Source organism: Oncorhynchus kisutch, linkage group LG23, assembly GCF_002021735.2.
Source record: "Oncorhynchus kisutch isolate 150728-3 linkage group LG23, Okis_V2, whole genome shotgun sequence".
Classification (NCBI taxonomy): domain Eukaryota; kingdom Metazoa; phylum Chordata; class Actinopteri; order Salmoniformes; family Salmonidae; genus Oncorhynchus; species Oncorhynchus kisutch.
The window spans coordinates 27,102,725-27,236,889 of record NC_034196.2 but is presented as its reverse complement, the minus strand read 5'-3'; the positions used below and the strand labels follow the sequence as shown (position 1 = coordinate 27,236,889).

Here is a 134,165-nt window from a genome sequence, read left to right as displayed (position 1 = left end):
GAAAAGGATTGGTATTTTTGAAGGCCGATGTTCAGCCCAGCCAATCAAGCAGCTCAGTTTACTAGCTTTTACCTGCTTGTGTACTTGTATCCAACAACGGATCCGTAGAGACGGCTGGATGCGCTTGCATCGCTGTCCTTGGAAAGTCATGCAGCCTCAATTTTGTGGAAGGCAGGCTAATAAGCAAAGCCACTTACAGTTCTAAGTCTAACATTACTTAACATAAGAGATTACAGCATACAAGCAGCCTACATGTGTTGTGGTGACAGTTACTATAATCCATAGGCTAACATTATGATAGAGTTCTTAGATGATATGATCAATCTCTGCATTACTTTTCTATTTAACCTTTATTTAACCAGGAAGGGCTCATTGAGATTTGAAATCTCTTTTTCAAGAGCGTCCTGGCCAAGATAGGCAGCACCAAGTCATTACACAATTACAGACAGACAACATGAAAAACTACAAGTAATCTAGTAAAAAAACATAGAATTCACAAGAGTATAACAAAATCGTAAAATAGCAAATTAAAAATATTGACTGGTCAGGGAATCAGCCTCAAAATCCTGCATCATTGATTTAAAAACACCAATCGGGACAAGTTCTTCCAGTTTAAAAGTATTTTGTAAGGCGTTCCAAGACGATGGCGCACAGTACATAAAAGCCCTTTGACCAAATTCAGTTCGGACATTTGGTCTTGTAATTGTAGCCTATTTTCTTCGTTCCTTGTATAGATGAAAGTGCGCAATACTGCCTTATGTAATGATAAAATAGTCAGGCTTAACATTTTTATTTAACCTTTATTTTATTTAACTAGGCAAGTCAGTTAAGAACAAATTCCTATTTACAATGACGGCCTACCCCGGACGACGCTGGGCCAATTGTGCGCAATCATGGCCAGATGTGATTCAGCCTGGAATCGAACCAGGGACTGTAGTGACGCCTCTTTCACTGAGATGCAGTCCCTGAGACCACTGTGCCACTCAGGACCTCACAGCAGCACATCAAATGACTGTAGGCATCCATCATATCATGTTGTTTTGACGAAATGACTTAAACTATTGGCTTGAATAGAGTACTCTGCAAAAACAAACAAACATAGCAGTTAGACCAAACGTTTTGTTGGATGAAAGCTGAATTGAGAATGTATTGGGTATGTTAACATATTTGTGTATCACATATTTGTGTATCAACAGAACTGCTGTATTAATGTGGGGAATCTGTAAGTATTCTGTCAAATCTCATGTTGGTGAAGCAAGGTAGGTTTATGGAGTCCAGGTGAGTAGGGTAGAAAATGTATTTAAACATCATGCTTTTTTAGGGTCATTAGTGTCTAGTGTTATTGTTTTTCTGGGTGAATAAGGTTTGTAAAATATCCTTGTAGTTGGGCGGTAATGCCTAAAGTATGGTAAGTATAAGTGGTCTCATCTCATTGGGAACAATAGCAAGGTAAGTTTATGATGAGACTTGCATGTGTTTTGATTAAGTTGATCACATAGTCCTCAGTCACACAATTGTTAGTAAATGGGATTTTCACTGAATGTCTTTTTTGTAACAATCATTCTATCACAGGTGCAGAATGCAGTGTCCAGTGGGCTAACTGGCATAGAGATTACTGTGACGTTCCAGAATAAGGGGAATAAGGGCCGCCAAATGAGCAGCGACACTCCTCTGGGAGTAACCTCTGTGGATTAGGAACTAGAATTACATAATATCTTATAGAAATACTTGTAATTATTCTTTGTATGATAACTACTATAACATATTGATAATTGTGCACATTTTCCATCATTTTCGCCCAAACTATTCATTTACAAAGTTTACAGGATGGGACTTTTATTCTGAATGATTCCAAAAATCTGTGACCTGGAAGTACTTAGTTATTCTTGCTTGTTTCACGGCGGGTCTTTGGCGACAAAATGGCTAACATGGATACCAGTCTCTTTAGCGAACGTTCCACTTCTTGCCACTCATTGCCATTTCCAAAGAGACTTGCCTTTGCGCAATCTTCAAACATGAACATTATATCATTAATGAGCTCGAAGAGATAAGAAGATTTTATCCTGATATTACCCGCACAGCTATCATCTAATCACAATATTTATGCAAATTAGATTGATATGAAAACATTCTAAAGTTTAATTCATGCATTTGATTGGAAACATTTAAACATGGAGTATTCTGACGTAATACATGTAATTGTAAACATAAAAATTGGGCGAGGGAGAAAAGAGGATTCACGTTTATTTAATTTTTACCACCAGCCAATGTGATCACAATCACACCAAAGCTCTAGCCATTTAAACTATCCTGCCAGTTCATTTTGAACGCTGTAGCCTATTTTATATCCATCAAGCAAGAGCAAGGTATTGATATATTATATTGATATATTTCTAGGAACGCATTGGGCTAGGCTGCTGGTTCAAGAGCTATAAACGGAAGAGAGAGAGGCCAGTGGAGCTGCCAACAGAGATGCATAAATTGTGCAAGAATGAAACAGTGAAGACAGATGTGTAAATTAGAAATGAATTAATAGGCTGGACTATTAATGCACCATTCGTACACTAGCCTATATGAACTCAGCAAAAATAGTAGTGTCCTCTCACTGTGTCAACTGCATTTATTTTCATCAAACTTAACATGTGTAAATATTTGTATGAACATAACAAGATTCAACTGAGACAGACATGTGACTAACAGTTGAATAATGTGTCCCTCAACAAGGGGGGGGGGGGTCCAAATCAAAAGTAACAGTCAGTATCTGGTGTGGCCACCAGCTGCATTAAGTACTGCAGTGCATCTCCTCCTCATGGACTGCACCAGATTTGCCAGTTCTTGCTATGAGATGTTTCCCCTCTCTTCCACCAAGGCACCTGCAAGTTCCCGGACATTTCTGGGGGAGTGGCCCTAGCCCTCACCCTCCGATCCAACAGGTCCCAGATGTGCTCAATGGGATTGAGATCCGGGCTCTTTGCTGGCCATGGCAGAACACTGACATTCCTGTCTTGCTGGAAATCACACACAGAACGAGCAGTATGGCTGGTGGCATTGTCATGCTGGAGGGTCATGTCAGTGTGACAGTATAACTTTAGTCCGTCCCCTCGCCCCTACCCGGGCTCAAACCAGGGACCCTCTGCACACATCAACAACTGACACCCACGAAGCATCGTCACCCATCGCTCCACAAAAGACACGACCCTTGCAGAGAAGGGGAACCACTACTTCAAGGTCTCAAAGCGAGTCACCGATTGAAACGCTATTTACGTGCACCACCGCTAACTAGCTAGCCATTTTACATCAGTTACATCAGGATGAGCCTGCAGGAAGGGTACCACATGAGGGAGGAGGATGTCTTCCCTGTAACGCACAGCGTTGAGATTGCCTGCAATGACAACAAGCTTAGTCCGATGATGCTGTGACACACCGCCCCAGACCATGATGGACCCTCCACCTCCAAATCGATCCCGCTCCAGAGTACAGGCCTCGGTGTAACGCTCATTCCTTTGACGATAAATGCAAATCTGACAAACACCCCTGGTGAGTCAAAACCATGACTCGTCAGTGAAGAGCACTTTTTTCCAGTCCTGTCTGGTCCAGTGATGGTGGGTTTGTGCCCATATGTGATGTTGTTGCCGATGATGTCTGGTGAGGACCTGCCTTACAACAGGCCTACAAGCCCTCAGTCCAGCCTCTCTCAGCCTATTGCGGACAGTCTGAGCACTGATGGAGGGATTGTGCATTGCTGGTGTAACTCGGGCATTTGTTGTTGCCATCCTGTACCTGTCCTGCAGGTGTGATGTTCGGATGTACCGATCCTGTGTAGGTCATGTTACACGTGGTCTGCCACTGTGAGCACGATCAGCTGTCCGTCCTGTCTCCCTGTCTTATTCTTCTCACAGTACGGACATTGCAATTTATTGCCCTGGCCACATCTGCAGTCCTCGTGCCTCCTTGCAGCATGCCTAAGGCACGTTCAAGCAGATGAGGAGGGACCCTGGGCATCTTTCTTTTGGTGTTTTTCGGAGTCAGTAGAAAGGCCTCTTTAGTGTCGTACATTTTCATAACTGTGACCTTAATTGCCTACTGTCTGTAAGCTGTTAGTGTCTTAACGACCGTTCAACAGGTGCATGTTCATTAATTGTTTATGGTTCAAGCATGGGAAACAGTGTTTAAACCCTTTACAATGAAGATCTGTGAAGTTATTTGGATTTTTACGAATTATCCTTGAAAGACAGAGTCCTGAAAGGGACATTTATTTTTTAGCTGAGTTTATTAGGCTGGCCTACTACAGTGAAGGTGACCACCACCTGTGCTATGCAAGCCAGAGACAGAAACATATTTTTGTTTGACAAACGTTTTGTGCCGTTGAACTTTGCCAAATGCGTCAGTTTAGTTAAATGTGCAATAAAAACGTATAGTGCCTATTTAATGAAACCCTGGATGTAGATGTATGCATCAGATCACAAAGCAGGGAATCCCTATTCCCCACTCAACTAATTTTTGGAAATGGCAAGTTCACTTTCTCTCCCATAAATGCCCTATCAGATTCTGAGTGTTTAATAGTCATGTACAGGGTTGCATATGTGTGATTGCAGGGTACAATGAAAATCTTAGCCCCGAGCTCCAATATGCAGCACGAAGTGAAATAAAATAATGAAAATGGCAATAAAAAAACAATTGAAATGGAAATAGCACTATATACAGTACCAGTCAAAAGTTTGGACACACCTACTTATTAAGGGTTTTTCTTATTTTTGTACTATTCTCTATATTGTAGAATAATACTGAAGACATCAAAACAATGAAATAACACATATGGAATCAAAAAAGTAACCAAGAAAGTGTTAAACAAATCCAAATCTATTTTATATTAAAGATTCTAAGTAGACACCATTTGTCTTGACAGCTTTGCACACTCTTGGCACTGTGTTTATTGATGTTTTTATGTCATTGAGATTTTTCAGGGGGTGAGTGGGACTGAGAAAATGGCTTCCAGTTCCAGATCATATCTCCCAGAGGAAAATGTATCCTCTGTGCTGTGACATCTTCAAGGATCCCGTCATCCTACCGTGTAGCCACCGCTACTGTAAAGTCTGTCTGCAGCAATGCTGGGAGTCGAAGGGGTTTCAGGAATGTCCCATTTTCAGGAAGAGATTTTCAATGGGTAATCCTCCCTGTATCCTGGCAAAAAAAACCTGTGTGAGGCCTCTATACTGCCTGGAGGATAAACAGTGTGTCAATCAGAAGAGGCTGGTGGGAGGAGCTATAGGAGGACGGGTTTATTGTAATGGTTGGAGTGGAATGAATGGACTGGAGTCTAACATGTGGTTTCCATATGTTTGATGTGTTTGATAACATTCCATTTCAGCCTACAATGCCTCCTGGCAGCCACAGTAATTTTCTGTGGATTATTTGGCTGCTCTTACAAGGCAGGAAAGACAACGGAAAAAGAAAACAAAATGTTTACAGATTCCACCAAGGAGATAAGACTCAAGTCAGAAAAGCAAAGAAACCTTTTTGCCCATCAACACCTGAACACAGACAGCTGTCAGTACAGGGTCTGCTACGATAATTTCATCACTGATAAATCTGACAGATTATTTTAAGTATAGTTTATCTAACCAGGTGTTAACAACAACACTAAGTAAACCAATATTAGCTAGCTCGATAGCTTGTAGTTTAGCTATTAGCATGTGTCGAGTGAGTTTCAAGTTTTGGGGAAGCTATTTTTTTACCATAAAAAGACACCTTTATAACAAATGATTGCATGCCTACATAGTCACATTAGCAGACTTATGTAAACCTACTATTCCATATTTAAGCTATTAATAATCTCGTAGTTGTCACATCCTGACCTTAGTTCCTTTTTTATGTCTCTATTTTAGTTTGGTCAGGGCGTGAGTTGGGGTGGGCATTCTATGTTTTTGTATTTCTATGTTTGGCCTGGTATGGTTCCCAATCAGAGGCAGCTGTTTATCGTTGTCTCTGATTGAGAACCATACTTAGGCAGCCTGTTTTCCCACCATGATTTGTGGGTAGTTGTTTTCTGTTTTGTGTGTCTTCACCTTACAGAACTGTTTTGTTTCGTTCACGCTCTCTCTTTATTGTTTTTTGGTTATTGCAGTGTTTATTTATTAAAATTAACATGGACACTTACCCCGCTGCGTTTGTCTGATCCTTCCTACTCCTCCTCAGAAGAGGAGGAAAACCGTTACAGTAGTGGCATAGGTTTATATGCTATAATAGATACAATTCTTTCCTTTCCACTGGAAAAAATGTGGCCTTTGAAAAACATTTGATGCACTTTATTACACTTTATGACTGGAGACATTAGCAGAATCTTTTTTAATACGATGTTAGCGTAGGCCTACTCAACTGAGACTGACAACATATCAATAAAAACGACCTTGTCTTGAATGCAACCATGTAATCTAGAATATGATGTTAATTTGACCCTTCTAGCCATGACCATGAAAAGGGGAGAAGCAATTTGTACAACATGACATTAAAATAGCCTGGAGGACATTGTCCCCCAAAAACTCCAGTGGTTTATTATATAGTCATACGATAACCTATTGAGAACTTTATTCAGGTGGGAAAATGTATGGACATTACGACATTGGACATTACGACATTACGACATTGGACATTACGACATTACGACATTGGACATTACGACATTGGACATTACGACATTGGACATTACGACATTGGACATTACGACATTGGACATTACGACATTGGACATTACGACATTGGACATTACGACATTGGACATTACAACATTGGACACTACAACATTGGACATTACAACATTGGACATTACAACATTTTGAGGACAAAAACCTCAATGGGATAGGACAACCTGCTGTGTTGACTATTGGTTGTTCCAGCCCAACAATAGATTTAATCTTTATATAACACAACACCTGAATGAATTAAACACATCCAAACAATTAAGAGCCAGATGGTATAGGTGACCTAAAGTGCTATTCCAACATCAGGTGTGTTTGTTTGTTTGTTTATATTCTACTGTAGGCTCACCAGATGACCTCTATCAAGACACCCATGTTGACTGGATTCCCCCTGTGAAGATGAGCAATGCTGCAGCAGCATCAGTTTCTACTTCTACTTTGTCCTTTTCCAGATATGAAAGGAAACATCCCTCAGTTATACGAGATGGTTGTCACATGATTCTGTGCCATTTGAGTAGAAAGCACCATCACCTTGTTGTCATGAGAAAAGTATCTCCTTAAACAATATGAATATATAAAATGTAATCTGGAACATGTAAAATACTATTGTTTATGATATTGTAAACATACTATACTTTAATGATAGGCTATAATGTTGTATGGGTGAAATGAAAAGGATTGTCATCTCTGCTTTGCCTAGCCCAATTGAATAAAAAATATTTCTTATAGCCTGACTATTTTCTTTCTTTTACAATTTAAACATATTTAACATAACAATTACATTGTCATGGTAGTCTTAGGAAAACCATCTTCATTATCATAGTAGTACCTCCAAGTGCCGCTCAGACCTTCTGGGAGAAAAGTATCTGGCATTAAACTTGGTGGTAGTAGTTGTGTGTATGTTTGAAGAGAAGGGTCCCATCATCTCCGGCTCCAGACATTTCACTACCTAGATTACCACGGTTGGATTTGCACTAAACAATTTCATGTCAGCACAAGGCATGTACAAAATCTTGCATAATGATTAGCCTCATAAATTGTCTACTGGTATACAGTGCATTCGGAACGTATTCAGACCCCTTGACTTTTTCCAAATTTTGTTACCTTACAGCCTCATTTTAAAATTGAGTTAATATTTATTTTTTCTCATCAATCTACACACAATACCCCATAATGACAAAGTGAAAACAGGTTTTAGTCTTTTTTGCACATTTATTAAAACAAAAACAGAAATACCTTATTTACATAAGTATTCAGACCCTTTGCTATGTGCTCAAGTGCATTGGCCATCCTTGAGATGTTTCTACAACTTGATTGGAGTCCACCTGTGGTAAATTCAATTGATTGGACATGATTTGGAAAGGCACACACCTGTCTATATAAAGTCCCAGTTGACAGTGCATGTCAGAGCAAAAACCAAGCCATGAGGTCGAAGGAATTGTCCATAGAACTCTGAGACAGGATTGTGTCGAGGCACAGATCTGGGGAAGGGTACCAAGAAATGTCTGCAGCATTGAAGGTCCCCAAGAACACAGTGGCCTCCATCATTCTTAAATAGAAAAAGTTTGGAACCACCAAGACTCTTCCCAGAGTTGGCCACTCAGCCAAACTGAGAAAACAGGGGAGAATGGCCATGGTCAGGGAGATGACCAAGACCTGAAAATAGCTGTGCAGCAATGCTCCCCATCCAACCTGACAGAGTTTGAGAGGATCTGTAGAGAGGAATGGGAGAAACACCCCAAATACAGGTGTGCCAAACTTGTAGCGTAATACCCAAGAAGTCAATATGTAAACTGAACAATATGTACAATATGTAAACAATGTGAGTTAAGCTATTCTCTGCTTCAGATGCACAATGTCAAGAGGTGCATTGCAAATGCTCATAAGGCTAATGCCATCATGGTTCCCAACTCCGGTCCTCGAGAACCCCCAACAGTACAGTTTATTGTAGCCCCGGACAAACATGCATATTTCAACTTGTCAATTAATCATCAGGCCCTCTGAGTTGAATCAGGTATGTTTTTCCGGGGCTACAGCAAAAAATATGTGCCGTTGGGGGTATTAAAGGACTGGAGTTGGGAGCCACTGAACATGAAAAGTTCACGTTCCAGGTATTCAGGAGCTGGACTGCTAAAGCTAGTTGCTAACAGAGAAATGGCTGCCATGGTTGGATCGGTATATCTTTTTGCATTCGATGATCAATCATGGGAGGAATACTGTGAAATACTTGGTCAAACTAAATAGAAGATGATGACAAGAAAAGAGCCATTCGGTTGAGTTCAGTGGGAAGCCAAACCTACAGTCGTATGATAAATCTGCTTTGTCCTGGTCAGTGGCAATTTTAAGATGTAAATCTGGCTGGGGAACACTATCACAGTGCAGGTGCATTTATACGGAGACTTGATTACACACAGGTGGATTGTATTTATCATCATTAGTCATTTAGGTCAACATTGGATCATTCAGAGATCCTCACTGAACATCTGGAGAGAGTTTGCTGCACTGAAAGTAAAGGGGCTGAATAATTTTGCACGCCCAATTTTTCAGTTTTTGATTTGTTAAAAAAGTTTGAAATATCCAATAAATGTCATTCCACTTCATGATTGTGTCCCACTTGTTGTTGATTCTTCACCAAAAAAATACGGTTTTATATCTTTATGTTTGAAGCCTGAAATGTGGCAAAAGGTCGCAAAGTTCAAGGGGGCCGAATACTTTCGCAAGGCACTGTATCTCCCTGGCATATTACATCATTTATGCAGCAACATACAATACATTTTTGGACTTACCTTGTTGTGCTGTGCTCACTTGAACAGAAAGGTGGTGTGGTGGTCTTTCCTGGGCAAATTTTGTCATCAAACTTTGTCAAAGTCTGTCATTATCTGTATTTATGGTGCTTTCAAGACAACAGGGAACTCAGAAAAAAACAAGGTTGAATCATGATGTTAGTGATCTTCAGGTCGGAGCTCTAGAAAGAGGCCCGAGTTCCCGACTTGGAATTCCAAGTTGGATGACCATTTAAAGCGTATTTTCCCAGTTGGAGCTCGTTTTGTTCCCCGTTGTCTTGACCACACTGAAGTCTGAGATTTACCAGTTCTGATTTTCCAGTTGTTTTGAAAGCAGCAGAAGTCATGCTGGATTGACAGCATATCAAACACTGAATGCTTATCCTTTTAAGCTTGGACAAGAGACCCAGACTTGGACCATACATCCACTCCACTGAATAGTAGGCTAGTCATTGCTTTTTCAATGCTTGCAGTTAGCCACTGATTCCTTCCAAACCATTCATTGTTGAATTTGCGATTTCCAACTTATTGTGTAATGTTTATGTTCAATGGCCAATGAGCACCGATATGTTTTATCTGTAATTTCTCATCATAATGTCTATCATATGACAATTCGCATACCGCCCCAGGAGATGACACAATCTTAATCACACTCCACACTGCCCTTTCCCACCTGGACAAAAGGAACACCTATGTGAGAATGCTGTTCATTGACTACAGTCGGGGCCAAAAGTTTTGAGAATGACACAAATACATTTTCACAAAGTTTGCTGCTTCAGTGTCTTTAGATATTCTTGTCAGATGTTACTATGGAATACTGAAGTATAATTACAAGCATTTCATAAGTGTCAAAGGCTTTTATTGACAATTACATGAAGTTGATGCGATAGTCAATGCTGTCAATTAACTTCTGGGCCACATCCTGACTGATGGCAGCCCATTCTTGCAAAATCAATGCTTGGAGTTTGTCAGAATTTGTGGGTTTTTGTTTGTCCACCCGCCTCTTGAGAATTGACCACAAGTTCTCAATGGGATTAAGGTCTGGGGAGTTTCCTGGCCATGGACCCAAAATATCAATGTTTTGTCCCCAAGCCACTTAGTTATCACTTTTGCCTTATGGCATGTGCTCCATCATGCTGGAAAAGGCATTGTTCGTCAACAAACTGTTCCTGGATGGTTGGGAGAAGTTGCTCTCGGAGGATGTGTTGGTACCATTCTTTATTCATGGCTGCGCTCAAAATTGTGAGTGAGCCCACTCCCTTGGCTGAGAAGCAACCCCACACATGAATGGTCTCAGGATGCTTTACTGTTGGTATGACACAGGACTGAGAAAATGACTTTACCCCGGTCCTCAGCTGTCCAATCCCTGTACCTCTTGCAGAATGTTTTTCCTGGAAAGAAGTGGCTTCTTTGCTGCCCTTCTTGACACCAGGCCATCCTCCAAAAGTCTTTGCCTCACTGTGCGTGCAGATGCACTCACACCTGCCTGCTGCCATTCCTGAGCAAGCTCTGTACTGGTGGTGCCCCGATCCCGCAGCTGAATCAACTTTAGGAGACGGTCCTGGCGCTTGCTGGACTTTCTTGGGCACCCTGAAGCCTTCTTCACAACAACTGAACCGCTCTCCTTGAAGTTCTTGATGAGCCGATAAATGGTTGATTTAAGTGCAATCTTACTGGCAGCAATATCCTTGCCTGTGAAGCCCTTTTTGTGCAAAGTAATGATGACAGCACATGTTTCCTTGCAGGCAACCGTGGTCGACAGAGGAAGATCAATGATTCCAAGCAGAACCCTCCTTTTAAAGCTTCCAGACTGTTATTAGAACTCAATCAGCATGATAGAGTGATCTCCAGCCTTGTCCTCGTCAACACTCACACCTGTGTTAACGAGAGAATCACTGACATGATGTCAGCTGGTCCTTTTGTGGCAGGGCTGAAATGCAGTGGAAATGTTTTTTGGGGATTCAGTTCATTTGCAAGAGGGACTTTGCAATTATTTGCAATTCTTCTGATCAATGTTCATAACATTCTGGAGTATATGCAAAATGCCGTCATACAAACTGAGGCAGCAGACTTTGCGAAAATTAATATTTGTGTCATTCTCAAAACTTTTGGCCATGAATGTACAGCTCAGTGTTCAACACCATAGTGCCCACAAAGCTCATCAGTAAGCTAAGGACCCTGGGAGTAAACACCTCCCTCTGCAACTGGATCCTGGACTTCCGGACGGGCCGCCCCCAGATGGTAAGGGTAGGCAACGCTGATCCTCAACACCAGGGTCCCTCAGGAGTGTGTGCTTAGTTCTCTCCTGTACTCCCTGTTCACCCACAACTGTGTGGCCAAGCATGACTCCAACACCACCATTAAGTTTGCTGACGACACAACGATGAGACAGCCTATAAGGAGGAGGTCAGAGACCTGGCAGTGTGGTGCAAGGACAATAACCGCTCCCTGAACATAAGCAAGACAAAGGAGCTTAATGTGGACTACAGGAAAAGGAGGGCCGAACACGCCCCCATTCACATTGACAGGGCTGTAGTGGAGCGGATCGATATTTTCAAGTTCCTTGGTGTCCACATCACCAACAAACTATCATGGTCCAAACACACCAAGACAGTCGTGAAGAGGGCACGACAACACCTTTTCCCACTCAGGAGACTGAAAAGATTTGGCAGGGATCTCCAGATCCTCAAAGACTTCTACAGCTGCACCATCGAGAGCATTCTGACCGGTTGCATCACTGCCTGGCATGGCAATAGCTCGGCATCCGACCATAAGGCGTTACAGAGGGTAGTGCATACAGCCCAGTACATCACTAGGGCCAAGCTTCCTGCCATCCAGGACCTCTATACCAGGCGGTGTCAGAGGGCCCTAAAAATGGTCAAAGACTCCAGTCACCCTAGTCATAGACTGTTCTCTCTGCTACTGCACGACAAGCTGTACCGGAGCGCCAAGTCTAGGTCCAAGAGGCTTCTAAATAGCTTCTATCCCTAAGCCATAAGACTCTTGAACATCTAATCAAATGGCTACCCAGACTATATACATTAACCCCACTTTTGTTTTTATCCTGCTGCTACTCTCTATCTATGCATAGTCACTTTAATAACTACCTACATGTACATATTCCCTCAATTACCTTCCGAGGTGCATATTGAAAACATTGGAAGAACTGTTTACATTTACTTTTTGTCAGCCAACAAGATGAGTAGGACTAAAGAACAGCAAAAGCACTAGCCTATGTCAATTTACTATCCCCCATAGTACAAAAGTTTACCTATTCTATTCTGTGCGAGAAATAAATATTCTAAGTATAGTCTGGGACAGTTGTGGGATGCGATACATCCCAAATTAATACAACCGCTGGCATCAAAAAAACTTTTTCACAACAGCCCACAACAACTTTTTCACAACAGCCCTAGTTGTGACCAAGAAGGGGTTCTGGATGAGCAGCAGCACTTTTCTTCCAACAGTGAAGTCATCAAAGCGAGCCTTGAAGTTATCCATCAGCTTCTGGGTGAAATCAACATGGTTGGGAACATGTTTTTCTCCCTGCGTTTGCACCAGAAGATTGGGGAAGTGGACAAGTTCTCCCTGGAGATCATTCTTGAAAAGCTCCAATTTCCTGTGGAATGAGGGAGAGCACAGTTTGTTGTTTTGGAAAGTTTGTTGTTTTAAAAGTGTATTGGAAAGTTTCTTAGTAGCTAGCTAACTTTTAAGTTTGGATCCCACAACGCAGTTGGCATCAGTTACTGGGACTGCTACTCTGTCCAGTGATCCTGCCGACCAAGGCCGGGTCTGAGGAGCTATTTGGCGTAGCAGCTAGCCTAGCTGCTAGCTAGCTGCCTATCAAGCCAAAGGGGTTTCTTGAGGTCTTGAACGCAGCCCGCGACATGGTTATCCATTGTGGCTTGGACCGTGGATTGTCCCGGGTTTGTCTAGAACCCTACTGTTTGTTGTTTTCAATCTTCCCTATGACCTGCCCTGTCTGGAACTTCAAGGAGTAACAGCGTAACTAACGTTGCTAGCTACCATGAAAAAGACCAAATCCGGCGATCAAAAACAGTTCTACAAGCAGTTGTTACAACAACAAGAAAATAGCTTTAAGTGTTTTGTCCAAATACTGGTGGATTCAGCTAATAAAAGAATGGATGACCTGACCAGACAGGTCCAGGACCTGAAGAACAGCTTGCAGTTCTCCCAGAGTCAGCTCGATGATTTGAAACATGAGAATGGCAAAATGACAGAAATCTTTAAGTAATTTAGAGGACATCAGTTCTGTGTGGGAATCCATGATAACAATAATGGATAAATTAGACTCAAGGGACAATCCAGGCGGAATAACATGGTTGAGGATGGAATTGCAGATTCTCCACATGAGACCTGGATGGAGTCTGAGGACAAAATGAGGGAAATATTCTCAGAGAAATTGAAGATGGACAACAGGAAGTTTGAGGTGGGGCGCACCCACAGGACTGGAAAACATACCGCCGGCCAAGGTGACAGACCCAGGCCAATAGTTGTCAGGTTCCTGAGCTTCAAGGACAAGGTAGCTGTTCTGGAAAGAGTGAAGAACTTGAGAGGAACTTATACAGTGGCTTGCGAAAGTATTCAACTTCCTTGGCATTTACCCTGTTTTGTTACCTTACAACCTGAAATTAAAATTGATTTTGGGGTTGTATCATTTAATTTACACAACATGCCTACCACTTTGAAGATGAAAAATATTTTTTATTGTGAAACAAACAAGAAATACGACAAAAAAACAGAAGCCTGCATAACTATTCACCACCCCAAAGTCAATACTTTGTAGAGCCACCCTTTGCAGCAATTACAGCTGCAAGTCTCTTGTGGTAAGTCTCTATAAGCTTGGCACATGTAGCCACTGAGATTTTTGCCCATTCTTCAAGGCAAAACTGCTCCAGTTCCTTCAAGTTGGATGGGTTCTGCTGGTGTACAGCAATATTTAAGTCATACCACAGATTATCAATTGGATTGAGGTCTGGCTTTGACTAGGCCATTCCAAGACATTTAAATGTTTCCCCTTAAAACATGTTATGGCTGCAATCCCGATACCGGGATCGATATGACAACTACAAGTGAAAATAGAGGGCGCCAAATCCAAACCACAGAAATTTAAATTAAAACTAAAACATACGTGCTTTATATAATTTTAAAGCTATTCTCGTTGGTAATCCCACCAAAGTGTATGATTTCAAATAGGCTTTTCAGCGAAAGCACTACAAACAATTATGTTAGGTCTCCACCAAACCACAATAAGCACAGCCATTTTCCAGCAAAATATAGCATTCACAAAAACCAGATAAAGATCAAATGAATCACTAACCTTGAATTATCTTCATCAGATGACACTCATAGGACTTCCTGTTACACAATACATGCATGTTTTGTTTGATAAAGCTCATATTTATATAAAAAAATCTGAGTTTACATTGGCGCGTTAGATTCACTAGTTCCAAAAACATCAAGTGATTTTGCATAGCCATATCATTCAACAGAAATACTCATCATAAATGTAGATGATAATACAAGTTATACACATGGAATTATAGATATACCTCTCCTTAATGCAACCGCTGTGTCAGATTTCAAAAAAACTTTACGGAAAAAGAAACGCATGCAATAATCTGAGACGGCGCTCAAAAGAAAAAACACCACAGCCGCAAAGATGGCATCAACATAAACAAGAAATAACATGATAAATATTCCCTTACCTTTGATGATCTACATCAGAAGGCACTCCAGGAATCCCAGGTCCACAATAAATGTTTGTTTTGTTCAAAAATGTCTGTTATTTATGTCCAAATACCTTCTTTTGTTAGCGCGTTTGGTATATATATCCAAACGCTAATTCTGGTCAGCGTTATATCGGACAAAAACTTCAAAAAGTGATATTACCGGTCGAAGAAACATTTCAAACTAAGTACAGAATCAATCATTAGGATGTTTTTAACATATAGCTTCAATAAAGTTCCAACCGGAGTATTCCTTCTTGTCTTCGTGAGCAAGTGACTACAATGAGGCGATCACAAAATGGCTGCTTGATGGACATCTGATATATTCTGCTCTCATTCACTCCCACAACAACATAGAAGCCTCGTTATAATTTCTATTGATGGTTGACATCTAGTGGAACCCCTAGGCAGTGCAACATCATTCATATCTCAAGGGGATTTCATTGGGGACTCTGGTGAATACTTACAAGCTCAGATTTCTAACTTCCTGTTTTGATTTCAACTCAGGATTTTGCATGCCAATATGAGTTCTGTTATACTCACAGACATCATTCAAACAGTTTTAGAAATGTCAGAGTGTTTTCTATCCAATACTAATAATGATATGCAAATATTAGCAACTATGACTGAGGAGCAGGCCGTTTGATATGGGCACCTTTCATCCAAGCTACTCAATACTGCCCCTGCAGCCATAAAAAGTTAAACCACTTGAGTGTTACTTAGCAGTATGCTTAGGGTCATTGTCCTACTGGAAGGTGAACCTCCGTCCTAGTCTCAAATCTCTTGAAGACTGAAACAGGTTTCCCTCAAGAATTTCCCTGTATTTAGATCCATCCATCATTCCTTCAATTCTGACCAGTTTCCCAGTCCCTGCCGATGAAAAACTTCAGCACAGCATGATACTGCTACCACCATGCTTCATTTTAGAAGATGTTCTCGGGGTGATGAGAGGTGTTGGGTTTACGCCAGACATAGCATTTTTATTGATGGCCAAAAAGCTCAATTTTTGTGTCATCTGACCAGAGTACCTTCTTCCATATGTTTGGGGAGTCTCCCACATGCCTTTTGGTGAACACCAAACGTGTCAAGCAATGGCTGTTAAGCAATGGCTTTATTCTGGCCACTCTTCTGTAAAGCCCAGGTCTGTGGAGTGTACGGCTTAAAGTGGTCCTATGGACAGATACTACAATCTCCGCTGTGGAGCTTTGCAGCTCCTTCAGGGTTATCTTTGGTCTCTTTATTGGCTCTCTGATTAATGCCCTCCTTGTCTGGTCTGTGAGTTTTGGTGGGCGGCCCTCTCTTGGCATGTTTGTTGTGGTGCCATATTCTTTCCATTTTTTAAGAACGGATTCAATGGTGCTATGTGGGATGTTCAAAATTTCAGATAATTTTTTTATAACCCTGTACTTCTCCACAACTTTATCCCTGACCTGTTTGGAGAGCTCATTGGTCTTCATGGTGCCACTTACTTGGTGGTGCCCCATACTTAGTGGTGTTGCAGACTATGGGGCCTTTCAGAACAGGTGTATATATACTGAGATCATGTGACACTTAGATTACACACAGGTGGACTCTATTTAACTAATTATGTGACTTCTGAAGGTAATTGGCTTCATAGCAAAGGGGGTGAATACATATGCACGCACCAATTTTACATTTTGAATTCTTTAAATTTTTTAAAACAAGTTCTTTTTTTCATTTCACTTCACCAATTTGGACTATTTTGTGTATGTCCATTACATGAAATCCAAATAAAAATCCATTTAAATTACAGGTTGTTACAGGATGAATACTTTTGCAAGCCACTGTATCTTCCTCAACGAGGACTATCCTGAAGCTGTGCGCCAGAAGAGGAAAGAACTTATCCCAGCCATGAAAGCTGCCAGAGAGCGTGTGGACATTGCTTACATCCGCTGACAGGCTCATTGTCCACCCTCCCTGTCATGTCTTGTCATATTATGTCTTGTTCCTGTTCTTTCTCTTCACTCTGTCTCCCTCTGCTGGTCGTATTAGGCTACCTTCTCTTTCTCTCCTCCTCCAGCTGTTCCTCATCTCCTCTAACTACCTCGTTCACCCTTTTCCCACCTGTTCCCTTTTTCCCTCTGATTAGGTCTCTATTTCTCTCTCTGTTCCTGCTTCTTTCCTTGTCAGATTCTCGTTTGAGTTTCTCATGCCAGAACCAAACTATCGTCTTGTTTGCTTCACCCTTGTCCCATCCTGTTGGAATCTGCCTGTTCTTCTGATGCTACGTGTGATCAGGTACCTATGTCCGCTACGACCCGCGCCTACCCAGAGAGACCAGCAGTCTGTCGCCGCAACCCAGCTATTCTCCTCTGCTGCTAAGAAGGGGACTCTTTAGTAAATATCAGAAGGACTTTGTTTCATTTGTCGCCCTCTCTGAGGGTTGTCTATTTTGCCATTTTCTACATCTGAAGAGGATCTATGTCTTCCCTGTGTTTTTACATTAAAGGACTCTGTTTTTGTTAAATCGCTTTTGGGTCCTCACTCAAGAGCACAACACTCCCTCCCAGAACCCTGGAAGGGATGAGAGAGCCAAGTTTGACCAAATACAATACTATTTCTCTGTAAACAAATTAACAACAGACTTGCAGCATGTTTATAGAGAAGGGCACTCTAACATGTACTGCACTGACACAAATGACCGAAGATTGGTTGAAAGAAATTGATAATAAAAAGATTGTGGGAGCTGTACTGTTAGATTTCAGTGCGGCCTTTGATATTTTTTTACCATAACCTGTTGTTGAAAAAATTTATGTGTGTATGGCTTTTCAACCTCTGCCATATCGTCGATTCAGAACTATCTATCTAATAGAACTCAAAGGGTTTTATTTTATGGAAGCTTCTCTAATGTCAAGTGTGGTGTACCGCAGGGTAGCTCTCTAGGCCCTCTACTCTTTCTATTTTTATCAATGACCTGCCACTGGCATTAAACAAAGCATGTGTGTCCATGTATGCTGATGACTCAACCATACACCTATCAGCAACCACAGCTAATAAAGTCACTGAAACCCTTAACAAAGAGCAGTCTGTTTTGGAATGGGTGGCCAGTAATAAACTGGTCCTGAACATCTCTAAAACTAAGAACATTGTATTTGGTACAAATAATTCTCTAAGTTCTAGACCTCAGCTGAATCTGGTGGTGAGTTGTGCAGCTGTTGAACTATTTGAGGATACTAAATTACTTGGCGTTACATTAGATTGTAAACTGTCATCGTCAAACATATAGATTCAATGGTTGTAGAGATGGGGAGAGGTCTGTCCGTAATAAAGATATGATCTGCTTTTTGACACCACACTCCAGAAAGCAAGTCCCCTAGGCTCTAGTTTTGTCTTACCTTGATTATTGTCCAGTCGTGTGGTCAAGTGCTGCAAGGAAAGACCTAGTTAAGCTGCAGCTGGCCCCGAACAGAGCATGTCTTGCTCTTCATTGTAATCAGAGGGTTGATATAAATACTATGCATGCCAGTCTCTCTTGGTTAAGAGTTGAGGAGAGTCTAACTGCATCACTTCTTCTTTTTGTAAGAAAATTGTTTACATAGTCAACTTACACACAGTTCTGACATACACACTTACCTCACCAGACATGCCACCAGGGGTCTTTTCACAGTCCCCAAATCCAGAACAAATTCAAGAAAGCGTACACTATTATATAGAGCCATTATTGTATGGAACTCCGTTACATCTCATAATGCTCAAGTGAACAGTCATCCTGGTTACAAAAAAAAACAGATAAAGCAACACCTCATGGCACAACACTTCTCCCCTATTTGATCTAGATAGTTTGTGTGTATGTACTGATACAGTATGTAGGCTATGTGAGCCTTTTGTATTTTTGATTTTATGTAGTTCTGTCCTTGAACTGTTCTTGTCTATTAATGTTCTGTATTATGTCATGTTTCATGTTTTGTATGGACTCAAGGAAGAGTAGCTGCTGCTTTTTGCAACAGCTAATGGGATCCTAATAAAATACCAATTACAAAAAGCCTGGACTGCTGTTATCATATAACACACTGTGTTGTCCCGTCCCTGCAGCTAAACATTCAGTTGGTTAAGATGTGATGTAATGTTTGTCAAAAATGCAACTGTTTCCATCTTCTCCTCATCTTCTAAAAACTCTGAAAACTGAGTTGCCTTGTCACTCTTTTGCTCTGATATTAAAGCTTAGATTTCCGCCCGAATGGCCCAATAGATTCCCAAAACCCTGCCTTTGTTGAGCCATCTGACATTGTTGTCATCAAAACTGGCATTGGCCTCTGTCAGAATGCCTCGTAGCATGCGGTTGTAGGGATGATGTTGCTCTCAAAAAGTTAATTTTCATTATCGTTGTCATGACTTCAGAATACTCTTTTCCCCCACTGGCACACAGGACAAATTGATGGATGATGTAGTGATATGATGTCTGATCAGGGTGGTCCTCTTTCAAAAGTGCAACCAGTCCCCTGCCTTTCCTATCATGGCTGGAGCTCCATCTGTGGAGACCACTGACTTCAGATCTCTCCACCTTTTTGTCAGAATCCCTTTGATGGCCTCATGGATATCCTCTCCATGTGTGTCTTCTTCTAGATTTGTTAAGCCCAACAGTTCCTCACAGAATTCCTTCTTTGTTTCGTTATAAAATCTGACAATCACCAGAAGCTGGGCAATTATCAGTGTTATCAAATCAAATTGTATTGGTCACATACGCATATTTAGCAGATGTTATTGCGGGTGTAGCGAAATGCTTGTGTTCCTAGCTCCAACAGTGCAGTAATATCTAGCAATTCACAACAATGCACACAAACCTAAAAGTAAAATCATGGCATTATTAGGACAAGTCAATTGACTGAAATACAGTAGAAAGTCGTATTCCTGGTCGTAATGCTGGTTTTACCGTCGCTCCAGTATCCTAAAGTTCTTTCCAGCTGTATGTAATAACACAAAAAAAAACGTTTTGGTCTAATAATATAACAAATAACACAAAAAAATAATAATACTGCAAAGTTGCTTAGGAGCTAGAAGCAGAGCTGCCATGTCTGTCGGCACCATCTTTTCTCCTTATGCAATGTTGCATTCTGAATCGCCTCATCACGTTGTGAAGCTAAATCTTCAGCTAATATTTCAGTTCTACTCATTGCTTTGGAATCTGACAGTGGGATCGGTTTGATCTTTTTCCTGAGCTCATCTTTTTCTTTAACTTCTAGCAAGGTGTCAGCAACTTCACACATGCATTTTTTTTACTATCTCAGCATCTGAAAATGTTTTTTTTGTGTGTTTTCCCAAACCCAAGCTATCCTCAGTGAACACTCCATTGCACGTTGTTGGGCTGCCACGGAATTGACAAGGATTTTGTAGGACCTCTCATATTGGGATTTGAGTTGGTTAATCTTGTTTGTTCTCACCTCTGTGTTCATGGGATATATGTCTGATCGAAATTACTATGCCTGGTGTCATAATGGCGCTTAACATTGGACTCGATGCATATCAAGCACATTGGTTTTGTGCTGCAGTAGTTGCGGGGCGAAGGAATACATACTGTTCCATCCACTCGTCTTTGAATTTACCGTTTTCAGCGTGAACTTTTTTACCAGACATATTAACAAAGATACTGGTAACTAAGCTCCTTTTATCTGTGATATTTAACAGTTGAACTGCGGTCAAATCCTTCTGTTTCCTTTTGCCTGCTTGTCCCAAGGTTCCGCAGAGGAAATTTGGATTGATGTGATTGGGTAAGATGCTGCCTGTTATATTTGCATATAACCATGCGATTGGATTAGACTGGGCACTTGTAAAGGCAGGCGTTGCTTCGAGAGAGAGCGAAAAAGAGGTTGATGAGTTAGAGAGGCCGCTGCACTTGGTTTAATTTTTAAAGCTGTCTAAAAATAATTTATTGACTTCTATATAACAAAATGCGATGTTCTCCGTATTGGCCATTATCCAGGTCGGTATTGGCCATGGTCCGGGTCCAGACCATGGTCCGCCAGTTGAGTTTGGCTGATGTTGTCACACCCTAACCACAGAGAGCCTTTTTTATTCTCTATTTTGGTTAGGTCGTGGTGTGACTAGGGGGGGTGTTCCTATCTAGGTTGTTTAGTTCTATGTTGGCCTGGTATGGTTCCCAACCAGAGGCAGCTGTTTATCGTTGTCTCTGATTGGGGATCATATTTAGGCAGCCATTTCCCCACTGTGTTTTGTGGGATCTTGTTTTTGTGTTGTTGCCTGTGAGCACTCCAGAACGTCACATTTAGTTGGTTCTTTATTGTTTTGTGCGGTTCACGTCAAATAAAAGATGTCGAACCAATTTCACGCTGCGCTTTGGTCTGATGTAATTACGACGATCTTGACAGATGAACAGCATGTCAGAGAACATTCCAAAAGTGGCTCCTATCAAATCAAAATAAAATAAAATGTTATTGACCACATACACATGTTTCGCACATAAAAATGTAAAGTCAATTAATCAGATTTGAAGTTTGAAGTGGATACAGGGTGCAGTGTAATCATAATGAATAGATCAGAGTACTCAAATTTGTGGGACAGTGCATAAGTTCCAGACTTAAATATTTGTTCTCTACATCTCAAAACATACACAAGTGAGAGAGTAGACTAGACACATTGGGTGCATCTAATGTAACTGTGCAGCACAGAGACACAATGACTCAGCTACATGTAGTAATCATATCAAGCAACGGACCAAACCTGCTAGGTCGGGGCTGAATAAAATAACTGAGGAACAGTAAATCAGATTGATGAGGGTCAACAGTGGACATTGGAAAAAGGTGTTGACAAAGCATGAGAATGTGTTCAAAGAGGAACTTGGAACATAGAAAGGCCGCCCAGCTAAAATATATGTAGACAAGGAGGACACACCAAGGTTTTACAAACCAAGACCTGTGCCTTATGCCATGAAGTCAAAGGTAGAGGCAGAGATTGACCGTCTCTTGAAAGTGGACATTATAGAACCAGTCAAATTCTCAGAATGGGCAGCTCCCATAGTGCATGTTTTGAAACCTGCCAATACTGTGAGAATCTGTGGGGATTCTTGGATACCAAGAGTATCCAAGTTAGAGCACTATCCTATTACAAAAACAGGTCATTTATTTGCAAATATGTCTGGTAGACAGAGGTTTACAAAGTTAGATATGAGCCATGCATATCAACAGATCACTCTGGATGAGGAATCTAATAAGTATTGTAAAGTAAACACACACAAAGGGTTGTTTATGTATAAACATTTACCTTTTGGTGTCTCCAGTAGTCCTGCTAATTTTCAGAGCACCACTTCAAGGAATTCCACGTTGCCATTTACTTGGATGACATCCTAGTGACGGGGAGGCGTGACCAGGAGCATCTGTGCATGCTGACTGAGGTACGACAGAGATTGGAAAGTGCAGGCTTAAGTCTCAAGTGGAGTAAGTGTACCTTCATGAGGAATGAGGCAGTGTTCCTAGGACAAAAAGTGGACGCCACGAGTATCCATTTACTCAATGACAAGGTCCAAGCAATCCAGAACGCACCTGCTCCTACAAATGTGACTGAGTTAAAAGCTTGCTTGGGACTGCTAAACTATTATAACAGGGTTTTGCCAAACTTGTCAACAGTGTTAGCATCGCTTCAAACACTACTGTGTAAAGAGACAGTGGCAGTGGGGGCGAGAGCAGGAGGCTTCGCTTGCAAAATCAGAGAAACTGATGTCATCAGATGTGTTGGTTCACTACAATGGAGAGAAGGACCTCATTTGCTTGTGTGATGCGTCACCCTACGGGGTAGGAGCAGTTCTGTCACACCATATGCAGGATGGAACTGAGAGACCAATAAGGTTTATGTCGAGAACTCTTAACCCAGAAAAAAATAACTATTCCCAATTAGACAAAGAGGAGTTTGCAGTAATGGGGTTCAGAGGTTCCAGAAATATATACAGTGTATATGGCAGGAAGTTTACCATTTGAACAGATCATAAACCTTTACTGTTAATTTTCAATGAAACGAAGGCAGTTCCACAGATGGTGTCTCTGAGAATCCAGAGGTGGGTAGTGATGTTGCGGGCATACGAGTATGTCACCGTTTTCAAGGCAGGAACATACCATGGCAACGCAGATGCCTTGAGCCGTCTTCCGCTGCCGTACACGCCCATCATAACAGCTCAGGAGTGCAGATGTTGGTGGACACAGACACAGCACTCATGACTGCAGAGCAAGTGGGAACCTGGACAGGTAAAGATACAGTGCAGTCTAGAGTTAGAGAAGATGTGGTAGGGGGATGACCACAACAAACAGAAGTAACTGAACTCACACCACACAGTGTCAGGAAAACAGAGACGAGTATACAGGATGGTTGCGTTTTGTGGGGAGAACGAGTGATTTCCCACAGCCAGCATGCCAGGATATCCTACAGCACATCAGAGTCCCCTGGGGGTCTTGCATATGAAAGATCAGGAGATGGAGAATTGAGTCAAGACATGTAACACGTGTTAGGAACACATAAAGGCAACAGCTCCACTCCATCCTTGGGAGGTTCCAGAAAAACCTTGGAAGAATTGCAAATGGATTACACAAGGCCATTAATGGGGAAAATGTTCCAATGCACATTCAAAATGGATGGATGTGTATCCTGTTAGTTCTGCTTCATCCACCACTACTATAGAGGGCCTACAATAGAGCTTTAGTAACCAAGAGATACCTGAGCTGCTGGTGAACGACGATGCGACCTGTTTCGTAAGTACAGAAACAACAGTATTGTGCATGTGACATCTGCTCCACATCATCCATCTCCAAATGGACTGGTGGAACACGCAGTACAGACGAACAAAGAAATGATGATGAAAAGTGCAGAAGGGAGCATAGCAGCAAAGGTATCACGTATTCTGTGTAGCTACAGAATAACTCCTCAATCCACAACAGGACTTTCTCCTGCTGAGATGTTATTAGGTATAGACTACACTCCAAATTGTACCTAGTCTATCCTGACCTGAAAATGAAAGTTGTACCCAAACAAAACAGACTGAAAGAGAACAATGACAAACGCACCAAGGGCCGAAGTTTTGGAGACACGGACCCTGTCCTGATCAGAAATTTCAGTCATGGGCAAAAATTGATTCCTGGATTCATAGACTCAGTGACTGGTCCTGTCTCCTACAAAGTCATGTTGGGAGATGATAAAATGGTTTGTAGACATGTTGAATGGATTCTTGTCAGACGAGATGGAACAACCATTTAGTTACCAGTTGTGATGACAGGCTGTTCTCTAGCTATCCAAGTGCTTCTGTGGTGCAGCTTCTGCAGACTGAGACTGTAACAGAGGAAACAGTTCACCAAGAGCAGAATCCAATTTCATACTCAGAGCCCGGCTCAGGAACAGTTGGTGGCTTTTCCACCATTGAGAATGAACACTACCCCAAGTGTTCGTCGATCAGAGGCATGCAAAGCTTCCACAACGCTTCAAATTTGATCTCCGAACAAGAAAAAAAAGAACGGTGATATAAATTGTTTTAAAAGACAACTTAAAGACTCACAGTAAAAGACTCTAGTGTTAAATACTTAGTTTCCCATGCATTTGAAAATCTAATTATTGTGAACATGTGAAATGTGGTATTAACGTCATTACACATACACATCACCTGGTGGTGTAGCACTTGAGTATCTATTGGTGTCTTTGTTAGTGTTGGAATGCCCACCTGACACACAGTGTAGCTGCGACTGCATGCCTGCAACACCATGCTCTGGGTTAGTAATATATATATGTATATACATTTTCACCTTTATTTAACTAGGCAAGTCAGTTAAAAATTCATTCTTATTTACAATGATGGCCTACCCCGACCAAACCCGGACGACATTGGGCACTGCCCTATGGGACTCCCAATCATAGCTGGATGTGATTCAGCCTGGATTCAAACCAGGGACTGTGTGTCACCTCTTGCACTGAGATGCAGTGCCTTAGACCACTGAAACAAGTAATACGTTTATAAAGACCTACTCCCTCACTCCTTCCAAGGTATAAAGAGTTCCATAGGTTATTACAATTGACAATTTGACATAATGTTGATATCATTATATTTTCTCCTAGCCTACATTATTATGTAAAAAAGCATACATGACTCTTCCTGCATGTACAAAACCCTGTCACAGACGTTCTCATACGCTCTCAACTTAAATGGGGCATCAACAGTCGGGCAACAAAAATACTGCACGCTCCCACTTTCGTTTAGAGCGCACGCGCGTCATTGAATACGCCCCTCAGCTAATTTGATTGGCTTGCGACCATATTTACCGTGGTAACGGGGTGGTCAGGTGCTTCATCATTCCCTCCTGTCATGTGACTAAAACTTATCCAACTCATACTTCCGGTTCTGCATGGATGAGGGAAAAAAGTTGCATGTTCATGATAAAGTTTTTTTTATCGCTTCCCCTTCTAATTAGCATCATAAAACTGTCAACGACTGCAATTTTGTTTTACGATAGTTTAGACCTTTCACAATAAACATTTCTGTACACTTGCAAAACGTCAAATGTTGAGTATGTCGACGAACAATTTGTCGTACAGCGACCAAGGAGGAACTGATTCAGCGGTGGAGGTTGGGCAGGAGACTACCCCGACCTCCTCCAACGCTGGGGCTGGATTTGGCCTGTTCAGCGTCGACTTTAAAAAGTAAGCCAGTTAGCTAGAAAGCATTTTAGTAACTTGCTTGTGTAAGCTATGTTTTCAATTTAATTAGCTAGCTAACATGGCTGGTGGTGGTAGCTAGCTAGATATACAGCTGTCAACCCAGTTGCATCTTTAGCTAGTCTAGCTGCAATAGATTTTATGGTAGCTTCAGGCTTGAAAAAGCTTTTGTTGATAGCCAGCACTTATCAAAGATGCAGTTTGCGTGGAAGACATGTTGACATAAACAAAAAAAAGATGACAAATAATCACCCTTTTTAATACTAGCACACATTTTACGTTACACACCATCACGTCGTTTTATGTTGTAGAGCTGTACTGCGTCAGATCATTCTAAATTAATAGCTACATCAAAATAATGCTTGCTGTGCTATGCACATAGGCTATCCTCAGTTGTAGAAAAAATACCACATCTTCTTCCCCTCTCACTGTCATAAACTAAAGTGATTTCTATACTTTCCCAACACTTGTAAATCCTTGTAAACTACCCATTCAGAACCTTTAAATTTGAAAAAGAGAGATGAAATGGAACTGACAAAGTGTACAAGGTGGTCCTCCGCTGTCAGCGTCAAGTGATGATACCACTAGAGGGCAGTCCATCAGTTTGGGCATCCTGTTGTCATGATGTGGCTTTTACTGTAAATCAGGGCCTGTATTCACGTAGGATCTCAGGGAAGGTGTGCTGAATTATGATCCGTTTTGTATAGCCTAATCTTATGCATTATGATCTTGAATATGAGCCCAATAGTTTAGTTACTCATTTGTATGATTTGAGAGTGATAACTGTGTTTCCCAAACCATGCCCTGGGCGTTGGGATCAGTTATTATTTTACTATCAGTAGGCTAATCTTTTCCCCAGCTGGCTCCAGACAAGGCTATTTTGTCTCGCAAAGTCTCAGACAGTCAGCCATTATGAAATTTAATTCAACCTGAGTATCTTTGAAGCTGAATTAACCACTGTTAGTTTGTCTCTACAATTGGGCCTATTTCCCATGTAGACTAATCATTCTAGCAGTTTTAAGAGGTACCAGTATAAAGGTTTTATTGAATATGTTTGTGCTGTGCAAATGCCATCATAGAATGGAATGTCTACTGGTATGTCTGGCATGTCTCTACTTCTATCTGTTCTTCAGTGTTCCATGTAGCCTATTGTTGCTCTGTTTAGCTGCTGACAGTAGAACAGCCTCAACTATCTCAGTTTCCATCAAGCAGTGACTTGTCAGCCTAATGTTTAATGTGGTGTGGCTCTCTGAATTCTTTAATTCCTCTCACATGACAGTTGGCCTGTTTGGTGGTTCAGGGCCAGTAGGCCAGGTCTGGTAATGGAGACTAGATGACCCTTGGTTGGGCTGCAGGGCTTGGGGGGGAAATGCCTGGATGTGAATGATTCCACTCTTTCTCCATAAACTGTGACACATGATACCTAGGCTTTACTCTGAGATCTAATAGGGAGTCTGTCCTAAAGGATTATCAAGCTAGTAACCTAACCTTGGCTTATGTCAGGCATTCATACATTAACTCACTATTTCACAGGCATTAATTCCCTTTACATTATATTGTTCAAATGAAGAGGGGTTTTTCCGGAACTTCCCAAACTCAAGTCAGTGACCGATAGCATGGTTGTATTAAACCAACTCACTAGCCCCACACCTCTCGTATATCTGCATTGATTGAATGGATGTTAGCATAGGGTAGGTGAAGGTTTTATCCCATTTAATAGTTTAAGACCTACTGGAAGATTGATTTCTGAGAATGTTGCTCTGTGTAGTTCTCTATCTTGCAATGATTGTACCATAACACTAGATGGCAGGCTTGAATGGTAAATCAGAAAGCAGTGAATCACTGATAGTTTTTGTGGCTTTTTTAAAAACTTGCCTTTGTTATTCATATATTGGCAGTAAACTTAATCCTCTCTTGCACCTTTTTGCTCAAAGATATTAAAAACCTCTTTGGGCTGAGATCCCGTTAACGGGATCGATATGACAACAGCCAGTGAAAGTGCAGGGCACCAAATTAAAAACAACAGAAATCTCATCATTAAAATTCCTCAAACATACAAGTATTTTACACCATTTTAAAGATACACTTCTTGTTAATCCCACCACAGTGTCCAATTTCAAAAAGGCTTTACAGCTAAAGCACCACACACACCAAACAATTATGTTAGGTAAGAGCCAAGTCACAGAAAAACAGCTATTTTTCCAGCCAAAGAGTGGAGTCACAAAAAGCAGAAATATAGATAAAATTAATCACTAACCTTTGATGATCATCAGATGACACTCATAGGACTTCATGTTACACAATACATGTATGTTTTGTTTGATATAAAAATAATCTGTTTACATTGGCGCGTTACATCTGGTGATTTTAGAGACATCAATTTACAGAAATACTCATAATAAACATTGATAAAATATACAACTATTATGCACGGAATTATAGATACACTTCTCCTTAATGCAACCGATGTGTCAGATTTAAAATTAAAAAAACTTTACGGAAAAAGCAGACAATGCTATAATCTGAGTCCGGCGCTCAGAGACCAAAACAACCCAAACAGATATCTGCCATTTTGTGTAGTCAACAGAAGTCAGAAATAGCATTATAAATATTCACTTACCTTTGATCTTCATCAGAATGCACTCCCAGGATTCCCAGTTCCACAATAAATGTTTGTTTTGTTCGATAATATCCATCGTTTATGTCCAAATACCATCTTTTGTTAGCGCGTTTGGTAAACAAATCCAAACTCACGACGCGCGTGCAAGTCTAGCGGAAAGTACGGACGAAAAGTCCAAAAAGTTATATTACAGGTCGTAGAAACATGTCAAACGAAGTATATAATCAATCTTTAGGATGTTTTTAACATAAATCTTCAATAATGTTCCGACCGGATAATTCCTGATGGTAGAAATGCAATGGATCTTTAGGATGTTTTTAACATAAATCTTCAATAATGTTCCGACCGGAGAATTCCTGATGGTAGAAATGCAATGGATCTTTAGGATGTTTTTAACATAAATCTTCAATAATATTCCGACCGGAGAATTCCTGATGGTAGAAATGCAATGGAACAGAGCTCGCTCTCACGTGAACGAGCATGGCCAGCTCATGGCACTCTGCCAGAGCCCTGACTAATTCAGCTCCCATTCCCCCTTCCTTCACAGTAGAAGCATCAAACAAGGTTCTAAAGACAGTTGCCATCTAGTGGAAGCCTTAGGAAGTGCAACATGACCAATATCCCACTGTGTATTTGATAGGCCAAGAGTTGAAAAACTACAAACCTCAGATTTCCCGCTTCCTGGTTGGATTTTCTCTCAGGTTTTTGCCTGCCATATACGTTCTGTTATACTCACAGACATCATTCAAACAGTTTTAGAAACTTCAGAGTGTTTTCTATCCAAATATACGGATAATATGCATATCTTAGCTTCTGGGACTGAGTAGCAGGCAGTTTACTCTGGGCACCTTGTTAATTGTTTACTCCATGTGTAACTCTTTGTTGTCTGCTCACACTGCTATGCTTTATCTTGGCCAGGTCGCAGTTGCAAATGAGAACTTGTTCTCAACTAGCCTACCTGGTTAAATAAAGGTGAAATAAAAATAAAATAAAATAATTCATCCAAGCTACTCAATACTGCCCCCAGCCATATAAGACGTTAATAGATGGCCTTTGTCTGAGTCGGCTTTCTCCAATGAAATTAAATTAGTCAGTTTGCGGTTTTAAATAATGTTTGTCGTGTGACACAGTCAGGGGCAAAGCCACATTCCTGTAGATTATCCTGATTAGCCTGGGCTCTTCTTACCTCATGGTCTACTCTGCTTCTCTGCATCACAGCACAGCAACATGTGACTGACTGTCTGGTTGTCCTCAAGTGATCAGCTGCTTCCTAAAACGCCATATTATTTTATTGTGGTTCAGTCTCCCATGTTATAGGGATTTAATGAGGACCTGGTTTATGTCAATGGGGTGGGCATTTCCATTTTAAAGGACCTCTGCACCAATTATTTTTTACTAAGGCATGCATATGTGCATTTTTCAACAACTTCCCATCCTAGAAATTTGGAATAAGCAAAGGCTTTAATTTCTGGTCAAACAGATGGAAAAGGGGTTTTAGAAATATTAAAGAAAAAGTCTTAAAGGGTATTAGAAATACATTGAAACACAAATACCCCTGCCAACTAATATCAACACTTATATTTCATTTTGGAGAAATTATTATAATTATAATTAGAAATTATTATTGTCTTGAAGTTTAAGAAACATTGCCTTGAGCCTTGTAATTCCTTACCAAAAACCCACATCTTTAAGATATTTAAACATTTCTAATGAAAGTTCAGAAGTAACAAGTAAAGGTAGACTACTGTACCAATTAGTTTGTGTTTTTACTGAGGTCAAGCTTGTTTATGAATTATTAAGTAATTAAAACTTGTAATTCTGTTACCAAATCGCTAATCATAGTAGTCACAAACCACAGTAGGGTCACCTGCTTACTGTCCTCCTTTCCACTGGCATATTGTAATGTTTTTTTTCTTCTCAACTTTCTGTCATCTGGTGGTCAAAGCAAGCCTGATAACAGTCTCCCTCTCACTCTCCCTTCCGTGCTGTCTCCTCCCTCTCTTCAGTTAATGTCTCATCTCCTGGCTCTTACTGACACATACCATGACACCTAACAAATCAAATCAAACTTTATTTGCCACATGTGCCGAATACAAGTGTAGACTTTACTGTGAAATGCTTACTTACAAGCTGTTAACCAACAGTGCAGTTCAAGAAGAAGAACATATTTACCAAGTAGACTAAAATAAAAAAGTAGTAATAAAAAGTAACACAATAAGAATTACAATATGAGGCTATATACAGGGGGCACCGTTACCGAGTCAGTGTGCAGGGGTACAGGCTAGTTGAGGTAACCTGTACATGTAGGTGGGGGCCAAGTGACTATGCATAGGTAACAAACGAACAGCGAGAAGCTGCAGGGGGTGTCAATGTAAATTGTCCGGTGGCGATTTTTATGAGTTGTTCAGCAGTCTAATGGCTTGGGGGTAGAAGTTGTTGAGAAGCCTTTTGGTCCAAGACTTGGTGCTCCGGTACCGCTTGCTGTGCGGTAGCAGAGAAAACAGTCTATAACTTGGGTGACTAGAGTCTGACAACTTTATGGGCTTTCCTCTGACACCGCCTGGGTATATAGGTCCTGGATGGCAGGAAGCTTGGCCCCAGTGATGTACTGGGCCGTTCGCACTACCCTTTGTTGCGCCTTACGGACAGATGCCGAGCAGTTGCCATACCAGGCGTGCCCTCTACACGACTGTCTTGGTATGTTTGGATCATGATAATTCGTTGATGTGGACACCAAGGAACTTGAAACTCTCAGCCTGCTCCACTACAGCCCCGTCAATGTTAATGGGGACCTGTTCGTCCCGCCTTTTCCTGTAGTCCACGATAAGCTCCTTTGTCTTGATCACATTGAGGGTGACCTACCCTCTTTGCATTTACTGTAGCAAGCACCCTCACCCACTGAGCACCGGAAGTCCATGGACGTTGAAAAGTCAACCAATCATGGACGTCTATGTTTCACACGTTTGGATAAAACAGTAGAGTACTGTAAAGAATAGTACAGAAAGTGGAGTACAGTAAAGCACAGAACTCGTGTACCTTAATAGCAAACTTGTATGCCATCTGTAAATACGAATAAAATGGTTAAATTACAAGCCTAGTTGGTTTAGCCACAGAAAAAATGGCTGCAACCTTCCTGCTAGCCGTAATTGGCTGAGATAATGAGTGGGCTGGACTTGCCGAGAGATGAGTTTGGATTGTGTCTGCCATATAGCACGCCTCTGTCTATTTGAGCTGTTCTGTTTGTCTAGGTAATCCTGTCTAAGACTGCTTTAATAAAAAATAATTGTATCGTGTAGTAAAACTGCGTAAGTGTTGCTCTCCACTTTCTGGAGGACCGATTTTTGAAATCAGTGGAATTTGAGTATGATAGCTAAGGAGATGGAGAAAATGCCTGTCTCTTGATCACATCTTCAAACTAAGGGCAACCATGGCATCAGACAGGAGACGCGTCCATCCATGATGTATGCAGGTAAGATAGTCTAGCTAGCTACATTTTCAGATATTACACATTTCTAATTTAGGCAAACGTGCTTTAATTTCAATTTAAAGTTTACTGTTAGCTAGCTAACGTTAGCTGGCTGGCTCGCTAGCTAATGTTACCTGTACAATCATATTATTTGTATCTCAGAGCCATCTGCTTGGCTACTTATAGCCTAATGTTAGCTAGCTAACATTGAACCTGGTTGGTTAGCTACCTGCAGATTCATGCAGGGTAGTAATGTTATGGTTAATTGTTTAGCTAGCTACATGTCTTAACAAAAGACTCCACTATGCAATTAACCATTTCAATAGAATGTCACTGCAACAATTGTTGATAGACGTACTAGCTGGTAAATTCTCTCTGGCTATCCACTCCAATTTCAGACCATGGGTAAGGTAGTCTAGCTAGCTACATTTTCAGATATTACACATTTCTAATTTTGACAAAGTATTTTCATTTATAGTTAGTGTACGTGCATAATACTCCTGGTATCTGAGCCATTTGCTTGGCTAGGTTTCGCCTAATGTTAGCTAGCTAACATTGAACCTGGTTGGTTAGAGACCTGCATATTCATGCAGGGTAGTAACGTCATGATTTGGGATTATGGTTCATTGTTTAGCTAGCTAGCTAACAGAAGACTCCACTTTGCAAGTAACCATTTCGGGTGCGTTCGTAAATTCAGTCTGGCCATCTACACCGATTTCAGAGCACTCACATCTGAGTGTGCCAGAGCGCAGAATAACTGATGAATTTACGAACGCTCAACAACCGTTGAATATGGCTGGTGTCAGTAAACATCGGGAAAAATTTGTAATATTATTGTTGCCAGCAGTACAATTAGACACCAACGCTATGGATAACATGAAAACAGCCTAACCAGCTCTGCTTGGGCGAGTAAAATGGGGGGTTCTCTCATTTGTCTGGAAGTAGCTAGCCAATGTTAGCCAGTTAACTTGGGTGCTTGACTGCCGTTGTGAGGTCAGTCCATTCAGATCAACCCTACTCATCGGCCAGAGAGTCCAGTGTGCGCTCTGAATGCTCCAAATTTATGATCGGACAATCTGACAGCACAGTTGCAATCACCAACGCTCTGGATAACAGAGCAGCCTAACCAGCTCTGCTTGGGCGGGAAATGTTCAGTGAGCTGTTCTCATATTTATGTCTGGAAGTAGCTAGAAAGTTAGCTTGGGTGCTTGACTGCTGCTGTTAAAGAGATGGGAGGGTCTACAGTTTAAGAGGGTGCAAACAATGCTGAAAGGGTGTAGACAAAGAAGGGCTCTCCAGTAGTAGTACAAAAACATTAAAAGGCCATCTTCTCAAAAGTGAGTTTACAAGTTTATCAACTTTCAAAGCAGAATTACTTTCCCATTGTTCCTCAACTGTAGTGTATGATATGTCATTTTGTAGCTCTGAGTCTCTACTTTTATCCAATGTATAAAATTTAAAAAAAGACACCATTTCAAATTTTCTACCCAAGACTGATTTGAGTCAGTCAGTCACATTTGACTGTTTTTGGATTTTTTGTTAATTTACTGTTAGTTGTTTACAGTTAGTCGGCAGCAAAATCGAACAAAATTTGTGTCCCTAATTTCTACCTTTGTATACCTATTCGGAATCCATCACCATGAAGACAATGATATTCATATCTGTAATTATGTATTTCTGTATAGTACAGAACAGGGACCCATGATGTAATTCCGTTACAGTAATTCCATTACTGAATGTAAATCCACTTCACCTGCTGTAATTCCATAATCAAAATACATTTGTTCAAACTTATAGCTGAAACCCCATTCTTTCTGCAGACTGAAACCCCATTCTTTCTGCAGACTGAAACCCCATTCTTTCTGCAGACTGAAACCCCATTCTTTCTGCAGACTGAAACCCCATTCTTTCTGCAGACTGAAACCCCATTCTTTCTGCAGACATCTTTGAGTCATAATTCAAAGCAGATGTTTTAGTTTTTTTGGTCGCATAAAAAAAGTGAGGTAGATTTGACTGTAATTCTGTTACTAAACTTTGCATCTGCACAGTTCTTCCAGTAAATGTTTTTTTTGTTAAATGTTCTATGTAAATTGTTCAAAATAGTCCTTGTCCATAGAGTTAGTTAAACTTTGAAATCAATGGCAGACAATAGTAGCCTATGTAACGGCAGCTAATAAACCAGCTGATTGGAGCAGTTTACAGCGCCTTATCCTGCTGGTCGTTATGTGAGTGAATTACCATAGCTTTCTCAGGGCTGGTTGATTTGTAGAATCGCTTCCCAGAATTAAAAACCTAGGAAAAGTGACTAGGCTGGTTGAAATGTGAAGAATGACATGTATAGTTGTTGGGTGTTGTCCTAACTGTGGTTCCCCTGGCAGTGTGTGAGGCTGGCAGGGCCTTTATCTAGCCCAGCCCTGGCAGCAGTTCCCTGGTAGGGCACAAGGCAGGCGTGGGTGTATTGTGCTGTGGACAGAGGTGGTGAAAGCTTCTGTGTGTTTACCCTGAGGCTGATAAGGCCCTCCCGTTTCCCCTAGAGGGAAGTGGCCACAGTCACAGGCAGAGACACAGAGAACTAAACTACCACCCTACAAGCACTGACTCTGGCAGAGAGAACCAACTGAGCTACCACCCTACAGCTACACACGGACAGAACTAATCTATGTCCAGAGAAGAGGAGGAGAAGCGGAAGAAGAAGCCATTGTCTGGTGGGCCAAGGATCTGTCAGACAGGGAACTTCATCCCTTCTCCAGATTGGATTTAAAACAGTGAAGACTGAGTCATACTAGTAGTCTGCAAAGAGGGCAACTTCAACTTGCAACTCCCTCTACCGACATCGAGCTAAGATGGTGCTCAATAGTTTAGTAGCCTGATGTGAGAGAGCTGGGGAGAGAGAGAGAGAGAGCGAGGGAGCTGGGGAGAAAGAGAGAGCTGGGTTGAGAGAGCTAGGGAGAGAGAGAGAGAAAGCTGGGGGGAGAGAGAGACAGTGAGAAAGAGAGAGAGCTGGGGGGAGAGAGAGACAGAGAGAGAGAGAGCAGGAGAGCGAGATGACAGGCAGGAAATGCCTGGAGTCACAGGACTGAAATAAAGCAGAACAACTGGAGTATAACTGGATGACCAGGGGGAGCTGTCTGTGCCAGGGAGAGGGCCAGAGGTTTAGCCAGCTGCAAGGGCATCCTGTGTCTCCTCTTACCTACTGACAGAAGTGGAGAAAGGAGAGTGAGGAAAACTGACAGAGAGACGAGAGGAGAGCAACAGACAGGCCTGTAGAAGCTGTAGCAGTATGAATGGTCACCGAGGTTTCTCTGTGCTGCGTTCTGAGGCAGCAGGGGCTGTGAGGACAGCTCTGGTGTCTGCTGAGAACCTCCAGCTCACCTTAAAGACTGAACTCAGCCAGGAGGAGCAGCACCTCACACCCCACACACACACCAATGGAGGCCCCGATGAGACACACACCAAAGGGTACTGTACAGAAGTGTGAGTCTTGGCACTTGCTTGTGATGTGTGTCTTCAAGTTTACCAAATAGCCTAGCGTTTCCTGATCACTAGCTGATTAGTTGATTGTGACATTGTGAGTCACTCACGACCTGACATTGCTTTCTCTGCGCCTGGTAACAACACCCAATATGGTTAAGTTGTGTTTTGTGGTTTTCATTCTCCCTACCCATCCCCCCCTCTCCCTCATGTTGTTCAATTTGATTTATTTGTTTTGATTTATTAGGATCCACATTAGCCGACGCCATTGGCGACATCTAGTCTTACTAGGGACTAAAAAGACATTACAGACAAAATACTTTACAATTTACGTAGATATAAAAACATGAACAGTTACACATGTCAGTACATACACAACAAGTAAGTCACATGGGGAGGGGCATTGTGCCGTGAGGTGTTGCTTTATTCGTAAAAAAACAACAACCCAGGTTTGCTGTTCACTTGCGCTATATAAGATGGGAGTTCCGTGCAATCATGGCTCTTTATAATACTGTATGTTTCCTTGAATTTGTTCTGGACCTGGGGACTGTGAAAAGACCCCTGGTGGCATGTCTGTTGGGGTAAGTGTGTCGAAGTTGACTATGCAAACACAATTTCCAAGTCAAACTCTGTGCACCACAGTTTTCCATTCTTAAGTTAATGAAATTCATTAATCGTTGCGACAGGGTAGCCTAGTGGTTAGAGCGTTGGACTAGTAACCGGAAGGTTGCAAGTTCAAACCCCCGAGCTGACAAGCTACAAATCTTTTGTAGAACAGGCAGTTAACCCACTTCCTAGGCCGTCATTGAAAATAAGAATTTGTTCTTAACTGACTTGCCTAGTTAAATAAAGGTTAACAAAAAATAAATTCCTGGCTACATCAGTGAGAGTTGTCTGGTGTACAAAAGCGCATCTGCTAATTAAATAAGCCATATTAAATAGTGTATTGTACATTTTCTAATCTCTTTCTCCCCCTCCAGGAATGAAGACCTTAAAGAGATGCTTGAGAGCAACAAGGAGTCGCTTAAACTGGAGGCCATGAAGAGGGTTGTTGGGGTGAGTAGTATAACCTATACACACACATTCCTGATAAGTGCACATCAGCTAAGTGCACTGCAAACTCAGTTCAAGTGTACTTCAGTTTTATAGTCTCAATTAATTTACTGAACATTTTTTTTTAATCCTCCTTTGAAAAAAGTATAAATAGATGCAGTACATTACTATTTTATTGTACATATCATACTACAGAAAATTGAATACTGTGGTGAAACATGTAAGTGATTTTCTGTCTACAGCTGATCGCAAAGGGGAAGAATGCCTCTGAGCTGTTCCCAGCAGTGGTGAAGAACGTGGCTAGTAAGAATATAGAGGTAGGGCATCATCCACACACACATACACTGAGCATCCATTCTATTTGCACAACATGGTTGAAAACATTGAGAAGGCTCTATCTAAAAGAACACAGAGGAACACACATCTCCCCACTGCAAGTATGAGACCACAGAACCACTGCCCGGCCAGATGAGTTCCCCACTCCTGGTAATATTGATCAGGAGAATAAACAAGCAGTACGAAAGGGTGTGTGTGTGACAGGGCAGCCAATGGTAGGGAACTGGAGCAGGTTGGTGGGAGTAATTGGCAGAGGAGAGCCCATGGTCACGTCCTCTCTCTCCCCCCTCACATACACCAGCTGCTAGGGCTAGGGTAGTGGTAGATCTCTCTCTGGGCCTCTGCATCTCTCTGTCTGTCTTCACCTCTTTCCTCTGCAGGCCTGTGTAGTGCTGTGTGTTATTGATTGTCTCTAATCAGAAAGCAGCACAGGACACAGAGTATTGAAGAAATAATGTTATTTAATATCAGGATGCTTTGTTTTCTTCAACTAGTTCTAGAAACAACATCCTGATACTAGACATCCTGGAGGTGTGTGTATGAGTGGGAAAACGAGGGTAGTATGGGGGGAGGAGGGGCTAGACTGTATGATGACTGATCTAATAATGGATATTCAATCACTAGCTTATTTGATTAGTATTCCTAGTTTTGAACATCTATTTTCTGTGATGTTGTCAATATGATGTGATTCCCTTAAAACTAGGCAAGATGGGTTATGTCCTCTCTTAGTCATTAATGCTGTTAATTCACCCACTAATTACTGCAGTGATTGAGAACTGTTTCACCACAGCTGAACCTCCCCGTACACACACCGAATAACACTGGTGAATCATGAAAGGGCCAACCTTTAACCCCCAGAACGGACACTGGACAAATATTAGCTCAATCTCCTACGTGTGAAGGGAGAAGCAAGGGAGGGGAGGAGGAGGGGAGAGAGAGTGAGGAAGGGAGGGGGGGAGGAGAGGGCAGAGTGAGGAAGGGAGGGGGGAGGAGAGGAGAGAGAGAGTGAGGGGGGGAGGAGAGGGGAGAGTGAGGAAGGGAGGGGAGGAGGAGAGGGGAGAGAGAGTGAGGAAGGGAGGGGGGGAGGGGAGAGTGAGGGAGAGAGTGAGGAAGGGAGGAGGAGAGGGGAGAGAGGGTGAGGAAGGGAGGAGGAGAGGGGAGAGAGAGAGTGAGGAAGGGAGGAGGAGAGGGGAGAGAGAGTGAGGAGGAGAGGGGAGAGAGTGAGGAAGGGAGGAGGAGAGGGGAGAGAGAGTGAGGAAGGGAGGAGGAGAGGAGAGGGGAGAGAGAGTGAGGAAGGGAGGGAGGAGGGGAGAGAGAGTGAGGAAGGGAGGGAGGAGGGGAGAGAGAGTGAGGAAGGGAGGGGGGAGGGGAGAGAGAGTGAGGAAGGGAGGAGGAGGGGAGAGAGAGTGAGGAAGGGAGAGGAGAGGGGAGAGAGAGAGGGAGGGAGGGAGGAGGAGAGGGGAGAGAGTGAGTGAGGGAGGGAGGGAGGAGGAGAGGAGGGGGGAGAGAGTGAGGAAGGAGAGGGGAGAGAGAGTGAGGAAGGGAGGAGGAGAGGAGAGGGGAGAGAGAGTGAGGAAGGGTGGAGGGGAGAGAGTGAGGAAGGGAGGAGGAGAGGGGAGGGGAGAGAGTGAGGAAGGGAGGAGGAGAGGGGAGGGGAGAGAGTGAGGAAGGGAGGAAGCGATAACATTACTGAAACTTTCTGAATTCAAACAAAAGATAGTTTTGCTCATTCTCTGCTCTCCCTGAAACAACATGGATCTAGACTGTTATAATATCAAACAGGAACACTTTCATCCTCCGCTTTCCCCCTATAAAACAACTAAACCAAGACGTACATCTGACATCTAGCCAAAGCACTGTTCTCTCCACTGTCAAAGAATAGTGTTACCTACACATTCTGTAATGTGGACGGTCTGTGCTCAACCCGAAAGCTAATGAATGGATTTAGGATTTGTCTAAAAATAAGGGTGTATTAATGACTAATTCAAAGTATGTGTGTTTTCCAGCTGAAGAAGTTGGTGTATGTGTACCTGGTGAGGTATGCAGAGGAGCAGCAGGACCTGGCTCTACTGTCCATCAGCACCTTTCAGAGGGCCCTCAAGGTAACGTGTGTGTGTGCGCACGTGCGCACGCACCGGGCTTTGATGCTGAGGGTTCTACCATTTGAATTCCCAAGCACCTGTACTCTTAGATGAAAGTGTCATGTTTGGTGTGTGTGTGTGTGTTGTGGAGAAGTATTGAGCCGTTAAAGAGTCTGTCTGTCTCTATGTGAGGTCACAGGCCAACAATGGTGTTTTTAGAGGCCACCCCTTCATCATACACCATAGCTGGAAAACTACTTTCAACCCCTGATTTCAACCCCTGCTAGCTCCATACCATGCTTCACTTCCTACCTGTGTGGGTGGGTGTGATGTCGTTTTTGTGTAGTGCTGTATCATGTCGTCAGTCTCTGAGAGCACTGGCTCTCACCACATGATTCCTGTCTCCATTCCTTTCTTTCTATTTTACTTTCCTCTGTCTCAAGGTGTAGATAATACTAATACCGGCTCTCTCTCCCTCTGCCAGGACCCTAACCAGCTGATCAGAGCCAGTGCTCTCAGGGTTCTGTCCAGTATCAGAGTCCCAATCATCGTTCCCATCATGATGCTGGCCATCAAGGAGGCTGCCTCCGACATGTCCCCTTACGTCAGGAAAACATCCGCCCACGCCATCCAGAAACTCTACAGGTAGGGTGTGGGTGGGTGTGTTTGTGCACGCGTGAGTGTTTTTCTGTGTGTGTGTTTGGACCTTGGAGTTGTATCAAAGCTTTCCTCCTGCTCCTCAGCCTGGACCAGGATCAGAAGGAGCTCCTGATAGAAGTCATTGAGAAACTGCTGAAGGACAAAAGCACAGTGAGTAGAACCAGTTTACAGTACCAGATCATATATAATTACCCACAGGAGACCTCTTAAAAGACCTCAGTAGACAACATGCTCTCCATACAGTGTTAATCTTGTCAACAATAGCGATGATGTAAAATACTGTCAACAATATATTTTTCCTGGCTAAAACTATGACGATAAACATGTGTAGACACGTTTTCTCTGTGCTCCTGTCCAACAATTTACTGTTAATACTTGACCAACACACGCTACCGTGTTAATTTTGTAACATTTAATTAGGAATCAAATCCAATTCACTAATTAGCCTATTTTTTTCCTGATTTTGTTTTGTCCTTTTCATCGTAAAATGTCGAAACAACAATGGCCACGAGTCACATCGCGCTCTAGCAACTCCTTTGTCGGGCCAGGCGCATGCACGCTGACACGGTCACCAAGTGTACAGGGTTTCCTCTGACGCATTGGTGCGGCTGGCTTCTGGGTTAAGCGGGCATTGTGTCAAGAAGCCGTGCAGCTTGGCTGGGTCGTGTTACGGTGGACGTGCGGCTCTCGACCTTCGTCTCTCCCGAGTCCCATCGCTGCAACTCCTGTACGGACAAGACTGTAACTACCAATTGGATTCCATGAAATTGGGAACAAAAAAATATATAAAATAAATTTGCCTCCACCCTGCTGCCAAAAAATTTCAATTATTTTTCCAGTAACTTAATGTTATGAACAATGATGGTATGTATAGGGTGACATGTTCTCACAAGAACAATATAGTATTTTATTTGCTGTTCTGGTTAGTGATTATTGTCTTATTTCACTGTAGAGCCTCTAGCCCTGCTCAATATGCCTTAGCCAACCCTTTAGTTCCACCTCCCAAACATGCAGTGACATCAGCTGGTTTAAATGTTTCTAGAGACAATATCTCTCTCATCATCACACAATGCCTAAGTTTACCTCTAATGTATTCACATCCTACCACACCTTTGTCCGTACATTATGCCTTGAATATATTCTATCGCCCCCAGAAACCTGCTCCTTTTACTCTCTGTTCCGAACATACTAGATGACCAGTTCTTATAGCCTTTAGCCGTACCCTTGTCCTACTGTTCCTCTGGTGATGTAGAGGTTAATCCAGGCCCTGCAGTGCCTAGCTCCACTCCTATTCCCCAGGTGCTCTCATTTGTTGACTTCTGTAACCGTAAAAGCTTTGGTTTCATGCATGTTAATGTTAGAAGCCTCCTCTCTAAGTTTGTTTTATTCACTGCTTTAGCACACTCTGCCAACCCGGATGTCCTAGCCGTGTCTGAATCCTGGCTTAGGAAGACCACCAAAACCCCTGAAATTTCCATCCCTAACTATAACATTTTCCGACAAGATAGAACTGCCAAAGGGGGCGGCGTTAGCCTGCAGAGTTCTGTCTTACAATCCAGGTCTGTACCCAAACAATTCGAGCTCCTTCTTTTAAAAATCCACCTTTCCAGAAACAAGTCTTTCACCGTTGCTACTTGCTATAGACCACCCTCTGCCCCCAGCTGTGCCCTGGACACCATATGTGAATTGATTGCCCCCCATCTACCTTCAGAGCTCGTGCCGCTAGGTGACCTAAACTGGGACATGCTTAACACCCCGGCCATCCTACAATCTAAGCTTGATGCCCTCAATCTCACACAAATTATCAATGAACCTACCAGATACAACCCCAAATCAGTAAACACGGGCACCCTCATAGATGTCATCCTGACCAACTTGCCCTCCAAATACACCTATGCTGATTTCAACCAAGATCTCAGCGATCACTGCCTCATTGCCTATATCCGCAATGAGTCTGCGGTCAAATGACCACCCCTCATCACTGTCAAACACTCCCTAAAACACTTCAGCGAGCAGGCCTTTCTTATAGACCGGGCCCGGGTATCCTGGAAAGATATTGATCTCATCCCGTCTGTAGAGGATGCCTGGTTATTCATTAAAAGTGCCTTCCTCACCATCTTAAATAAGCATACCACATTTAAAAAATGTGAACCAGGAACAGATATAGCCCTTGGTTCACTCCAGACCTGATTGCCCTTGACCAGCACAAAAACATCATGTGGCGTTCTGCATTAGCATCGAATAGCCCCCGTGATATGCAACTTTTCAGGGAAGTTAGGAACCAATATACACAGGCAGTTAGGAAAGCTAGGGCTAGCTTTTTCAAACAGAAATTTGCATCCTGTAGCACAAACTCAAAAAAGTTCTGGGACACTGTAAAGTCCATGGAGAATAAGAGTACCTCCTCCCAGCTGCCCACTGAGGCTAGGAAACATTGTCACCACCGATAAAGCCACTATAATTGAGAATTTCAATAAGCGCTGGCCGTGCTTTCCACCTGGCTACCCCTACCCCGGTCAACTGCCCGGCACCCCCCACAGCAACTCGCCCAAGCATCCCCCATTTCTCCTTCACCCAAATCCGGATAGCTGATGTTCTGAAAGAGCTGCAAAATCTGGACCCCTACAAATCAGCCGGGCTAGACGATCTGGACCCTCTCTTTCTAAAATGATCTGCCAAAATTGTTGCAACCCCTATTACTAGCCCGTTCAACCTCTTTCGTATCATCTGAGATTCCCAAAGATTGGAAAGCTGCCACGATCATCACCCTCTTCAAAGGGGGAGACACTCTAGACCCAAACTGCTACAGACCTATATCTATCCTACCCTGCCTTTCTAAGGTCTTCGAAAGCCAAGTTAACAGATTACCAACCATTTCGAATCCCACTGTACCTTCACCCCTATGCAATCTGGTTTCAGAGCTGGTCATGGGTATACCTCAGCCATGCTCAAGGTCCTAAACGATATCATAACCGGCATCGATAAGAGACATTACTGTGCAGCCGTATTCATCGACCTGGCCAAGGCTCTCGACTCTGTCAATCACCACATTCTTATCGGCAGACTCAACAGCCTTGGTTTCTCAAATTACTGCCTCGCCTGGCAGTCAAATGCAAGTATAACTAAATGCATGCTCTTCAACCGATCGCTGTCCACCCATGCAGCATCACTACTCTGGACAGTTCTGACTTATGTGGACAACTACAAATACCTAGGTGTCTGGCTAGACTGTAAACTCTACTTCTAGACTCACATTAAGCATCTCCAATCCAAAATTAAATCTAGAATCGGCTTCCTATGTCGCAAAACAAAGCATCCTTCACTCATGCTGCCAAACATACCCTTGTAAAACTGACCATTGTACCGATCCTCGACTTTGGCGGTGTCATCTACAAAATAGCCTCCAACACTCTACTCAACAAATTGGATGCAGTCTATCACAGTGCCATCTGTTTTGTCACCAAAGCCCCATATACTACCCACCACTGCGACCTGTACGTTCTCGTTGGCTGGCCCTCGCTTCATACTCGTCGCCAAACCCACTGGCTCCAGGTCATCTACAAGTCTTTGCTAGGTAAAGCCCCGCCTTATCTCAGCTCACTGGTCACCATAGCAGCACCCACCTGTAGCATGCGCTCCAGCAGGTATATCTCACTGGTCACCCCCAAAGCCAATTCCTCCTTTGGCAGCCTTTCCTTAATGTTCTCTGCTGCCAATGACTGGAACGAACTGCAAAAATCACTGAAGCGGGATACTCATATCTCCCTCACTAGCTTTAAGCTCCAGCTGTCAGAGCAGCTCACAGATCACTGCACCTGTACGTAGCCCATCTGCAAATAGCCCATCCAACTACCTCATTCCCTATACTATATATATTTATTTATCTTGCTCTTTTGCACCCCAGTATCTCTACTTGCACATTCATCTTCTGCACATCTATCACACCAGTGTTTAATTGATATATTGTAATTACTTCGCCACCATGGCCTATTTTTCTTCCTTTTTTTCTACTGTGTTATTGACTTGTTTATTGTTTACTTAATGTGTAACTCTGTGTTGTTGTCTGCTCACACTGCTATGCTTTATCTTGGCCAGGTCACAGTTGTAAATGAGAACTTGTTCTCAACTAGCCTACCTGGTTAAATAAAGGTGAAATAATTGTGTGTATATATATATATATATATATAAAATGTTATTGCCTTTAATTCCCTTACCTCATTTGCACATACTGTATATAGACTTTTTCTGCTGTATTATAGACTGTATGTTTGTTTATTCCATATGTAACTGTGTTGTTGTATGTGTCAAACTGCTTAGCTTTATCTGCCAGGTCGCAGTTGTAAATGAGAACTTGTTCTCAACTATCCTACCTGGTTAAATAAAGGTGAAATAAATCAAATAAAAATTTGCAATAAATGGCACAATTAGCTTTTACCAACTAGCTGTGGCTAGACAGCCTTGATGCTAGATGGGGTGTTACTAATTAGGCTAGTCGCTGAGCTGTCTCTTTCCATGCCTTAATAGGATGCCCTACTGACATACTGTGAGCATGTTTAATACCTACAATTTTATACTCCCAAAGGACCACGTGTATTATTTTTTACTATTTGAGCGGTTAGTCCCCTTTGTTGCTTAGTGGCTACTGGCACGGGACTGCAGGTTGTACAGATGGTAATTAATACCGCAGGACGGTGGGAGGACAGACCTATACCTCTTTTTTTGTATAATATATATTCTTTCTTATCCTTCAAATATGCATATTGCATAAGATACATTAGAGAACTGAGGTGGTTCCCTCCAGAATCTCCTTCCCTATGTATAAACTGATTATGTTGTCCCTGGATAGAGCTCTACTGAGGTTCAGTTTAACATGGTAGTATTGCTCTAGCCTAGGAGAGGTAGATGCAGCCTTCCAACAGGGGGAAGGCCAGCAGAGGCGTCTTCTGCGTATTTAGTTTTTTTTCCTTTTATATTTTATTATTCTGACCTTTCAGCACACTGGCCATGTGAGTATACAAACATTCATTTCTAATTACTATGACTATGCCTAATTCACATACTCTAGGCTCCACTTGCTTTATCACCTGGAATTTAAAAGGAATTAACCATGTGGTCAAGCATAGCCGAGTGTGTGCTTATCTTAAGTCATAGGACATTGTTTTTCTCCAAGAGACCAATCTCCAGTCCAGCAACCATGATGAACTAAAGAGAGGATGGGTCGACCATCCTCTGCATTCAATCTTCTGGCATTTCTTCATTTTTCTTCTTCAGATAGCTTCATAGTTAAAAGTAGATGGCCCATGACAATGTCCCAATTTCAATTTCTCACCTGAACCCCACCACAACTCCTACTATGTCTTGTCTGTTTGCCAACCAGTATACCAGCAATATGAGTAGTTTTGGAAAGGATTTCTCTCCATGCTCACTCCACGTGGACTTCTGTTGCACTCCTGAGAGAAAAGACTGTTAATTACGTCAACTGGATGCTGGTTGCTGGCTCGGATAGATGTGGTGCAGGACAGGGCCTTATTGAACTCCAGTTCTTCAGCCGGTTAGAGGGGGTTTTGAGGTCCACACCGTTTGGTGTGGAGTTCAGTTCATATCTGCTTCAGGAAATCTAGACAAATTATCTACTATATGACAAATTATTACTTCGGGTCAATATTATTAATACAAATTTCAGAGAATAACAACACATTCTGTTGAAACAATTTTTCCAAATTGGTTATACTCCCCTTATCACACTGTCAACCTCATCGCAGAGTCATAGGATCAGGAAATGATCCAGATCATCCAGCAGACCCAATCTGGTGAGATTTATCCAAACAGAACAAACATCGCAACAATACACTCCTTCATATATCACTCAATACATCCTGACATATCACTCAATACATCCTGACATATCACTCAATACATCCTGACATATCACTCAATACATCCTGACATATCACTCAAGGTGTGTAAACGTAATCCAAAAACCTCAAATTTCCCCATTTTGACACGTAAAAAAACCAACACTACTGGTTAAGAATGAAAACAAATTAAAATAACAAAATCTAATTAGATTCACTACCCATAATAACTCCATAAAGAAAAAAATTGTACCCACAACTTGATTCAAGGAATATAAAAATAGACCAGAGACAGTTCTATCCTTCTCGTGGTCCGAATTACACATATAACTATTAATTAGAAACTTCTCCATAATTATCAGTATTATAAATGACCTTCAAATCAGTATTACAAATTACCTTAAATCATCAACAAACCATCTCTCGGCTTTCCAGTGAGGGCGATCAAACCACACTAGAAAGTTAGGACAGAGGTCAGAGGTCATTCAAACCCTTCAAATAAGTGTTTCTTTCTGTATTAGATTAATTATTTAAAAACAGTCAAACATTTCATAGCCCAGGTTGCAGTTTATTCAGTACATTCCTTTTCAAAAGAGTACATGTTCAAAACTTCAGAAAATTCCATTTGTGTGTACCCCTTTCAAGATACCTCGGCTCGAACCCATGAAAAACCCACTGAAACCAAATAAAATAATCCCACACTATAAATCAGACATGGTATTGAAACATGAACAAACATTCATGATGTAGGGTAAAAACAAACAACATTTCCCAGGCCTTATTTAATGTGGGAGCTCCCCTTAACATATATACTGTAGTGGACTTCCATCAGTCCTGGAAGAAAGAATCCTACTCAAACAATATCAGATAATATAGTGTCCCATTATGAAGAATAGACACACCTTCTAAAGTAAACAATCTCAGAGCTCCTTTCTGGTAATCCTATCAGTCTAACCTGTTGCATTAATTTAGTCAAAATAAAACCTATTTTAACAAATCTAGGCCCTTCAAAAAGTTGGCACCATCAGCTCAATATTCATCAGCTAAATGTTCAGTACTAAAACATTGACTTTAGATACTTGCCACTGTTCCATGTAATGGAAACAGATTATTGTTTTAAATGACATTACCTTCCTGCTCAAATTCAATGGTGTTACCTAAACTACAAAACTGAGCAACAAAAACCAGAAACTGTCAAAGAACGTTTCCGATTTAACGATTCAGACCTCTGTTTCAATTGTCCAACTGTGTCCCTTACAGCTTGATATAGCCCAGCAAGTATGACACGCTTTCACCCACGGACTTAAACATGGCTATCCAGACTATCCAAAAACCAGTAACATATTTCCATTCACATTATTACAAGGCATTGTTTTAATTTGTCTACCCAAACAATATTACTCTATTTTTAATACCAACCTCTATAGGATATTCCATTTCTGCTTCACACTTATTAAATGTCTATTATTAAAAGATGAACATGTGATTTGCCAAATCCACAAAATACACCCGCCAATTCCTTAGGACAAATATACATTTCGATGGGAGTTTAAATAGTTCACAATACTTGAGCCTCTTTCTGCCCCACAACTTCCATTCAGTCAGTAACATAGACCCAATGCTATTGAAATGACCAGTATATCCCGCAAATAACCCTATTATAATGGTTTGTAGTCTTAACATCTGGCACATAATAATGACACAATTTTCCCAGAAAATAGCCTGAAAGTTAATCCAAGTGTTTCATTGCAAATATTTCACATCTGCAATCTCTGCAAAGTTTTAGCAGTCAACGAGTTAAATCAACATTCATTGATTTGAAAACGGATCTGGCAAGGTCAATAAAAGCAGATTATATTTTCCTTTGCGACATAATGAAATCACATTTACTCCGCAATGATTTTTAATTTGATGGAAACCCTCATTTGTTTTTTTCCATCGTTACAAGTTATGTCTACATTCCATGTAAACTCTTACGGTGGAGAAATAAAAATATATATTTAAATGTATTAACCAGACTGGGAAAATCCCATAAGCGTTTATAGTTTCATTGGTTAGGGTAAGTGTATTCCCTATACTTTCCCGTCATAAATGTAACAAATATTGCCCTACACTCACTTTTCGATTGACTAATTTCCCCAGAAGCTACGCTTTGGTATTTTTCTGCTATCCCCGCAATATCCATGCTGATAACAGGTTTCAACCTGCCATCAAAGCAGACTTACATTTTCTATCAATATACTCACATACCCAAGCTGTGTTCAAATACCCATACTAATTTTCTCTATACTACATGCTTAATGAGAATATACAGTTGAAGTTGGAAGTCTACATACACCTTAGCCAAATATGTTTCAATACGTTCACAATTCCTGACATTTAATCATAGTACAAATTCCCTGTCTTAGGTTGTTAGGATCACCACTTTAAGAATGTGAAATGTCAAAATAATAGTAGGGAGAATTATTTATTTCAGCTTAGATTTTTTTTCATCACGTTCCAAGTGGGTCAGAAGATTACATACACTCAATTAGTATTTGGTAGCATTGCGTTTAAATTGTTTAACTTGGGTCAAACGTTTCGGGTAGCCTTCCACAAGCTTCCCACAATAAGTTGGCTGAATTTTGGCCTATTCCTTTTGACAGAGCTGGTGTAACTGAGTCAGGTTTGTAGGCCTTCTTGCTCGCACACGCTTTTTCAGTTGTACCCACACATTTTCTATACGATTGAGGTCCGGGCTTTGTGATGGCAACTCCAATACCTTGACTTTGTTGTTGTCTATTTTGCCACAACTTTGGATATATGCTTGGGGTCATTGTCCATTTGGAAGGCCCATTTGCGACCAAGCTTTAACTTCCTGACTGATGTCTTGAGATGTTGCTTCAATATATCCACATGATTTTCCTACCTCATGATGCCATCTATTTTGTGAAGTGCACCAGTCCCTCCTGCAGCAAAGCACCCCCACAACACGATGCTGCCACCCCTTTGCTTCACAGTTGGGATGGTGTTCTTCGGCTTGCAAGCCTCTCCCTTTTTCCTCCAAACATAATGATGGTCCTTATGGCAAAACAGTTCTATTTTTGTTTCATCAGACCAGAGGACATTTCTCCAAAAAGTACAATCTTTGTCCTCATGTGCAGTTGCAAACCGTAGTCTGGCTTTTTATGGCGGTTTTGGAGCAGTGGCATCTTCCTTGCTGAGCGGCCTTTCATCAGCTTCTGTCGATATAAGACTTGTTTTACTGTGGATATAGATACTTTTGTACCAGTTTCCTCCAGCACAAGGTCCTTTGCTGCTGTTCTGGGATTGATTTGCACTTTTCTAACCAAAGTACGTTCATCTCTAGGAGACAGAATGCGTCTCCTTCCTGAGCGGTATGATGGCAGTTTTGGTCCCATGGTGTTTATACTTGCATACTATTGTTTGTACAGATGAACGTGGTACCTTCAGGTGTTTGGAAATTGCTCCCAAGGATGAACCAGACTTGCAGAGGTATCCAATTTGATTTCTGAGGTCTTGGCTGATTTCTTTTGATTTTCCCATGATGTCAAGCAGAGGCACTGAGTTTGAAGGTAGGCCTTGAAATACATCCACAGGTACACCTCCAATTGACTCAAATGATGTCAATTAGCCTATCAGAAGCTTCTAAAGCCATGACATCATTTTCTAGAATTTTCCAAGCTGTTTAAAGGCACAGTCAACTTAGTGTATGTAAACTTCTGACCCACTGGAATTGTGATACAGTGAATTATAAGTGAAATAATCTGTCTGTAAACAATTGTTGGGAAAATTACTTGTCATGCACAAAGTAGATGTCCTTTCCGACTTGCCAAAACTTTAGTTTGTTAACAAGAAATTTGCGGAGTGGTTGAAAAACAAGTTTTGATGACTCCAACCTAAGTGTATGTAAACTTCCGACTTCAACTGTACTTCATACTGTGTATACTATTAGTTAATTTTAGTATATTGTTACCTTTATGTTGAGCTTTGCATGTCTACCAGAAGTTGATGCTGTTGCTATGCAGCCTCTTGCTAGCTCGTTAGCATAACAAATAATAGTTCGACATTTTACTACTTTGTGTGTTTTGGAAATTCGGACTGTTTAGAGCGCATACTGTCCGCTCTGGCCAAGGAGCAGTGTTGATCCAAGCTCTCTGACCTCAAAGGCTGTCAATCACCCAAGATAACTGGCTAAAGTTGGCTAGCTTGCTTGCTACTTCCAGACACAAATAAGAGAACACATCCTCACTTTGACAATTTACTCACCCTAGCAGAGCTGGTTAGGCTTTTGTCATGTTATCCAATGCGTTGGTGACTAACTGTGCTGCTGGCAACAATTTAATTACATTCTTTCCTTGATGTTTACTGACACCGGCCATATTCAACCGGTGTTGACCATTCGTACATTCATCAGTTATTCTGCGCTCTGGTACATTCAGAAAAGAGTGTTCTCACATCCGAACAAATAGCCAGAGGGAATTTACAAAGCACCATATCTAATAATGTCCATTGAGAACGCACAACAACTATACCATTTAGCTAAGCTGAGAATGATGTGAATAATCAAGTCAATAAACGTTGGGTAGTTGAATAGCATATAGTTAATCTACTAGCAAGTTCGATGCAATGATATGCTATGCGGTTCATAAGGATAGCGTAACCAACAAATTTGTCAGCCAACATAACGTTTAACGCAACTTGATTTGAAAAGTCATTACCTTATAACATTTTCTTTACATTTGCCATAATTAGTTAAAGCAATGAATTTGTATTTATGACAAATCAGCATACTACATACTCAATTTACTTCACAAATAGAGCGGTTATGCTGAGTACAAATATTACTACTGTTGGTTCTAGCGATTGCTTTCTCCTCTGCCGATAGAACGGTGACATCAAAACGCTGATGTATTGAGCCTTAGACTTTCATTTAATGTCATTGTGCCAACTCACAATAGCATCTGAATTCTTTATTATATTGGAATTTTCCGTCAGCAGGGAAATGCGGCCCAATTTTATCCGTAATTTAGATTTCTTCTCACCATATTCTAGCCAAATTGGTTGAATGCTCTTGCTCTTCTAGTACCTCTATGGCTTTGCTATAGGTTTCCTCTTCCTGACCGTGGCCAGAGTGTTCTAGATTTAATCACTCACTGCTCTAATATATGCCAATTTAACAATTTTCTAAGGTAGTGATACCCACCTCTCTGGAGAGTAGTTATGGTATTTGTGCTTTTTAATTGGTAAAGGTTTTGATACCTTGTATTAGAACCAATACTGGAACATCTGCCAATTTACTACTGGAGAATGTGTTCCTTTATTCAATCACACAGTGCAGCCAGTTTGGCTGATAGAGTCCATCGTCCGTTCATAATATAAATCTCTCGTCAATACACTCACTTGCTAACCCGGCCTGCTAACTGCTAGCTTGCCCCGGTCTACTAGCTGCTAGCTTGTTTAGCCCCGGCCTACTAACTAGAAGCTTGTTAGCCTGCTAACTGTCTGAATCGCCGTGTCCCCAGCCAGCCCAATCACTCACTGGACCCATATGTTCACTTGGCTACGCATGCCTCTCTCTAATATCAATATGCCTTGTCCATTACTGTCCTGGTTAGTGATTACTGTCTTACTGCTCAATATGCCTTAACCAACCATGTTGTTCCACCTCCTACATATGCGATGACATCACCTGGTTTAAACATCTCTAGAGACTATCTCTCTCTTCATTACTCAATGCCTAGGTTTACCTCCAATGTACTCACATCCTACCTTACCTTTGTCTGTACACTATGCCTTGAATCTATGCTATCGTGCCCAGAAACCTGCTCCTTTTACTCTCTGTTCTGAACGTGCTAGACGGCCAGTTCGAATAGTCTTTAGCCGTACCCTTATCCTACTTCTCCTCTGTTCCTCTGGTGATGTGGCGGTTAATCCAGGTCCTGCAGTGCCTAGCTCCACTCCCACCCCCCAGGTGCTCTCATTTGTTGACTTCTGTAAACGTAAAAGCATTGGTTTCATGCATGTTAACATTAGAAGCCTACTCCCTAAGTTTGTTTTACTCACTGCTTTAGCACACTCTGCGAACCCAGATGTCTTAGCCGTGTCTGAATCCTGGCTTAGGAAAACCACTAAAAACCCTGAAATCTCCATTGCTAACTATAACGTTTTCCGCCAAGATAGAACTGCCAAAGGGGGCTGTGTTGCAATCTACTGCAAATATAGCCTGCAGAGTTCTGTCCTACTATCCAGGTCTGTACCCAAACAATTTGACCTTCTACTTCTAAAAATTCACCTTTCCAGAAACAAGTCTCTCACTGTTGCCGCTTGCTATAGACCTCCCTCTGCCCCCAGCTGTGCCCTCGATACCATATGTGAATTGATTGCCCCCCATCTATCTTCTGAGCTCGTGCTACTAGGTGACCTAAACTGGGACATGCTTAACACCCCGGCCATCCTACAAACTAAGCTTGATGCCCTCAATCTCACACAAATTATCAATGAACCTACCAGGTACAACCCCAAATCAGTAAACACGGACACCCTCATAGATGTCATCCTAACTAATTCGCCCTCCAAATACACCTCTGCTGTTTTCAATCAAGATCTCAGCGATCACTGCCTCATTGCCTGCATCCGTAATGGGTCTGCGACCAAACGACCACCCCTCACCACTGTCAAACGCTCCCTGAAACACTTCTGCGAGCATGCCTTTCTAATCGACCTGGCCGGGGTATCCTGGAATGACATTGACCTCATCCCGTCAGTAGATGATGCCTGGCTATTCTTTAAAAGTGCCTTCCTCACCATCTTAAATAAGCATGCCCCTATCAAAAAATGTAGAACTAGGAATAGATATAGTCCTTGGTTCACTCCACTGCTTTCCACATGGCTACCCCTACCCCGGTTAACTGCCCGGCACCCTCCACAGCAACCCGCCAAAGCCCCCACCATTTCTCCTTTACCCAAATCCAGATAGTTGATGTTCTGAAAGAGCTGCAAAATCTGGACCCCTACTATAATCAGCCGGGCTAGACAATCTGGACCCTCTCTTTCTAAAATTATCTGCCAAAATTGTTGCAACCCCTATTACTAGCCTGTTCAACCTCTCTTTCGTATCATCTGAGATTCCCAAAGATTGGAAAGCTGCCAAGGGTCATCACCCTCTTCAAAGGGGGAGACACTCTAGACCCAAACTGCTACAGACCTATATCTGTCCTACCCTGTCTTTCTAAGGTCTTCGAAAGCCAAGTTAACAAACAGATTACTGACCATTTCGAATCCCACCATACCTTCTCCGCTATGCAATCTGGTTTCAGAGCTGGTCATGGGTGCACCTCAGCCACGCTCAAGGTTCTAAACGACTTCATAACCGCCATCGATAAGAGACATTACTGTGCAGCCGTATTCATCGACCTTGCCAAGGCTTTCGACTCTGTCAATCACAACATTCTTATTGGCAGACTCGACAGCCTTGGTTTCTCAAATAATTGCCTCGCCTGGTTTACCATCTACTTCTCTGATAGAGTTCAGTGTGTCAAATCGGAGGGCATGTTGTCCGGACCTCTGACAGTCTCTATGGGTGTGCCACAGGGTTCAATTCTCGGGACGACTCTCTTTTCTGTATACATCAATGATGTTGCTCTTGCTGCTGGTGATTCTCTGATCCACCTCTATGTAGACGACACCATTCTGTATACTTCTGGCCCCTCCTTGGACACTGTGTTAACTAACCTCCAGACGAGCTTCAATGCCATACAACTCTCCTTCCGTGGCCCCCAACTGCTCTTAAACGCAAGTGATTTTCAATCGATCACTGCCCGGAACCTGCTCGCCCGTCCAGCATCACTACTCTGGACGGCTCTGACTTAGAATACGTGGACAACTACAAATACCTGGGTGTCTGGTTAGACTGAACTCTCCTTCCAGACTCACATTAAGCATCTCCAATCCAAAATTATTATATATATTTTTTTACCTTTTATTTAACTAGGCAAGTCCGTTAAGAACAAATTCTTATTTTCAATGATGGCCTAGGAACAGTGGATTAACTGCCTGTTCAGGGGCAGAACGACAGATTTGTACCTTGTCAGCTCGGGGGTTTGAACTTGCAACCTTCCGGTTACTAGTCCAACGTTCTAACCACTAGGCTACCCTGCCGCCCCAAATCTAGAACCGGCTTCCTATATCGCAACAAAGCATCCTTCACTCATGCTGCCAAACATACCCTCGTAAAACTGACCATCCTACCGATCCTCGACTTCGGTGATGTCATCTATAAAATAGCCTCCAACACTCTACTCAACAAACTGGATGCAGTCTATCAAAGTGCCACCCGTTTTGTTACCAAAGCCCCATACACTACCCACCATTGCGACCTGTACGCTCTCGTTGGTTGGTCCTCGCTTCATACTCGTCACCAAACCCACTGGCTACAGGTTATCTACAAGTCTCTGCTAGGTAAAGCCCCGCCTTATCTCAGCTCACTGGTCACCATAGCAGCACCCACTCGTAGCACACGCTCCAGCAGATATATCTCACTGGTCACCCCCAAAGCCAATTCCTCCTTTGGTCGTCTTTCCTTCCAGTTCTCTGCTGCTCATGACTGGAACGAATTGCAAAAATCTCTGAAGCTGGAGACTCCCATCTCCCTCAATAGCTTTAAGCACCAGCTGTCAGAGCAGTTTACAGATCACTGCACCTGTACATAGCCTATCTGTAAACAGCCATCTATCTACCTACCTCATCCCCATACTGGTATTTATTTATTTTGCTCCTTTGCACCCCAGTATCTCTACCTGCACATTCATCTTCTGCCGATCTACCATTCCAGTGTTTAATTGCTATATTGTAATTACTTCGCCACCGTGGCCTATTTATTTCCTTAACTTACCTCATTTGCACTCACTGTATATAGACTTTTTGTTTTCTGTTGTTCTACTGTATTATTGACTGTATGTTTTGTTTATTCCATGTGTAACTCTGTTGTTGTATGTGTAGAATTGCTACGCTTTATCTTGGCCAGGTCGCAGTTGCAAATGAGAACTTGTTCTCAACTAGCCTACCTGGCTAAATAAAAAATAAAGAAATAACCACAGCCAGGAAACAAAAACAAACAAACGGTATTTGGTTAGGAACGTCTTCCTTTCTTATAATTTGAAAATAGTAATTTCTCCTCCATCAAAATAATTTCTCTATGTAATTTTAAATGTTGTACCCACATGGTAGTTCTGATGCACACTTCCGTGTAGGGTTTAAATGTATAGCTGGTTTCCCTATCATAACCAACTGTTTTACCAGTACGCTGATTCATTTTATTTTACAGTGTGTGTATATATATATACACTGCTCAAAAAAATAAATGGAACACTAAAATAACACATCCTAGATCTGAATGAATGAAATATTCTTATTATATACTTCTTTCTTTACATAGTTGAATGTGCTGACAACAAAATCACACAAAAATGATCAAAGGAAATCAAATGTATCAACCCACGGAGGTCTGGATTTGGAGTCACACTCAAAATTAAAGTGGAAAACCACACTACAGGCTGATCCAACTTTGATGTAATGTCCTTAAAACAAGTCAAAATGAGGCTCAGTAGTGTGTGTGGCCTCCACGTGCCTGTATGACCTCCCTACAACGCCTGGGCATGCTCCTGATGAGGTGGCGGATGGTCTCCTGAGGGATCTTCTCCCAGACCTGGAATAAAGCATCCGCCAACTCCTGGACAGTCTGTGGTGCAACGTGGCGTTGGTGGATGGAGCGAGACATGATGTCCCAGATGTGCTCAATTGGATTCAGGTCTGGGGAACGGGCGGGCCAGTCCATAGCATCAATGCCTTCCTCTTGCAGGAACTGCTGACACACTCCAGCCACATGAGGTCTAGCATTGTCTTGCATTAGGAGGAACCCAGGGCCAACCGCACCAGCATATGGTCTCACAAGGGGTCTGAGGATCTCATCTCGGTACCTAATGGCAGTCAGGCTACCTCTGGCGAGCACATGGAGGGCTGTGCGGCCCCCCAAAGAAATGCCACCCCACACACCATGACTGACCCACCGCCAAACCGGTCATGCTGGAGGATGTTGCAGGCAGCAGAACGTTCTCCACGGCGTCTCCAGACTGTCACGTCTGTCACTTGCTCAGTGTGAACCTGCTTTCATCTGTGAAGAATTTGCCAATCTTGGTGTTCTCTGGCAAATGCCAAACGTCCTGCACGGTGTTCGGCTGTAAGCACAACCCCCACCTGTGGACGTCGGGCCCTCATACCACCCTCATGGAGTCTGTTTCTGACCGTTTGAGCAGACACATGCACATTTGTGGCCTGCTGGAGGTCATTTTGCAGGGCTCTGGCAGTGCTCCTCCTGCTCCTCCTTGCACAAAGGCGGAGGTACCGCTACCTCCTGCTGCTGGGTTGTTGCCCTCCTACAGTCTCCTCCACGTCTCCTGATGTACTGGCCTGTCTCCTGGTAGCTCCTCCATGCTCTGGACACTACGCTGACAGACACAGCAAACCTTCTTGCCACAGCTTGCATTGATGTGCCATCCTGGATGAGCTGCACTACCTGAGCCACTTGTGGGGGTTGTAGACTCCGTCTCATGCTACCACTAGAGTGAAAGCACCGCCAGCATTCAAAAGTGACCAAAACATCATCCAGGAAGCATAGGAACTGAGAAGTGGTCTGTAGTCACCACCTGCAGAACCACTCCTTTATTGGGGATGTCTTGCTAATTGCCTATAATTTCCACCTGTTGTCTATTCCATTTGCACAACAGCATGTGAAATGTATTGTCAATCAGTGTTGCTTCCTAAGTGGACAGTTTGATTTCACAGAAGTGTGATTGACTTGGAGTTACATTGTGTTGTTTAAGTGTTCCCTTTATTTTTTTGAACAGTATATTATTATTATTTTTTTTTTTTTTGCAGGAATATGTTTTCTATCTCAGGATTGTGCCCTGGAATCTCATAACTCGTAACCGTGTCATATCATCCCATGGCTGCTTTTCTGTTTCAGCAGAGAAACACAACCCCTGTCTCTAACCAGAATACTTATGCTTCAACAAAAAGATCCCAATCGGAGATGTCCCCTACTCCTACAGGGTTACCCTGCTTCAACAGGGACTTCTAGGACTTTCCCTATTCAGAAATAACTCTGCTACAACTAGGGGTGTCTTTTCTACAACAACAAACAACATAATGTGCACAACCTGTTCTTAGAACAGGATTTTCGATGTTAAAAAAAAAATCTGTCTCACTCTGAATTTATCTTATCTGTCCGGAAAGACGTATCTACTCACTGACACTCCTGGCAGGTCCGAGGTGGGTCCCACTCTGCTCCATTTTAGTAGTCGGAGTGTGTGGTAACCTGAGCCACGTTTAACAAAGCCCCTGCGCGCAGTTTAACCTCGATCTCCTGGGAGAAATCGGCAAGCGAAGTTAGTATCCCACCACTGTCACCAATTTATTGTGGAATATCTCATCAAAGGGAAGAGACTGTAGATTCTTTCAAACAGCACTTTACCATGAGATTAGCAAAAATTGTGAGTCAAGGTAGAGCATCAGGTGCATAGTTGAAAGCTCAACGAACAGTGCTGGTTCAATGCTTTTATAGAGAAAATACATACAACCCCTTTCTGTATACGTGGCAGTCAGCCGATAGTGTGAAAAAGGTCATTCGTTGTCTGTGTAAATTTAAGATAGCACAAGGTTGATAGCCCGAGGGCTCAACTGTCTATTCACAACAACAAACACTATATTTTACTCCTTTCTGCAAGGTTCCATACATGTGACTTTCTTTAGATGGTAAACCCACGGGATTTCACATGCTGCCGTTGCACCCAAACGTTTCTTAGCTGTAAGCCTAGTCTTATGACTAAGTCACACCAAGACAAGTTTGTATCAGGTTGGAAAAACACTAGCATATAACAAGAGACTATTCTTTAAGCAGTAAAACACGGGATAGCATGACTAATTATGTAAGTTTCCACGGCACTTCATTAATCAGTTAGCAGAAGGAATTGGGTATGCCGATTTCCCATTTAAGGTGGAGCTTCAGGTCTTTACTAATTTGGGGATAAAGGTCACACGCTCATTCAAGGCTCTGTTTAAACAACTTAAAAACACTCCTGGGGCACATTAAGCAGGATTTCATAAGGTGGTATATCTAAATGTGTTTATTGGGTTTCTACATTTGAAAACAAGGATGGTCCAACTTGGGCCATCATTGAGTTACTGTCAAGCCTTCCAACTTCTCCTGTCTCGCTCTTGTGCTCCTCGATACCCATGAATATTGGCACCCATGTTTTGAATCCCATAGTCAAGAACTCCCTTAAAGTCTGGTCCCAATTCCGACATCACTTTAGCCTTAAACAAGCAAGCGGCTTCTCCCCATGAACATCTAATCATCTCTTCCCAGCATCACAGATTGACAAGGCATTCCAGTTGTGGCATAGGAATGGTCTGGTGTTTTTTTGTGACCCACATCCATCTCATTCGATACTCTTGAGGGTTGACCATAATATTCCCAATACCCACTTTCAGATACCTGCAAACTCGCAGCTTTGCCAAAAAACATTTCCCTTTATTTCCACTGGAGCCTACTAAGTGTCCAGTCGAGAGGTGCTTAGATCTTAACCCATATCTGAAGGGCACAATCTCCAGATTATACAACATAATACAGAACAAATTTAAAAAATCTGCATGGGAGCAAGACATTGGTGGTGAGCTACCGATGATATATGGCAACATAGTATTGAGCGTATCCACACATCATTTTGCATAAGGCATGGGCTCATTCAGTTGAAGGTTTTGCACCGTCTCCATTACGCAAATCACAGATTGGCAAAAATATGTCTAAATGTTGACCCCAAGTGTTTGAGATGCCACCGGAGTCCAGCGACTGTGGGACACATGTTTTGGTCATGCCAATATTTGAGTGGCTTCTGGGACCCCATTTTCTTTGGGGGGGGGGCATTCTCACATGTGTGTAATACAACTGTTAACCCAAACCTGTTCACTCCTTTTTACTACCACACATCTGCTAGCTCGCCACCTTGTCCTCTTCCACTGGAAAAAGCAACGCCTCCCTCCTTTATGCAGTGGGTAAAGGAGGTGATGTCATCTTTGCCACTGGAGAAGGTCAGGTTCACTGCATGGGTCCCGATTTAAAAGTTAGTCTTAACCTGATCCCCATTAATACAATATGTGGAGAGCCTGTCGGTGGAGGGAGGGGTGGATGGGGGAGGTTGTACTGTTTTTCTGTTCTCATATCTGAAACTCTATAAATAAATAAAGTTGACGAGATGCCCTGGGGGGGAAAACGAGAATTCCACGTGAGATTAATGGACATTTAATTTGACATGAAGCTCCTTTTCATCTGTTTTGTCCAGTCACGAGCATGCATACATGAAGAATATTGTCCAGTAACGAGCATGCATACATGAAGAATATTGTCCAGTCACGAGCATGCATACATGAAGAATATTTCATGCAATCCTCTCATTGGCAGAATTGACATCTTTCAGTTACACAGTCTGATTGAGCTGATATGCCCTGCTCTCTCACACAGCTCCCAGTCTGTCACTTCCGTCACTCGTCAATCTTTTGAACTGATTCGATGCCAGGACACTTGACTTGTAACTAACTTCAACTAGAAACAATGTTTACTCTTACTTTCATGTAAGGTATTTTTGCTTTGATCACATCAGAAGATCTATTATTCATTCCTCTGTGTCGCTGCTCTCGAGCCACAGTCCACAAATGCGAGTTGTGGTTGCTTTTTTCCTATGGGGAAAAACTAATTATATTAGTTTAGTAGTAGGACTACAGTAATACTTCTGGCATTTTTGTAAAGCTCAAATGCTTACTCGCCCCCTTGACGGTTACGATGGGGAGAAAATCAGAGCTGTAAATTGTTTAACCTGTAGCCAAGGATTTTATAGCTTATATTGTTAATTATAACTGCAATCTACCGCAATATCAATGTTGCCAGCTAAGGTATACCAGGAGATAGTAGGCCTAGTTGGACAACGCTGTCTGAATGTCCACATGATGGAAGTTAGAGGTAGCCTAAATATTAATTGTTTAATAGAAAAAATGCCCTGACCATTGTGACTAAAATGGCTGTGACTAAAACTAGACTAAAATTGTCCCGAGTTTTAGTCGACTGATAATAACTAACAATAACAAAGGATGAAATGACTCAAATGTATTTTTAGACTAAAACTAAAATAGCAACCAAAATGAAAGTCTCCATTCACAAAAACCTGCAATGAACAAAGCAGCATTGCAATAAGCATGGATTAAATATATTGTATTCAGTCTGAAATCAGATGGGGTGTCTTCTATTTGATATCATATCTGTTCAAGAGTCAGTCCCTCTCTCTTAATTAATTGAAACCAAATCCATGATGTCACTACTACCACTAGGTGCAGTAATTCCATCCAGCCACCAGAGGGTGCTCCAGTCCAACAGAACAGTCCCCCCAATCTTTAGCCATCTCTCCCCTCAGTTTAGCTCATTCACCAATGCCATGCTTTGTTAGCACCCACTTAAACCCACATCCTTAGACTCTCCCAGGTAACTTTCCATTTAGAAAGGCATTCTCCCACTGATGCTGGTGTCACCTTAATTTGCTTTCTACGGTTAAGTTATTTTTTCTAGATTAGCTTGAATGGCATTCTCCAACTCCAGTGTTTAAAGCAGCCCAGCCCATCACAAATACAGCATCTCCTTCCCCTATTAGGATAATAGATAGCGCAGAAAGTCACCATAAATACATAGCTAAATGCTCTTATCAAGGCTGTTTAAATGTCAATTGTGCACGTGCTGAAGTTAGCATATAGAATGCCCTGTACATTTAAAACATTTTAGCAGACACTTTTATCCAAAGCGACTTAATCATGTGGGCATACATGTTTTACATATGGGTGGTTCCAGGAATTGAACCCACTATTCTGGCGTTGTAAGCACCATGCTCTACCAACTGAGCTACAGAGGACCACATACAGGCCATACACGCTCTTCCCCCTCTCAATTATGTATTCATTGCATACATTTCTCATTATATAAACAAATCCGTAGCAATAAGGCCAGTGGGGGCTGGAGAGCCCAGGACCAGATGCATAGCATATTTGGCTTCATTCACTAACGAAGATAGATGATTTCTCCCCATTGTAACACATTCTCACTGAGGCTGGCTGGCTGGCTGGCTGGCTTGGGGACAGAGAGAGATAGAGGGCACAGTCACAGAAGTGCTAGTGCTGTGATTAAAAAAGAAGAATGCTAATGTATTTTCAGGGGTATTTTTATGTTATGATTGTTATAATAATTTCAGAGCTTTTTTTATCATATTTATTGTCGGTTTAGTCTCTTTGCTTTTTGTTGGTGATCTATCGTATTGCCTTTGGTCTTTAATTCATAGTGTAATCCTATTTGGATTTATTCACTCTTAGGAGTGTCATAACAATCACTTCTGGATATATTTGACATGCGTCTTACATTACCTGCTTTATGACTGTTGATCCCATAGCAGTATTTCAAGTGCATTTGATGTATGTGTCACAAAATGCTCTTTGCAGACTAAGCCGTTTTCCCCTAGAGGAAAGTAAACACCTAAGCTGATATTTCCATTCACGCTCAGATTTGGAATTTCAGATCTGTCGTAACTAGATTCCTTTACATGGTGTGATTAGCCTAATGAGGGAATGTATAACACTGAGGTGACAGACATGTGGCTAGGTAGCTGTTTATGGCCTACCATCCATACCCAAATTGTACTCTAAAACTAGCCTTGATTATTCTAGGTGATTGGGTGTTGTGAAAATTAGAATTCTCAGAAGAAACAAAAGTGAATTCCCAGTTGTGCTGTTAAGACAATGGGGTATTTTGATGTAAGTAGTATAAATCTGTATAGGTGTAAAAAATATAATACACTTTTAGTTATTGAGCCAATAAGTGGCCTTCCTGACGTTGGTCTGAACAGTGATTGCCCCTTTAGGCTAAATGTGTGTGTGACACCCCTGGTTAAAGAGGGGATGGTATAAACAGAGAATGAGAAGAGAAGGGCTATTGCGAGAGAAACAACACAGGAGGTTGTGCAGCTGTTTTACTGTGATGGATCTATTATCCAGCCATTACAAGATAAATGATCGATCCCTCCCATCCCACCCCCCTGCTTCCCCCTGCAAAATTGAAATGAGAACAGAGATGTGTGTGTGGTATGATTAGGGGCTAGGTGGGATACCCATTAATTTAAGAGAAAAGGCGAGGGAGGAGAGAGAGAATGCAAGGAGGGTAGGCCCACCGACCCTGCGCCATGCCATCAATCAAGGCGTTGTCTCTGGTGTGATGACCCAGCACTCGCTGCCTCCCTGGCACCTCCCTGGCACCTCCCTGGCACCTACCTGGCACCCTAATTATAATTCATGACAAAATAGATGCAAGGAAACGGTTTGGGCCCTTCATAATTTTATAGGAAATGTATTATTAGAGGAACCATTTGCTTAGTGTGATTTTTCCATTACTGGCTTGTCACACAGTGTAGATAATATGTTGGTGGATGAGGGAGGGAGGGTGAAGAAGGGGCAAGGAAGGAGGGAGGGTGAAGGGGAGAGGAAGGAGGGAGGATGGGTGCCAGCTCCATAGATTGGGGTGTCTGTTTTGTTGATGGTGCATGTAGTTTACCTTGGTGCTGTGTCTAATGGGGGTAGTTGAGAGAGGGGGAGGGAGCACAACAGGCCTGGGATACTAGGAACATCAGTGTATCCACTGATACACACATACACACTTACACTCGCAAAGTTCCTGTTCAAGTCCTGACAGTACTTTACTCCAACATGAGGTCTCTAAACTAGATGAAGTTTGCAGAGTTGGAACTTTACATCCAGCATCTGTTAGTTCTGAGACCAAGCACACTGTGCAAAACAATTAAAAACCACACACTACCCAATTAGGCCGCTTTCCAATTGTAAACCACAAGCTCTGTTAAACTCTGCTTATGAGTTTTCTTATTGCCTGTGGATTTCCTAATTGCTTGTTAAACTGAGTGCTTAAACAATGTTACGTTCCTTGCCTCTGTTTTGATTCATTTCGTCCATATGGTTGTTTTTGTACACAACAGCTTGTTTTTGGTTGAAGAACGTACTTGTGGTTGCAAAGTTAGGCTGCTCCCAAACATGCATTTTATCTCACACACCTTTCTATTTAAGTGATAATGCCCAGGAAGCTGGGTTTTGGAGGATATATTGTCATGGGTGTTAGGCCCGAGATGAACTCCAGGGCTGGCACGAATGGGTTACCAACATATTCAAATTATTTTTATGAATTGATTCATACTATTTCATCTTTCCACAATATATAGTCCCAACACAAATCTAGGGTTGCTAGCCAAGTCAGTTGGCTGATCGTTCGTTTGTTCTATCAGTTCGGTTGTCAGAGACGTGACCCAGTCGTTAGTTTTAAATGTTCTTATCCCTGGCTTGCTAACTTGTCAACTAAGGCTAACTTACAGTGCAGCCAGAATAACAGCAAAGTAGCTGCATTTGCCTTTGTTTAAGCTGTTTTCTCATAACAATAAGCTAATGATGTGTGATTTCCCCTGGCAAAGAAAATGTGCTCTCTCCTCAGGACAGAGGAGCTAGCCAACAACACAGCTAACACAATCACTTCAAACGGAAGCTGGAAAGACTACAAACTAGCTGCATTTTGTTTCATTTGAACTGTTTTCTATTGAAATGACTTTGTATATATCCATAAAATGATGCTAATTCATGATTTCTACTGGCTGAGAAAATCTGCCTGCCTGTCTGTCTCTTCCTGACCCCTTCACATTCATTACTATGGGACAGCCGGAGATAGAATTTCAATATTGAAACAATGTTGCCAATGTCAGAGAGACAGACAGGGTTTATACACATCTCCGTTATTGAAAACCAATTGCTAGTCTAAAAGAAATGGGAAATAATATCTACATCCTTTTTACAATGGAGTTCAAGTTTATACCATTTCTGGTTGGGCTGATGAGACAGTGGATTGCGCAGTGAGATGTAACAGCATAAATAGGCATTTCAACATCATAGCTTTAGCCGGTGGTAACTTGTGGCATAGACAATTGCTGGAAAGCAATTTTAACCAATCAACATCCAGGGTTAGACACACCCATTGTATAAAGTTTTAAAAGTCACGTAGCAGCCTACTCTCTCTAAAGCTGTCCAGATTGTTGAATGATTAACACTTTGCTTTCTAGCTACCCAGTTGTAAGAGGGCCTCAAACATACACACACAAACACATACACAATCAACACAGCTGCATGGCGAGGCTGATGGGTAAATGTACAGGGTTTCCGCAGTGGCCACCAGGGTCCCGTCTGTTGTAATGAGAGAGACCGAATTCTGCTCCCTATCTCCTTCCTTCTCCCCCTCGTCTCTCTGTGTTGGAACTGTTTGCATATTAATACATAGCCATGTCAATCAGCCAGCCAGTCAGCCAGCCAGTCAGCCAGCCAGCAGCACTATAGGGATAGAACATGGACCAGACAAATTGATTTTTTTTCTCCCAATAAAATGTACTTGATTGCCCCCCTCCCCTTCCTCCCTCCTTCCATCCCCCCGCTTCCCCCTTTCTCTTGTCTCATGAATAGAACATTCAATTAGTTATGAGCTGAAATAATAATTATGAGAAATGTTATGTTAGTGATGGATTTATTTGATTTATTTTTATTTAACTAGGCAAGTCAGTTAAGAACAAATTCTTATTTACAACAATGCTGGGCCAATTGTGCGCCGCCATATGGTACTCCCAATCACGGCCGGGTTTGTGATACAGCCTGGAATCGAACCAGGTAATCTAGTGACGCCTCTAGCACTGCCTTAGAACACTGTGCCATTCGGGAGCCCATGGCAATGAAAAGTTAGATTAATTTAGTGAAGACTTAAAATGCTGTAATTTTCTACCCAGTTATTCTCCTGTGTGGTGCCTGAGTTTTTGTTTATTATAATCTAACTGTACATCCTTATTATTTCTGTTAGATCATGAAATACAGTCTTTCTAACCAAGGTGGCTTATGATGTGCCCAGGCTAGAGCATAGGTCTCCAATGCCGATTCTGGAGTTAATGAGGCTTTTGCTCCAGCCCTACAGTAACACACCTCCTCTCTCTCCTCCTGCCCTCTAGTTGGTAGCAGGCAGCGTTGTGATGGCCTTTGAGGAGGTGTGTCCGGACCGTATTGACCTGATCCATAAGAACTACCGTAAACTCTGTAACCTGCTAGTGGACGTGGAGGAGTGGGGTCAGGTGGTCATCATCTCCATGTTGACACGCTACGCCAGGACACAGTTCACCAGCCCCTGGAAAGAGGTGAGAGATGGAGGGAAGGGGAGAGGAAGCAAAGGGGAAACATGGTTTATAAGATTGTACAAGAACAGTGTGAGATGTGGTGTGATCATTTAAAGTGGAACTCACCAGTTAAAACAGTAACAAAGCGGTTTCCCTGTTTCTGTAAAAAGCTGAGCGATGGGCCTGGAGAAATGTAACCACTCTCAAATTCATTGACTGCTATGTATGCAAGGACTGACAATCCATGATATCAAAATTATAGTTTTTGTTTACATTTACTTTGTTTACAAATATTGGAGTAACAGGCTTATATTTTGGAGTGAGTTTATGTATTGGAGTAACAGGCTTATATTTTGGAGTGAGTTTATGTATTGGAGTAACAGGCTTATATTTTGGAGTGAGTTTATGTATTGGAGTAACAGGCTTATATATTGGAGTGAGTTTATATATTGGAGTAACAGGCTTATATTTTGGAGTGAGCTTATATATTGGAGTGAGCTTATGTATTGGAGTAACAGGCTTATATTTTGGAGTGAGTTTATATATTGGAGTAACAGGCTTATATTTTGGAGTGAGCTTATATATTGGAGTAACAGGCTTATATTTTGGAGTGAGCTTATATATTGGAGTAACAGGCTTATATATTGGAGTAACAGGCTTATATATTGGAGTGAGTTTATATATTGGAGTAACAGGCTTATATATTGGAGTAACAGGCTTATATATTGGAGTAACAGGCTTATATATTGGAGTAACAGGCTTATATATTGGAGTAACAGGCTTATATATTGGAGTAACAGGCTTATATTTTTGAGTAACAGGCTTATATTTTGCATTCAACGACAGTTGAACTAAGCTGATGAGGCATTTATAAGTTATATTCTTCAAGAATAAATGGGTACAAATAATTAAGTCCAACAATGTATGTAGCAACTGCAGATTGTCCCTTTAAATAATGGCTTGTCTTGAATGTCTCTTTAAAGCCAACCAGGACATGTCTCAGGTAAATGACCAATAGACTCATTTCTTCAATATGATGAGTCAAATATAACCTACAGTAAATAAATCACAAAGTTAGACATTTTGTCTACTGGGAGACATTTGTCAGTAAGTATGTGTTGGTAATGTAAGTCTATATTCAGTTCTTTTTCACCCAGCGTTGCAGTTATTGTGTGAACATGAGGATTTGAAAGGGAACCCCTACACACAACGTGTCCTCAGTGGCTGTTTATTGTTAGAACTTTACCAAGGTTGAAAGGCAAAACATGTGCAATTAGCACAGTAAAAAAAACTTGTGATATTTTGTGAGCACAGTGTGCAAAGTTTCGTTACCTGTTGTACATGTGTCCAGCTCATCTTCAAGCAACGTCTAGATGTGTGTTTGCATCTGGCTTTGAATATGATGAGTTGACACCTGGTGGTAAAGATGTGGCTGATGTGTTATCAGATTGACGTTTCTGGTGGTTGTGCGTGTGCTGTGTTTCACAGTGAAAGTAAATGTGTGTGCTGTGAATAACAGAGTGAAATGAAATGTGTAATGTGTGTGTGTGTTTCAGGACGGTGTGTTTGATGAGCACAATGAGAGGGCGTTCTATGAGTCTGATGAGGAAAAGACTAGAGATGAGACGGAGGCCAAGCCCTACATGATGGACCCTGACCACAGACTGCTGCTCAGGAACACCAAGCCTCTACTACAGAGCAGAAACACTGCCGTGAGTCAAACACCGCACACACACACGCGCACACACATAGAAATATACACATACACAGAAGTAAGTGGTGTGTCTGCTCTTCAACCTGCTGTGAGGGATACAGGCAGCCTTGATGAAGGCGTCTGAGTGTGTGGTTCAGTTCTCACTCCTTCCTCAATGCTGTCTCTGGAACCAAGGTTACTTCGTGCCACCACTGATTCTGCTGCTGCTACACAGGAACACACCCATCGTGTAACACACACGCACATTGTGAGCAGAGCTCCATCACCCAGGAGACTCAAGGTCTATGTGGCAGTGTAGGAGCAGGAGGAAAAATGGTCCCAAATGAGTGTGTTGATTACAATGTGACATGTTATGTCTTTACAAGAGAAAACACACTGCGGCCCTCCATCTTACCGACACTTACCGTCACTTCTTCCAAATGTGACTCCTCAGTCCTTACTCCGGCTATCTGTTACCTTCTCAATGACACGTCTCATTTTAAAACACATGGCACTTTACTTACTTTGCTGTTTGATATATGGAGCTTTAAAGTGCTTTGTGTCCTGAGTGAAGAGAGACTCATCCTAAATAAGAAGAGTGGGAACAGTATGACTGGAGTTGAAAAACACTGTCTGTATTTGAGGTGTTGCTAAGCGGCAGTGTTGGATTTGTCTATTGTCCTCGGTCTGTCAGGTGGTGATGTCTGTAGCCCAGCTGTACTGGCACCTGGCTCCTAAAAACGAGGTCAGCATCGTCACCAAATCTCTGGTCAGACTGCTCAGAAGCCACAGGTAATCTCTATCCGTTTTTCCCCCAAAAAATGTTCCTGAGGATTTACGATGGCTTAATATTTCCTCTCTCTCCCTCTTAGAGAGGTGCAATACATTGTGTTACAGAACATAGCCACCATGTCCATCCAGAGAAAGGTAAGGACTAGGGATGCAAATCTTGTTCCATTTTGTTGCTGACAAACCAACCCCCATTAACCAGTTAGCAAACAGTTATATTTATTCCAAACAGTAAAATGACTTGACCAACAAAAAATACTATGTATGGAAGGAACAGCCATTTTTCATTAAGAGTTTAAAAAACTTGTGACAATAGCAAGCCTGTCCTCTCATTATTGAACATGCAACTACTGTAGTGAAGTAGAGAATGGAATATATCATTTTCAATATATGCAATTAGCAGGAAGACGGTGTTCTAAAAGACTTCTGATGCAATCCATTTCATGTGACAGAGATTAACATCTCGGTTCGAAACTTAGAAAGAGAGCAAATGTAAATATGCAACAACTAGGCTGGGTTGTTAATATGACTTGGATTGTGCCTTTGGCTTCTGGACAACGAAGGAAAGTTGATATGAAAACCAGTAGGACAGGAGAGAAAGGCTATGAAACTTTTTGGGTTGCTAGCTTAGCTGCTGTTGTTGGCTGCTTCATGCTGCTCCTCTCTCTCCCACTGCTGCCTGCCGCCTGCATCTGTGAGTTGCCTAGCAACGAGTCTCTGGCTTGCTTGCGGCTCAGCCGAGACAGCCATATCGGTTTAGTTATACAAATCTTTGGCCATATAGTTGACATGAGAAAGCTACTTTCTGACTCTATAAACCCACCTTACATTACACATGTCTGCAAAATAATGATTCCAATTGACCCAGACACTGTTCCTGTTTTGACTGATGATTTTGTTAAATTCTGACACAATTTAATTCCACAAAATTATGCAAATTAACCTATAGACTGTTAAGGAGAGACTGGCTGCATCACTTATTTTATTAAGAAACATTGTGTTGAAAATTCCAAATTGTTTGCATAGTCAACTTACACACAGCTCTGACACACACACTTACCCCACCAGACATGCCACCAGGGGTCCTTTCACAGTCCCAAAAATCCAGAACAAATTCAAGAAAGCATACAGTATTATAGAACTATTATTGCATGGAACTTCCTTCCATTTCAAATTTCTCAAATGAACAGCAAACATGGTTTAAAAAAACAGATAAAGCAACACCTCATGGCACAACGCTTCTCCCCTATTTGATCTAGATAGTTTGTATGTATTGATATGTAGCATACGTGTGCTATTTTTAAATTGATTCAATTCTGTCCTTGAGCTGTTCTTGTCTATTAATGTTCTGTATTATGTTTCATGTTTTGTGTTGGACCCCAGGAAGAGTAGCTGCTGCTTTCGCAACAGCTGATGGGGATCCTAATAAATACCAAAATACCAAGCATGACTGGTCAAATGTATTTTCAGTGGCTAGCTGACTAACGGTTAACCATTAAAATCCCTAGTCAGGACAGACACCCTTACAGATGTAGGGTCTTAATTTGATTACTGCAGGAAATGTAGATGAGATTTGATTTAGATAAATTCACTGAAAACACGCGGTTACAGTGCGTTCAGAAAAAATTCCGATCCAGAATTTGTTATGTTACAGCCTTATTCTAGAATGGATTAAATAGTTTCCCCCTCCTCATAAATCTTCAAACAATACCCCATAATGACAAAGGAAAAACTGTTTTTTAGAAATGTATGAAATAATTTACCTAAGTATTCAGACCCTTTACTCAGTACTTTGTTGAAGCACCTTTGGCATCGATTACAGGCTTGTGTCTTCTTGACACACCTGTATTTGGGGAGTTTCACCCATTCTTCTCTGCAGATCCTCTCAAGCTCTGTCAGGTTGGATGGGGAGTGTCGCTGCACAGCTATTTTCAGGTCTCCAGAGATGTCCGATCAAGCCCGGGCTTTGGCTAGGCCTCTCAATAACATTCAGAGACTTGTGCCGAAAGCCACTCCTGCGTTGTCTTGTCTCAATGCTTAGGGTTGTTGTCCTATTGGAGGGTGAACCTTCACCCCAGTCTGAGGTCCTGAGTGCCCTGGAGCAGGTTTTCATCAAGGATCTCTCTGTACTTTGCTCCGTTCATCTTTCCCGCAATCCTGACTAGTCTCCCAGTCCCTGCTTCTGGAAAACATTCCCACAGCATAATGCTGCCACCACCATGCTTCACCGTAGCGATGGTGCCAGGTTTGTCAGAGTGACCATCGGGTTCTTGGTCACCTCCCTGACCAAGGCCTTTCTCCCCCGATTTTTCAGTTTGGCCAAGCGGCCAGCTCTAGGAAGAGTCTTGGTGGTTCCAAACTTCTTCCATTTAGGAATGATGGAGGCCCCTGTGTTTGTTTGGGACATTCAATGCTGAGACATTTTTTGGTACCCTTGCCCAGATCTGTACCTCGACACAATCCTGTCTCGGAGCTCTATGGACAATACCTTCAACTTCTTGGCTTGGTTTTTGCTCTGACATGCACTGTCAACTGTGGGACTTTATATAGACAGGTGTGCCTTTCCAAATAATGTCCAATCTACTGAATTTACAACAGGTGGAATCCAATCATGTTCTAGAAACATCTCAAGGATGATCAAGGGAAACAGCATGCACCTGAGCTCAATTATCGAGTCTCATAGGTGTCTGAATACTTATTAGGTATTTGTTTAAAAAAAATGTTTAATACATTTTCAAAAATGTCTAAACCTGTTTTCACTATGTCATTATGGAGTATTGTGTGTAGATTGATGAGGGAAGAAAATAGAATAAGGCTGTAACAAAATGTGGAAAAGGGGAAGGGGTCTGAATACTGTCTGAGTGCACTGTATATTAACAGTATTGCACTTTTCATGTAACCTACATATGGCCAGCTAATAGCCTAACCACCAATCAAGCAACATTATGGATTAAACGTTAAAATCCTGTTGCTGCAGGATTATTTTGATGTGACTATCTAGGTCAAATGAAGATCCTACATCTGTAGTAGTAGGTCCTTTTAGTTGTAGTTTAGCATGCATAGATGTATTGGCACACTATGTTCTGAACTATATGTTTTGGTGTTGTCTCACTAGGGCATGTTTGAACCTTACATGAAGAGTTTTTATGTGAGATCCACAGATGCCACTCACATCAAATCACTCAAGGTAAGCGCCCTCATGATGACCTAGTTAATGTAAAAGTAAACTGTGAGATGAGTTCAGGTGTGTGATCAGATCTGTCTCGACTCCCCAGCTGGAGATCTTGACCAGCCTGGCCAACGAAGCCAACATCTCCACCATCCTTAGAGAGTTCCAGGTACGTTTTTCTTTCTCGCTCTCTTTGACTCTCTTTTACATTCAAACCCTTTACCCATCTCTGGCACATGTATTTATTGCCTTTTACAGTGAATGGCTCCAACTTGTGCTTTGGTTTTTCCAGACCTATGTGAAGAGCCAGGACAAGCAGTTTGCTGCCGGTACCATCCAGGCCATAGGCAGGTGTGCCACCAACATCTCTGAGGTCACAGACACCTGCCTCAATGGACTGGTGCTGCTGCTCTCCAACAGAGACGGTATGGGGGAGGGATCCAGTCCGTTGGTTTATTAATTGATCGACTGATTGGTTCTTTGTCCAGCGTCTTTCCAAAGTTTGATGTGTGTGAAATCCTCTTGTAGGTATTGTTTTAAATGTAACCGTATGAAGTCATTACAGAGACGGTGGTCGCGGAGAGTGTGGTGGTGATCAGGAAGCTGCTCCAGATCCAGCCCACCCAGCACAGTGATATCATCAAACACATGGCCAAACTCTTTGACAACATCACTGTACGTCTACCACTATTTGAACATTTGTGTGTCTGTGTCCGAGTGTGTATTTCATGAGACTGAGCTTGTGTGAGTTGGAACATTTAATTGTGCACACAATCTTAACATAGAGTAACCCATGCTGATGGCGCGGGCCAGCATCCTGTGGCTGATGGGAGAGTACAGTGAGGACTAACCCCTCTGTGTCTCCAGGTGCTGATGGCGCGGGCCAGCATCCTGTGGCTCATGGGAGAGTACAGTGAGGACTAACCCCTCTGTGTCTCCAGGTGCTGATGGCGCGGGCCAGCATCCTGTGGCTGATGGGAGAGTACAGTGAGGACTAACCCCTCTGTGTCTCCAGGTGCTGATGGCGCGGGCCAGCATCCTGTGGCTGATGGGAGAGTAAAGTGAGGACTAACCCCTCTGTGTCTCCAGGTGCCGATGGCGCGGGCCAGCATCCTGTGGCTAATGGGAGAGTATTGTGAGAGGGTCCCTAAGATCGCCCCTGACGTCCTCCGCAAGATGGCCAAGAGCTTCACCTCCGAGGAGGACATCGTCAAGCTCCAGACTGTCAACCTGGCTGCCAAACTCTACCTCACCAACTCCAAACAGGTAAAACATACCTACATACATAGTCTACGCTAAACTGTGCAGTAGCCTATAAGATGTTATTAAGCTGTTATTACCATGTCAATTCAGCTTATGATGACTTCCAGTTATTCTAGTTATTTGGCTACTTAGGCTAATATAGTTTCGCCAGTGTCTTTCCTAAGTATTCTGGTTTGGTTCAGCCTGCTGGGCCTAACAGAAGTCCTATACCATAACCTCAGAGCTAAATGCTTTGTTAAGAGCAGGCTTCAATGTAGCACATTCTTCCATCTCCCTGCCTCCCCTCGTATGAGAACTGAAGGCCCATTCTATCAGATGGGAGGCAATATGGCTGCCAAGGATTATGACCACACTGCAGACGCTGCTGCTGCCGCCTCAAATGAGCACATTATTACACCGGTATCCCCTGGTAATGTTTCAGAGAGGGGGTGGAGAGAGAGGTGTAATGTTTCAGAGAGGGGGTGGAGAGAGAGGTGTAATGTTTCAGAGAGGGGGTGGAGAGAGAGGTGTAATGTTTCCGTTCAGGTAGTAACTCTTGTTTTTATTCCTCTCTAAATAATATATGTTAGTGTAAGGAAAGCACTTCCCGTCTCAGACCATAAACCCACCTCATACAGCTAGTGAGGAGCAGTCTCAGCTGGAGAAGACGAGGAGAAGAGGGAACATTTAGTGTGATGCCCCAGAGCTGTGTGGTTTTTTTTGTGTGTTTTCTCCCCATCTCCTTGAATAACTTCCCTTATCCCTCCATCTTTCCCCTGCTCTTTTTCCTGCCCTGTCCCCTATATCTTTCTCTCTCCTCCTTCCCTCTTTCCAACCATATCTTCCCATCTCCCTTCCATCTCTCCTTCCCTCCATCCCCACACTCTCCCTCCTTTCTTCCATCCAGACTAAGCTGTTGACCCAGTACATTCTGAACCTGGGGAAATATGACCAGAACTATGACATCAGAGACCGCACGCGATTCATCCGCCAGCTCATTGTGCCCAATGACAAGAACGGAGCGCTCAGCAAGTACGCCCACCGCATTCTGCTGGCGCCCAAACCAGCACCTGTCCTCGAGTCTGCCTACAAAGGTACCTTTTTAAATAGCGCACTAGATAGGGAATTGTGTGGGTCTCTCTGAATGGCATTGGGGTCAGGGCTCTCTCTCTGACTCATATGAGATGGATGAATTACCTGGCTAATACTAACCTTTCTGAGATGCAGAGAATACACACACACACACACTTGACTTTAATCCAGATAAGAGACAGAAGCAGCCTCCTAAACATTATTATTCTGCGGTGGTCTCTGCGTCTGCTAGATGTTTATGGAAAACGTTAACCGCTCCTGTCATTCTTAATATTCACACTTTAACGCCTCTTTTTTCTCTCCATCTTTTTAGTTAGAGAAAGCCTGTTTTGAAGGCAGACCTCCCCAGGCACTTTGACTGATTACACCTCCTATATCCACCATTAAAGAGGGAGAATCCTTTTAATCTGTTTGCCCGCTGCCGTGTGTGTGCTCCTGTGGTTCTCCTGGACCCTTTATTAAACAGAGTTGTGTATGTGTTTATACAGTGACATTTCAGAGTGTTTAAGGCCATTTACTCTCTGTCCTGCATATTGAGAGAGCACTGCTGTGACATTGAGACCCCTGCCTCTCAACCCTTCTCCCCCCTCCAATGTTAATCATTGTTTCCTTATTTTCTCTTGCTCTCTCCCTAACTCCAATGTTTCTCCTTTGACACCTTTTCTCCTCTCTTTCTCCATCCCTCTTTCTCCTCTTTCTCCTCCCTCTATCTTGCCCTCTCCCCATCTTGTTCTCTTCTCCTCTCCCCTGTGTCCCCCTCTACCTCTCTTTACCTCTCTCTGTCAGACCGCGATCGTTACCAGTTGGGAACCCTGTCCCACACCATCAACACCAAAGCCAGTGGCTACCTGGAGCTCTCTGATTGGCCCGCCGTGGCTCCTGACCAATCAGTGAGGAATGTGGAGGTGATTGAGCCGGTAAAGATCCATCATTCTATCGTTCCTTCTACTGCTCACCTCACCCCGGCCCCACACCAAGGGTGGTCATGGTCAACTCTGTCACCCAAACTACAAATCCATTTTTGCTACGTTTCAATATGTTTGCAGTTCTCCCAACTCTCCTCCCTTCTCTTACTTTACTTCCTCTACTGTACCTCACTTCCTCTGATGTCACTTCCTGTTCTGTTGCTAGGTGAAGGAGTGGGCTCCATCTCTAGGGAAGACTGTGAAATCCAAGCCTGCCAAGTCATCAGATGACAAGTTCTACTCTGACTCTGGAGAGGAGGAGGAGAAGGGATCAGGGAGCAGTAGCAGTGAGGATGGCAGTAGTAGTAGTAGTAGTGAAGGTGTGTGTCCACGTGTGTAACATAAAGTTCTCTTGTGAGTGTTTGCATTGCCAGTCCAATCCATTTTATCTGGAAGACTGCACATCTTACAAAATGAACGTGTGTGTCCAGAGTCAGGCAGCGATGCAGAGAGCCATGTCCAGAAGAACAGCAGTCAGACCAGTGAGGAGTCAGACAAGTCCTCCAGCCAATCAGAGAAGAGTTCCAGTGAATCTGACTCTGAAAAGAAGGAGAGGAAAACTAAGACCCCACTACAGAAGAAGACAGTCAAACCAACCGCCAAAGACTGGTACCACACTATCATGGAACATGCCCACTCCACTGACTAGGTCCTTGGTTTGGAACCTATATGTACTGCTTGTCTATCATTTCTCTTCTTGCTGAATTTATCTATTGAGGTCTTACCTGTTTTATCGAAGGCTGAGCGTGATAATTAGGCAAGGTGTGTGTGTGTGTGTGTGTGTGTGTGTGTGTGTGTGTGTGTGTGTGTGTGTGTGTGTGTGTGTGTGTGTGTGTGTGTGTGTTCGCTCATACAACAGTGCAGCTGTCTGAAGTCATGGTCACAGTCAGCAACGTGATCAGTGCTTTGTGGCATCAATGTCATTCTCCATCTGTTCACTTTCCCTCTCTCTCTCACACACACATTCTCTCTGGTCATGTTGAAGACATACGATGACACCTATTGTACACACACGTTCAGAGCAGTTAGAATGTAGTTATTGTGAGCTCCATCAGCAGTGGTCCAGATTTACATGGCTGATAGATAATGACTGTGGATTGGTCATTTAGCTGCCTGGTGGTACCAATGAATGAGATCTGAGTCATTACTGCTGAATACACGCACACAGTTACACACTGGCAAATCTATTTCACTCACCCCAGCTTTCTTTCTTTCGCAAACACACACACCCTACCTGCTCGCGCTGTATGACAGGCCGGCAGCTGACCTTGTTCCCTCCATTAGAGTGTAATTAGAGCAGCTCACCCCAGTGATTTCACACACACACACACAATCTCTCTCTCTCGCAAACACACACACCGACACACACAGTAATTATCCCAGCTCACCCCAGTGCTTCCACAACAAACCCAGCATAATGCCCTCATTACAGCCCAGTCATTCCAGGCAGGGCTTAATCAGGCCCACTCTGATTTATATCGCTTTTTCCTGTTCGAAACAAATGAAATCTGTAGGCCAAATTAATACTGGCTTCTCATCATCGGCCAAGTTAAAAAGCCAGTTACCGTCACAATTCTCCTCGTTAATTTAACAGCTGAAAATCCCAGGCAGCCCCAGTAAACACTCATTATCAGGACAAATTGAAGAGAGAGGGAGATGGAGGGGAGGGAGGGAGGAGGATAACTTTTTAGCCAAAGCGATATTAAATTAAGTGGGCGAACCAAAACAGATTGATCTAGGTTGTTCTGACAGAGTTTGAGTGTGAGCTCCAGCAGACTGCACTACGTGGTGCAGAATGGAAAGTGTTTGAATGGATAGATGCGTAACACTTTCCCCTTCATATTGAAACTTAGTCATGTTTTTTATGTTTTGGTTATAGGAAACAAGAGTTAATGTATTAGTCTTCAGTTTAAGATATGTTAAAGGTGCCCTATTCCTTAGATTTCCTCATGGGAAATCATCTTTAAACACTCCTACAGATTGAAAAGTGATGGAATGTGATTTGGAGGTTGAACTCTTACAACCTTTTGTGTTCTCTCTCCTCAACGTGTGTTTGTTTATGTGTGTGCGTGTTCCTGTGTCAGTGATTCGGATGAGAATGGGAACGTTGCTAAAGAAGCCAACAGTTCGTCTGCAGAAGAGAGCTCCTCTGACTCAGAATCAGACTCTGACACCCACACAGACTCTGACTCAGGCACCGAACACAAGAAGAAGACCAAGTCTAAAGCCAAACCCAAGGTGAGACAACCACTTGCTAGGTGTGTCCGTTCTAGCATGCTTAACATCTAAAATACAGCTAGCGTTAACTCTCGAGTGTTCCGTAATCTGCAGTTGATTGAATTGAGGCCGTGGTCTGACTCTGAACAGATGAAGGTCTGTTGACCTGTGTCCAATCTGAGCTGTTCTCCACACCGTAAATAAGAGAGTATGAACCAACCAACCCTCTGTTCATCATGGTACAACAGAATACAGTGTGTTAGTTAGTGTGAACAGTGTCTTTGAAGAGCTACTGGAGGCAGAGAAATCACATTTTACACAGCGGGATATGATTTGGTCTGCTTATTTGTTTATTCTTGCTTTTTCTCTCACCTCATTCTTCCCTCCCTCTTTCTGATTCCCCCTCTCTTTCTGATTCTCCCCCTTTCTTTCTGATTCTCCCCCTCTCTTTCTGATTCTCCCCCTCTTTCTGATTCTCCCCTCTTTCTGATTCTCCCTCTCTTTCTGATTCTCCCTCTCTCTTTCTGATTGTCTTTCTGATTCTCCCTCTCTTTCTGATTCTCCCCCTCTCTCTTTCTGATTCCCCCCCTCTCTCTCTGATTCCCCCTCTCTTTCTGATTCTCCCCCCCTCTCTCTCTGATTCCCCCTCTCTTTCTGATTCTCCCCCTCTCTTTCTGATTCTCCCCCTCTCTTTCTGATTCTCCCCCTCTCTTTCTGATTCTCCCTCTCTTTCTGATTCTCCCCCTCTCTCTCTGATTCTCCCCCTCTTTCTGATTCTCCCCCTCTTTCTGATTCTCTTTCTGATTCTCTTTCTGATTCTCCCTCTCTTTCTGATTCTCTCTCTCTTTCTGATTCTCTCTCTCTTTCTGATTCTCCCCCCCTCTCTCTCTGATTCTCCCCCTCTCTCTTTCTGATTCTCTCTCTCTCTGATTCTCCCCCTCTTTCTGATTCTCTCTCTCTCTCTTCTGATTCTCTCTCTCTGATTCTCTCCCTCTTTCTGATTCTCTCTCTCTTTCTGATTCTCCCCCGCTCTCTCTTTCTGATTCTCCCCCGCTCTCTCTTTCTGATTCTCCCCCATCTCTCTTTCTGATTCTCTCTCTTTTTGATTCTCCCCCACTCTCTTTCTGATTCTCCCCCGCTCTCTCTTTCTGATTCTCCCCCCATCTCTCTTTCTGATTCTCTCTCTTTCTGATTCTCCCCCGCTCTCTCTTTCTGATTCTCCCCCCATCTCTCTTTCTGATTCTCTCTCTTTCTGAATCTCCCCCTCTCTCTTTCTGATTCTCTCTCTCTTTCTGATTCTCCCCCATCTCTCTTTCTGATTCTCTCTCTTTCTGATTCTCCCCCTCTCTCTTTCTGATTCCTCTCTCTTTCTGATTCCTCTCTCTTTCTGATTCTCTCTCTTTCTGATTCTCTCTCTTTCTGATTCTCTCTCTTTCTGATTCTCTCTCTCTTTCTGATTATCTCTTTCTGATTCTCTCTCTCTTTCTGATTCTCTCTTTCTGATTCTCTCTCTTTCTGATTCTCCCCCTCTCTCTTCTGATTCCTCTCTCTTTCTGATTCTCTTCTCTTTCTGATTCCTCTCTCTTTCTGATTCTCTCTCTCTTTCTGATTCCCTCTCTTTCTGATTCTCTCTCTTTCTGATTCTCTCTCTCTTTCTGATTATCTCTTTCTGATTCTCTCTCTCTTTCTGATTCTCTCTTTCTGATTCTCCTCTCTCTGATTCTCCCCCTCTTTTTGATTCTCTCTCTGATTCTCCCCCACTTTCTGAGTTCTCTTTCTAATTCTCCCCCGCTCTCTTTCCGATTCTCCCCCGCTCTCTTTCCGATTCTCTCCCCGCTCTCTTTCCGATTCTCCCCCCGCTCTCTTTCCGATTCTCCCCCGCTCTCTTTCCGATTCTCCCCCGCTCTCTTTCTGATTCTCTCTCTCTGATTCTCCCCCGCTCTCTTCTGATTCTCCCCCGCTCTCTTCTGATTCTCTCTCTCTGATTCTCCCCCCGCTCTCTTTCTGATTCTCCCCCCCGCTCTCTTTCTGATTCTCTCTCTCTGATTCTCCCCCGCTCTCTTTCTGATTCTCTCTCTCTGATTCTCCCCCTCTTTCTCTCTGATTCTCCCCCTCTCTCTTTCTGATTCTCTCTCTCTCTGATTCTCCCCCTCTTTCTGATTCTCCCCCTCTTTCTGATTCTCCCCCTCTTTCTGATTCTCCCCCTCTTCTGATTCTCCCCCTCTTTCTGATTCTCCCCCTCTCTTTCTGATTCTCCCCCTCTCTTTCTGATTCTCCCCCCTCTCTTTCTGATTCTACCCCTCTCTTTCTGATTCTCCCCCTCTCGCTTTCTGATTCTCCCCCTCTCTGATTCTCCCTCTCTCTTTCTGATTATCCCCCTCTTTCTGATTATCCCCCTCTTTCTGATTCTCCCTCTCTCTTTCTGATTATCCCCTCTTTCTGATTTTCCCTCTCTCTTTCTGATTCTCCCCCCTCTTTTCTGGATTCTCCCTCTCTCTTTCTGATTCTCACCCTCTTTCTGATTCTCCCTCCCCCTCTTTCTGATTCTCCCCCTCTTTCTGATTCTCCCCCTCTTTCTGATTCTCCCCTCTTTCTGATTCTCCCCCTCTCTTCTGATTCTCCCCCTCTTTCTGATTCTCCCCCTCTCTTTCTGATTCTCCCCCTCTCTTTCTGATTCTCCCCCTCTCTCTTTCTGATTCTCCCCCTCTCTGATTCTCCCCCTCTCTGATTCTCCCTCTCCTCTTTCTGATTATCCCCCTCTTTCTGATTAGTCCCCCTCTTTCTGATTCTCCCTCTCTCTTTCTGATTATCCCCCTCTTTCTGATTTTCCCTCTCTCTTTCTGATTCTCCCCCTCTTTCTGATTCTCTCCCCCTCTTTCTGATTATCCCCCTCTTTCTGATTCTCCCCCCTCTTTCTGATTCTCTCCCCCTCTCTCTCTGTGATTCTCCTCTTTCTGATTTCTCCCCTCTCTCTTTCTGATTCTCTCTGATTCTCCCCCCTCTCTCTTTCTGATTCTCCCCTTCTCTCTTTCTGATTCTCTTTCTCTGATTCTCCCTCTCTCTTTCTGATTCTCTTTCTCTGATTCTCCCCCTGTCTGATTCTCTCTCTGAATCTCCCTTTCTGATTCTCTCTTTCTGATTCTCTCTTTCTGATTCTCTCTTTCTGATTCTCTCTTTCTGATTCTCCCTCTCTCTTTCTGATTCTCCCTCTCTCTTTCTGATTCTCCCTCTCTTTCTGATTCTCTTTCTGATTCTCCCTCTCTCTTTCTGATTCTCCCCCTCTTTCTGATTCTCTTTCTCTGATTCTCTTTCTCTGATTCTCCCTCTCTCTTTCTGATTCGCCCTCTCTTTCTGATTCGCCCTCTCTCTTTCTGATTCTCTTTCTCTGATTTCTCCCCCTGTCTGATTCTCTCTCTGAATCTCCCTTTCTGATTCTCCCTCTCTCTTTCTGATTCTCCCTCTTTCTGATTCTCCCTCCCTCTTTCTGATTCTCCCTCTCTCTTTCTGATTCTCTCTCTGAATCCTCTCTTTCTGATTCTCTCTCTGAATCTCCCTTTCTGATTCTCTCTTTCTGATTCTCCCTCTCTCTTTCTGATTCTCCCTCTCTCGTTCTGATTCCCTCCCCGCTCTCTTTCTGATTCTCTCTCTCTGATTCTCCCCCCGCTCTCTTTCTGATTCTCCCCTCTCACCCCTCTCTTCTGATTCTCTCTCTCTGATTCTCCCCCGCTCTCTTTCTGATTCTCTCTCTCTGATTCTCCCCCTCTTTCTCTCTGATTCTCCCCCTCTCTCTTTCTGATTCTCTCTCTCTCTGATTCTCCCCCTCTTTCTGATTCTCCCCCCTCTTCTGATTCTCCCCCTCTTTCTGATTCTCCCCCTCTTTCTGATTCTCCCCCTCTTTCTGATTCTCCTCCCCTCTCTTTCTGATTCTCCCCCTCTCTTTCTGATTCTCCCCCTCTCTTTCTGATTCTCCCCCTCTCTCTTTCTGATTCTCCCCCTCTCTGATTCTCCCCCCTCTCTGATTCTCCCCCTCTCTGATTCTCCCTCTCTCTTTCTGATTATCCCCCTCTTTCTGATTCTCCCTCTCTCTTTCTGATTATCCCCCTCTTTCTGATTCTCCCTCTCTCTTTCTGATTATCCCCCTCTTTCTCTGATTTTCCCTCTCCTCTTTCTGATTATCCCCCTCTTTCTGAGTCTCCCCCTCTTTCTGATTATCCCCCTCTTTCTGATTCTCCCCCTCTTTCTGATTCTCCCCCTCTCTCTCTGTGATTCTCCTCTTTCTGATTCTCCCCCTCTCTCTTTCTGATTCTCTCTCTGATTCTCCCTCTCTCTTTCTGATTCTCTTTCTCTGATTCTCCCCCTGTCTGATTCTCTCTCTGAATCTCCCTTTCTGATTCTCCCTCTCTCTTTCTGATTCTCTCTCTGAATATCCCTTTCTGATTCTCTCTTTCTGATTCTCTCTTTCTGATTCTCTCTTTCTGATTCTCTCTTTCTGATTCTCTCTTTCTGATTCTCCCTCTCTCTTTCTGATTCTCCCTCTCTCTTTCTGATTCTCCCTCTCTTTCTGATTCTCTTTCTGATTCTCCCTCTTTCTGATTCTCCCTCTCTCTTCTGATTCTCTTTCTGATTCTCCCCTCTCTCTTTCTGATTCCCCCCCCCTCTTTCTGATTCCTCCCCCTCTTTCTGATTCTCCCCCTCTTTCTGATTCTCCCCCTCTTTCTGATTCTCCCCCCTCTCTCTTTCTGATTCTCCCCTTCTCTCTTTCTGATTCTCTTTCTCTGATTCTCTTTCTCTGATTCTCCCTCTCTCTTTCTGATTCGCCCTCTCTTTCTGATTCGCCCTCTCTCTTTCTGATTCTCTTTCTCTGATTCTCCCCCTGTCTGATTCTCTCTCTGAATCTCCCTTTCTGATTCTCCCTCTCTCTTTCTGATTCTCCCTCTTTCTGATTCTCCCTCATTCTGATTCTCTCTCTGAATCTCCCTTTCTGATTCTCTCTTTCTGATTCTCCCTCTCTCTTTCTGATTCTCCCCCTCTTTCTGATTTCCCTCTCTTTCTGATTATCCCCCTCTTTCTGATTCTCCCCCTCTCTTTCTGATTCTCCCCCTCTCTCTCTGTGATTCTCTCTTTCTGATTCTCCCCCTCTCTCTCTGTGATTCTCTCTTTCTGATTCTCCCCCTCTCTCTTTCTGATTCTCCCCCTCTCTCTTTCTGATTCTCTCTCTGATTCTCCCCCTCTCTCTTTCTGATTCTCCCCCCTCTCTCTTTCTGATTCTCTCTCTGATTCTCCCCCTCTCTCTTTCTGATTCTCCCCTTCTCTCTTTCTGATTCTCTTTCTCTGATTCTCCCTCTCTCTTTCTGATTCTCCCTCTCTTTCTGATTCTCCCTCTCTCTTTCTGATTCTCTTTCTCTGATTCTCCCCCTGTCTGATTCTCTCTCTGAATCTCCCTTTCTGATTCTCCCTCTCTCTTTCTGATTCTCCCTCTCTCTTTCTGATTCTCCCTCTCTCTTTCTGATTCTCTTTCTCTGATTCTCCCCCTGTCTGATTCTCTCTCTGAATCTCCCTTTCTGATTCTCCCTCTCTCTTTCTGATTCTCCCTCTCTCTTTCTGATTCTCCTCTCTGAATCTCCCTTTCTGATTCTCTCTTCTGATTCTCCCTCTCTCTTTCTGATTATCCCCCTCTTTCTGATTTTCCCTCTTCTTTCTGATTATCCCCCTCTTTCTGATTCTCCCCCTCTCTTTCTGATTCTCCCCCTCTCTCTCTGTGATTCTCTCTTTCTGATTCTCCCCCTCTCTCTCTGTGATTCTCTCTTTCTGATTCTCCCTCTTTCTGATTCTCCCTCTCTCTTTCTGATTCTCTCTCTCAATCTCCCTTTCTGATTCTCTCTTTCTGATTCTCTCTTTCTGATTCTCTCTTTCTGATTCTCTCTTTCTGATTCTCTCTTTCTGATTCTCTCTTTCTGATTCTCCCTCTCTCTTTCTGATTCTCCCTCTCTCTTCTGATTCTCTTTCTGATTCTCCCTCTCTCTTTCTGATTCTCTTTCTGATTCTCCCTCTCTCTTCTGATTCTCTTTCTCTGATTCTCCCCCTCTTTCTGATTCTATCTACCCCTCTTTCTGATTCTAACCCCCTCTTTCTGATTCTCCCCCTCTCTCTTTCTGATTCTCCCCCTCTCTCTTTCTGATTCTCCCCTTCTCTCTTTCTGATTCTCTTTCTCTGATTCTCTTTCTCTGATTCTCCCTCTCTCTTTCTGATTCTCCCTCTCTTTCTGATTCTCCCTCTCTCTTTCTGATTCTCTCTCTGAATCTCCCTTTCTGATTCTCTCTTTCTGATTCTCCCTCTCTCTTTCTGATTCTCCCTCTTTCTGATTCTCCCTCTCTCTTTCTGATTCTCTTTCTGATTCTCCCTCTCTCTTTCTGATTCTCTTTCTGATTCTCCCTCTCTCTTTCTGATTCTCTTTCTCTGATTCTCCCCCTCTTTCTGATTCTTCCCCTCTTTCTGATTCTCCCCCTCTTTCTGATTCTCCCCCCTCTCTCTTTCTGATTCTCCCCTTCTCTCTTTCTGATTCTCCCCTTCTCTCTTTCTGATTCTCTTTCTCTGATTCTCTTTCTCTGATTCTCCCTCTCTCTTTCTGATTCTCCCCTCTCTCTTTCTGATTCTCTTTCTCTGATTCTCCTCCTGTCTGATTCTCTCTCTGAATCTCCCTTTCTGATTCTGCCTCTCCCTTTCTGATTCTCTCTTTCTGATTCTCCCTCTCTCTTTCTGATTCTCTTTCTGATTCTCCCTCTCTCTTTCTGATTCCCCCCCTCTTCTGATTCTCCCCCTCTTTCTGATTCTCCCCCTCTTTCTGATTCTCCCCCTCTTTCTGATTCTCCCCCTCTCTCTTTCTGATTCTCCCCTTCTCTCTTTCTGATTCTCTTTCTCTGATTCTCTTCTCTGATTCTCCCTCTCTCTTTCTGATTCGCCCTCTCTTTCTGATTCGCCCTCTCTCTTTCTGATTCTCTTTCTCTGATTCTCCCCCTGTCTGATTCTCTCTCTGAATCTCCCTTTCTGATTCTCCCCTCTCTCTTTCTGATTCTCCCTCTTTCTGATTCTCCCTCATTCTGATTCTCTCTCTGAATCTCCCTTTCTGATTCTCTCTTTCTGATTCTCCCTCTCTCTTTCTGATTCTCCCCCTCTTTCTGATTTTCCCTCTCTTTCTGATTATCCCCCTCTTTCTGATTCTCCCCCTCTCTTTCTGATTCTCCTCCCCTCTCTCTCTGTGATTCTCTCTTTCTGATTCTCCCCCCTCTCTCTCTGTGATTCTCTCTTTCTGATTCTCCCCCCTCTCTCTTTCTGATTCTCCCCCCTCTCTCTTTCTGATTCTCTCTCTGATTCTCCCCCTCTCTCTTTCTGATTCTCCCCCTCTCTCTTTCTGATTCTCTCTCTGATTCTCCCCCTCTCTCTTTCTGATTCTCCCCTTCTCTCTTTCTGATTCTCTTTCTCTGATCTCTATTCTCCTCTCTCTTTCTGATTCTCCCTCTCTTTCTGATTCTCCCTCTCTCTTTCTGATTCTCTTTCTCTGATTCTCCCCCTGTCTGATTCTCTCTCTGAATCTCCCTTTCTGATTCTCCCTCTCTCTTTCTGATTCTCCCTCTCTCTTTCTGATTCTCCCTCTCTCTTTCTGATTCTCTTTCTCTGATTCTCCCCCCTGTCTGATTCTCTCTCTGAATCTCCCTTTCTGATTCTCCCTCTCTCTTTCTGATTCTCCCTCTTTCTGGATTCTCCCTCTCTCTTTCTGATTCTCTCTCTGAATCTCCCTTTCTGATTCTCTCTTTCTGATTCTCCCTCTCTCTTTCTGATTATCCCCCTCTTTCTGATTTCCCTCTCTTTCTGATTATCCCCCTCTTTCTGATTCTCCCCCTCTCTTTCTGATTCTCCCCCTCTCTCTGTGATTCTCCTCTTTCTGGATTCTCCCCCTCTCTCTCTGTGATTCTCTCTTTCTGATTCTCCCTCTTTCTGATTCTCCCTCTCTCTTTCTGATTCTCTCTCTCAATCTCCCTTTCTGATTCTCTCTTTCTGATTCTCTCTTTCTGATTCTCTCTTTCTGATTCTCTCTTTCTGATTCTCTCTTTCTGATTCTCTCTTTCTGATTCTCCCTCTCTCTTTCTGGATTCTCCCTCTCTCTTCTGATTCTCTTTCTGATTCTCCCTCTCTCTTTCTGATTCTCTTTCTGATTCTCCCTCTCTCTTTCTGATTCTCTTTCTCTGATTCTCTCCCCCTCTTTCTGATTCTACCCCTCTTTCTGATGCTACCCCTCTTTCTGATTCTCCCCTCTCTCTTTCTGATTCTCCCCCTCTCTCTTTCTGATTCTCCCCCTTCTCTCTTTCTGATTCCTCTCTCTGATTCTCTTTCTCTGATTCTCCCTGCTCTCTTTCTGATTCTCCCTCTCTTTCTGATTCTCCCTCCCTCTTCGTTTCTGATTCTCTCTCTGAATCTCCCTTTCTGATTCTCTCTTTCTGATCTCTCCCTCTCTCTTTCTGATTCTCCCTCTTTCTGATTCTCCCTCTCTCTTTCTGATTCTCTTTCTGATTCTCCCCTCTCTCTTTCTGATTCTCTTCTGATTCTCCCTCTCTCTTTCTGATTCTCTTTCTCTGATTCTCCCCCTCTTTCTGATTCTCCCCCTCTTTCTGATTCTCCCCCTCTTTCTGATTCTCCCCCTCTCTCTTTCTGATTCTCTCCCCTTCTCTCTTTCTGATTCTCCCCTTCTCTCTTTCTGATTCTCTTTCTCTGATTCTCTTTCTCTGATTCTCCCTCTCTCTTTCTGATTCTCCCTCTCTCTTTCTGATTCTCTTTCTCTGATTCTCCTCCTGTCTGATTCTCTCTCTGAATCTCCCTTTCTGATTCTGTCTCTCTCCCTTTCTGATTCTCTCTTTCTGATTCTCCCTCTCTCTTTCTGATTCTCCTCTCTTTCTGATTCTCTTTCTCTGATTCTCCCCCTGTCTGATTCTCTCTCTGAATCTCCCTTTCTGATTCTCTCTTTCTGATTCTCCCTCTCTCTTTCTGATTCTCCCTCTCTCTTTCTGATTCTCTTTCTCTGATTCTCCCCCTGTCTGATTCTCTCTCTGATTCTCTCTTTCTGATTCTCTCTTTCTGATTCTCTCTTTCTGATTCTCCCTCTCTCTTTCTGATTCTCCCTCTCTTTCTGATTCTCCCTCTTTCTGATTCTCCCTCTTTCTGATTCTCCCTCTTTCTGATTCTCCCTCTCTCTTTCTGATTCTCCCTCTCTCTTTCTGATTCTCCCTCTCTCTTTCTGATTCTCTTTCTGATTCTCCCTCTCTCTTTCTGATTCTCTTTCTCTGATTCTCCCCCTCTTTCTGATTCTCCCCCTCTTTTTGATTCTCCCCCTCTTTTTGATTCTCCCCCTCTTTTTGATTCTCCCCCTCTTTTTGATTCTCCCCCTCTTTCTGATTCTCCCTCTTTCTGACTCTCCCTCTCTCTTTCTGACTCTCCCTCTCTCTTTCTGACTCTCNCCCCCTCTCTCTCTGTGATTCTCTCTTTCTGATTCTCCCCCCCTCTCTCTCTTGATTCTCTCTTTCTGATTCTCCCTCTTTCTGATTTCCTCCCTCTCTCTTTCTGATTCCTCTCTCAATCTCCCTTTCTGATTCTCTCTTTCTGATTCTCTCTTTCTGATTCTCTCTTTCCTGATCTCTCTTTCTGATTCTCTCTCTCTTTCTGATTCTCTCTTTCTGATTCTCCTCTCTCTTTCTGATTCTCCCTCTCTCTTTCTGGATTCTCTTTCCTGATTCTCCCTCTCTCTTTCTGATTCTCTTTCTGATTCTCCCTCTCTCTTTCTGATTCTCTTTCTCTGATTCTCCCCCTCTTTCTGATTCTACCCCTCTTCTGATTTTCTACCCTCTTCTGATTCTCCCCCTCTCTCTTTCTGATTCTCCCCTCTCTCTTTCTGATTCTCCTTCTCTCTTTCTGATTCTCTTTCTCTGATTCTCTTTCTCTGATTCTCCCTCTCTCTTTCTGATTCTCCTCTCTCTTTCTGATTCTCTCCCTCTCTCTTTCTGATTCTCTCTCTGAATCTCCCTTTCTGATTCTCTCTTTTCGATTCTCCCTCTCTCTCTTTCTGATTTCTCCCTCTTTCTGATTCTCCCTCCTCCGTCTTTCTGATTCTCTTTCTGATTCTCCCTCTCTCTTTCTGATTCTCTTTCTGATTCTCCTCTCTCTTTCTGATTCTCTTTCTCTGATTCTCCCCCTCTTTCTGATTCTTCCCCTCTTCTGATTCTCCCCTCTTTCTGATTCTCCCCCCTCTCACTCTTTCTGATTCTCCCCTTCTCTCTTTCTGATTCTCCCCCTTCTCTCTTTCTGATCTCGTTCTCGATTCTCTTTCTCTGATTCTGCCCTCTCGTCTTTCTGATTCTCCCTCTCTCTTTCTGATTCTCTTTCTCTGATTCTCCTCCTGTCTGATTCTCTCTCTGAATCTCCCTTTCTGATTTCTGCCTCTCCCTTTCTGATTCGTCTCTTTCTGATTCTCCCTCTCTCTTTCTGATTCTCTTTCTGATTCCTCCCTCTCCTCTTTCTGATTCCCCCCCTCTTTCTGATTCTCCCCCTCTTTCTGATTCTCCCCCTCTTTCTGATTCTCCCCCTCTTTCTGATTCTCCCCCTCTCTCTTTCTGATTCTCCCCTTCTCTCTTTCTGATTCTCTTTCTCTGATTCTCTTTCTCTGATTCTCCCTCTCTCTTTCTGATTCGCCCTCTCTTTCTGATTCGCCTCTCTCTTTCTGATTCTCTTCTCTCGATTCTCCCCCTGTCTGAATTCTCTCTCTGAATCTCCCTTTCTGATTCTCCCCTCTCTCTTTCTGATTCTCCCTCTTTCTGATTCTCCCTCATTCTGATTCTCTCTCTGAATCTCCCTTTCTGATTCTCCTCTTTCTGATTCTCCTCTCCCCTCTCTCTTTCTGATTCTCCCCCTCTTCTGATTTTCCTCTCTTTCTGATTATCCCCTCTTCTGATTCTCCCCCTCTCTTTCTGATTCCTCCCCCTCTCTCTCTGTGATTCTCTCTTTCTGATTCTCCCCCTCTCTCTCTGTGATTCTGCTCTTTCTGATTCTCCCCCTCGCTCTTTCTGATTCTCCCCCTCTCTCTTTTCTGATTCTCTCTCTGATTCTCCCCCTCTCTCTTTCTGATTCTCCCCCTCTCTCTTTCTGATTCTCTCTCTGATTCTCCCCCTCTCTCTTTCTGATTCTCCCCTTCTCTCTTTCTGATTCTCTTTCTCTGATTCTCCCTCTCTCTTTCTGATTCTCCCTCTCTTTCTGATTCTCCCTCTCTCTTTCTGATTCTCTTTCTCTGATTCTCCCCCTGTCTGATTCTCTCTCTGAATCTCCCTTTCTGATTCTCCCTCTCTCTTTCTGATTCATCCCTCTCTCTTTCTGATTCTCCCTCTCTCTTCTGATTCTCTTTCTCTGATTCTCCCCCCTGTTCTGATTCTCTCTCTGAATCTCCCTTTCTGATTCTCCCTCTCTCTTTCTGATTCTCCCTCTTTCTGATTCTCCCTCTCTCTTTCTGATTCTCTCTCTGAATCTCCCTTTCTGATTCTCTCTTTCTGATTCTCCCTCTCTCTTTCTGATTATCCCCCTCTTTCTGATTTTCCCTCTCTTTCTGATTATCCCCCTCTTTCTGATTCTCCCCCTCTCTTTCTGATTCTCCCCCTCTCTCTCTGTGATTCTCTCTTTCTGATTCTCCCCCTCTCTCTCTGTGATTCTCTCTTTCTGATTCTCCCTCTTTCTGATTCTCCCTCTCTCTTTCTGATTCTCTCTCTCAATCTCCCTTTCTGATTCTCTCTTTCTGATTCTCTCTTTCTGATTCTCTCTTTCTGATTCTCTCTTTCTGATTCTCTCTTTCTGATTCTCTCTTTCTGATTCTCCCTCTCTCTTTCTGATTCTCCCTCTCTCTTTCTGATTCTCTTTCTGATTCTCCCTCTCTCTTTCTGATTCTCTTTCTGATTCTCCCTCTCTCTTTCTGATTCTCTTTCTCTGATTCTCTCCCCCTCTTTCTGATTTCTACCCCTCTTTCTGATTCTACCCCTCTTTCTGATTCTCCCCCTCTCTCTTTCTGATTCTCCCCCTCTCTCTTTCTGATTCTCCCCTTCTCTCTTTCTGATTCTCTTTCTCTGATTCTCTTTCTCTGATTCTCCCTCTCTCTTTCTGATTCTCCCTCTCTTTCTGATTCTCCCCTCTCTCTTCTGATTCTCTCTCTGAATCTCCCTTTCTGATTCTCTCTTTCTGATTCTCCATCTCTCTTTCTGATTCTCCCTCTTTCTGATTCCTCTCCCTCTCTCTTTCTGATTCTCTTTCTGATTCTCCCTCTCTCTTTCTGATTCTCTTTCTGATTCTCCCTCTCTCTTTCTGATTCTCTTTCTCTGATTCTCCCCCTCTTTCTGATTCTCCCCCTCTTTCTGATTCTCCCCCTCTTTCTGATTCTCCCTCTCCCCTCTCTCTTCTGATTCTCCCCTTCTCTCTTTCTGATTCTCCCCTTCCTCTCTTTCTGAATCTCTTTCTCTGATTCTCTTTCTCTGATTCTCCCTCTCTCTTTCTGATTCTCCCTCTCTCTTTCTGATTCTCTTTCTCTGATTCTCCTCCTGTCTGATTCTCTCTCTGAATCTCCCTTTCTGATTCTGCCTCTCCCTTTCTGATTCTCTCTTTCTGATTCTCCCTCTCTCTTTCTGGATTCTCCCTCTCTTTCGGATTCTCTTTCTCTGATTCTCCCCCTGTTCTGATTCTCTCTCTGAATCTCCCTTTCTGATTCTCTCTTTCTGATTCTCCCTCTCTCTTTCTGTCTCCCTCTCTCTTTCTGATTCTCTTTCTTGATTCTCCCCCTGTCTGATTCTCTCTCTGATTCTCTCTTTCTGATTCTCTCTTTCTGATTCTCTCTTTCTGATTCTCCCTCTCTCTTTCTGATTTCCTCCTCTCTGCTTTCTGATTCTCCCTCTCTTCTGATTCTCCCTCTTTCTGATTCTCCCTCTTTCTGATTCTCCCTCTCTCTTCTGATTCTCCCTCTCTCTTTCTGATTCTCCCTCTCTCTTTCTGATTCTCTTTCTGATCTCCCCTCTCTCTTCTGATTCTCTTTCTCTTGATTCTCCCCTCTTTCTGGATCTCCCCCTTCTGTTTGATTACTCCCCCTACTTTTGATTCTCCCCCTTCTTTTTGATATACCCCTCTTTTGGATTCTCACCCCCCTCTTTCTGATATCTCCTCGTCACTTATCCCCTATCTTCTGGCCTCTCTCTCCTTCTGACTCTCCCTCCTCTCTCTTTCTGACTCTCCCTCTCTCTTTCTGACTCTCCCTCTCTCTTTCTGACTTCTCCCTCTCTCTTTCTGACTTCCCTCCTCTATTCTGGACACTCTCCCCCTCTCTCTCTCTGATTCTCTCCCTCTCTCTTTCTGATTCTCTCCCTCTCTCTTTCTGATTCTCTCCCTCTCTCTTTCTGATTCTCTCCCTCTCTCTTTCTGATTCTCCCCCTCTCTTTCTGTATATTCTCCCCCTCTCTTTCTGATTCTCCCCCTCTCTCTTTCTGATTCTCCCTCTCTCTTTCTGATTCTCCCCCTCTTTCTGATTCTCCCTCTCTCTTTCTGATTCTCTTTCTCTGATTCTCCCCCTGTCTGATTCTCTCTCTGAATCTCCCTTTCTGATTCTCCCTCTGTCTGATTCTCTCTCTGAATCTCCCTTTCTGATTCTCCCTCTCTCTTTCTGATTCTCTCCCTCTTCTCCCCCTCTCTCTTTCTGATTCTCCCCCTCTCTCCCCTTCTCTCTTTCTGATTCTCTTCTCTGATTCTCCCTCTCTCTTTCTGATTCTCCCTCTCTTCTGATTCTCCCTCTCTCTTTCTGATTCTCTTTCTCTGATTCTCCCCCCTGTCTTGATTCTCTCTCTGAATCTCCCTTTCTGATTCTCCCTCTCTCTTTCTGATTCTCTCCCTCTCTCCCCCTCTCTCTTTCTGATTCTCCCCCTCTTTCTGATTCTCTCTGATTCTCCCCCTCTTTCTGATTCTCTCTGATTCTCCCCCTCTTTCTTTCTGATTCACCCCCTCTCTCTTTATGATTCTCTCTCTGATTCTCCCCCTCTTTCTTTCTGATTATCCCCCACTCTCTGATTCTCCCTCTTTCTTTCTGATTATCCCCCTCTCTCTGATTCTCCCCCTCTCTCTCTGATTCTCCCCCTCTCTCTCTGATTCTCCCCCTCTCTCTCTGATTCTCCCCCTCTCGCTCTCTGATTCTCCCCCTCTCGCTCTCTGATTCTCTCGCTCTCGGATTCTCCCCCTCTCGCTCTCTGATTCTCTCGCTCTCTGATTCTCCCCCTCTCGCTCTCTGATTCTCCCCCTCTCGCTCTCTGATTCTCCCCCTCTCGCTCTCTGATTCTCCCCCTCTCTCTCTCTCTTTCTCGCTTTCTCTCTCTCTCTCTCTCTCGCTTTCTCTCTCTCTCTCGCTTTCTCTCTCTCTCGCTTTCTCTCTCTCTCGCTTTCTCTCTCTCTCTCTCCCTTTCTCTCTCTCTCTCTCTCATTCCGCCTGTTAAGAAGGGTTTCTTCTTTGCCACCAAGCATCTATCAGAGACGATCTGAGAAGATACGCCCTCTAACATCATTGTTTTTCACTATTATGCCTTCTCACACACTCCTCCATTTGTGGATCCTGCAGTAAGCAGAGTGGAATTTTATGGTTCTTTATGAGAAGTGAACAGGGCTGTGGTTGGTTAGGAGGGCATGGAGAGACAGAGAGGGCCTGTTGTATTGTATATGTGACGTTTGACAAGCTGGCCTAGTGGTAGGAGGTAGAGTCAATGGAGTGTATCTATCGGTTGTGACACGACATGTCTCATGGCTGGCCCATGTAGATCATACAGACCCTCCAGATGTATATACACACAGCAGCCTGAGAAATAGAATAGAATTTTATGCACATAGCAGACGTGTTTAGGAATATCATGTTACTGCATTGTATAGACACTGTCAGTCAAATAGGGCAGTGTGTAGGCTACATTCCCACAAATACAAACAGACTTTACTTTAATATTCTGCCTGTCATCTTTCTCTCTTTCCCACTAGTTCTTCTTTCTCTTTCATCTATAGCCTTCATTCATCTGCCATTCATGTTGGAACATTTGCTAAAAAAAATACAACTTATGTTATGATATACTGTGCTGTACTCTGTCAAGTGTTTTTACTATAAATATGTTTGACAATCTGATACAGACCTAAGGGTCGACCATTCATTCATATTTTATCCAGCATCTGTTCAAAGTCTGTCTAGGGACAGTATGTTTCTCATGTAGGATTCTGCTGGTCTTTTCTCCAGGTGGAGGTGAAGTCAACAAAGGACGTGTCTCTGTTGGATCTGGGTGACTGAGTTTTCTTTCTGTAAAACAGCATGTAGCTGGGAAAAATACCACAAGATTTCCAGTTGGAATTCATCTCATAAGTGTTCTGTGTGTGTGTCCTGTAGTCACTCCTGCACCAGTGACCCAGCACAAGTCTTCTGTCCTCTCTCCTAGCCTTCTAGGAGACCTGGAGGGCCTGTCACTCTCCAATGTCTCCTCCACCATCCAGGTGAGAGTGTGTGTGGAGATCTGTCTGTCTGTTTATCCCTCCCTAGGGGGGGGGTGTAATGTGTTGGATCATACGGTACAGTCGAGTGTCTTTAAAAGACTCTCTCCAGTGGCTGGAATCTCCTCCTGGAGTTGGCTGTTGACCCTTTCCTCCTTCCTGGACATATTTATAAATCATCTCCCCTTTCCTCCTTCCTGGACATATTTATAAATCATCTCCCTTTCCTCCTTCCTGGACATATTTACAGTGCCTTCGGAAAGTATTCAGACCCCTTGAATTTTTCCACATTTTATTGCATTATAGCCTTATTCTAAAATTGATTGATGAGGAAATTGATTTATTTAATCTACACACAATACACCACAAAAAAACTTATTTACATAAGTATTCAGACCCTCTGCCATGAGACTCGAAATTGAGCTCAGGTGCACCCTGTTTCCACTGATAATCCCAAAGATGTATCTACAACTTGATTGGAGTCCACCTGTGGAAAATTAAATTGATTGGACATGATTTGGAAAGGCACACACCTGTCTACACAAGGTTCCACAGTTGACAGTGCATGTCAAATCAAAAACCAAGCTGTGAGGTCAAAAGGAATTGTCCATAGAGCACCGAGACAGGATTGTATCGAGGCATAGATCTGAGGAAGGGTACAAAGCATTTCTGCAGCATTGAATGTCCCCAAGAACACAGTGGCCTCCATCAATCTTAAATGGAATAAGTTTGGAACCACCAAGACCCTTCCTGATCTGGCCACACTGAGCAATCGGGGGAGAAGGTCCTTGGTCAGGGAGGTGACGATGAACCCGATGGTCAGTCTGACAGAGTCCAATGTAGAAAATAGTCAAATAAAGAACAACACTTGAATGAGTAGGTGTGTCCAAACCTTTGACTGATACTGTATTTATAAATAATCTCCCTTTCCTCCTTCTTGGACATTTATAAATAATATCCCTCTCCACTCATACAATTGCATTTCCTGTTTAACAGTCTTTCTGTTTTCCTCTCTCCATGTGCCCTGTTCATACAACGCTCAGTGCCAACCTCCATCCACCTCCCTCTCGAACTGCCTCTCCACCTCTCTCTCTCCCTCTCTCTCTCCCTCTCTCTCTCCCTCTCTCTCTCCATCTCTCTATCTCTCCATCTCTCTCTCTCTCCATCTCTCCATCTCTCCATCTCTCTCTCCATCTCTCGCTCTCGCTCTCTCTCTCTCTCTCTCTCTCTCTCTCTCTCTCTCTCGCGCTCTCTCTCTCTCTCTCTCTCTCCATCTCTCTGTCAGTTCTCTCCCTGGTGTCTCTGAAGTCTACAGTGTGTCTATGCATTATGGTTGACCTTTTCCCAGATGAATGGCTCCTTTTCTCTTTGGTGTTAGATTTCTGTGTTTGTTGGCCTTGTACCAGCACTACTACCAATATGAGCTAATTCTATAGAGTAGATATGTCCCTATAACATAACATCACTATAACGTCCCATAAGGTTCCCATTACATTCATTGTCTTACCGACAAATAAGTTCTCTCTCGTACGTATACAATCTTTTCATCCTTTTTTTTTCTCTCTTCACTTATCCAAATCAAATCAAATTTTATTTGTCACATCCACATGGTTAGCAGATGTTAACTTCTTGTGTCGAGCCATCCCGGATCCGGGATCGTGAATAAAGCCTCAGGCTCATTACCATAACGCAACGTTAACTATTCATGAAAATCGCAAATGAAATGAATATGCTAGCTCTCAAGCTTAGCCTTTTGTTAACAACCCTGTCATCTTATATTTTCAAAATATGCTATTAGCATATTTTTTGCATTTAGCATTAGCATCAGCAGGCAACATTTTCACAAAAACCAGAAAATCATTCAAATAAAATAATTTACCTTTGAAGAACTTCAGATGTTTTCAATGAGGAGACTCTCAGTTAGATAGCAAATGCTCAGTTTTTCCTGAAAGATTATTTGTTTAGGAGAAATCGCTCCGTTTGGTGCGTCACGTTTAGCTACGAAAAAACCTGTATCCAGGAGTGTAAATATCCCCGCAGCTCATTAGCATAACACAACGTTAACTATTCATGAAAATCGCAAATGAAATGAAATTAATATGCTAGCTCTCAAGCTTAGCCTTTTGTTAACAACACTGTCATCTTAGATTTTCAAAATATGCTTCTCAACCATAGCAAAACAAGCATTTGTGTAACAGCTAGCGCAGCTAGCGTAGCATTTAGCATTAGCATCAGCAGGCAACATTTTCACAAAAACCAGAAAATCATTCAAATAAAATCATTACCTTTGAAGAACTTCAGATGTTTTCAATGAGGAGACTCTCAGTTAGATAGCATATGCTCAGTTTTTCCTGAAAGATTATTTGTTTAGGAGAAATTGCTCCGTTTGGTGCGTCACGTTTGGCTACCAAAAAAAAACGAAAATTCAGTCTTCAAAACGCCAAACTTTTTTCCAAATTATCTCCATAATATCGACTGAAACATGGTAAACGTTGTTTAGAATCAATCCTCAAGGTGTTTTTCACATATCTCTTCATGATATATAGTTCGTTGAAAGCCTCCTCTCTCCTCTCAATCACTGGATGACTGCGTGCAGCTTGTAGATTACGCACCAATTTAGACAAAGGACACTGGGCGGACCCCTGGTAAATGTAGTCTCTTATGGCCAATCTTCCAATGATATGCCTACAAATACGTCACAATGCTGCAGACAACTTGGAGAAACGATAGAAAGGGCAGGCTCATTCCCGGCGCATTCACAGCCATATAAGGAGACAATGGATAACAGAGCTTCAAAAATTCTGCCCATTTCCTGGTTGAAGTTTCATCTTGGTTTCGCCTGTAGCATGAGTTCTGTGGCACTCACAGATAATATCTTTGCAGTTTTGGAAACCTTAGTGTTTTCTTTCCAACGCTGCCAATTATATGCATAGTCGAGCATCTTTTCGTGACAAAATATTGCGCTTAAAACGGGCACGTTTTTTTATCCATAAATTAAGAGCGCCCCCTATATCCAAGAAGTTAATGCGAGTGTAGCGAAATGCTTGTGCTTCTAGTTCCGACAATGCAGTAATAACCAACGAGTAATCTAACTAACAATTCCAAAACTACTACCTTATACACACAAGTGTAAAGGGATAAAGAAAATGTACATAAAGATGTATGAATGAGTGATGGCACAGAGCGGCATAGGCAAGATGCAGTAGATGGTATCGAGTACAGTATATACATATGAGATGAGTATGTAAACAAAGTGGCATAGTCTAAAGTGGCTAGTGATACATGTATTACATAAAGATGCAGTAGATGATATAGAGTACAGTATATACGTATACATATGAGAAATAATGTAGGGTATGTAAACATTATATTAAGTAGCATTGTTTAAAGTGGCTAGTGATATATTTTACATCAATTCCCATCAATTCCCATTATTAAAGTGGTTGGAGTTGAGTCAGTGTGTTGGCAGCAGCCACTCAATGTTAGTGGTGGCTGTTTAACAGTCTGATGGCCTTGAGATAGAAGCTGTTTTTCAGTCTCTCGGTCCCAGCTTTGATGCACCTGTACTGGCCTCGCCTTCTGGATGATAGCGGGGTGAACAGGCAGTGGCTTGGGTGGTTGTTGTCCTTGATGATCTTTATGGCCTTCCTGTGACATCGGGTGGTGTAGGTGTCCTGGAGGGCAGGTAGTTTGCCCCCGGTGATGCGTTGTGCAGACCTCACTACCCTCTGGAGAGCCTTACGGTTGTGGGCGGAGCAGTTGCCGTACCAGGCGGTGATACAGCCCGACAGGATGCTCTCGATTGTGCATCTGTAGAAGTTTGAGTGCTTTTGGTGACAAGCCAAATTTCTTCAGCCTCCTGAGGTTGAAGAGGCGCTGCTGCGCCTTCTTCACGATGCTGTCTGTGTGGGTGGACCAATTCAGTTTGTCTGTGATGTGTATGCCGAGGAACTTAAAACTTACTACCCTCTCCACTACTGTTCCATCGATGTGGATAGGGTGGTGTTCCCTCCAGTGTGTTTATCAGTGTGTGCGCGAATGTGCGTGCGCGTGCGCGTGTGTGTGTGTGATTGACAGCCTGTCTCAGGCAGAATGGTGTGTTTACTGATAGGTTAAGGCCAGGCAGTAATAGACAATAGAAATGCAGATTAAACAGTGTGCTGTTTGCACATCAGCATCTGATTGAGAGTCAATCCTATGCATAAATACATGATGGCCATCAGGATTCATAGACTGGGGTAAATAACCTCACAACCCTCTCGCTACTTATTTCAAAGACGTGCGAGCAGACCCACACACACACATAGATTCACCCACTCACTTCCTATCTGTCTCTCTCTCTCACACACACACACACACCCACCAATATCTTTCACAGACACACACTTGCCCCGGTGTCATTTCTATTTCTCACCAATCAGCCCACAGAAGCGGTGAGTGTGTCTCAGCTGAGCGCTTCGGCCCTTTTAGAGAATTACTGCCTGGTTATCAAAGACATTTACATTAACCCTGGTCACTGTCTCTGACCCCTCCTCTCCTCGATCTCCCTCTCCCCCCCCTATTTTTCCCTTTCTCTCTCCCTCTCTTCTTTCCTACTTTCTCTCTCTTTTCATTCTCCCTCTCTCTAATAACATTTTGACATTAGAGGATCTCTCACAAATGCCTTTTAAACCATCCCACCCCTCCAAACACACACCCTCCTTCCGTTGTCCGTGTGTAAGTGTGTAGGGGGGGAATTGTCAAAGGCTGATAACGTTTCATTCATAATTAGCATTGGGCGAATGAGGCTGCGTTGGGGGGAAATTGAACTGTCAGCGGTGGGGCACGGGCCGTTTGACCCCATCACGCCCGGAGGGGGCCATCATAATTTGTTCATTTGGTGCCCATCAGGCAGACCGCACCTCCCCGCGCCTCACCCCCCTGACCTCCCCCAGTGTGGGTGTGCTGGGTTCAGGTCTAATTATGAATCAGCAGTGGACTGGGAGAGGCAGGAATATAGCAGACCTGCCCTCCACACACCCCTACCTGCCACTCACTCTCTCTCTCACAGACACACACACACAGTCTGGGTATAAATAGGTTTAAATGCCTGTAGGAAATATGCAATTGGTTGATTTGGATGGGATGTGTGTGAGTGTGTTTAGCAGAACATGATATGTGTGTGTGAATTTCACAATTTTCAAGAGAACATGTGGTCATCCCTACTGCCTTTGTTCTGGCGGACTCCCTAAACACAAATGCATCATTTGTAAATAATGTCTTGAGTGTTGGAGTGTGCCCCTGGCTATCCATACATGTTTAAAACAAGAAAATGGTGCTGTCTGCTTTCCTTAATAGAAGACATTTTAAATTATTTATATATATTAAGTATATTTTATCAATTACAATTACTCTTGATACTTAAGTATTTTTAAAACCAAATACTTTTAGACTTTTACTGAAGTAGTATTTTACTGGGTGACTTTTGCTTGAGTAACTTTCTATTATGTTATCTATACTTTTACTTATGTATGACATTTGTGTACTTTTTCCACCATAGGTAGGGGTGGTTGTCTGTCTGTCTGAATCAAGCCCCTGATGCAAAGACTTCAATTACTGATGCCACCTTCTCTTGGTGTACCATGAGTTACAACACATTTTTACGCTTGAAAGGTCACTCCCACTCCATGTTTCTTTGAAAGTACCAAGATTAATCACTTTTTAAAAATCAAATTTTGTGATGAATGTTCCCAGGTGGGGCCAACCTCTGTCTGTGTGCTTTGAGCTAACTAACTCCTGTTGGCTTAATATGGTTGTAGGTGACTGCAGTGACATCTTGCTGACTCCTTCTAGTCAAGGTTTTCTGATAGATTGACTCAATTAATTGTCATCTCCTGACTGACTGAGGGAACAATTAAAATCACGTCAAACACACGTCTCTTACACCTCTCTCTCTCTCTCATACAATCTCACGACATAATGAAATCCTCTTTCTGAAGTAACAAGCAGCCAATGTCACAAAAACAGAAATGGATTTTCAATACATCCCCATACATCTCCTAACACACACTCGTTCTCTTAAATTGGACATGTTATGCGTTCACATGCTCGCCAGATGCCAAGTTACGGTTAGCCCCTTTTGAATATGTCAGCGAGATTTTCAGGTAATTTACCAGAGAGGATGCTGGGAGGGGGTGAGCGTGTCATCCCACGGCGTGGGTGTGTGTGTCCGGGCTCTGAAGGTGACTGGAGTGTGTGTCATCCATCACAGTAGCTTCCTTTAAGTTGAGACATAATAGAGCCTCTCAATCAACTTCCTCTCCCGTTGTCACCTTCCCCCAAGTCCAGGAGACCAGACAAAAAGAGATCCACCAAGGGTGTGTGTGACACAGGAGGCAAGGTTACATCCCTAGCCTGCTGTTATTTACACTTTGGGTTTGGAGGATGCGTCCTGCCTCACAGGCCAACAGTGACGGAAGACTGGGCGAGGGTGTGTGTGTGTGTGTGTTAGGTCATTACTGTCTGCTGTGTCAAATTGGTGATGATAAGCAGTTTGAAACCCTGTCCTAGCCTCCTTCCCTCCCTCCTCACGGGGGTGTTAAACAGGACCTTGAGTGCGGAGGGAGCAGGATGTGCTTGTCAGGAAGGTAAATCTGCTCTTTGAAGGCGTGGCAGACATTACGGCCAGCTTTATCGACAACGACTGCTCTGACACGAACAAAAGTGGCCCGATAAATTTCCCCCGTTGGCGTGACGGGCGAGTGTGAGGGCGCCGCACCGTGACAAATGTTTGTTTGACCCCCTTCCTGTCTGGGGGTACACGACACGTCTGAGCTGGCTATTACCAGGGGAGGATGGGGATAACCTGCTCTCCTCTACTGTGTGTCATTGTAGGAGGAAAAACTGGACTTTTTGAATGTGATTAGCCAGTCTGTTTCTGTTTACTAACTTGTTTTGTCAGCACTTTGAATTCCACCCTGTTGTATTTCAAACTGATTCTCCACACTACCACACCATGACAGTCCTGAGAATGTCTCACACACATCTCTTCTCCTATCAGTATAATCTGAAAGAGACTGGCAATATGTCCACCCACCTCCATCTACTGTCAACAACTTAGACACTCTTTCCCATGTCATATCACATCATCACAAGTCAGAAATTAGGAGTTATATTCGTCCCCTCGTTTGACTCTCACTTTTGCGCACGTGTTTACTTGGACCCGTTTTATCTTTGTTGACTGTGAGATTTTTTGACACTGTTGTGAGATTTCACACACCTCGTTTTATAATTTCCCTCTCTCTCCCCCCTCACTCCCTCGTCTCTCTCTCACTCCCTCGTCTCTCTCTACCCCCCCCTCACTCCCTCGTCTTTCTCCCCCCCTCACTCCCTCGTCTCTCTCTCCCCCCTCACTCCCTCGTCTCTCTCTCCCCCCCTCACTCCCTCGTCTCTCTCTCCCCCCTCACTCCCTCGTCTCTCTCTCCCCCCTCACTCCCTCGTCTCTTCCCCCCCCCCCCCCACTACCTCGTCTCTCAGCTTGTCAAGGTAAAAGCATAGCACCAACAGCAGCAGTTGTAACAGAAGGATTCAGGAGGTGTTAACTACTTGTTTTAGCGTTCTCTCACTTTACTCTCATTAACACAGGGTTGATATCCATGTATCTGTCGGAGGCAGGGAGGAGCCTAATTAGTATATGGACAATATACAGTGCATTCTGAAAGTATTCAGACCCCTTCCCCTTTTCTACATTTTGTTACGCCAAAATGAGCAATCGGGGGAGAAGGGCCTTGGTCAGGGAGGTGACGAAGAACACGATGGTCACTCTGACAGAGCTCTAGAGTTCCTCTGTGGAGATGGGAGAACCTTCCAGAGGGACAACCATCTCTGCAGGACACCACCGATCAGGCCTTTATGGTAGAGTGGCCAGACGGAAGCCACTCTTCAGTGAAAGGCACATAGCAGCCCGCTTGGAGTTTACCAAAAGGCACCTAAAGACTCTCAGACCATGAGAAACAAGATTCTCTGGTCTGATGAAATCTTTGGCCTGAATGCCAAGTGTCACATCTGGAGGAAACCTGGCACCATCCCTATGGTGAAGTACAGAGATCCTTGATGAAAACCTGCTCCAGAGCGCTCAGGACCTCAGACTGGGGCGATGGTTCACTTTCCAACAGGACAACAACCCTAAGCACACAGCCAAGACAACGCAGGAGTGGCTTTGGGACAAGTCTCCATGTCCTTGAGTGGCCCAGCTAGAGCCTGGACTTTCCGAATGCACTGTATGGCTGTGATTGTCCTGATGTTGAGACAGTTCTGTCACTGTATGGCTGTGATTGTCCTGATGTTGAGACAGTTCTGTCACTGCATGGCTGTGATTGTCCTGATGTTGAGACAGACAGTTCTGTCACTGTATAACTGTGATTGTCCTGATGTTGAGACAGTTCTGTCACTGTATGGCTGTGATTGTCCTGATGTTGAGACAGTTCTGTCACTGCATGGCTGGGTGTCAACAAGGTAGCCTTTTACTGTTAATGAAGATTGAGCCACTAAGCAGTGTAAAAAAATATATATATATTTTATTTGCCTTTTCACACATGAATGAGACATGATGTGGGCATCCGATAACTCAAAATGATGTGTAACACCATTTAGGCCTAGTAGCTTCAATCTTCATTAAAAGTATCATTTTGTAACAGTTGTTGATGGGGGTATTGCAGTGAGTGTAGTTTTGTTCCTATGCAAAGTGTTATGGAACCACCTAGCCAGCTTGCGTATATTTGTTTTTTTGCATGCAGCCTAATTGTGATTGCTTGCATCTGTCTTTGTCTGTGTAAAGTAGATGGCTTGTACCACTATACGTAGACTAGATTATCTCGAGTCGAGAGGACGCCATTGCCACTGTCAAATCAACAAGTCAAAAGAGTCAGGCTGGTTAATCAGAATAAGAATGCACAGAAAATAGAATGAATGAAAGAACGAACAGAATACAGAATGAACGAGGGACCATGCTAATGTTGCTAGGGGAAAATAAAGAAGAAAAACACTCTTAACCCCAGAATTTATCAGTAAGTTTCCCCCTCTTCTCCTGACAGGGTGTTTTGTCCTGCCTCTCTATGCTATGGTAATTACAGTTCCTGCTATTGAAAAGGTAAAAGCTCTGTTAATAGAAAGCTGAATGGCAGGCTAGGCCCAGAGCAGTCCTCTAGTGTTCCCATTCATTAGGCCAGAGCAGTCCATCAGCCTGCCATGGAGCCGCGTCAGACTAGCCCACCCACTCACTACTAACCTGCTTGATTGGGGACATACTGTATAGGAATAATAATAATACATCGGGTTTATATGGCACTTTTCTAGGACATGGCTGAAATGGGCCTTTTTCCAGGAAGAATGGTTGATGGTTAATGAACAGAGCTAGGCATACGTTGTCAACAAAACCTCAGTTATCCTGCAGTCGTAAGTGGAGTAGCCTATGTTAAGTAGATATTTAATGAAGAGAGCTGGACCTACGTCACCAAACAACAACATACAAAGACCATATTTGTCAATGTTATCAACCAACATTCTGTTCTTCAGACCTTCTCATATTCTCATTGGTCCACTCTGTGTGTGTCCCTGTTTACTCAGCTCTGTCCCCTCTCTCTCGCCTTTCCTCTCCAGTTGAGCGGTCCAGCGTTTGTCCCAGAGAAGAGCCATGACCTGCTGCACCGTATGACAGGTAAAGGTCTGTCAGCCCAGTACCAGTTCCCCAGACAGCCCTGTCTCTACCAGCCCACCATGGTCTCAGTCCAGATCAGCCTGACCAACACCACAGACCACCCTCTGGAACAGATCCACATTGGAGACAGGAGCCCCACAGGACTCAACATACACTGCTTCAATACTATAGGTGAGTTAGATAACATAATACACTGCTTCAAATCTTTATTTGTCACGTGCACCGAATACAACAGGTGTAGACTTTACAGTGAAATGCTAACTTACAGGCTCTAACCAATAGTGCAAAAAAGGTATTAGGTGAACAATAGTTAAGTAAAGAAATAAGACAACAGTAAAAAGACAGGCTATATACAGTAGCGAGGCTATAAAAGTAGCGAGGCTACATACAGACACTGGTTAGTCAGGCTGATTGAGGTAGTATATACATACTATAGGTGAGTTAGATAACATAATACACTACCTGACCAAGTATGTGGACACCCCTTCAAATTAGTAGATTTGGCTATTACAGCCACACCCATTGCTGACAGGTGTATAAAATCCAGCAAACAGCCATCCAATCTCCATAGATAAACATTGTCAGTAGAATGGCCCATACTGAAAATTTCAACATGGCCCCGTCATAGGATGCCACCTTTCCAACAAGTCAGTTCGTCAAATTTCTTCCCTGCTAGAGCTGCCCCGGGCAACTGTAAGTGCTGTTATTGTGAAGTGGAAACGTCTAGGAGCAACAACAGCTCAGCGTTGGTGGCCACACAAGCTTATAGAACGGGACCACGGGGGTTGAAACGTGTAGTGCGTAAAAATTGTGTGCCAACTGTAAGGTTTGGTGAAGGAGGATTAATGGTCTGGGACTGTTTTTCATGGTTCTGGCTAGGACCTTTTTTTTTTTTTTTTTACCTTTATTTAACTAGGCAAGTCAGTTAAGAACAAATTCTTATTTTCAATGACGGCCTAGGAACAGTGGGTTAACTGCCTGTTCAAGGGCAGAACGACAGATTTTGTACCTTGTCAGGTCGGGGATTTGAACTTGCAATCTTTCGGTTACTAGTCCAATGCTCTAACCACTAGGCTACACTGCTGCCCCTTAGTTCCAGTGAAGGGAAATCTTAAATCTACAGCATACAATGACATTCTAGACGATTCTGTGCTTCCAACTTTGTGGGAACAATTTGGGGAAGGCCCTTTCTGGTTTCAGCATGACTATGACCCCGTGCACAAAGCGAGGTCCATACAGAAATGTTGAGATTGGTGTGAAAGAACTTGACTGGCCTGCACAGAGCCCTGACCTCAAATTCATCGAACACCTTTGGGATGAACTGGAACGCCGACTGCGAGCCAGGCCTAATCACACAACATCAGTGCCTGACCTCACTAATGCTCTTATGGCTGAATGGAAGAAAGTCCCTGCACCAATGTTCCAACATATAGTGGAAAGCCTTCCCAGAAGAGTGGAGGCTATCAGAGGAGCAAAGGTGGACTAACTCCATATTATTGCCCATGATTTTGGGATGTTCGACGAGCATATGTCCACATACTTTTGGCCATGTAGTGAACAAAAATGTAACCGCTACGTGTAAAGTGTTGGTTTCATGAGCTGAAATAAAATTCCCCAAAATGTTCCATACGCACAAAAATGTATTTTTCTAAAATTGTGTACAAATGTGTTGACATCCCTGTTAGTGAGCATTTCTCCTTTGCCAAGATAATCCATCCACCTGACAGGTGTGGCATACCAAGAAGCTGATATAAGTTCACAAGTAAACATTTGCTTAACAAGTCACAGAATAAGTTGCATGGACTCACTCTGTGTGCAACAATAGTTTTTATCATCCATTTGTTTTATGACTACCTCATCTCTGTACCCCACACATACAATTATCTGCAAGGTCCTCAGTCGAGCGGTGAAAACAAGGAAGCCTGTACAGAATAAAAAATATTCCAAAACATGCATCCTGTTTGCAACAAGTCACTAAAGTAATACTGCAAAAAATGTGGCAAAGCAATTAACTTTTAGTCCTGAACACAAAGTGTTGTGTTTGGAGGAAATCCAATACGACACATTACTGAATACCATTCTCTACATTTTTAAGCATAGTGGTGGCTGCGTTATGTTATGGGTATGTTTGTAATCAATCGTTAAGGACTGGGGAGTTTTCAGGATAAAACATTTTCGGAATGGAGCTAAGCACAGGCATCTTAGAGGAAAACCTGCTTTCCACCAGGAACCTTTCAGCAGGACAACAACCTAAAAACACAATGCCAAAACTACATTTGAGTTGCTTACCAAGAAGACAGTGAATGGTCCTGACTGGCCTGGTTACAGTTTTGACTTAAATCTATGACCTGAAAATGGTTGTCTAGCAATGATCATCAACCAATTTGACTGAGCTTGAAGAATTTTGAAAAGAATAATGAGAAAATGTTGCACAATCCACGTGTGGGAAGCTCTTGACTTACAGCTGTAATCGCTGCCAACGGTGACTTATCTAATCAACGTGTTTTATTTTTCATGATATTCTTTTACAAATGTTAGAATTTTTCTTCGACTTTGCCATGACATTTTGTGTAGATAAAAAAAAAAAGACTTAAATCCATCTTAATCCCACAAAATGTGGAATAAATCAAGGGTGAACACTGAGTGTACAAAACATTAAGAACATCAGCTCTTTCAATGAGACTGACCAGATGAAAGCTATGATTCCTTACTGATGTCACAAATCCACTTCAATCAGTGTAGATGTAACTCAATATTACGACGACTGTGTTTTTAATGTTTTGTACACTGTGTATATAGGACAAGCTCAATGTAATGGCTGGAATGGAATATATGGAGCGGTATCACACATATGAAAACCATATGTTTGACTCCTTCCATTAATTCCATTCCCGCCATTACAATGAGCCCGTCCTCCTAAAGCCTCTCCCGAGATGTCATCTCGAGGGAAAGGCCTTAACTACCCTGCATTACACTGCCATCCAGGACCTAATGATTTTAATGTAAAACAAATTCATTTGCACATACAGGTATGACCTCTCGTTCTTACAATTCTATATGAGGCCTCTTATGTTCCGTGACATTTTAAAATAAGTTCTCTGCTGGTCACTCCAGACCCTGTATTAGTAGGTCATTATACTATGGAGGACTATAAGCCTATATGATAGGAAACCATAAAGACCTTGTTTTCTATTATAATCTTCTATAGCTGAGAGTGTGCGTATTAATCCACATAATCCCTGGGAGGCCATATTGATTAGAGAATATCTCCATTCATAACACACACCTCTGGGCCAACTCTCCCTGCAGACATCAAAGAAAAGCAAAAGAAGAGATGAAAATAGAAAAGTGGTGTGCGCTCAAGCACGTTAAAAGCTTCAATTGGCTGTGGATTGATTGGGCATTGAAGGAACTCAGGCTGCCAAACACTGGGTAATTGGGATCGATTGAGTTTGGAGCGTGTGTGTGTGTGGAGTCTGTTTTCAAATTGAGCAGAAGAAAGTGAATGCGGAAGAAATACCTTACTCTATCACAATGTCTTAAAAATAAATGATACGGAGCACTGTTCCTACAGTAGCATGGCTCACAATGTGTTTTAACATATCTGGCGCTTCCACACTTGCATCTACATGTATTCATCTACTGTAGTAAAGTCCACCTTCCTCTCAAAACTAAAATGTAGAGGGGGATGAGGAGGAGAAAAGAGTGAGATGAGCGAGGGAAGAAGTTAGAGATGGGAAAGGAAGAGAGAAAGAGGGGTGACATAAAGCACCTTTAAGGCAGGAGTGTTGAGAAGAGGAGTGTTGAGAAGAGGAGTGTTGAGAAGAGGAGTGTTGAGAAGAGGAGTGTTGAGAAGAGGAGTGTTGAGAAGGGGAGTGTTGAGAAGGGGAGTGTTGAGAAGGGGAGTGTTGAGAAGGGGAGTGTTGAGAAGGGGAGTGTTGAGAAGGGGAGTGTTGAGAAGGGGAGTGTCTGATGTCTCTGTTTTCAGTGTCTGTCCTCTGGTGTCCAGTTTCCTCTCCTCTGGGTGAAACAGAGTTCCACGCTAAAACACCTCCACTCCACAGAGAAACACAGGGCTGCTCAGGAGAGCATAGAGGATGACTCTGTCCATCTGTCTCCTCTTTCTCCCTCATCTTTCTCACTTTCTCTACCTCACAGATCTCTCTGCTCCATGTCTTTCTCCTTCTCTCCCTCTTCCTTCCTCATCTCTCTCTTGTCCTACTTTATACATAGCCATCTCCTCCCTCCATCTCTCTCTCTTTTCCTCTCCTTCACTCTCTCTTCAGACCCTGATGTTCTCTTTGACAAACCTGTTGTTTTGGAAATAGGCTATTCTTTTTTGGTCTCATTGTTGCGGAGGATGAAATTGAAAGATGGATTTCTCACACGCAGTGGCCTGGCTTTGTGAAGTAGAAAACACAAGTAGTGTCTGTCTGCATGCCTGTCTGTCTGTTCCACAATAATGCCCTCCTCTCTCTCATTCTGCCCCCTCCCTTGTCACACTCTTCCTCTCCTGTCTTCCCTCTTACATCTCTCTCTTCTTCCTTTGACCACTCCCTCGCTATCTGTTCTGGTCACTCACTCCTTTCTTCCTCTCCTCTCTTCCCTTTCTTCTTCTGCCCTCTCCCTCCCCCTCTGCCCTTTTCACTCATTCCTCTCTTCCTCTCATCCTCCTCTTCTCTGTTCTCAGAGTGTCTGGAGCCAGAGGCCTCAGTGACTGTTTTCATGGGCATCGACTTCAACGACTCAACACAAGCAGCCAACTTCCAGCTGTGGTAAGATACCCTGTCTTTATACACAGTGAGGCTGAAACAGCTATGGCTCTCTTCCTCTTCTCCCTCCTCTTCTTCCTCCTCCTCCTATCCCTAACTTGCTTTTCTTCTAGCTGTAGAAGAAAACTCCCCCTTTCCGGTCTGTTATCTCTTCTCTACCCCTCCTCTTCCTCCTCTCCTTTCTGACCTGACTCCCAGGTGAGGCATCACCCGCCATTGATCCTGTTTCAGAGATAACAATTATCCCCCTCATTAATGAACTCTGCTCTGACTTCCCAGAGCAGAAAAGAACAGCAGTCTATGCCACCACCTTTCTGCTCTGCACCGTTCGCTGATCAATAGGCTGATCAGAATTTTGGGGGGTACAGAGCAAATCAATCTGTGCCAAAATGCCAATCACCCAGTTTGTTTTGTATGGCCATCAGAACAGAGAAAATTTCACATACACACATCCCTAATTTCAATTTTTTTAGCATTACCGGTAGCTTGATTTTGTTATTAGGTATATCGCAAAACACTACAGTACTATAAAACACACAGACAGAAACATAACACAGTAACATAGTTGTGGCCCTTCAACACTCACTGTTGTCCTGTTTGTCCATCAGTACAAAGGAGGACCATTTCAGTGTGTCCATCCAGCCTGCCATAGGGGAACTCCTCCTGCCCATCACCATGACTGAACTGGACTTCCGCAAGGAGCAAGGTGAGATTACATACAGCGTTAACTACAAAAAATATCATAATCATTATCTTACACAGTCAGACTAAACATTTCTACATTATCATCAACATGACCAATCACTCCGTATTTCATGGCGTTTAGGATAAGTCACTGTTAAAAACAAGTGCTACTGAGCCGTGTGCTGTAGTCAGACCAGTCAAAGCAGCAACAAAGGCAGTTTGTTGTTAATGGCTTCATAAGTGATGCCAATAATACAGGCCTGCTTTTTATGGAGGCTTTAATACAGAAATGCGTCATAATAAAGATACGTTTTCCATTCAACTTCAACGGTCCTCCAAGAGTGGCTGAAATATCTTGTAAACACACACTCTCACGGACACACACCGAGGAGAGCTGTTGAGAGAATGTGGTATGTAGGCCACCACTCTTCTCTAAGTGTCTACTAATGCCTTCCTCGTCTGGTTAATTCATTAATGAATCTTCATTCACTAGATTTGTATTCTGATCTCTACTCCTCACAGCAATCAGGGAGAAGAGGAGACAAAGGCTAGATTTAACCCACCCCTCTCTTTTAAAGAAGATTCTTTCAGCTGAACAACTTTCCTTCTCTTTAGGTGGCCTTTAAACAGATTTGTTATTTTGACCTGAATGGAGTAGTGTGTGTGTCCCCCGCACACACACACCCCACTCACTCTAACCTGCCTCCATCCCTCCCTATGCCATTCACTCCAGTCCTCATTAAAAACAATTTCTGGCATGTTAGGTGCACTTTCTTTCTTCATCTTCTGCACAGTCAAGCTCTCAAGCACTATTTTCATTTCCTGTCATCTGTCAGAATGAGGAGAGTGTGCTGGCTGTGTGTCACTGGGTATTGAGTGCAGTCAATGAATAGTATTCTCCAGCGCACCTGCAAAGCAACCTCTAGATGTGATGTGAGTGCATCATTTCACTAAACTGTTCCTCACCCAATCAGGTAAACTTCTGGGCATGAACGAGAGCTCGGCAACCATCACCATGGCAGCAGAGAACATGACCAGCCAACCAATCAGCAGACCAGTGGCAACCGTGGCCAACCTGGGAATGGTTCCATCCAGTCAAGACAACGTCCACAGGTGTGTGTGTGTTTTTTTTTTTGTGTGGCTATTTAAGGTTAGCGATTGGCATTTTGAATGGGAATGAATTGTTTGGTCCCCACAACGATAGTAAAACAAACGCGTGTGTGTGTTTTCGGCTCTGCTTTGCACGTATGTGTTTGACTATCTGTGTGTGTCCCTGCCTGAGACGGTTCTGCCAGGGGAATGCCTAGAGAACGGTGTGTGTGAAGTCTTGCTGTGTAATTGGTGTACACAGGGTGTGCTAATGAGCTTCCTTCTCCGTCACGCACACACACACACCTGACGGATAATTACCCCTCCATCTATCTCTCGCCTGCTCTCTCTCTCCGTTTCCTCACCTGTCTCTCTTTCACTTCCTCTTTGTCCCTCTTTCTGTCTCTCCTATCTTTCCATCTGTCTCCCACTTTGTCCTTCTTTTACTTTGTCTCTACCTCCCTCCCTGTCTATCCAACTGTCTGAAAATAAGGGATCTTAGGGGGAGAGAGGGAGGACGGGGGATAAACAGAAGGGGATAGAAAAACGAAGGGGGAGAAAGGGAGAGATGGAGAGAAGGAAAAAGAAAGAGGAGGAATGAGACACTAGCACAAGGTTACAGGGAGCTAGGAGGAGTGGAGGAGAGTGAGTGGAAATCAATGTTAGCCGGTGGGAGAGGCCTGTCTCCAATAAGCCCATACTTCATTTAGAATAACCAATAGGACAAATGACTCTGGGCTATCAATCTCTCTCTGCTGCCAGGCTGGCTGACGGCTGGGGAGGAAGCTACACTCTCCTCACTGTCCTTTAATGACGACACGCTCTCCTCTGGTCTCGCAATGATGACATGGACCTGATCCAAAGACGACCCCTGGGCTAGCAGCCTCCCCTTCTGCACATCTAAAGGAGTCAGATAGGTGTACTGGAAGTTATGTTAGGTGGAGCCGTCCACGGTTTTCTTCAGATCTGAAATTACCGAAGTGGTATTTCATAGGTGGGGTTATATTGATGCTGCACAACTACTAGTGCACACTCTTTTTCTCTCACACACACACACACACACAGACCAGTGTTGACACAAATGCACACAGGAAGGATCGATGTGAGGGGAGACACACACTGAGAGCTCATTGTGGAGGTCACACTGCATTAATGTTACTGTGATGGAGGTGAACTCCACTAGGACCCCCTCTCCTCCTCCCTAGGGACAGGCCTCTCCTGCCTGGGCACCAGCACACAAATGAGGCGCTCTCCCTGGAGGTCAGGGTTCAGCCTTGAAGTGATGATCTTACATGGTATCACGTTTATATTGTGTGGTGGTATTAGCCACAATACTATATTACATTTGATATTGTGGCTATTAGAATAATTTAAGGAAGAATGCTAGCTGCATATCGGGTTATCTTTGGTTTGTGCACGTGTGTACATGGGTGTATAGTGCACCTCTTCTCCCTCTCAGCCATGCAGTCCTGTTCATCACCAGCAGGGTGCAGCACTGCTACTCTACAAGCTGCCCTTACTAACGGAGGAAAACCTAACCACCTCAACACAACCCAATAGATTGATGGAAAGGAGGCTGGCAATAAATCAAGCAGAAAAGCAAATGTAGAAAAAGCTGTTCTTGTTTGTGTCTAAACAGGGGGAATAGAATAAATCTGCTCTATTTTTCACTCCGTTTGAAAGCAAATGTGATCGTATTTGTATGCATTGGTTGGTTAGAGACCTTCATTTTTAAAAGTGCACCTTGGGAATTTTAAGCTGTATGTTTACTTTGCTTCAATATAACATATTTATATATCCAATTTTATTTCCATTTGGTGATGACTGAAATGGAGTTAAATGCAAATATGCTTTTTGTCCTATTAGTCTTAAATTAATGAGGATGTTCAGTATTTTATCCCATAATTTTATTACTCGTAAAAATCATTATTTGATTATCACCTATAATACAAACAAATTGCAGCCCAAAGGGCTTTTATTTTTTATTATTCTGTTTTTACAGGGTTTGTGAGCTTTATTGTTGAATGTGCCATCAAATAATAACAGTAGTAGCAATGGTTATGAACATATCCAATAACACTGCTAACAATGTCTGTGATTGAGTGTGAGTCTTCTCTCTTCCCAATCCCCAACTCAGCATTAGTTAACACATCTGTATACTGTCCTTGTGAAGTGTTCTTTATCCCTTCATCTCCCCCACACCTCTATCTCCCTCTCTCTAGTGGTCATCAGTGTCCATATGGGCTGCAGTGTGACCACTCAGTGTCCGTATGGCGGTGTTCTGGGAAATGTACTGCTCTCTAATAGGGGTTAATAGCAGTACCCATCTGGCTGTAGCTGGTCTGATCTGACCACCCTGCTGAAGGACACTTGGTCTTGGACACTCATCTGACCACATGGCCAGTGAAGGCCAGTTAAGCTCATCTCAGTGTGGGGTTGCTGGGTGCATGCTGCTGCATTAATGGCTTTAACCAGCCAGGGCCTGTTAGTGTTGTCTACCAGGCAGCCGCTATATGTCGGACCAGTCATATGTTTACTTCAAATGTTTGCTTGAATGTTTTTCTGGAATTTTTGGTTGAGTATTCATATAATGTACTGGAAGTGCTGGAAAAGCTCTACATAAATCCAATCCAGTAACGTCTCTCGTACAGCCAGTCGGTTGTGGTGGGTGGCAGACTGATGCTTGTTCTTCCTGACCCAGCCTGAGGTTGAATGTAAAGGTGAAGCCCACTTAGTGTTTGCATGGTGGGGTGTTGGAGGTGTACTGGAGGCAGATGGCATCAGGGAGAGGCTCTTTCCACTGAGGAGAATCACACATAATTGGAGAGTGATGCTTAGCAGCAGTCTGCCGATCGATGCCAATCCCTCCTCTCTAAGTCCGGGGGTTATCGTTTGCTTTTCTTTTCATACGCTGCAATTAATCCAGTGTTTAGCCCCTCTCACGCCTGCCTGGGGAGAGCATGGGCATACCAATGACCTGGTTAGGACCACTATCACCCCTACTGTGTGTGTGTGTAGTTGGGATCACGTCTGGTTTGTAAATGGATGCTCCTCGGGACTTCACTGTGCTTCGTTACGTTTTTTTATTTTTATGATGTGTGGGGGGGGGGGGGTCACCTCAGTGTGTCGTCTCTAGTCTTCGGTGTGAAATCAGAACCAGGGAGAATCCTGCCCAGATGCCTACAGCTCAGCACTATAGGATCAAATGTTTCACCATACACCAACCAGACAGACCTGTACACGGAAGTAACACCCACAGAGAGACACTTAAAGCACACCAACCACTGACAAATCAAACATACTGTTTTCTGGCCTGAAGAGAGAGCGAGAGATAACCCCCCCCCATCCCTAAAATCCTTAAGGCACAGTGACCACACACCTCATGCAGCTTACGTGGAAAGAGGTTATAGCACAGGACACAGTGGCTGGGTAGGGCTTTTAAATGATTGTTTGTGCAGTTTTTTAAAACATATCTAAAGCTCTGTTTTTGGTAGCCGGACCTTTTAGATTGGCGTCGTTAGATTGGTATATTTGAAAAATGACATTTAGGCCTACACAATTGCTAAACGAGAAGAGAAAAGGAAAGAGTGGAGGGCTAGAATGAAAGAGTGGAGGGCTAGAATGAAAGAGTGGAGGGCTAGAATGAAAGAGTGGAGGGCTAGAATGAAAGAGTGGAGGGCTAGAATGAAAGTGTGGAGGGCTAGAATGAAAGTGTGGAGGGCTAGATTGAAAGCGTGGAGGGCTAGAATAAAAGAGTGGAGGGCTAGAATGAAAGAGTGGAGGGCTAGAATGAAAGAGTGGAGGGCTAGAATGAAAGAGTGGAGGGCTAGAATGAAAGAGTAGAGGGCTAGAATGAAAGAGTAGAGGGCTAGAATGAAAGAGTAGAGGGCTAGAATGAAAGAGTAGAGGGCTAGAATGAAAGAGTGGAGGGCTAGAATGAAGGAGAGAGGGATTAGTGGTGTTTTCAGTGGAGTGTGTCCTGTTGAAGTGGCTAATATTTTAATTAAGTCTGAGAGGACTGAGAGCTGCCTGATAAACTCCCTCTCCTCTGTTGATGGTAATTTAGCTGCTCCCGAGAGGCACAGCCAGACACACTGTTGTGTGTGTGTGTGCACATATGTGTGTCCTCCTCCCTATCCCATAAGGTGTGTCCTCCTCCCTATCCCATAGGGTGTTAGTTGGTGGTGGTGGTGTTTAGCTGTACCCAGAGACAGAGACATAGCCAGCCCAGTGGCCCCTGGTCCTGTCTGCAGGCCTGTTCCTAACATGCTCTGATCCTTCTCTATCTGCTGTGGGGGGCTCCTCTCCTCTTCACTGAGTTATTGTCAGGCCTGAGGGAGGGCTGCTTGTCAGTTCTAAGAGCGGATCTTTGTGGGGTATTTGTCAGGCCTAACCAGGGGTCCACGGGGGGCCTTTGTCCCAGGGATGTAGTGCTAAACGGAGGCAGATGGCTGGGTGGTGTCAGCCTGTCAGCCACGTGGGGCACCAGAGGGGACAGGGAAGAGGGAGAAGGGGGCCCAGCACAGGCCTGTCACCCTAAAGATTGGGTTGGGTCACCCCGGGTCAGGCACACTGCCTGGCTCTTGTTAGCACCCTCAATGGGCACCATGTGTGCCCCATTTTAGTCCCCCTGTCTGTGGGGCTGGTATCCTAGGAAACCGGGCTGCTGAGAATTCTCCTGGGGGAGGGAGGGTCCCCCCACACACACTCTATTGCTCTCTCTGGGGAAAGGGGGTGAATGTTTGATTGACAAAAGGAGTGTGTCTCCTCCTTAATGGCTTTTTAGTCAGCTGGATAATAGACTGGCTATCTCTCTGTCTCTCCCTCTCTCTGACACCCCCTCACTAATGCTGGGTAATTACATGATTTGTAGTGTTTGGGAATTGTATTAATGGAGGATTTATGAGGGCCTGCTTGGTGTGTGTTAAAGGAAAGTTTCAGCCATTTCAAATGTTATATTGTTTTTGTGCATCTGAGTGATGTTCTATCGATTCCCTGGGTAATTTCAGTTTTCATGTGTATCTGAATTATTGCCGTTCACGCAGGCAGAAATCTGGCCAATATGACGTAGCACCGTGATAAAGTCGCTCTCACTACACTAGAAGTTAATAGGAATATGACATTTAGATCGCAAAAACGTCTCATACATGTCAGATTTCAATACTGGCTGATGTCATAACTTGGAAGGATGTCTTGATCATAATGAGCCATTGATCATAATTTTGCGATATTCCTACCTCGAGAAATGCCTAACTTAACGGATGGTCTAGCACATTTTTCCTGTTTGTCTGCCACTTTAGTCCAGGGTGCATTGCATGGTGCAGTTGCCAGAGATATTATAGAAAGGAGATGGGAATCCAATGAAATAAGGAACATATAACACCCCACCCAGCAGACTTTCGACCAATCGCATTCACGTTGTCATGCTGTGTCACGTGATTGCTAAGCTAATTGCCACGCAATCCCTTCTCAAAGTCAGTGTATATGTCGAGAAATGTGTCTATTTTCCTCTAAAGTACATTATGTCACAATTCCAAAGCTATACGATACTACAGACAGCATGTTAATTATCACACATTTCGGAAAATATTTATGTTGTACTTCTTGTTGATTAAATTCATGCTAATATTGTGTTTTTTAGCTAGCACCCAATAGACTCACATTCACTCCTTGAAGGAGAGCGCTCCTTGTCACAGAATTGCCCAGAATGCACCACGCGGCCCATTGACGTAGCATCGGCAACTGCCTTGTTCAGGGGCAGAACGACCGATTTGTAGCTTGTCAGCTCCGGGATTCAATCTAGCAACCTTTCAGTTACTGGCCCAATGCTCTAACCACTAGGCTACCTGCAGTCCCAACATGGTGAGATTGTAGACTCCTAAATTGATAGTACAGTTTGTTTAGGCAATTTTACAGCTCACTAAACTCAGCAACAACAACAAAAAGTCCCTTTTTCAGGACAATGTCTTTCAAAGATAATTCGTAATAATCCAAATAACTTCACAGATCTTCATTATAAAGGGTTTAAACACTGTTTCCCATGCTTGTTCAATGAACCATAAACAATTAATGAACATGCACCAGTGGAACGGTCATTAAGAGACTAACAGCTTACAGACTAGGCAATTAAGGTCACAGTTATGAAAACATAGGACACTAAAAGAGGCCTTTCTACTGACTCTGAAAAACACAAAAAGAAATATGCCCAGGGTCCCTGCTCATCTGTGTGAACATGCCTTAGCCATGCTGCAAGGAGGCATGAGGACTGTAGATGTGGCCAGGGCAATAAATTGCAATGTCCGTACTGTGAGATGCCTAAGACAGAGACAGGACGGACAGCTGATCGTCCTCGCAGTGGCAGACCACGTGTAACAACACCTGCACAAGATCAGTACATCTGAACATCACACCTGCGGGACAGGTACAGGATGGTAACAACAACTGCCCGAGTTTCACCAGGAATTCACAATCCCTCCATCAGTGCTCAGACTGTCCGCAATAGGCTGAGAGAGTCTGGACTGAGGGCTTGTAGGCCTGTTGTAAGGCAGGTCCTCACCAGACATCACTGGCAACAACGTTGCCTATGGGCACAAACCCACCGTCGTTGGACCAGACAGGACTGGCAAAAGGTGCTCTTCACTGACGAGTCGCGGATTTGTTTCACCAGGGGTGATGGACGGATTCGTGTTTATCGTCAAAGGAATGAGCATTACACCGAGGCCTGTACTCTGGAGCGGGATCGATTTGGAGGTGGAGGGTCCGTCATGGTTTTGGGCGGTGTGTCACAGCATCATCGGACTGAGCTTGTTGTAATTGTAGGCAATCGCAACGCTGTGCATTACAGGGAAGACATCCTCCTCCCTCTTGTGGTACCCTTCCTGCAGGCTCATACTGACATTACCCTCCAGCATGACAATTCCACCAGCCATACTGCTCGTCCTGTGCGTGATTTCCTGCAAGACAGGAATGTCAGTGTTCTGCCATGGCCAGCGAAGAGCCCAGATCTCAATCCCATTGAGCACATCTGGGACCTGTTGGATCGGAGGGTGAGGGTTAGGGTCATTCCCCCCAGAAATGTCTGGGAACTTGCTGGTGCCTTGGTGGAAGAGTGGCAAATCTGGTGCAAGAACTGGCAAATCTGGTGCAGTCCATGAGGAGGAGATGCACTGCAGTACCTCTTGGAACTACCGCTCCCGGATCCGGGAGAATTGTCATCAACTGACACTAATTAGCATAACGCAACGGACCAAAAATATTACTAGAAAATATTCATATTCATGAAATCACAAGTGAAATATATTGAAACACAGCTTAGCCTTTTCAGATTTTGAAAGACAAGCATTTGTGTAAATGTATCGATAGCCTGGCATAGTATTATGCCTAGCTAGCAGCAGGCAGCTTGGTCACGAAAATCAGAAAAGGAATAAAATTAAATTGTTTACCTTTGATGAGCTTTGGATGTTTTCACTCACGAGACTCCCAGTTAGATAGCCAATGTTCCTTTTTTCCATAAAGATTATATTTGTAGCCGAAATAGCTCCATTTGTTCTTCACGTTTGGCTGAGAAATTGACCGGAAATTGCGGTCGTGACAGCGCTGAAAAATATTACAAATTACATCCATAATATCGACGGAAACATAGCAAACGTTTTTTATAATCAATCCTCATGGTGTTTTTCAAATATCTATTCGATAATATATCAACCGGGGAAGTTGGCTTCTTAGTAGGAGCGAGAGAAACAATGGCCGCATTTGTCTATTACGCACATATCACTCAGAGCCACCAGCTGACCACTGACGCAATGTTGTCGCTCACACTCATTTTTCAAAATAAAAGCCTGAAACTGTCTTGTGACACTAGACACATTAGGGAAGCCATAGAAAAAGGAATCTGGTTGATATCCCTTTCCATGCTCAATAGGGACGCATAGGAACGCAGAGGTTTCTAAATAAGAGTCACTTCCTGATTGGATTTTTCTTAGGCTTTCGCCTGCAATATCAGTTCTGTTATACTCACAGACAATATTTTTTACAGTTTTGGAAACTTTAGTGTTTTCTATCCTAAGCTGTCAATTCTATGCATATTCTATTATCTGGTCCTGAAAAATAGCCCGTTTACTGTGGGAACGTTATTTTTCCAAAAATGAAAATAGTGCCCCCAAATTTCAAGAGGTTAATGCAGCTGGTGGCCACACCAGATGCTGACTGTTACTTTTGATTTTGACTTCCCCCCCCCCCCCCCCCCCTTTGTTCAGGGACACATTTATTCAATTTCTGTTAGTCACATGTCTGTGGAACTTGATCAGTTTATGTCTCAGTTGTTGAATATTGTTATGTTCATACAAATATTTACGTATGTTAAGTTTGCTGAAAATAAATGCAGTTGACAGTGAGAGGACCTTTCTTTTTTTGCTGAGTTTAGCTCCGTTACATGCTGATATTGTCTTTGGTATTATTGTGTGTAGCTAGCCAGCCCATAGAAAGAGCATTGGATTGTGGATTTTGTAGTGGACTTGAGCAGCAACAGATTTCCACAACGATTTCCATGTTGCTACCAACCTTATTATAACGCCAAAATGCTACAGTTGTTCACAACTCGAATTTGATCCGATCTTCATCTAAGTCACAACAATAGACAAACATAGTGTGCTTAAACTAATAAAACACAAATGATGGTGTTATTCTTGTCTATATTGAATACATAATTTACTCATTCACAGTGTAGGTTGGAAAAAGTATGTGAACCCCTAGGCTAATGACTTCTCCAAAAGCTAATTGGAGTCAGCCAACCTGGAGTCCAATCAATGAGACGAGATTGGAGATGTTGGTTGGGGCTCCCTTGCCCTATAAAAAACACTCACAAAATTTGAGGTTGCTATTCACAAGAAGCATTGACTGATGTGAACCATGCCTCGAACAAAAGAGATTTCAGAAGACCTAAGATTAAGAGTTGTTGTTGACTTGCATAAAGATGGAAAGGGTTACAAAAGTATCTTGAAAAGCCTTGATCTTCATCCGTCCACGGTAAGACAAAATGTCTATAAATGGAGAAAGTTCAGCTCTGTTACTACTCTCCTTAGGAGTGGCCATCCTGCAAAGATGAATGCAAGAGCACAGCGCAGAATGCTCAGTGAGGTTAAGAAGAATTCTATAGTGTCAGCTAAAGACGGAAATCTCTGGAACATGCGAACATCTCTGTTGACGAGTCTACAATATGTAAAAAAAAAAATTACAAGATGGGTGTTCATGGGAGGACACCACGGAAGGAGCCACTGATGTCCAAAAAAAAAACATTGCTGCATGTCTGAAGTTTGCAAAAGTTCACCTGGATGTTCTTCAGCGCTACTGCCAAAATATTCTGTGGACAGATGAAACTACAGCTGAGTTGTTTGGAAGGAACACAACACTGTGTGGACACACCAACATCAAAACCTCATCCCAACTGTAAAGTATGGTGGAGGGAGCATCATGGTTTGGGGCTGCCTCGGCCTGGACAGTTTTCTATCATCGACGGACAAATGAATTCCCAAGTTTATCAAGACATTTTGCAGGAGAATTTTAGGCTGAAGTAAATCAACAGAAGTAAATCAACAACAGAATGGCTTCAACAGAAGAAAATACGCCTTCTGGAGTGGCCCAGTCAGAGTCCTGACCTCAACCCGATTTTAGATGCTGTGGCATGATCTCAAGAGCAGTTCACACCAGACATCCCAAGAATATTGCTGAAACAGTTTTGTAGAGAGGAATGGCCCAAAATTCCTCCTGACTGTTGTGCAGGTTTGATCCACAACTACAGAAAACGTTTGGTTGAGGTTATTGCTGCCAAAGGAGGGTCAACCAGTTATTAAATCCAAGGGTTCACATACTTTTTCCACCCTGCACTGTGAATGTTTACACTGTGTTCAATAAAGACATGAAAACCTATAATTGTTTGTGTGTTATTAGTTTAAGCAAACTGTGTTTGTGTATTGTTGTGACCCAGATGAAAATCAGATCAAATTTTATGACCAATTTATAATCCAGTTATTTCCAAAGGGTTCACATCATTTTTCTTGCCGCTGTATATCCAGTCAGTCCTGTAACCCTGTATCTTGTATCCAGTCAGACCTGTAACCCTGTATCTTGTATCCAGTCAGTCCTGTAACCCTGTATCTTGTATCCAGTCAGTCCTGTAACCCTGTATCCAGTCAGTCCTGTAACCCTGTATCCAGTCAGTCCTGTAACCCTGTATCTTGTATCCAGTCAGTCCTGTAACCCTGTATCTTGTATCCAGTCAGACCTGTAACCCTGTATCCAGTCAGACCTGTAACCCTGTATCTTGTATCCAGTCAGTCCTGTAACCCTGTATCTTGTATCCAGTCAGTCCTGTAACCCTGTATCCAGTCAGTCCTGTAACCCTGTATCCAGTCAGACCTGTAACCCTGTATCTTGTATCCAGTCAGTCCTGTAACCCTGTATCTTGTATCCAGTCAGTCCTGTAACCCTGTCTCTTGTATCCAGTCAGACCTGTAACCCTGTATCTTGTATCCAGTCAGTCCTGTAACCCTGTACCTTGTATCCAGTCAGACCTGTAACCCTGTATCTTGTATCCAGTCAGACCTGTAACCCTGTATCTTGTATCCAGTCAGTCCTGTAACCCAGTATCCTGTTGGTGCTGTAACCCAGTCTTGTATATCCTGTTCCCTGTAGGTTTGCTGGTAAGACGGCCAATAGTGGAGCTGTGGTGCTGGTGACGGTGGAGCTGAGGGGGGAGTCTACAGCCCTGATCACCATCAACACAGAGAAGAGTGTCATGGGCTCCATGCTGCTCCGAGACCTTAAACTGGCCCTGGCCCAGGCCTAGAGTCTACAGCGCCCCCTAGCCCTAGTCCTCCAACACAGGGAGAAATGCACAGCTGCCATGGAGAGGTCTCATACACATGCATGCATGCAAAAACACACATACACAACATTTATTTCTGTCTCCCAATCTCAATTCTTCTTCCTCTCTTTCATTCTCTGTCACGCAAATACACACTTACATGCAGGCAAATAGATTGATATGGTTTCTCTCATGCTTAAACATCCTCTCATACGGTACACACTCATACACACACCTCATCATATTTTTTTACACTGTGACAGTCTATTGTCAGCAATGAGCATCAATGTTCATTTCAACAGGACTCTTGTTTCTCCCTAGACCGGAGACTCTGTGTCTCCCTAGACCGGAGACTCTGTGTCTCCCCAGACCGGAGACTCTGTGTCTCCCCAGACCGGAGACTCTGTGTCTCCCCAGACCGGAGACTCTGTGTCTCCCCAGACCGGAGACTCTGTGTCTCCCCAGACCGGAGACTCTGTGTCTCCCCAGACCGGAGACTCTGTGTCTCCCCAGACCGGAGACTCTGTGTCTCCCCAGACCAGGTAACCAAAAATGTGTTCATCATTCAATGAGGTCTGTATCACTTTTGGTGAAAAGAACTGAATATATATTAAAACTGTAACGTGAACTATGGTTGTTGACGGTTGTTTTGAATGAGTCTCTCTTGATTGTGGTACTTTGTGTGTTTGGTTAGTGTGTCGGGTTGTTTTCCAGTGTGTTTGTGGGTAGGGTTGTGGTGCAGTGTGACTAACTGGGTCTTGGGTTCGGTGCGTTGGCTAGGATGCAATGTTGGGTTGGGTTAGGATGCGTTGTGTTGGGTTAGGGTGCTGTGTTTTGTGTCTGGCTGTGTTAGAGTATAGTGTGTTTGTGTGTTGGGTGCAGTGTTTGTGTTGTGGTTTGTCTGGCTGTGTTTTCCAGCTCATAAGCGAGGTGTCTCTGAGGGCTATAGAGAACACCTGTTAGATCATCCATCACCTCTCCCTACGCACATACTCCCCCTGCCAGCTGTTCATCACACACACACACCGACAGGCCATAGACAATCACTACAACAGACCGCAAAACATTTTTTCACACCCACTTCTTCTGCCATTTTCCCCTCTCAGACACACACAGCGAGAGCTGCAACTGGCAGTGTATAGAAACGGCTTTATCTGCCATTATGACACAAGCCGTTAAGGCCTACTGCAGCTGTAACTTACAGCTCCGTCTGATCCACACACACACACAAATCTGGAGCTTTTACACTCTCGGCTTGACGTTTTTATGTCCCATTTAGAGAAGGAATGGCCTGATGCTAAATCAGACTTTACTCAACACAGACGTGCTGGCCTGATGCTTCATACTTGTAGCTATACTTGTAGCTTACTGGGCTGAACTGAAGTCATGTATGTTTGCATTAGATATTGTTTCCACTATGGAGATTGGTTCGGTGTTGTTGTAATGAATATGTACGGTATCTTAGATGCTTTCTTTCATGTTCCAGTTAGCATTAGGGAAAGGGGGATACCTAGTCAGTTGTAAAACTGAATGCCTTCAACTGAAATGTGTCTTCTGCATTTAACCCAACCCCTCTTAATCAGAGAGGTGCTGGGGGCTGCCATAATCAACATCCACGTCTTCGGTGCCCGGGGAACAGTGGGTTAACTGCCTTGCTTGGGCAGAACGCAGATTTCTACCTGCTCAGGGATTCGATCCAGCAAAGACCTTACGTCTGTTTTGGCAACACTAAGTCAACATCCAACAGACTGTACATTTTACTAGATTGGCATTTTCCATTACAACACAAATCAGGAAATACGTGAGAGCGGACAATTATCATTTGATAACAACAAACAAAGGTGGTACCAACAGCATGTTCATTTAAATATTCTGAGTGGCTGAGTGACCTGATTCTCTGGATGCCTCTCCCCAATAGCTAAACAACCATACCTTCTGTGCATGTGCTACTTTATTGTGAAAGGTATGTTGTACAAACCTCTTAGTCTGCTGTTACTTTAAAGAACATGATGATCAACATGTTGTACAACGGTCCGCGAGTGAAACTCTGAAATGAACACTTATTTCATAGTAGACACTAGATGCAGTTCTAATAAACAGTGTTTTCTGTTTTCTTCCTACAAATATGGCTCTATCTTTTGAATGGTTTATTAAGCTACAACATATTATGACCCCATCACTGAAAAGATAAGACTCTCAGGAACACCTGTGTCTTCTGTTTCCCTCTACAATGACCACAAGCTGTTCAAGACTCATTAGAACAGAGTGGACAGGACCAGCCACTAAATCAGAGGGGGAAAAGAACCTCATCAATGATGACACTGAAGATCATACAAAATGATTGCCTGATGATCTTCTGAACATCCCAATACCTTTCTGATGCATTTCAGTTACTTCCAACCATACTTCCTTCAGATTGAATACTGTCAAAAGTACTGTCAGGCTGATTTTGTAATAGCTCCAATTAAAGAAGTAAACATTGGCCGTTGATTACATAATGTTTTGTTACATGGTGTTGTGGTTTTATTTTTTTGCCAAATGGGGTCGCACGTCAAAGTTACTGTTAACGACATCATCAACATGTTGGACAAACGTCTTTGTCTGTAACTATAATGACGTTGTAATACAGAACACAAGCAGGACACAGACAGGCAGTCTAAGTAGCAATTTAATGTTCTTAATTATTTCATATTCATTTGATTTATTTTCCTCTCAATAAAACAAAAGTTTATTTTTGGTGATTGGCAAAATTGAAGCATGATAGCAGACATATCTTAGATAGTTATGTTGATAAGGTTTTCATCTGACTAGCTACCTGATCTGACTGATTAAAGGAACGGAAACATTACAGTGCTTATTATACCAGACGTTGGTGGTTGTTTTTTGCTCCTCCTTGATGTGATCATCACATCACCACGGCAACAGCTCCACATCTATCTCAAAGTTCAGTCATCTTCCTAATTTGATGTAGGCAGCGGCTAAGTTGTGTGAATGGAAACAATACGAAGAACAACTAAACTGGGCCTTCTTGGTCTTGTATTCAATGTCTTTGACTGGATAAGAAACTGTAGAAAGGCTGATGTAGACAAACTAAGAAGCACACACACACACACCCACACCCACTAGTCTACTCTCCCTGCATGTGTGATCCATCTCCCAGGTTGGCACCTACTATAATGGGCTGGGGGTGAGGGGCCTGCCTCTCTCCCTCTCCCCTCTGTGGTGACAGCTTGATTTCGTGCTCGCTCTCTCAGGGCGACATGATGGGCCTGTTAATATGGACTTTTCATGGTGTCTGTCTGAGAATAGGAGAGAGGGACATGAGGGAGGGAAAAAGAAGGTCCCAGTTAAGGACACGCCTGTCTTATTGCCAAAGGGAGGGATGGGGTAGAAAGGGGGATAGGAGGGATAGAGAGGGTCCCAGACAGACACTAAAGGAAACTGCTGTCTGACCTGAGCAGATAAGGCACTTCTCATTAACCACAGTGTCTCCCTGTGCACAGATGTGCAGACATATACACACACACACACATTACATTTCAAAGACACCTTCCCTAGCGAGCTTGCACTCTCTAACACACCTTTGAATATCAGTAATATACGGTATAATATAGGGCTATATTACCAGAAAAAGATGAAGCCTATACCTGAACTGAAAGGTGACGTTTCAACCTTTTAGGTCTTCATCCGTACACTAACAGGAACTGTAGACCTTTAATCCAGACTCCTTCCTCACAATCAGGGCCTTTAATCCAGACTCCTTCCTCACAGTCAGGGCCTTTAATCCAGACTCCTTCCTCACAGTCAGGGCCTTTAATCCAGACTCCTTCCTCACAGTCAGGGCCTTTAATCCAGACTCCTTCCTCACAGTCAGGGCCTTTAATCCAGACTCCTTCCTCACAGTCAGGGCCTTTAATCCAGACTCCTTCCTCACAGTCAGGGTCTCTATTCCAGACTCCTTCCACAGTCAGACCTCCTGCTCTTAATTCCTCAGCAACTTCAAGGTTTTTCCATCTCTCCCACCACTTATTTTACCTGTACATGCAAACATGTATTACAGCAGATGTATTTGCAGATGTACATTGTCTCTCCACATTGATTACCCTCCAATATGATAACAAATCAAAATAAATACTTGCAAACAAAAACTCACATGTTCAGTCAATGCAGAGACCATTTACAAACCATAATACTTAAACGTTGATTTTATTCATTTGTGAGATAAAGTGGAACAGAATAGGGTTTGATGAATACTATGTTTTGGAGGGAAGTGGAAAGTGTCATATCCACCCCAAATACAATCTTCTCCCCCAAACCCATCTCTGTCTGTCACCAGGGGACCCCTGGGGATGGTGATTGTGGTGATTAGGCTTAAATTGATGCTTCACAGCTATTGTGTGACTCTCCTTTATTGTAATTAGATTTTTTTCTGAGCTGAAGTTTCTTTTAAATGCTGCTCTGAAGCATGGAGACTAATGAACTACATCTTCCCACTCAGAAATGTTCAATCGAGTCTTCGTTAGGACGACACACACATTCAGGCTTTCAGTACATTAGATTTTTCACTTTACTCTTTTCTGGCTTCACATGTGTATCTATCTGCTGTGTGCAGACTGAAGTAGGGGAAGAAAATGTTCTGTTGAGATGGGGGGGTGGAATGCGTGCATTTGTACCTGTGAGCGTACACACTAATAGAAATGTCCATAGTGATAGAGTAACCCAGTCTCATGAGATATACATTTACTTTAAATGTATTTGCCAAGTACTTGCATTTTAACTTTTTTGCAGTAAAACATTCCACTACAACGTTTTCAAAACCTATTTTATATATTTTATAATCGATTTATAAACCCTTTATAAAGTATACTTTCATGTAAAGTGTTAGCAAACCAAGTAATTTGAGGAGCGGCATGCAGCCAGGTGCATTTTGCCTCTCCTCTCTTCTGTGCTCTCCAAGTGAACGCACAATGGAAACATAGAATGCCTTTATGATGGCTCTCTGTAAGAAACCACCCTCTCCACCCTCCCCAGTTCTTAATTAGTGTTTGATTGCGCTGTAAAAACCAGCGGAGTGCATTAAAGAGTGATCAACGCAGTCCAAACGGAGATTGGCTTCATTAACGAGGATGAGGGGATAAAAAGATTTAGTGTGTTGATTCAAGCCGAGGTAAACACATTTTGCGCCCCACCTACACAAGCACTTTATTTACCTTGATCATCATTTATCTGAAAGTAGTGAGGAGCTAGGCATGAGGCCCCTGACAGGTTCAAATGTGTTAATGTAAGGTAATAAGTTAAAAGGGGTGAGAGGAAGGTGAGTGGCGTTAAAGTGCTTGACTGTCCTATTCAGTAGCAATTTGGGCCCATAAATGCTTGCACTAAAACAGACTCAGTCTGAAATAGTGGAGTATTAGCCACACAAAAGACGCATAAACCTCTATGATTCACACTCACAAAGCCCCTGGCAGCCCTCCTCTCCAGGCAGGCCCCTAATGAAGACCTGTATTTCACAGGGCCTACACAATAAAGCATAGTGGAGTGGAGTGCTCAGGGCTGGTACCCTTCCTGGCCTATACAAGCACTTTGCATTTGCCTCTTCCTCCCTCTCCAGCCGCGACTGTAAAAGTCAGTGGAGAAAAGGAGAACACACAGCCAGGCAATATCTATTTGGGTTGATCCACCATGTAGCTTTTTAAATTAGGGGTCTCATTGACAGACCATTAGGGTTGAAAAGGTTCTGAGCTGAGATACATGTGTTTGTCTAAAAGCATGAAAAGATGCAAAGTGGGTACAAAAGGTAAATAATGCTTTCTCATTTGCACCAAATGAAAAAGGAAATGGTCTGTTTTTAAATTAAAAACGTTTCCACAAATGAAATGTGTTGTTTTAGGGCCCATGTTAAATCAGTGTATTTTATTTTTGTGAACTGAGAAGACTGTACATAACATGGTTGGCAGCAGCAAAGCAGTGAGGTCTCCTCAATCCATGGACCCTTCACATGTTTGCATTAAATGTTTTAACATGTTTCTTCACCAAATGTTGGTTGTCTTATAGAGTGAATTGATCATTATATAGGCCCAAGTCCAACAAGACAAGAAATGAGGGATACATATGTTTTCCATTCAATATTAATTGTGTAAAGATAAATGTTGGTCAATATGACAAGAGCATTTGACATTTGGAGTCAGTGACTCTGAATGGTGAGGAGATTACTAGAATTTGTATTGAGAACAAACAATTAGCCTACTGTAATTTATATTGGGAACAACCAGCTCAAACTGTGTAAAACCCATTCCAGGCACAACCACACACCAACATCGCTAGATCAGAATGTTTGACAAATTGTCTATTTGTGTGTGTGAACTTAGAACCGATCCAGCGGGGGACTATGCCAATAGCGTGTCGATGGAGAACTCCCATTTTAGCGTTTGGAGATTATGTCACGGGAGTGCGCGTGGAGTCATTAATATACCTCATCCCTGCTCCCTCTCTTTTCAGAGGCCTCCCGTCCGAGTGCCTCGCTCCATGCATGCGCTCTCATCTGAATGCTAATTTCCTATTTAAAATCCTCCCTCATGCGCGTAGATGGGGTGTGTGGAGGGGGACTGAATGTTTCTTCTAAAAACCACAGATGTAGAGTATCAAACCCTCGCTGCTGCTGGCTGCTTCTCCTCGCGCTTGTTCGCATTCAGGCCCAATTAATTAACCCACGGGCCTTGTGGGGCGGGCAGGTATACTCCTGCAGTGGCCACAGGCGGTGGACTCGCTCGCGCTCTCAGATTTAAATGCGCATCTCATTTTCATGATGATGAGCATGCAAGCACCGCACAGACTGCCACTTTGTTTGGAGAGAGAGAAAAAAATGACAGTTTTGATACCCCTCCAAACCTCCATGTCCACCCCTTAATCCCCTTGAGGTCCCTGGCCTGCGGTTTAGAGGTTCTCAGAGGCGGCTCTTGGGCCAGTCCAGTCGATCTGCAGTTTTGAGAAATAAAAAGCTTTTTAAAGGGTTGTATTGTTCTCTCCACGTACCCGCCTGGCTCTCCATGGAACGGCTCAAATAGAAAGTGACTGGCCTTTAATTGGAGTGGTCGGTAAGCAGTTGTCATATGGAAATATTTGAATAGAGATTATGTGCTGTACTTCACTCAAATCCACTCCGTTTAGAGAGTTAGAAGTAACCTATTGGAAGGGCGGCGGCGAAGCCATTGGGGCTTATAAAAATGGACTATATTCATACAATTAATACTTTAACGAGCTCAGGAACAGGCTGGTTAACATTTGAAAGGAGTTCGGGGCACTTCGGTAGAGACTGTGTCGTGTGGTGAAAGACAGATGTGTCTAAATACCGGGGATTACTCGCCTAATAGTTGTAAACTTGTCACTCTTCACGCTCTCCTATTCTATTCTAGACTAGACCTGTGACCAAATCACTCCAAGGCCTAAATGGACTACTATAAAATAAACAGTATGCTTTAGCCTTCTATTTGAAAATGTGTTACTAATCGTCAATGTCATTTAGTTTTTGATTGAAAATTATTTCAACCAATCGACGACTAGGAATAGCCGAAACAGCCAGGCAGTGCTGTAGTTATACGGCATCCCTAATCATGTCGTTTCCAATTGTGTGATTTATGTGGGTTCCCTAAATGTAGGCTATGATTAGGGGGCTTGGTGATGGCGAGGCGCTGCGTGCAGTTTGGATGACTCCAAGAGGCGGTGGAGTAAATGGGCGTTTTATTTATCGCAGTGCCAGGGCCCCCCTTAGCGGAAGAGCGCTCTCCCAAATTGAAATATAGCGGAGTTTACTCTCCTGATTAGTGGCTCGCGCAGCCCAAGGCGATCATCAAACAGAGAAGCCCTGCGCGTTCTGACATCTAATTGCGTGTGAATTAATGTGGCCGAGAGTGACAGCGGCAAAGCCTCCGTCTCCGTCCCACCCTGCTTCTCTCCTCCCTCCCTGCATCTCTCCTCCCTCCCCCCGACACAACCACAGCAGTGCCATAACTCGAGTACTGGTGCACCTCAACAGTGACCTGATATTCTACCAAATTTAGCCTTTTTGATAAAACGATGAATTCATATCTGAATGGTCACTTCTTTGATGACGCCACATTTAGATTTTGAGAATATGATTTTTATATATACAGACAGACAGACCCATGTGTTGCCTATTCTCTATGAATGGCTGCCTTCTACGAAAAGTCACACACATCCCTCCCTAGAGGCTATGTCAGGTGTAGTGTCAGGAGACTATCAAAAGCAGTTGGATGCTCAGATGGTTAGAGCGACTTTTTTCCATAAACATTTATTTTAAAAGACGGTGATAAAAACAGCACTTAATGTGGAAAAGTCCTTTCAGATCAAACTCTGATCCGCCACTGTTATGACAGGTTCTTTAATTAAATTCAGCAATCTAAACAAATTATTAAAAGTAGCGTAATTGGATAATCAGCTCAGAATATTGTTCGCTTCAGAGCTCGAACCAACCGAAACGACTGCATAGATTTGTGTGTATTGAATCATCAATAAAGGCAATGTGTTGTTTTCCTTTAAAACTTTTCGGTACCATTTCAGAACCACTGGCAGCGACAAAATCGGGGCTCTTGTATGATGTTCAGCACCACAAGTCAGTGGATAGCGACTGTTTTATGTGACGCTGCACATTACTGACCTCTGGGATAAGCCCATGTAGATGGCCTACACCGCTACAGGTAGTTGGCTCCCCATGGTACTCCATTCAGCCATACTAGTTCAAACCTTTAGTCCAGTGTAACTTTATTAAAGTTGACGTTGAAAATCTCTGAAGTTCAGACCATACAACAGCCATTTAGGGCACCCTGCCTGCCTCTGCCCCTCGGGTGAGAAACCCGTTAACCTGAACGGAAATGTGTCAGCGGCGCGAGGCCCTGGAGGAGCTCACCTGAGCGTTGCTGTGTGAACCGGAGATCGCTCCTATATAAAGTTGCAGCAGTCTGTGACCTTTACTGTAATTTATCAGGCGACACAGTGACGATGAGGCCCTTCACACGCCGATAATTTGATTACTATAACATCTGTAACATCAATAATGTCCGATGAGATTGTTTTGCGCAACCACACATGCAGAGGCCGTAAAGGAGGGGAGGAGGGGGTCATATCGTCATTGACATTTAACCCACAGCATAGGCGCACCACACCATTTAAACTGGGTTGGATGATCTCGCTAAAGAGGGTGTGATTTTTAAAGGTGACAACTTCCTCAGATGATGATGAAGATGTAGTCTAATGGCACACGCCATGAAAATAATTGTGCTCCCAAACGCATGAATCTGAACTATTTTGGCACAGCAGCATTAAAACATTTATCCAAACCAACTTTAATCAATTACGCTTTATAGGCCTGATTACCATCATCATGCTGTAACTGCCACGGACGGCCAGTTACGCATCGAACAAGGGCAAGCTAAATAGCCTATCCCTGTAATGCAAACCAACAGTGAAGTGAAAGTGTGCACCACCCAAAGAAGGGTTTTATTTTGGGCCTCATTGCTCGCACGTGCATCTCCGGAAGCCCGGTTCCACGGTTTCCACTTCTCACAGAGAGAGAAGGGGGAATGTGGAGGATATAAATGTTTTGCTTAACCAGAGGAAACATCGCTGCCGCTAACCGATCGCCGGATCCATTAAGCTAATTTATTAAACGCAATTTGCCTTGTGTCATTGGGCTGAGTAGCTCGGGAGAGAGAGAGGGTTGAAAACGGGGAGACAGGGGGTTGCTGGCGGGACAGCGGGGGGAACACGGTTCTGACACGCAGAATTAGAGGCGAATTAAGAGCCTCAATGAAGAGGTAGTTCCAGGATAGACAGAAAAGAGAGGAGTATAAGAAACGATAGATACTGTAGATAGGAAGGGACTGAATGGTTGTTCTTGTTTTACTTGAGGTCGGGTGTCAAACAAAGAATAGCCGACACCTGTAATATTATTTTGTGCACAAATTTGTTTACAGCACTGTCAGTAAACATTTCTCCTTTGCCAAGTTAATCCATCCACCTGACAGTCTTATCAAGAAGCTGATTAAACAGCATGATCATTATACAGGTGCACCTTGTACTGGGGACAATAAAAGGCCACTCTAAAATGTGCAGTTTTCTCACACAACACAATGTCACAGATGCCTCAAGTTTTGAGGGCATGTGAAATTGTCATGCTAACTGCAGGAATGTCCACCAGAGCTATTGCTAGATAATTAAATGTTAATTTCTCTAACATAAGCCGCCCCCCCAATGTCATTTTAGATCATTTTGCAGTAAGTCCAACCGGCCTCACAACCTCAGACCACCTGCAACCACACCAGCCCAGGACCTCCACATCCAGCTTCTTCACCTGCGGGATCGTCTGAGACCAGCCATCCGGACAGCTGATGAAACTGAGGAGTATTTATATCTGTGTGAAAGTCTTTTTCTAGCAAAAATATATTTTCGATTGGCTGGGCCTGGCTCCCCTGTATGTGGGCCTGGCTCCCAAATGGGTGGGCCTATGCCCTCCCAGGTCCATCCATGGCTGCCTCCCTGCCCAGTCATGTTACATTGAATGATTTCCTTATATGAACTATAACTCAGTAAAATTGTTGGATGTTGGGCTTATATTTTTGTTCAGTATATATTCATATGCATAGGCATATCATTGGAAACCTGCTTATATTCAGTGACATTGGTCTGTCTTCTGCAGCTTGTAAACCTGGATGCCTTATTCAGTGTCTTTTGGTCTATCAGGTAGCCTATTTTTCATAGCATACACATCAGAAACCTGGATACATTTCCATAGTGTATTTTTCAAGCTATATGGACATGAGCTCTTGCTTGGTCGTGCTTGGCAGAGTTCCCACTTGCAGGTATGCATGATTAGCACGTTTCTCTGCTGGCTAATGTGGTCCGGATTTTTTTCCCCACGCACACAGCATTAAATCATCCTGCAGTTTGTTTTGCAATCCCCTTTGTTCTGCTCGGAGGGTTCTACTCACGAAGGTTCCCAGCGTTCTGGTTCCACTATTAGGCATATTTAAAGGCGCTCTGTAACGAGGCTCCTGCCTCCTATTTCCACGGTTGACTTGCTTTTTGTGCAAACCCACACCAGCTATTTTCTCAGCAGTCACAACAGTTAATGTTACATTAGGTGTTTGATGTTTTCCTCATTTTAGCCAATATTGTTCCGAGATAACAATGTAAAATGAACCCGCAAGGAGCGTTCGAATTCCCCAGAAGGATTCAGGGAGGAGAGGGGAAAAAACGTACGCCATGACCATTAGCTTGTGTAATTTATTTTGTGTATGTCAGAAAAAGAATATGGGCTTTCTTTTCCATTACCAAACAGTACAATCTTATTTCCATCACTGCACCGTTAAGTAATTTGCGAAAAAATCCGACGGACTCTGGCGGCATGCTCGTGGCGTGTGTTTAAACTCATTACTTTGCCTTTTAATCAAACCGCGCGCTCGTGTCAAAACTCGCTATTTTCGCCATGCATCTCCTCACGCTCGTTCCAGTTCACCGGGTGACCTTGAAAATGTTTGCTCTCCTAAACGCCCCCCCCCCCCCCCCCACACACACACACACACACACTCTCTCTCTCTCACGTTTCCCCTTTCTCTCCCTCAGCCTAGCTCTCCAAGTCTCATCCATTTCTACCTACCCGGGTAAATACACATCAGTGTGAAACGGGAAAGCGTGTATTGGCAAAGTAATCACTTTTTAGAAGGTGATAATGATAACGATGATGGTGCATGGGGAGAGAGCCTGGCTATATATGAGAAACTTCTAGCACGCTGATGGAGCAGAGCTGGCTGAGACTCCTGCCTGGGCTAAAGTGTCAAATCTAAACTAGTTCATTCACACAATGAGCTTGAGTGCCTCAGTCCACATTTCGTGAGTTGAATCGAGTTATCCAGATATATTTATGTTACATAAATCATGATTACCCGAAAAAATTGATCAGGCCTTATATTCACCACAATTGTTCCACTGTTGTTATCACCCCAGGCCTCGATAATGGTTGCAATGTTAATAGTACACTGTTGGTATCACTTTATTTAAACAGAGCGGACAAAGGGTTAGTGAATGCAAGCAACACCGTGTGAATTATAGGATAGACTTTTGGGCTGTGCGTGGTTCTCAATGGATTGGTATTTTCACATCGACATCACATCATAAACGCGCTTCTGAAATAGGTTACTGTTGTTCCAAGACGCTTGCCATGCACGGTGTGTGTGGTGGGAAGGGAGGCATGGGGGTGTTGATGGGGGGTGGCGAGGTAAGCAGCAACATTCGGCCATATGATTTATCGCGATCCGTGGAACGCAACTCCAGTTTTGGGCCTGTGCTGTCCTAACGCATTTAGCCTCAGCCATCAACCGTGATTAAACACCTGCTGTTGCCGGGGAACAAAGCGCGCTAATCCAATACGTTTTTCTGACATCTTAAATATCACCCAATCCCCTGACATCACGCGCCGCTTTTCCGCAGGATGGAATTCTAAAACATATTTTCTAATTTATGGACGGACGATAAATCAAAATTAAGCTCCTGGACAACGAAATACACACCAGTGAAAACTGACGCTGAAGCAGGCTCATAGGCAACGTAACCGTCGACTGCGGGGACATATGCTCTTTTCTGTTGAAGCAAGCTGTGTGTGAGCTGAGCCGAACTGTTCTGTTGTGTGTGCACTTTTATGCCTGGGCCTACTCTTTATACTGTTACCTTGGAGCAGATGGCTTGTGTTGAAACTTAAAATGCAGTACTAATCATACTTACATTTGTAAGAAACTCTGACAATACGTGTTGAAGGTTAATGTCATTGACTTTAGGTTTACTGAACTTTCAAATGGCCAGCAGCGTTCAGTTTTTATAAAAACACCACAGAAGGCAGAATACTGCATTAGGTTCAGATGCTTTGAATTACCTCCACACTCTTCTGTGTCGCCATATTTCTCAGAAAAAGGCTATTCATCTAGATGTTTATTTATTCATTCATTCATTTAGATTGTAATTTATTAACGTAATTTATTAATTCATACTAACATTTATTTCTAAGAAGTGGTTGCATAATTTCAATCTTGTGAGATCAGTCCCAAACACACACAGGCCAGTGGTATGAATGGGAAAGTAAAATGGTATAAACCGTTATCATTGGAGAATGTCTATAGAGCCCTGAAATAATGCATCCAAATGTAGGCCTATACCTACAAACAAAATACTGTTAGTCCAATATCATGGGTCAGCACTAATGCACACCGCTTTTCCCGCTTTTTCAGTGAAACTGTGCAATCCGCAGAGAAGTGCAGTTTCCTTCGGTGTAATATAACACACTCAGCACAAACACACTCCTAAACCTCTACTACAGATTTGTCATTGCTGTTAAGATAGATCCCCTGGCCTACACTTTCTCTCCCCTCTCTCTCCACCTCTGTCCCCTCACCTCAGAATGTTGTTACCGTGATGACAGTCACCAAAGAGCACGTGGCGGGGGCCACTCTTCCCCTCGGCCACTGTCCCCTTGCGGTGTGACGCTCATTGTATGTGACTCCTCAATTCCGCTGCTTCCCCGAATCTGCTGCCCATTCCTGTCTCTGTATTACCGCGCTATGAACTATCCGGACAACTGGCGTTTGTCGCTTCTCTACCCAGGTAATGGATTTGCCCGAACCGGCTGGCGTGAGGAAAATACCAGAGAAATACACCATAGGCCTGGCTATACATAAATGATACAGGCCCCACCAAAAGGCAGATTTGATTCTATTTGTTGCATCTCTGCCTAACCCAACTCCGCTAAAATGGCCTCTGTATTAGTGGACATGTGTAAAAATGATACTGTGAAGTTTCTTCCATTATCACAATGACCCATTACATGATAAGGAAAGGCGAACCTGGGTAATTGTTTATAGTGGCCTTAATGAATGCAATAATGATCGCATTTCATGCTTCCTAATGAAAATAAAGTATATTTTCAGGCGTACAAAGTTTGTGGCCAATAGGGGGGGTAATTCACGTAATGTGTCGTTATTGATATTTATGTAAATAAGCAACTATTCTTAATTCAATCATTTAAAATAGATGAAAACGTTTGAATATCGTGCATGAATTCATTGAGCACGTGGAAAATGAGGGCGGCAGTAATTTTCAGCACCTTGGACAGCGCTCGAGGAAGAAGAAGCATTCGGGACAAAGTTGCTCACTCATCTGTTCATGTGTAGTCATAAATCATTTAATCTTATTTGAATGTTTTGAAAATAAATCCATGGTTTGTCTGCAGTAATGTGACTTATGCTCTGTCATTTGGCTGAATTATTTTACTTGTATTATTTGTGCTGATGTAAACAGGACTTGGCCTCCAACCTGGAACTACTATATTTTCTAGATTCTATAACTCTTTTATTTTCTCATTATCAGATATAGCAACTCTATCTACATGCCAAGCCTTTGGTAATGCATACTGAACATGGAGAAACATTTGATGTGAGCTGAGCCTTTAAATAATGACCAATTCATGGAACAGTTGAACATGGAAATATAATATTTGTCCACAACACAAAATTACAGATTTTGAATAAACAGTAATTGATGGGTGTGCAAAAACAGATTACCTTGTAAACAATTTATTTAGAAAACCAGTAGGTCTAGAAAAAGATAAATGGGGAGAAGGAGAGGGAAAAGTTTAGACATTCCTATCTATTCAGCGACTTTTATGTCAGACAGCACAATTTAATGGCGCCGTCAATGTCCAGAAAATGAATGCTTGCTTTAACTGCGATATTCATTTCCCTGACAAATTGGTTTCCTTTGCCTAACGCTTCCCATGGCTCCACTTACTTTCCAGGAAGCAGGGTTCTATTTTTGCAGGATTTGTGCAGCAAGCTATAACAACACAACTCATTATTTGATTAAACCTTTGCATACACAATACACACAATACTAGTTACTCCTTCCACTTAATATTTTCCTATTTGTTTGTTAAATAATAATTGTAGTCAATGAATAGTCCTCTGAATTACAGAAATTGTGCAGTGCCTATATTTCCTGAATGTGCAGACTTGAATAGACCTACATAAGGCCTCTTAAGCCAGTGTGTATGTATTGGCCTGTCCATTGGCCTTTATTCTGTAAAGTATCTTATCAAGCTTGCTCCTTTCAGATATTGGAATATACATGCATAAAGTGCAAATTAATGTGTTTTAAAAAAGTGTGCGTATGTGTGAACCATAAGCGTATATATAAGTAAATATAGTTTTTTATGCATGCATGTGTGTGTGTGTGTGTGTATACACTCACGTGAGTAAGTGTGTGTGCAAGCCTGCCTCTACCTTTGTGTGTTTCTCTGTGTGTCTCTAAGTGAAAGAGTGAAATAGTGTGGGAGACCAGAGATGATTTTGCACTGTGTGTTTCGCTACAGTTTCTGCCCCCTCCACTACAGAGGATCTAATCAATCTGCCAGCTATTACATTTTTTAATTGATAATGCATACTAATTAGGCCGGCCGCAGTTACTTTGGAGACTCGGAGGAGGTAATTGTAGGCTC

At 43.2% G+C, this 134,165-nt stretch overlaps 1 protein-coding gene across 5 annotated transcripts; it reads left to right on the top strand.

Annotated features, from left to right (window-relative positions):
• The first annotated feature begins 25,555 nt into the window (after nt 1–25,555).
• On the top strand, nt 25,556–121,110 carry ap3b1a (adaptor related protein complex 3 subunit beta 1a). Of its 5 annotated transcripts, none has more exons than XM_031802369.1 (27): nt 25,556–25,872; nt 36,425–36,500; nt 36,740–36,814; nt 38,840–38,935; nt 39,399–39,559; nt 39,658–39,724; nt 64,611–64,793; nt 66,329–66,484; nt 67,160–67,257; nt 67,338–67,392; nt 70,370–70,441; nt 70,530–70,592; nt 70,716–70,848; nt 70,989–71,098; nt 71,513–71,689; nt 72,573–72,759; nt 73,544–73,674; nt 73,889–74,042; nt 74,154–74,331; nt 75,807–75,960; nt 91,265–91,307; nt 91,412–91,515; nt 101,149–101,377; nt 105,897–105,981; nt 106,587–106,684; nt 107,637–107,775; nt 118,441–121,110. In XM_031802369.1, the coding sequence occupies exons 1-27, from the start codon at nt 25,733–25,735 to the stop codon at nt 118,592–118,594; spliced, it is 3,318 nt and encodes a 1,105-aa protein (XP_031658229.1). In that variant the 5' UTR covers nt 25,556–25,732; the 3' UTR covers nt 118,595–121,110. The 5 variants fall into 5 exon arrangements, with proteins under 5 accessions (XP_031658229.1, XP_020313801.1, XP_020313800.1 ...); XM_020458212.2 differs by having other exon boundaries at nt 91,265–91,313; XM_020458211.2 differs by lacking the exon at nt 25,556–25,872 and adding an exon at nt 34,538–35,432 and having other exon boundaries at nt 91,265–91,313.
• Nucleotides 121,111–134,165: the final 13,055 nt, after the last annotated feature.

Coding starts and splice junctions, on each gene's coding strand:
- ap3b1a (XM_020458209.2), top strand. CDS start 35,254: ATGAATGGTCACCGAGGTTTCTCTGTGCTGCGTTCTGAGGCAGCAGGG. Junction 38,936..39,398: donor CCTTTCAGAGGGCCCTCAAG/GTAACGTGTGTG, acceptor TCCCTCTGCCAG/GACCCTAACCAGCTGATCAG. Junction 91,314..91,411: donor TCTGTTGGATCTGGGTGACT/GAGTTTTCTTTC, acceptor TGTGTCCTGTAG/TCACTCCTGCACCAGTGACC.